The 144,179-nt window shown below is 40.0% G+C and overlaps 3 protein-coding genes across 3 annotated transcripts in view; 1 reads left to right on the forward strand and 2 right to left on the reverse strand.

The window, feature by feature from the left end:
* Nucleotides 1–3,372, forward strand: part of TRAT1 (T cell receptor associated transmembrane adaptor 1) — a 9,261-nt gene extending 5,889 nt beyond the window's left edge. Inside the window, exons 4-6 of the mRNA XM_068395569.1 lie at nucleotides 679–740; nucleotides 1,853–1,911; nucleotides 3,106–3,372. Of these exons, the coding sequence (XP_068251670.1) occupies nucleotides 679–740; nucleotides 1,853–1,911; nucleotides 3,106–3,372 (388 nt within the window). The remainder of the gene's footprint in view (nucleotides 1–678; nucleotides 741–1,852; nucleotides 1,912–3,105) is intronic.
* Nucleotides 3,373–7,513: 4,141 nt separating this feature from the next.
* Nucleotides 7,514–31,481, reverse strand: HJURP (Holliday junction recognition protein). The gene is made up of 14 exons (XM_068421114.1): nucleotides 31,386–31,481; nucleotides 30,226–30,292; nucleotides 29,252–29,316; nucleotides 28,518–28,545; nucleotides 24,009–24,304; nucleotides 22,747–22,875; nucleotides 19,554–19,593; nucleotides 16,119–16,180; nucleotides 15,317–15,415; nucleotides 14,546–14,606; nucleotides 12,016–13,598; nucleotides 11,414–11,477; nucleotides 10,111–10,198; nucleotides 7,514–7,640 (listed from the first exon to the last, which is right to left on the reverse strand). Exons 1-14 carry the CDS (start codon nucleotides 31,479–31,481, stop codon nucleotides 7,514–7,516), a joined length of 2,805 nt encoding a protein of 934 aa, XP_068277215.1.
* A 16,041-nt stretch (nucleotides 31,482–47,522) lies between these two features.
* Nucleotides 47,523–82,729, reverse strand: GUCA1C (guanylate cyclase activator 1C). The gene is made up of 4 exons (XM_068425488.1): nucleotides 82,526–82,729; nucleotides 53,539–53,688; nucleotides 50,743–50,830; nucleotides 47,523–47,653 (listed from the first exon to the last, which is right to left on the reverse strand). The coding sequence occupies exons 1-4, from the start codon at nucleotides 82,727–82,729 to the stop codon at nucleotides 47,523–47,525; spliced, it is 573 nt and encodes a 190-aa protein (XP_068281589.1).
* Between the last annotated feature and the right edge of the window lie 61,450 nt (nucleotides 82,730–144,179).

Consider the following 144,179-nt stretch of genomic DNA (forward strand, 5'->3'; position numbering starts at 1 on the left):
AGTCCAGTCATGTTATCAACAATGAAACAATTGCATGCTAATATGATAGTTTTATACACTGAAGTGCAAGATATTGAGCTAAAACACTATTTACTATCACTCAAACTCAATAAATCTATAATAATTTAAAAGAACTCTCAGAAAACAATGATAAATTATAGTCTGATATTTAATACTTGTGGAGCTATAATTTACATGTTTCATAGCCTTCTTTTACACATGATGTTCAAAAGCAATGAAATGGAGTCTGTTTAGAGCTGCTGGATACCTCATGAGCTATTACAATTCCATATAAAAGAAAAAACCCCAAACTTTAGAAAACAGTGATGGAAAGAGTCTCATGTCAACCCAAATATAAAAGGCCCTTGAAATAAAAACACAGAAGCCTTCACCTGTTGCCCAAAACCAATCCTTAATTACAAATTTACTTGAAGTTGGGAAGTCTCTGTCTTGAGATTAGTTTTATCTAACCCTAAGTTACAGGAAAGAAGAGTTCAATTCTTGGCTAGATAATAAATCTCTCTTCAAAATACAGACATTGCCATTTCTGCCCTCTGCTGATATTTTTAGTCTTGTTTTTCAGACCACATACAATCTATATGTGTTTAAAGTAGAACAGTGGGGTCCTAAATAAAGCATATTCTGTGAATTAAAAGTATTTGTCCCTTCCCCTTCTAGCTATGATGACTATTACACAGAAGATGACCCAGTTTATGGCAATCTCAATCAAGGTATTTTAGGTAAGCTTCACTTTAACAACATGTGTCTGTTCAGAGGCTATAATAAACGCATGGTTAAAAGCTGACTGACCAGCACGTTGTGTTTCTCAAATAGCAAATGTGAGAATTTACCCCTTTTCAATCGCCGTATTAACACCTACTTGGGGCAGAACTGCACACCCTCATACTGCACTACTGTGTGTAAGACCAGGTCTCACACCGAATTGGATTTTTTACAGTCCAAATGGCTCTGTTCAGACAAATATCTCAAACCCAAGCGCTTTTCTACATGTAGAGCTGCACCAGTTGAAATAACATCTTGATCCACGTGTGTTAAAGCAATCTAAGCCATGTTACTCACTGCCCAAAGCCAATGCTCCCCCAGAAACTGGAACAAACACACACCAGTTCTCTGCTGTGGCTCTCATGCCGAGGGCATGTCTCTCGAAGACCTTATGGTGTTAAAGCAGTATTTAAGTAACACGAACACAGCTTCTTTCCTAGCCTTATTTGGGGTTACCAAAACTAAACTACTTGAACTGCAGGGGAAAAATAAAAAAACAAACCCAACTTTTTCATACAGGGTTTGCATCAATTTAACTAAGTCAACGCTCAAATGCATTGAAGCTACAAAAGTCTGAAAGCTGTAAGAAAGCAATCTGGTTTACTGATGGCCAAATGAGATATGGCACGAGAAAATAACTTGCACCAAATGTACAGAAAACTGAAAGTAGAGCCAGAATTTAATCACCAGCTGCTGCAACTCACCACCTCTTTCTCAGCCAAAGAAAAGATTGCCTGTGCTGAAAAATACATCAGTGTGTGGTCACCCTAATTGCAAGGTGTCCTCCTAGCAGCCTAAAAGGATGCTGATTTAGTGAATAATAAGAAACTTCCCATTCTTATGAAGAGAAAATGTTTTTCATTTTCACAGTATGTGCGTCTGAGTTTCTTAGCTCTTTGCCTCTATAAATAGAGGAAGAGATCTGTGTGCAATTTCAAAACAAACCAAACTGCTACCAAAGTAAACTGGGGGGAGTTGGTGCTGTAACAGGGAGGAGCTGTTGATCTGATCTTTTAAGACTCAGTAACGTGTCTTAATTAAAACGTTTTTCTACTTTGATAAATTATAGAGGAATGTTGTTACGAGCAGATGAAGTCCCAGCCTCAAAGGCCAGTTAACCAGCTACAGGTATCTTTAATTTTAAATTCTTAATTAGGGTAATGTGGTCTGTCTCAGAGTTCTTGTGTTTATCCCATGACAACACACAACAAAAACCTTCACGTTGCTCATCACAAAAATTACCGTGTGTCCGTGTCTCAGTTTATCAGGGGATTTAAGCACAGACCTGAGACCCTTGGGTCAATCTAGGTCATTAATGAACTATAGACAGCTCATTTCCATCCCTATGGCGTGACAAAGCTCAGGCACAGGCATGCAGATCAGGCTGAATTAACCCTGAATCTGCTGCCAGAGCTTATGTAAAGAATTATTTTTATTTGTTTTGGACATCAACCAAATGAAAACACAAGCTGCATCACACGATAATCTTGAGCCTGACTGGCTCTCTCCTGCCCAGCACCAAATCTATCTGCCTTCACAAATGAAAGATGACTGGTTTGCTGTAGATTTGTATTTTGTTGAGATACCTGGATGCCTAAAAGCATGAAATTTGTCTGTAATTGAAGCATTCCTAGCATCGATTTTGTGAGTTGATTTCCAGGTATTTCATAAGGACCAATTGCCAGCCTCTCAGGATACTTCCAGGGGGTAGAAATATCCTTTTTTTTATTTAGACATTTGTCATCTTTAACTTCGTGGAAACAGAATAACCTATGAAAATTCCAGTGTCGAAAGTGCTTGACAATTTGGCTTGAAAAACACAGAGAGAAGCAGGGGAAAGTCACACAAAACATACATTTTACACTGGAAATGAGACTGTATATACACACAAGAATCACTCACCTTTGGATCTCTGCACAGACAAAGCTTGTGAAAATTGTTATTGCTAATAACTGGATTCTAGTTTAAAAAAAAAAGTGGGAAGAAAACCAGATCAAATAATGTCTTGCATCCCAAAGAATGTGCACTGATTATATAAGCTACCCTCATTCCAACAGAGAATCTTTCCAATAATACCTTGGTGAATTTTTCCTTACTGGCACTATCCTAAAGACACAAGTGACTTACCATTAGGTTATGTTGGTCTGTTTTCTGTGCTGCCACAGCTTAATCATTTGTGCTTTTAATGAGTTTATTTACAGCTAGTTTGTGTGAGCTTCAGCCACTATTATGGTTACAGTGTCAACATACTCAAAGTCTTAGACATAATTTTAAAGCGAGCCTAACCACTGAATGGTAAATATAAAGTGAATTTCCTTCTAGGTGGAGTCTGCCAGTCAGATGTGTTATGCCTCACTTGATCACAGTGTCAAGGGAAAACGCAGAAAACCAAGAAGAAACAAAGACCCTTCGTTAGAGGAGGATGCAGAAGAAAGATCATCCAACCCCACCATGATGACTTCCAAAGTTAGCATTTACCTCAATAGCGAGCAGCTGGCTGCTGAAAACACAGCCAACGTAGAAGCCATCCATGATGATCCCATCAGGTTAATGGGCTTAATTCATACTACAAAAGGAGAGAACATCTGAAGTGGCTTCATGAACCAAATATGTAATCATAGAGTGAGATCTGCTTGTTCCTTCTGGAGAAACAGTGAATGATTAGAGATAATACCCTGGCAAACTGCAATACCAATCAATGGTATAATGGGTAAGTTGAGTGTGCCAAAGTGTCTTCCAAGGACATTTGCAGACTAAGCAAGAAATAAGAGCCAGACTGCCACTTTGAAGGACCTGCCCTTCTGAAGACATTTTGGAAGGGAGTTGTAGAAGCTGGAATCTCAACATTCACATGGTACCGATTCCAGTAAAAATTAATCCTTTGTTTGAAACAACCATCAACTGTCAAACAGTCCCAAAAGACCCATTCTGTTGTCTGCAGAGCTCTAGCAGAGTATGAAACTATTCTTCTATATAGGTTTTAACAGTACTTTTAGAAGGAAATCTGGTAATAACAGAATATATCTAAAGCTGACCAGAGAATAATTAAACAGCTTGTTTAAAGTAGTAATTGTACATCTTGCAAGATTTAACAACATCCTTATATATCTTTAGTTTCCTTCTGTGAGCAATACCAGCACGCATCTCAAATCTCAACTCCTCTCCTCAAGTAATGTTGTATCCAGCCACATTCAAGAGTCCACAAAATACTGGCAAATGATCTGTAACGATAAATCTCCTAGGGGCGATTTTTTCCTTCAAATATTTTATGTGATGTTCAAATTCCTTTCGAGTTTTACATTGCCATTGTTACCAACTATTTTACAAAATAAGAAAGAGCTCTTTATTTTCACAAATAATTCACATACTGTGTGCACATTCATCTTGAGGCTTTAAACTCATCAGATGGTAAGTTTTATAGAGTAGGGATTTATTTTCACATTCTGGGAGTCATTGAGTAGTAGAAGCAGGAAACAGTAAGGCATGTTGATGTAATATGCCCACCTCCATGTGTCAGACAGTTCTGCCTTCTCAAAAAAAGGATAGTAGCATCTTTAAAATCCACGCAGAGCACAGTGTGAAGGAGCTTGAAACTCTCAAGCACGTACAGAGCCTTGCAAGAGTTTCAGGTCCTGAAGGAGATAGCCCTGAAAGCAGTTACAAAACCCAAACCAAACAACGAGCCCATAGTACAAAGAGGCAACGACTCTTCTAAGAGCAGAAGTGGATGGACATCTCCAGAGAGATGGACATCTCCAGAGATGGGGCAAATTTATGGAAAAAAAAACCCCAAACAATGTAAAAGGAACAGTTCTTTGACAGCCTGGTTCATGTTTATTTTAGCTCAGTTAATGGCCCTCTTTAACTTAAACTTAACTTCTGTGGTAGACCAGAAGTAAGGTGCTAACCCCTGCAGCCAAAGGTGCCCGGTGTCACTGCCTGTTTTGTGCTAGCAGCCTGGTTGTGTGTGCAGAAATCAAGTCAATATATGTTTGGCTGTTACACCCCAGAAAGAAGGCAGACCTGGAATTAAAGTGACACTGTTATCACTGACAGCAAAAATAAACACTGTTGAAGAATCAGTAAAAACCACTTTAATGGAGAACCAGATTAAATGATGACCCTGACTAAGATGGGGGGAAGGCCAAAGCCAAAGATCCACAGCTAAACACCAAGATATCAGCGTGTGAAGCACTAACTTAATTCTATTAGATTGGAAGGAGTTGGGCTTTGTTCTATAGTATGAACAAAATAAGTAATAAAATAAATATCAACATATTCTTGTTTAGACTCACATGTCAAAAGCGTTTGAATAGTATTAATATGCAAAATACTTATATAAAATATATCAATGTAGCTGGCATGAATCAGATTAAATACTCAGCCCTCTGAGATGATTAAGAGACAGCTTTCTTGAACAATCTCTCAAGCAAATAAGCACAGGCCCGAGAGTCTATTTGTTACTACTTTCCAACATACACATGGAAAAAGGGATGCTGTATTTTTAATACAATTTGTGTACACTTTTGTACAAAGTTGCTATTTCCCAATTTTCTTACAGCATTGTACTCTTGATTATGCCAAGGCAAAGAACTTCTATGAGTTACCTAAGTTCAACCCTGTCATTTCAGCCTGATCACTGATTTAATGGAAATGAAGTACACCCTTCTCTCATTGAGTGCACATGGAACAATAAGTCCATTTCATGGGATTTAGATACATCTATTTCCTCTGTATACTGAGTCTCCGTTGTTTAGCCCAGCTACTTATTAAAATCAATTTTCAGCAGCTGCTTTCCCTTGCAACATAGCTTGCTAAAAGAGCAGGGCACTTCTGTAAATATTCCCCTCCAATATATACTTCCTTTCCACATTTAATCACTGCTTCCATTAAATTATTCACTGCTGCTCTCACAGACTCCACTTCAGGATCATTTTTAGTGGCCCATCAACTGTTCCCAAGGCACTTCTCATGCTGCCACAGTCCAGATTTAGCTTTATTCCTCCAGCTCTGTCTGCGTAAATAAGCAACTGAATGACCTGGGTTTTTTTTTTTTTTAATGACTTTTTGGGATAGTTTTCAAATGACCACTGAGCTCTTACATGAAAGGGCGTGCTCAATATTGCTCCATCTTCAAGCCATTCGAGAAAGACCTACATGAACTATAAAGAAAGTTCAAACTAATTGCAACACAATAAGAAAAGGAGATGCTAGGTCTAGGTTTATACTGTCTCAATAACCAGCCTGTTTTTCCAGTGTTCTTTACAAACATTTTGGAGCAGAGGAAAGTAGTGTGAAGCTGTGTTTATAGAAAGCTCAGCATTCAAGTACCAGTTCAATGGAACAGTGAAGAAAGAGTATTATTTTGAAGGAATTTTCACGGAGACAACGAACTACTGCCATGTTGTTTAAATAAACTTACCTTCTTACCTGGGAAGGCCTGCATTGAGGTTGCCTTTTAGAAGTCATGTCTAGAGTCAGAACATGTCCAAAACCAAATTCCAGTTTACCTTTAAGTTACTTTAGAACAGAAAACATTAATGGAGTTACGCAATCTCTCAGTACTGGTGTATCAAGAAATACTGGGAAATAATTACCTCAACAAGTCCAAGGGGAAGGTATTTCATAAAGGATACTCCCTATAGTTCATCCATGTCTGGAACAGGAAGAAAAACGAGCCACAAAAGCACTTATAAATGACAATCTTTTGTTGCTGTTGTTGAAGGAAACATAATATACAAATGATGAGAGATAGAAGGTGTGTGAGTGTATATTGCAGAAGTTCTTATCTTATTGCAGAGTAAAACTCACTGAAGTTGGCTTCTTGTTCCATTCAAGAACACCACTTAAGACAACAAGATCTTGGTTTTAAGAGCTAAAATAACAAAAAACCCAGAAATGAAGTAAAGCCAAAGGAAAATGATTTTTTCCTTTTCTGAAGCTCAGAAAGCTGACGATGGGCAATGCCAAATAAAAACCAGAGTGTCCTTAACCTGACACCACTAAAACAATCTCCTTGCCAAGAATGAACACAGCAGTGAAAACCTGTGTGACCCTGCCACATCATTTGCTGTAGGTGTACAAACTCCTCCTGAGAATTCACATACCTGCAATAAAAGGTTGAAAAGCAGGTGTTTGTTCAGAATAGGTTTTTATTTAGAATATACATTGTGTCAGATAGTCATACTCTGTGTTCTGAAAAAATTCTATCAAATCCTCTAAAAATTATAAAATCTTATTGAACAATCAACTTTGGTGAGCTACTTAGTAAATTTAAGATTAAAATGATATAGCAGGCCTATTACAAGTCATAGCGTATAATGCTGCATTTGGACCATCCACCCAGTTTAGATTTTTTCATTTGTTTAGTACTGATATATTTATAAAGCATGAGGAGGCAGGAATTAATCAGAAACAGCTTGTTACTCATCTCATTACTAATACGTTAAGAATCAAAGCTTATCAGCAGATAAAAGATAATACAGATCACATTCTGTTATTATAAACACTACTAAATACATTATTTAAACTTAGCCATGGAATGGAATCCTGATTCCCTGCAACACCTGATGAAGCCAGAGGAGTAAGAAGTGTCCTGTCAGAATGGACAGACCAGTTCCTGAAGATTTATATCACAGGGAATTAAAAATCAGGACTAATTGTACATTACGTACATAAAATACATCCTTGATTCTTGGAAGGAGGAAGAAAAACAAAACAAAACCAAACTTTATAAAACAATGTCCTCGCTGTAGCAGTCCACGAATGCTCCTTGGTGAGTTGTGACCATGAAGTCGTCCATGGCATTGCCAGGATTTTGGTCTTTCCCATCAGTGTAGCTTAGTTTTCTGGATACCCTATAGAAAAGAATTGTTTAGATGATAAAGTAAATGACACAAAAATACTACGCTTGCTGAAACGCTGGTGAACAGAAACAAAACTCCAAAGCAAGATATCTGAGCATCTTGACTGTGAACAGCAGACTCCTTGTCTGCATTCCTATGTGCTTTCAGCTGGAGAGGAATCTTTTCATCCTGAGACATTAAAATGCCACAGTAATGCTACTACATTAACTTAAATTATATAAATATCTATTAAACTTCGAGACATAAACTTTGAATGTATGCAAAATAGCTAAAAATGAAAGTTACAAGTGAGAATACAACTATTTCCTTGCCTGTTACTTAAGGAATGGCATTTTTTTTTAACATCTATTTTAAACTATTTTGCTTTACATCTGACAATTAAGTATAGCAGTATAGCTGTAGGACAGAATTCACACAGAGCTGAGAAGTTTATTAATAAGAACATTTCCTTTTCTGAAATATCTCTTTCATAATCATCTTCTAGATACAGGCAATCCTGACCTACGAGGAACGGCAGAGGGAGCTGGGGGTGTTTAGCCTGGAGAAGAGGAGGCTCAGAGGTGACCTTAGTGCAGTCTACAACTACCTGAAGGGAGGTTGTAGTGAAGTGGGAGTTGGCCTCTTCTCCTGGGCAACTAGCGACAGGACAAGAGGACACAGCCTCAAGCTTCGCCAGGGGAGGTTCAGGTTGGACATTAGGAAGAATTTCTTTTCAGAAAGGGTCATTAGCCATTGGCAGGGGCTGCCCAGGGAGGTGGTGGAGTCACCATCTCTGGATGTGTTTAAGCAAAGACTGGACATGGCACTTAGTGCCATGGTCTAGTTGACAGGGTGGTGTGAGGGCAACGGTTGGACTCGATGATCCCTGAGGTCTCTTCCAACCTGGTTGATTCTGTGAAGTTCCAGAAAGGAAGACAACATTCCTTTTGTTTCCACAAACATTCATGACAACATACAGCATTTTGCCACGTGGCATGGGCACTTCTGAGGGCTCTGAAGCCATCAAAGAGCAGCTTCACTCCTGGGAACCACAGAAGGTTAAGAATATCATGCCACAGGGCTAAGCCAGCTTGCGGTGTGCCAGCCCATTCTGGCTACAAATCAGCAAACATGCATTTGTGTAATTAAGGAACAAAGAAATAGATTTTATTCCAGATGGCTTGGCAAGAAAGCAGTCTGTGACATCCTGAGCTCTTACTCCTTCTCAAACTTCTCTCCTTACGTGCATTAAGGAAACCCTTTTCCTTCAGAACAATTCCTAATCTCATAGGGAGGGCTGTTTTGTACAGAGTCAGGAGAAAGCAGTGAGGAAGGAGAGGGAATCCAAGAACCAAGCAGAAATTTACTCAGCTAAGTGGGCGTACTCACTGGCACAGAAACATCCTTGTACACTCACCAGATTGCCTCCGATCTTCCGTTATATCAAAAATAATCCAAATACAATCTTTATCAATATTATTACACATTTGTAATACAAGCTTCTATGTTTTAATTCCATCTTTGCTTAAACTGCAACTTTTCTTTAAATCATGCAGCCTCTTTTCCAGTTAAGTTCTCCATACAAGCAGTTTAAAAATGCATTCAGGCTTCCTTTGAAGCTTTAATTCGAACATTGTCAGAAAATTTTGATATCTGTGTACGATCATCTCACTCACAGCGAAAATATTTCTTGACTGAGTTTGGGAAGTCAGCATGTCTTGTGGTACCAAATTAGAATTTTTGGCAAAAAAAGCATGTAAAAATGTTTTGGAAAAGAAAATGAGAAACTGTTTAGAGAACTTTTAATGCTTTTTAATCCTGCTGCCTGTTAAATTAGTTTGTAATTAAAAATCCAAGAGATCTGAAACTTGAGAATCCTTTAAAAGTCACATATTTTCTAAGAAAAGCAGATGTCGTAGGCCAGGATCCAGGGAGCCGGAAGGAGTGTTCTCCTTCCAGACATCTAAACACATGGCCAATAGTGATAACAGCAGGAGGAGAGGATCTCAGGTATCTTCCAACCAGAGCCACTGCTTGTTTACCAGAGCCAAAACGCAGGTAACTATGCCCAGCTGCACAGAAGGTAACTTTTGGAAGCCCTTTTAAACAGCAATATCCTGCAATCTGCACAGCCTAAGGATCCGAGAGAACTTGTTAGCTCAAACACACAGCCAGAATCAACACAATTCTATAGTTATATCTGAAATAATAAATAATGAACACAAAAGAACTAGAGTAGCTATTCAGTTAGGTCATTACTAAGTGGTGCTCATTGGCCATCCATCCTGGAGCCTGGCTAGTTTTGTCCACAGACACTTGCCTCCTGGTATCCAAGCCTGCAGGTTTGACTAGCTTGGGCTCTCCCAAGCACGCACATTTTCATTCTAGAAGTATGCACGTAGGCAACAACCTCCATGCCTTTAATATAGACACAGAGCAGCAAGAATTTCTTTTGAAATGTGTTTTCTCCAAAGGCACTTACCTTTGGTGACACTTCTGCCCATTCCCAGGCCAGCTGTAATTTTTCATTGCCCTTGGCCAGCCAGAGTGGGCATCTGCAACCACAGACCCTAGTGATGAACAACAGTAGTATGGGAAGGGTAAGAACAATGTAGCATGGACACCACAGTATGATGTTAAAATATTAGCCTAGTAATACATCGGTAACACTTCATTGGCATACTTCAGTAATTAAATTTCCCTATGAAAATATTCTAATGCCAAAGGTTCTGGCAAAACTTAATTTCCAATACATTTTATACACTGCATATATTTAAGGAGAAGCTTAGGTTTCTTCAAAATGCTTATAATTTATCACCATTAGAAAAAAGTTGATACCAGAAAAAATGTAATACATAAAGTATGAGTCAAAATTTGAGGAGGGCAAAATAAGACAGATGGGATAAGTCCACATCAAATAATCAAATTCTTTACAATTTAGCAGTAATGAGAAGGCAACAAGGCAAGAACCGTGCAAACAAGTGCATTTCTTCTGCCATTTTCTTCTTGTACACCAATTGACAATATTTCAAGTCACCTCCTTCAGTGTTTTCCTTTACATGTTAGGTAGTTGTTATCTTGATGACAAGGTTTATAAAAATGAAATACGGAAAATAAACATTGGTGATTTTACTTCGCAGAAAAAAACCTTGAGGTTATGTTATAAACGTGCTTTCACCAAAATCAGATTTTTAAAAGGAAATTAAAAGATTAGCATCTAAAATCTTAAAGTAATGTAGTTTTTGGTTTGTTTGTTTTTTTTTTTTCTTTTTTTTTTTAGTAATAAAATTCTACCTGAATTGGCAAATTTTGTCCAGATTAATAATCTGATTCACCTAAGCAAGTAACAGTAGTCATGCAACAACTCAACTGCAAGTTTTTGTGAAGCTGAAGAATCCAAACAAAAGCATTTGGTTATTCAAATGTAAGACTGAGAAACTACGCATTTCCTGCTGAACATTTAGATACAGAAAGGAAAAGCAACAGCAAACCTTAAATAAAATAAAAAAATTAAGAGAAAAAAACAGCGGATAATAAGCAACACTTTAGTAGGAAAAGTCCTGGTTGAGCCAAAGAAAAGCTTTTTAAATAGCTGTTAACTTGTGATTCAGGAAACCCTTTTCTGTGTAGATTCCTTACCTAAAGGAACACCTAAACACACCCAATTATTACTGAAGAATAAGAGCTGACACTGAGACAGGAGTCTGTTGAGATCTGTAGATCTGCCCTTTGAAGAAGTGCTTGTTTCTGCTAACGCAGTAATTCATAACGTCTCTGAAACTAACCTTGCAGGGAGGTACCAGGAAGAGCAAGAAAAGTTTTATCTGAAGCAGCACGAAATCCAGCATCCTGAAATAAAGCACCAACAGATTATGTGGATGAAAAAAAAAAACTCACGTATTTCACAGCTTGCCTCACGAGTGACTGGGAACCTGGAAATAAGGGCCTGATTTAATGCTTAAATCAACAAGTCTAATGATCCATTGGAAAACTGAATTTGTTTGCCTCACCTTTTCCGTCTATAAAATGAACACAATGTCACCTTTTCAGAAGGACAGCACCTCAATTAACAGGGTCACTGTTTGAGGTTATTTTAACTAGTGACACAGTCTATTAAAATGTAACAAAATCTTTTAGTGAGCATTTTATAACCATTTTCAAGGTTATTAAATAGAGTGAGCTTCCTCACGTGATCCAGACCTGACACTACTTATATTTTAGCAAATAAAAATCCCCAAAAGCACAAACCTGTAAAACAATCCTACTGATCAAATAGCACCAGAAGTACTCTGTCACTAGTTTAAACAGCTTCCAGCTCTAATCCATTTTTAAGCCCTTCTCCAAATATCAGAGTGCACATTTTTTGTTTCACAAGGTCCTTAAGTACCTGATTCTGACAGCTGTGACTGTTAAAAAAGCTGTGGTTATTGCCACTGTATGTGCTCAGAAAATCCGTGCCAACTGTCTGAAGATTAACGTTTTTTCTGTGAGAAATCTGGTGACTTTTTGTTGAAGGAAAATAACGTTCTGGTATATTTTTCAGTCGCTTTACTGGGGAACAAAGAAGATCATTTTGAAAATTTCCTAGTCTTTTAACTCTGGGAATTGCAGATAACGTTCGAACAGGCGAGTTAACAAGAGCGTTTACAGTTTCAGACATCTGTAATCCTTCATATCTCCTTAAATTTGAAGCTCTCTGAAACCCAGGAAGTTTTGGAACAGCCTCACTACACGCTTGCTCATAGATCCTGTCAAATTCTCTATCACACTGTGTATTGGACCTCACAGAATCACTTGAATTCCTCTTCACTGCTCTTCCTTTCTCTTCAAGGTTCTGGGAATTTGAAAGATGCCTTGTTAACGTCAAAGGCTTTTGGATTTCTTTGGAACACAGTTTGTAGTAGAGTTTTTCAAATGCATCTTCATATTTGTGGGGCATCTTCGAGGGACTCTGCTTCATAGACAACGAGGAAAAGGAGCGTTTGCGCTGGAAAGAAATTAATCTTTCAGAAAATATTTTTTCACGATTTATGAGCAGAGTATTTGATGCTTTTGCAAGAGGAGAGTTTGTGACAGGTATAAAAGTGTTGTTATTGCCATAGGAACTGCAAGCAGATGAACACCACTCTGACGCATCACCACAAGGAAAGTCAGGTTTTTGAGGTTTAGTCTCTTTTACCGGGTGAAGCGCTCTTGGCCTGGCAGCTGATGTTACAAAACGATATTCCGAGGAGCAGTTGTAAGCCAATTTTTCACTTTCTTTGCATTTTGGATTCTTCAGTGAGACAAGAGTCTGTGACTCTTCAACTAGAAGTCTCTCTCCCACTTTAGCCATAGCATTAGGAAAAGCAGTCTGCTTGGCAACTTTTTGGCCTTTTCCAGATACCAAACGTCGTTCTAAACTTGAGTCAGAACAGTCCATTTTGGTTTCATTTGTGTCAGTGTAAGAATAAGGTACCAGACCAGAGAAATTATTAATGGAACACTTGTCATCACAGAGTTCTCTGTTCTCACTTCCAAAGGTTTGATTCTGGATGTCTTCACTGCTCCTGCTGCATATGCTGGGTAGCGCTTGCTTCAGTTTAAGAGGTCTGAATCCTCTTACTTTGTTTACAGTGACATTGAGCTTTGGTCTTCTAGAACACCATCTCTTGTGCCTGAAGTGTCCAAACACGTATTTTAACTCTTTTCTCCGAGACTGCTTTGTCATGAGCCTTGTAAGTATCTCGACCATCGCTGGATACAAGTCTGCAAGAGTTATGTTGCTCCAGGAGCACTCCTCATCTGCAGACCGGTATTCCTCCAAGATACTGTCGTAGCAAGTTTTATTCAGGTCTGGAGAAGGCTGATGCCTGGGTATGGCTATTGCATTTGGTGAAATGGCAACATCAGAAAATTGTGACTGTAGAGGTCTGGATGAAGAACATTCGTTTGACAATTCTTTCTCTCTGCAAACAGCGGCTTTGTTGCCTATTCAAAGAAACAAATGAATCACAAAACCAAACCAGAAGAAGAAAAAAAAATCCCCAAAGCTATTGTAATGTATTACATGACTTAGAAATAATTGCTTGCAGTACAGATAGCCTTACTGTAATAGCATATTTCATTAAGCTTTTCTGCCAGGCTAAAGGGATGATTAACATACAATCCATCAGGAAAAAATTAAAAGGTTTTTCCTAACGATATTGAATTAGCAGACTATAAAGACAGAAATGAAATGTGTTGGAAAAAAAAAAACCCTATTTTAAAATAGCTTAATATATAGATTTAAAATATTTTCATTGTAGAGGCAGACTGCTTTGCTCCCTGTGATTTCTGACCAGGAGGAACAGCCTTATCCTACAGGTTTTGTCACTCTATATTTCCATATTACTTCAAAGCTTTGTGCTTGGCTAGCACCAGTGCAGCTTTGCTTGCCACAAAGCGCAATGAAGAGAATGCTTTTTGTAGTTAGAATTTTCGTGTAAATATTTCAAGCCTCTCTTAGGTTTGCATCAAGTCTGGAGAGCTGCTGAAGAAAGTTAACTAGCAAAGTATCACTTTGAGTACCAGTTACCAGCAGACCCAAAGCTATTCATTACCTTGAATTTAAAATAAACAGAACCAAAAAATTATGCTTTCATTTAATTGAGACTAATGCTGCTGAACTTTGTAACTATGCATTTTTTTTCCTGGGGCTATTTAAGAAAAGCTGTTTTTATGAGTACAAGTTATTTAGCTTCTATTTTTCAAATAGATTTTGCCATAAGCAAAATCCTGTCTAACTCCTCTTCAAGAAGACAGCCTGGTGAACTTTTCTGTTAGGTAAAGAGTGCCTCTGTGTCTTCAATAAATTAAATATTTCTTTCTAATAAATTTAATAAAAACACATTTTGTAACTGACATATTTGACCAACACCCAAAAGATTCACTTGTACCAATCAGTTCTTGCACTGCTGAAGCGAAATGAAGACCTTCCGACGGACCTTGAGGTGCTACCTGAAAAACAAAGGAAAAAAAAGACACATAATCTAATATCCTGATTTTTTTGCATTTCAAAGTTAGTATCAAAGCCTTATTTGTGACTCCTCCTACTCTCTCTCCTTACTATACTAGGTTCTGTATAGTTATGGTCTTAAGGGGCTTAGTAAATTTCAGATGAGGAAAATGTCTAGTCTAAGACTTCAGCAAGAATTTAAGAGTTACCAGTTAAACCTTGGGAAACTATTTATCATCTTTGCAAATTCTACATTATGTATCATAGTTGAATCCCTTTCCCAAATATGACAATTTGTACATGGATCTATATACATGTCTGGCCACTCCAGGAAGAAACAGAAGCTGTACCACGTAACAGAACCCTTTACCCCAATCCTCCTCAGGCCCAAAACAAAAATAAAGCTAAAACTCCTTTTTTCGCTACAAACCTAAAATTTAGGCTTTTCAGAAAACTTACTGAAGATCAACTCACATGTCAGGGTTCAAAGTATTTAAAAAAAAAAAAAAAAAAGAAATATTTGGATATAGTCTACTCTTTTTCTTACAGATCGTTGCTGTCAGAGACCTGAGACACTGATATTTACACAGAGAGCAAGCAGGAGGAGAACAACGATGGAACAGCAGAGAACTTTGACTAGAATTCATTGTGCTGCACAGTTAGAGAGCTCTTATTTTATTCTAATTAACTTAGAACAGGAGAAATATGTTACCATAATCCACTTGGGAATTTTTCTTGCATAATCTTGTACTATCACATCCACTTGGACTTTTGCTTTCTCTTGAGTTTTCCCATCATCTACATATGGATTCTTAGAGGAAATAAAAAAAAAAGGGATTACTTAAAACACATAGAAGTTATTGACACTGACAAACCCAAACATATTACTTAGATTTGTTTCAAACTAGTATTATTCAGATGAGGATGTCCAACCAGCATAAACTTATTTTTGATGTATATATTTTATGTAAAAAAAAAAATCCCAAGCAGGAACTGTATGTGAGTGAGGACATATAAAAAGAGATAACTAGCTAGTTTATTGATGCAGGGAAAAGCACTGCTGCCTCAGAAGACCCACTGATAAAAAAAAAACAAGCTCAATTTACTTTTTTTTTTTTTTAAATCCTGTTACCTGTTTATGCAGACTCTCAGGTGAAGGATCATATTTTCACACGTGTTTTCACTTTGTGCTGCATCAGTTTTCAATCATTATTCTTTCCCCATACCTATAACAGCCTTTCTCAGGGTTGCCTGTTCTATGCAGTACATCCTATGGCTTTCTCTGGTACACTAATAATCCCAAGACACAATATTACTTCATATTGGTCTTCACGACATTATTTATTGAACCTCTCATTTGCTATTACTAAAAATGTGCATTAAGACGCAGACTATATAGAGTCTTCTGCTGACAGTGCACCAACTCACCAGGCACATGTAAGCTATTCAAACAGTTCAATCGTTTCTGCTGAACACAAAATTATTTTATCACATTAGACACCAGAAATTTTTACCTGGAAGTGAAGGTCTTCAAATTTTCTTCTCATTGAAACCATATCAGCATGACTTTCTGCATCTACAATTTGAAGATAAATAATAAAATCTAGTTGAACTCAAAACCAAAACAGAAATGTTTTTAAACATACATTGTATAACTTATTGACTAAACTGGTTTCATTTTAGAAAATTGTTTTCTACACTAAAACTTTTTATCCGTGTTACATTTCCATTTCAAGTCCAACTGAAAAGCATGGTTTATAGGTTCATAAATGACTTGAGGGGAACAAAGAAGGATGAAGATAACTTGTTTGTAACTAGTTCTTCAAGATTATTTTACTGTTTCAGAGAGTAAAATATTTTCAAAGCACAAGAAATACCAGATGAGAATATGAAAAAGCAAGTCCAAACCTTCCAGCTCAGTTGTTAGGCATTCTATGGGTCTTTTTGTGAACAAAACACAACAAAGCATTTTTTTTTGCCAGATGTACCCAGATCTTCCAATTCATCATTAGCTAAAGCCTCAGCCTTTCACAATCATAAAACATGTGGCTGCATTGTAAGCCCTGATTTCTGAATTTCCCTGGCTGTTATAGCTTTGTCCCATGATCGAGTTCACTACAGGGAGGGAAAGAAGAGAGAATAACCCTAAAAAGGAAAATAATGAGTGAAAAAAATCTTGGTTATGATACCTACCACATCACTGCCTCTTCATACTATTCTTAAATTACTAAAACCAGAATGAAAATATTTCCAGCTAATCCCATCTTCCTTTTTTTGTTCCCTGTCAGTGCAAAAATCACCTAAAGCTCTGTGGACAGCTGCTGCCATAGAGCCAGGATAAACATTCATACGAAAAACACCATCTTTGTGGGAGGCAACACAACTTCACACCTTCTGGTGAAAACGTTGAGCGATCAGAGGGTTGGCTTTGGCAGTCTACCTGACCCCAGTAGCATTATTTTATTAGAACTGAAACTCATACCTGTCAGATTATCAAAGTTTCTTCCCACCTGACTAATGGAAGACAAAGTTGGGGTCACTTTATCCATGGGAAATAAGTTACTAATCATCAACAGTGGAGGAAGCAGCAAGAATGTTAAGGTTTTAATCTGGAAAAGTTTCAGCCTCCAGCTTCTGTTGTAACAACTTCTACTCTTTCTGCCATGCAGTCGTCTTCCTCCAGTAGAATGGGGCACAAAGCTGGCAGACTGACCCCTAAATGTCACCCAGATGACCAGACTAGACTGCTACAAAAACGGGAGGTTCTTGAGGTGAAGGTAACAACTCCAGGGTCCAGGAATGGTCGACTCCATCACGTCAATTACAAATTATTAGAAAATAGCTTGTACCATAGAATGAATTGATCTTTATACAAGTTGACCACTCTTCTAGGTATAAAGCCTCATAAAAGTGTAATTTTAGTATGTCTTCAATATATTGTCAATCACGTTTCAAATCACTGGAACATTAATTATTAGCAGAGGACCATGGCACAGCACAGAAAAAAGTTGAGTATCTTCTCCAGGGAACCTTAACACGTTTTGAAGGGCCAAAGGGGAAATTTGGGAACACCTTTGTTCCTGAAGTGCAGAAGAGAGGAAAAATGAAAACTCCCACCTTTCTCTGGAAAATTTGACCTATAATACAGGAAATTATTTCACTGGATGTGCACTCAATACACTACCATTACCTAAAAGATATATCTTATTTAAGAGATGAATATGTAGTAAGGGAGTTACTGTAAATTTAAAGTTTTGACTTTGATGTGATCTTCTAAACTTAAACACACTTAGATAAATGTACAATTCAGATTGAACGTTCCCTTTTCTCTCCAAATAAATTCATTTTTCTGTGATACTGTGCTAACAGAGATAAAAAATTGTTCAGGTATCACTGTACTTGGCCATGCTACTTCCTGGGAAACCAAAGGAGGTAGATTTAATAATCTTCCCTATTAAGGGCAGACCAGTGCTTGCATGTACAGGTGAGAGCTGGTTTACTCCATTTGTACCTGCTGTTGATAGGCTTTCCATCCTTTGAGGACAAAAATACTGTATAATGCCTGGAAGACAGACTGCCTTCACTGAGAAGTGTGAAGCGTTCTGTATGAACACTAAAGATGGAAAAAACCTGCCAAAACTAAAGTTTTAGCTAAAGCAGCTGAAGATATACTTTTTTCTTAATAGTTAGGATGGCCTATTGCTAACCTTTGTTATATTAAAAAACAAAAAATAAACAAAAAGCAAAAAAAGAAAAACCAAAACACCTAGGTGAATTCCATTTTTAAGTGAGGAATCCAATCCCACGTATCTAAGAAGATAATTTCTAGGTCTTACTGTATTTGGAGATAGCTGGGACTCACCGAGGCTGCTATAAATCCTCTCCAGTCTCTTCCTAGATCATTCACAAGAGAAGGAGGAGGAGCAGATAACCATATTATTGTACGCTGCCATGGAGATACCAGAGTCTGAACTGCATCACTCATCATCCCGTGAGTGCACAAGACAAAGGACACTCACAGAAGCTAAGCTACAGACGCCTCTGAAATTTGTTGCCTATATTTCATTGTGCAGGTTGGAAAAAAACAAAGTCACATTTTCTAAATCACAGAAATTATTTTATCATTCAAATAGATCTTTGAAATTATCCTCTCAAATGACAGGAGGACAAAATTCAGATTGTTGTTTTCTATTTTCCCTCGACACAGAAGTAATCATCTGCCTCAGAGACAGTTACGTGTACGAAGCACCTCATTTATACCAGAGTATTTAAACACCAGCTAACGATATTTTGCTGCAACTGCTCTTTTAATCATTAAATGCTGGTTACCACCTAGCCATAGCTTAATTTATGCAAAATGGTAAGTTTTGATATGCCCAAGAATCAAAAGATCTTGAGTAATACAAATTCCAAATATTTAAAAAACAGTTATTCAAAGATTGTTACCACTAATGAATACACTGAAATAATTATTTGGGAATACAAGGTCAAAATCACCCCAAACTTTGCAGACAGGCCGCAAGACTGATGCTGAAGCTGTTGCAAACACGACTGAAGACGTACTGTTGCAGCTGAACGTAATATCCATGTTTACCAGACCACTAGAAATTAATGTATATATTGTAATTCTTAATAAAATTTCTATTCACACCCCAAAGTTTTAATTGCACTGTTCCTTTGTTTATTAACAAAAGGCTATTGAACATATTCCGATGGACTTTCCAATGGATTAGGGATACAGAACTGAGATTTTAAAGAGGAATGTGGATATCTATTTCATAACACCACCAGTACCTCAGCCTCGTGTTGTTCCTATTCTCTACTTTCTGAAAGCCTATCGAACATGTATTAAAATTATTTTTACTATGTTAGAAAATTACAAAAAGTTACTTGCAATCTTTTTGAAAAAGTTAAAAAAAGGTAGCTAAGAAGTAAATTTCAAAACCCACCTATGTCAGATGTATCCACATGGGAGTTCTCAGGAGATTCCTTAAAAGCACATGAAAGGAATTTTAAGACCTGGTAGCACAAGCTGTACTAACTAGTCTGTAGAATTTTTTGCTCTCACTACTTGCTCAATTTTTTTGTGGGGGGTGGTGGTGAAACAAACCCAGTCATATTCTATGAACTATGTCCAATTGACACCATCTTTATTAATAAATCTGTACACAAATTTATCTCGATTCACATTTCCTTACTCAATGGGGAAAACTCTTTTCTTTCCAGCCCTTCTATATTCAACCAATAATGCCAGGAGAAGCTATTACAGAACAAGGGCAAAAAACAGTTGATGGATGAATTCTAATCATCAAATCTTTATCAGTATGTGTGGGGGATTTTCTCTGTGTTCCACTGTATAAGGAAAGTTTAACTGCCCACTTTAAATAATTCTTAATTGCCTACTTCAAACAATCTATATATAATATTTCAAATAGGTTATATATGAATATCCATATATCCATATATCTATGGATATTCCTTATCCATAGATAAGGAGCCTTTTCTCAATGTTTACAATCCACACCTGACATGAAGTTCTTCACGATTTCTTTTAAAGAAGTCTAAATCTATTCTGTCCAGTTCAAATCATAAAATTAGTGTATTATGGGTAAAATGGCATCAATAAAATCAGACAATTCTAACTACTGTCTATGTAGAACAAATAATTAGGAGTGATCAGTGAGATGGCCCAGATCACTCTTTAAATACTGAATATTTTCTCTTTGAAAGGATAAGGAGTCAAAAGAAGTTAGCAATTAGTAGGTCTTTAACTCTACAGCTATGGTACAGGATCACCTGCCCATGATTAGTTTCATAGCTTTTGACTCCATAAATAGTTTGTCCCAAAGAGGCTTTATAGAAGTAGATGGCCATGTGGTGCCCGTACCTGACGTACTGTTGGATGTCCACCTTCCCAATCGCTAGTCCATTGCTCTGACATTTCTTAGCATGCACGGGAGGAAAAAAAAAAGTTCTATTTCAATTTGATAGGTCACAGGTCAATGTTGTACCTGAACTCATTAATCCTTCATTTATATTTACTCTCATTTATTTTGAAAAGTATTTCACACAAACATTTAACAAACGGAGAACGTACATAGGGCTGAGACAAAGAACAGACAAGTGACAGAACGACATTCCAGTCAAACACAGCAGACTAATTCTGATCACATGTACATCTACCGTATGACGTGTTCTTCTTAACTCATAAAGCACCACAGAAAGTAAAATCTGCCCCTTTATCAGGTGGTATCACTTGAAGAGAAGGAAGGGAACTGCAAACTTTGTGTGCGTGTTTCTTGGCATATGTTGGAAAGGAGAAGAAAAAGACTAATCCTGAAGCCTGAGGGTAAAGCCCCAAACCCCTACTGCATCTTTTTAATTATTTGTGGCAAAGGGTCCTTCTAACTCTCCTCTCCCTGTCTTTCTGCACAGACAGATGCAGTAACAATCTTGGTGGGTTGGTATTTTTCCCCTCCCTTTACTTCATAAGCAGCAGAAGAAATATAAAGTGGAAGAGCTGTCTAATTTAGCAGAGATCTTCCCTTTTTCCATTCCAATCTATATTTTGTTCTTCACCAGCTATCACAACTCAAATGGATTTAAATAAAACCCAAAACATATTAGACCCACAGAGAAGTAGCTATCTTCAAATCATTTTGGTTGGAAAAGACCTTCAAGATCATCGAGTCCAACCATTAACCCAGCACTGCCAAGTCCACCACTAAACCACGTCCCTCAGCACCACATCTACACGGCTTTTAAATACCTCTAGGAATGGTGAGTCCACCACTGCCCTGGGCAGCCTGTTCCAATGCTTGATAACCCTTTTGGAGAAGAAATTTTTCCTAATCTGCAACCTAAACCTCCCCTGGTGCAACCTGAGGCCATTTCCTGTTGTCCTATCGCTTGTTACTTGGAAGAAGAGACTGACACCCACCTCGCTACACCCTCCTTTCAGGTAGTTTTAGAGAGCAATAAGGTCTCTCCTCAGCCTCCTTTTCTCCAGACTAAACACCCCCAGGTCCCTCAGCCGCTCCTCATAAGACGTGTGCTCCAGACCCTTCACCAGCTTCATTGCCCTTCTCTGAACACTCTCCAGCACCTCAGTGTCTTTCTTGTAGTGAGGGGCCCAAAGCTGAACACAGGATTCGAGGTGCGGCCTCACCAGTGCCCAGTACAGGGGGACAATCACTGCCCTTGCCCTGCTGGCCACACTATTCCTGATACAAGCCAGGATGCTGTTTGCCTTCTTGGCCACCTGGGCACACTGCTGGCTCATATTCAGCCAACCATCGACCAACACCCCCATGTACTTTCCCACCAGGCAGCTTTCCAGCCACTTTTCCCCAAGCCTGTAGTAGTGCATGGGGTTGTTGTGACCCAAGTGCAGAACCTGACACTTGACCTTGTTGAACCTCACACAGTTGGCATTAGCCCATTGATCCAGCCTGTCCAGATCCCCCTCCAGAGCCTTCCTACCCTCAAGCAGATCAACACTCCCACCCAACTTGGTGTCATCTGCGAACTTACCGAGGGTGCGCTCGATCCCCTCGTCCAGATCATTGATAAAGATACTAAAGAGAACTTCCCCACTACTGAGCCTGGGGGAACACCACTTGTGACCAGCCACCAAGTGGATTTAACTCCATTCACCACAACTCTTTGGGCCCAGCCATCCAGCCAGTTTTTTACCCAGCAAAGAGTACACCCGCCCAAGCCATGAGCGGCCAGCTTCTCCAGGAGAATGCTGTGGGAAACAGTGTCAAAGGCCTTACTAAAGTCTAGGTAGACAACATCCACAGCCTTTCCCTTATCCACTAAGGTGGTCACCTTGTCAGAGGAGATCAGGTTAGTCAAGCAGGACCTGCCTTTCATAAACCCACGCTGACTGGGCCTGATTACCTGGTTGTCCTGTACGTGCCACGTGATGGCACTCAAGATGATCGGCTCCATAACCCTCTCTGGCACTGAGGTCAGACTGACAGGCCTGTAGTTACCTGGATCTTCCTTCCATTCCTTCTTGTAGATGGGCATCACATTTACTAATTTCCAGTCAACTGGGACCCCCCCAGCTAGCCAGGACTGCTGATAAATGATGGGAAGTGGCTTGGTGAGCACTTTTGACAGCTCTCCCCGTACCCTTGGGTGGATCCCATCCAGCCCCACAGACTTGTGTGGGTCTAAGTGGTGTAGCAGGTCAATAACCATTTCCCTTTGGGTTATGGGGGCTTCATTCTGCTCCCCATCCCTGTCCTCCAGCTCAGGGGGCTGGGTACCCAGAGAACAACCGGTCTTACTACTAAAGACTGAGGCAAAGAAAGCATTAAGTACCTCAGCCTTTGTCACTGTGTTTCTCCACGCATCCAATAAAGGATGGAGATTCTCCCTGACCCTCCTGTTCTTGCTAATGTATTTATAGAAACATTTTTTTATTGCCTTTTACAGCCGTAGCCAGATCAAGTTCTAGTTGGGCTTTGGCCCTTCTAATTTTCTCCCTGCATAACCTCACAACAGCTTTGTAGTCCTCCTGAGTTGCCTGCTCCTTCTTCCAAAGGTCATAAACTCTTTTCTTTTTTTTTTTTTGGCCCCCCTGATCTCCAGCCAAACCTCTCTGTGGATCCAGGCTGGTCTTCTTCCCCACCGGCTCATCCTTCAGCACATGGTGACGGGCTGCTCCTGTGCCTTTAAGATTTCTTTCTTGAAGAGTGTCCAGCCTCCTGGACTTCTTTGCCCTTCAGGACTGCCTCCCAAGGGACTCTGCCAACCAGGCTTCTAAACAGGCCAAAGTCTGCCCTCTGGAAGTCCAAGGTGGCAGTTCTGCTGACCCCCCTCCTTACTTCTCCAAGAATTGAAAACTCTGTCATTTCATGGTCGCTATGCCCAAGACGGCCTCCAACCACCACATCACCCACAAGTCCTTCTCTGTTCGCAAACAGAAGTCCAGTGGGGCACCCTCCCTAGTTGGCTCACTCATCAGCTCTGTCAGGAAGTTATCTTCCACACACTCCAGGCACCTCCTAGACTGTTTCCTCTCCACTGTATTGTATTTCCAGCAGACATCTGGTAAGTTGAAGTCCCCCACGAGAACAAGGGCTAGTGATTGTGAGACTCCTCCCAGCCGCTTACAGAATATTTCGTTTGCCTCTTCATCCTGGTTGGGTGGTCTATAACAGACTCCCACCATGATATGTGCCTTGTTGGCCTTCCCCCTGATTCTTACCCATAAACACCCAACCCTATTATCACCATTATCAAGCTCTAGACAAACAAAACACTCCCCACTATACAGGACCACTCCCCACCTCTCCTACCTTGCCTATCCCTCTGAAGAGTTTATAACCATCCACTGCAGCACTCCAGTTGTGCGAGTCATCCCACCATGTTGCTGTGATGGCAACCACATAGTTTTCCTGCTGCACGATGGCTTCCAGCTCCTCCTGTTTGTTGCCCATGCTGTGTGCATTGGTGTAGACGCTCTTCATTTGGGCTATAGATCCCGCCACCTTTTTGGGGGAAGAAGCCCTAATTCCTACGTGACCATTCTCAGGCGCTTCCACGGCTTCTAACCCATCAATAACCATTGTGTCTTTGCTACCACACGGCTCTCCATCCCCTACCTCCACTGAGGTGGCAGACTGAAGGCCCTCACTAGCATACTGCCCCACAAACATTGGCGTGCCGCCCCCAGGCTTCAAATCTAGTTTAATAAGTTAAATTCCACATAACCTTATTTCACAATTAGCCTCCAAGCCAGATATTGTTATTAAAATTACTCATACTGAAAACTGTTATCACTAAAAAAAAGTTACATTTTAACCATTACCTTGTTAGATTTAAAAAAGATGTCCATAACAAGCTACAACCTCTCAAGTGTGTATACAGTGCATACATTTATGATGTGTATAGAAAAATTATTGCCTAAATCTATTGTTAACACTCCATAAATTAGAGAAATTTAATCTTTCCCGAAAGAGAAGATCTGTATCTCCAAACATACAACTCTGCTGGTACTAAAGTTGTAGTGGGACTTCTCGTGATTGGATGCATGTGGTAGACTTAAATACTAGAAATAATACATGGGTTTAGCAGATGGTTACCCTACTCAGGACTGCCATTAAACAAGTTTCTGTTTAATGCAGAATTTATCGTCCTTGCTTTTTTTTCTGCATTTCTGTTTCCATATAAATTGATGTCGAATATCTCAATTGATTTACTTTTCATTAAATGGTGAGAAACTTATATGTAACTCAGGCACATAGGTATTATTTACTCCTATAAGCACTTTATGTTATTTCATAGTGCCAATCATCCATCAAGATTTCCAGTTTTCTAAAGGCTTAAAGCATATGGAAAGGAACCTAAAGATGTCACCCATTCCTTCTTCCATTTTACAACAGGAACAACTATACCTAACTTACCTCTAGGAGAAGTCTAAAAAGCAACTTCATAATCTCTAAGAAACATATTTCAGGATTTCCTCATGTTTATAGTTGGAAAGCTTTTCTAACACTTAACCTAGAGGCTCTCTTTTGTCCCCCCCTCTAAGTCCTGTCACCAGTGGCTCTAGTAATTTTTTTTCTTTTTTCTGACTCACTCTAGCTGGTCAAACTCCTACCAAAGACAAGAAGTACTCCACCACAAGGTTTATCCCTGTTGAACAGTGCAGAAAACCTGTTTTGGGTGCTTTACATACCAGGCACCTGTGCATATCTTCTTTTGATAACAGAGTGATAGTCCTGGTTGGTTCAACCAGCCTTCAAGACCTTGACTCTTCCTCAACCTGACTCTTCCTCAACCTGACTCTTCCTCAACCTGACTCCTCCTCAACCTGACTCCTCCTCAACCTGACTCCTCCTCAACCTGACTCCTCCTCAACCTGACTCCTCCTCAACCTGACTCCTCCTCAACCTGACTCCTCCTCAACCTGACTCCTCCTCAACCTGACTCCTCCTCAACCTGACTCCTCCTCAACCTGACTCCTCCTCAACCTGACTCCTCCTGCATTTGATAATTCCTACCCAAGTCTATTACTGTGTAATTTCACGCAGAGAAGTTCAAAAAGTTGACTTTAAGTTTTAGCCTCGATTTGTCAGACCATCTCTCACGGCAGTCATCCGTCCTTGGTATCACCTGTGAGTTAATTTTCTGCTATTTACTTAAAGAAAGTATAAACTAGTAATTTGCTCAGGACAAGTCTGGAAAAAAATCCCTCATGTTTCCCTTCAGGTTGGGCACAGACCATTGATAACTGTTCTAAGCAGAGTTTTCCAACCAGTAGGAAACTGGGCTATAAACCCACTCTCTCATATACAGAATCACAGAATCAACCAGGTTGGAAGAGACCTCAGGGATCATCGAGTCCAACCGTTGCCCTGACACCACCATGGCAACTAGACCAGGGCACTAAGTGCCATGTCCAGTCTTTTCTTAAACCCCTCCAGAGATGGTGACTCCACCACCTCCCTGGGCAGCCCCTTCCAATGGCTAATGACCCTTGCTGAAAAGAAATTCTTCCTAATGTCCAACCTGAACCTCCCCTGGCCAAGCTTGAGGCTGTGTCCTCTTGTCCTATATATAAAGTTAATGAAGCATATTCTACAACTAGAAGGATCTGGCTTCAGCTTGTAGCCTTCTCAGGGAATTTATGTTCACTATTCTGTAAAAAAACCACAGTCATGCTTCCTTTAGAATATGTGAGCAATGCATTTTTTTAGAAGTTAAATAAAGCATTTTCCAAACATTTCTGGATTGGGAACGCAGGAAATCAGAATAACACAGTAATGCACCACTGAAATCCCTCACTGAGCAAGATCTACGAGACACCACGGAGGGTGTTTTGTTTCAAACAAGTTTCTTGAGGAAAGAAAGAATTTTAAGTGGCTAATATATGACAGAAATATTACTCTTCAAGGTTGAAATTTAACATACTTGGTCCTCCCATACTCAGAACTGCCATATATAAAAAAAAAACCACACTCAAAGGATTGTCATTTTACCCAGTAAAACTTCACGGGGGTACAGGACTTTCTATCCAAATAGCACAAATGGATTGTAGCAAAATTCAGAATTTGAGCTGGAAAAAATAACACAAGTTGTATTCCAAGGGAAGGGGTTCATTAATAAGTACCTGGGTCTTAGAACAATATTTTACATGTTCACACTTAATAGCACAGCACTTTGTATATCCTAATTGAAAACACACCCCAGGCTCACTTAAGAGTATAGAACAAGTATAGAACACTTAAGAGTATAGAACAAGAATAGGTAAAATTTGCACATCAGCTTTAATAACCCACAGGCAGAAGAGGGTTTTTTTAATTGTTTTTTTTTCTCTTTTTAAGGATAACACCAACCACAACCAGCCAGTTCAAACTCCATGTGCTTTTGTGTTTCAAATAAAGTCAGTGCAAGATATGATTTTCTTAAATTGAACAAAATCCATGAGATTCTACCTTTTATAGCATGTGTATACACATATAAATACGAATCTGTAAAAGTGGGTTTTCCTTATAACAAAAGCTGCTAACACTAGGGCTGTTTGTCCACCTTCAATATTTAGTTAAATATTTCTTCCATAGGATAACTTAAAACATAACCAAATAATTCAGATTTTGCTCAAGTTATATTAAAACTTGGAAAAAATATGTAAGATATCAATTTTTTCTGCTTTTCTACCCCATCTGTAATGCAGTACACTAAATTTTAAATTATTTAGATCAAGTCTTCGTAGCATTAAAGAAACTCCAAGTAAATTCCTTCATTAAGAACTTCTAAGGCTTTCAGACCTTCGGTCAAGACACAAAGATTCACAAAAAATTACCTCTAAAAGACTTCAAATACTGTAACTTTTAAACAACTAACTGATAGATGCTCTTTCTTTCTTTCTGAGTTTTACTGCAGATTGTAGCCAGTCATTTTTTGTACTATTCAGACCCATCATTTTTTTTTTTTTTATAAAAATTAGAGGTAAAGGTCTGGACCATCTGAATCTTTATGTCTCAGCTCCTTACTTCCCGGCTCAACATTTTAATTACGTAGGCTGATTCAAAGTCTATACCTGAACCCTGTATGGACAAAGTTTTTGGTAGGACTGTAGAGACACTAGGCTGTGTTTTGTCCTCAGATGTTCAGCATAAAAGTTTCTCAGATGAATGTCACAAAATAAGCAACACCAAAAAAAAATACTTCAAAAACCTTAAAAAAAAATAAAGACCAACACACCTTCGCTGTACTACACATCATAATTCCCCCCAGTCATTTATCCCAGGAAAAACATGTATTTTATTGGAATATACAGTTGCTTTTCAGAACAATAAAGATCTTCAGATGGCAGACACTTTCCCTAAGTAGTATCAGAATCACACTTTGGTGTGCAGCCTTGATTTGATGTTCATCATGATACCTGATCTCTAAGGAAATAACTATACACTACTTTCTCCTGCAGGCAGCCCAGTATACAGAATAATCTGCTAAATTTTTGATAGCTCATCATGTGACTTCATGAGATTCTTTTAACCCTTTTTTTAATAAGCCTACCCATCTAGTTATTTTCAAAAAGCCAGCAACTTCCACATCTCTCCATTTGTACACCCACGTAAGGGTTGCAATATTCACACTCAGTGACAGAACTGACAAATCCCACCAAAAGCTTACTGTTTAATTGATAAGGGGAGATATTTTAATCAACTTGTGATGATAGCAGCATCAATTATAACGCATTTACTCATCTTAAACGTTTTAAACTACATTTTGGAATCCGTATCAACATAAGTATTGTTGGTTTTTTGGGTGGTTCCCCCCACAAAAAGCAGTGAGTATCCTAAAGACTTTGGCTAAAAAACAGGACATCTATTAAGTCAAGACTCTTTGGATAAGATAATTTATAGCACTTATTTTTTTAAACAATTTACCTGCATTCCTTTGGCTTCCTCTATTACACTGCAATTAGAAAGAAGAAAAAAAAGTCAGAAGAATAGTAAAGTTCCTTTAACCGATGCCTTTCTTTACTTTGGTCTATCTCACAACCACACACTTTCTAAGTAACCATGCAGTTTCCTTCAGGTTTCCCACGGCCTGACCAGAAAAGCCACAAATACACGGTGAAACTTACCTGATCATTCACTTCTTGCCATACTGTTGCTGTTAAAATCACTACAAAAACATAAGCTATAGCTGCCTTGGCCCACATAAAAGGCTAAGACAGAGAATTCCTCTTACAGTCCTTCGTGGATTTAGTCTGTAAGGTTGTGCAGCAATGCTTAGTAGATGATGTACGAGGTGTTACCAGGAGTGGAAAAGGGAAATACAGCTCTTTCTGTCTCCATTAAATCCACTCTTGTTCCCAAAGTCTAGATTCCACTCCTCATCCCCTCACTCTGGGGTTCAGAACAGCTTCTGTGTTAACTACCAGGGCACAACACACAACTTGTCTTGTTAAACAAACACCAGGAATGTAGCAGCAAGGTGACTTTGGACAGTTATGTGGGAAACACTGAGATTTTGATGAAATTCACTGTTCAGTTCTTCTCATGGGGGATTTCAGGACATAGAAAAAGAAGTATTCCTATATATATTCTTTTATATATTTAAAAAAAAGAAATATTGCTACATTTTGACTGCACAGTAGGACTATATTATCAGATACCTCAAGTACTTCCTTCTTCCATTCTTTAAGCTTCCTGGCTGACACTTCTGCCCATTGTTTGGGTCCTAGAAATGACAAGAGATATCAAGATAAACATATGTTTTCTTGTAACATTATCTATACTGAGCATCATTCTAACAAACGTAAACATCTAGGAAGAACATATCACACAGTAACAAAACATCACATCTGAACAGCCTCCAATACAAGTGTTGAAACAACAACCTACAGGAAAACAAACCAAGATAATAGTGTAATTTCAAGTTAATTGAGAATCAGGAAAAAAATTATCACATGCTGAGTCTAACAACACTGAGCTAAAATCCACAGAGCATTACAGCCCCAGATGCTACGAAGAGGGGAAAAAAAGCAAATTATTTTACTTTTAAAATTTTATTTAATGTATGTAGACTACGTGGTATCTGAGGTTACTTAAAGCCATAATTAAGGCTCCACAGGACTGAGATCCATATTCATTCCACATTGAACAGACGTTACTAAACCAAAAGCATAACAAAGACTTTACAAATCCAACACACGATTACAGTGCTGTAAGCACTGACATTTGACACAAGAGAAATTTATCAGAGCACCCTTCAAAATACTAAGCAGAGATGAAACTAAACAATCCATTAACACGTATCAACTTCCTACTAATATTTCCATTCCTTTGTTTCCCCTCAGTCTTCTCCATTTTGATTCTCCTTCTTACAAGACATCCAAATATTAACCACTGTTATCCCAACTTTTCTAATAACTCTGTTGTCTAAAACAGAGCATGCAATAGACTAAAGTGGTGCATATAAACAAACTCTCCAGGTATTACATGCACGTATCAAAGTTTACACATGAAATGCCACACCTAAGCCGACAAAATTCAGGATCTGTTGCAATTCTGTAACTGCCAACAGCTTCATGCTTCACTAAGTCTAAATATACAGCACGTAAATATCACAGCTTTAAGAAGTTCTTACCATCAGGTGTGTCGTAGGTGAGAGTTTCCATGGAAATAAGTAAATCATCTTCAAAAGGATGATTATACTAAATAAAAAGGACCATTAAAGATCAGAATAAATGATTAAAACAATGTTTTTAAAATGCATTTTCATGCATTTAACATGCATTTATACAATTTTGTTCTGACCGAAACGTTAAGTTATCAGTATGTTGTTTTATTGGCTGAAGTTAGAAGGCAGCAATCTGGAAACATTAATTCCTAGAGGAAACATATTGCAAGCCATTCAATTTCAAGGCATAAGCCAGTCACTGACAAATTGGGGCTTCAGAGAATTCGCAAAAGCAGTTAACTTTATTACAGTTTCTTCTAAACTACCACTGTCGTGACTGGGAGCAGCCACTTAGCGCAGACCTACAGCTCACGACATATAAAAATATCCAATCTAATGCTAGATGAGCAAATGTTCCAGGACCAGACTAAGCCTTATGCCACCACCCAGCAGAAAACATCTCCCTTGACAGCGAAGCTGACACCCCTGAATAAATAAATTCATCTCTGGATGGAGGTGTGTGGCTCCCACAGAGTGGCTCTAAAGTGAGGAGGATTCGTGGAGGGAGTCTCCTGCTTCTTTCTGTAGTTTCATTGAAAATACCTCACCTAACGCTAGCTAATTTGCATTAAGGGCACTATAAACAACACGGACTTATAAATATAAGTGATTTATTTAATACTGGCAATCCTGGATGTAAGTTTTATGGCCATACGCAAGGAGCTGGCTCTTTACCAGCTTACTCATGCAAAGGCTCAGCACAAACTGAGGGCTTTTGGTAGCCAGGACAAAAGAGGAGCTGGTGACACCCTAAGTCATTAACTGATGAAGAGAATTCAGTGTCAGTCACTGCAAATTAGCGCACGGAAAGAAAACTGAACCTGTCAGCAGTGACACCCCCAGAGGCGGCCAGGAAGGAGCGGAGGTTGCCTGCAGCCTTCACAGGCGGCCAGGAGGACGCACAAGGGCTGCCCGGCCCGGCCGAACCACGGCACACGCCATCTCGGCCAGAGAAACCGTCAGCGGCGGCAGCCGGGGCCCCGCGGGGGTGACAGCGCTCCCCCGCCGCTCCCCCCTCAGGAGCCCCCGCCCACCGGCCCCTGCCCGACGGCGGCGGCGGCCCTCACCCGCTCCAAGATGCGGCTGATGGAGGCCACGAAGCGGGCGTTGCTCTGCCGCAGCCGCTGCTCCAGGTCCGCGTCCAGGTCCAAGGCCCGGGCCATGGCGCGGGGGGTGCGCGCACACCCCCGGCCCCCGCCTCGGCCCCGGCCGCCACCGCCGCCAGGCGCTTCCGCTACGCCCCGCGCCAATTCAAACTGCGCTCCGCCTACCCGCCCCCGCGCCGCTCCCCTCCTCTGATTGGGCCTGCGCACGTCAGTTCAGAGCCGCAGCCTATCCGAGTGAGCAGCGGCGAGCATTTCTCATTCTGATTGGCTGCTACCGCTGCCGAGCGCCCACCCCCTCCTCGCAGTCAACCCGCCCTCGAAGCCCTCCCATTGGGTACGGGGCTGGCGGCTGGTCGGGGGCGGGACGTGGTTCGAAGCCGCTGTTCTGCCTAGCAACAGTGGCTCACCGTGAGCTCCCATTGGCCGCGGCGTCGGATGGGGTGGTCTGGAGGGCGCGCTCCGGGCTGAACGTGGCGGCCCAGGGGCCCCGCCGGCTGCCGCCGTGAAGAGGCCGGTGAAGCCCTGCGTGCCTTGGCGTCGGCAAAAAGCCAATATTTTACAAATACTATAAGCCACTTCATGTAAAACAGACACTTAGAGGAATAAGGGCTGGGGTATTTGGTGCTAAATGGCTGCCATGAGTCGCTGAGGAGGAGGGCTGGGACTGGCACCACCAAAAGCATGACCTTCCCACTGGCACCAATATTTAGGATATCATCCCGTTCCTCCACAATATTCTTCGAGCAACCATTCCTTTTCTATAAATAAAGATTTTTTAAAAAAATGCTATCAGCACATCAAGTTCCCTGGAACCTTCTGTTACAAAAACATTTGCCAATGTGAAGACATGGATGCGTTTTTCATAATGGCTTCTTGTCCAAAGCCGATTTGTATTTATCTACTTACTGTTTTATTAGTTCATTGTAATAAATCTTATTTTTAAATGGTGGAACTAAAGAAAAATCTATAATTTCATCCATTTTTAAGCGTTCTTACTATTATGTGGTTGTGAAGTTCCCATAGCTGACAAGTTCTGCATTAAGGCCTCACCTTGTTTCTGGCAGGTCTTCCCCTTTTTTTCTGGTTCTGCACTAAGGCCTTACCCTTTTTCAAGGCACGATTTTTCGCCACCACTGCATGAACCCCTGTGCTCAGCAGTTAAATTGCGTGTGTGTGGTGAGCAAGCCAGTTACAAGAGCAGCAAAGTGTTGATTTTGGTTAGCAGGAAGAGAAAGGACGGGTGTCCTTTACGAGTGTGGTAATTCAAAGCTGATGAACTAGATCCCACTCCTACATTTGCCACTCTCCTCCCGCTGGGATGAATGCAAGATAAATAATCTAAAAACCAGAACCTCACTGATGATCACGTAACTGCATATTCTTTATTTTCTTGGTACCCACCTGGGAGCGTATTTGCGGAAGCTCTCAGCATTTTCTCTTGCTATTCAGTTTGATGGAAGATATGCTTTGAATATATAAAAGCTTATATAAACTTCCTAAGATTAGAAAAAATAGTAAACACCCTGAATAAATCAGATTCTGTTTATCTCAGACTGAGCTGACAAAATTGATGGGCACTCAGTAGTTTGAACCAAGTCCCTATAGTTTTTCCTTTCCCATGGGTAAAAGAGGAATAATACTACTTTTACTCCCCTGAATTCTGGAAAAATAAATTCTGTGATACTTCCAGCATGGTCAAATATTGGAATAGGTCAGAATATTGGTAGGAAGTTTAATAGTAGACAAGTAAGTCTATATGTGTTCAGGGCAAGCTTTAGATGATGTGTAGTAAAAAAGATCTGAAGCCCCACACTTAAAGAAGGATGAAAGGAAGTACTGGATAACTAACTATTCAGTTATTTCAACAAAGTGCCATTCCCATGGAAAAAAGATGCATCATAAAGTCGCTGGTGGGAAAAAAAAGCATCATAAAGTCTGGTTTTTCACTCTAGGGTTTAGGGTCATGGCCTTCATTGTGGGGTTTTGTGATCCCCTTGCAGTGCTTTGATAATTAAAGATTGAATCAGTGCACACATAAGATGACATTAATTCCTTGCCTCTGACATTCCCTAGCTTAGGAGTCACTCATTTTACAACCTTAATGTCTTCTAATTGCTTGATACATAATTTTATACTAGAAATAATAGAAATAGCCCCAAACATTTTATGTTTGAGGTAATCGCTAACCTAGGAAAATAAGGGCATGTTCCTATTATTTCATTCTTATTGATAGATCAGTCTTTCAGCCAACCTGTGGCTGTTTTGAATTCATGCTACACTTCACTAGAGTGACAGGAGCACTCAATTGCAAAGAATTTCTTCTACCACCCCTGGGAGAAAAAGAGAGTGGCATTCAGCAGTTGTTCATGAAATCTATCCTGGTACTGGTATATTTGATAAGGTATAACCAATAATTTCCACCTCCATGACCTTAGGAATCACAAAGTCAACAAATGTTAGCTAATGCTTTTGCCCAGAGGATGCATTTGTGCAGACTGCAAAGCAAGGTAGTGCATCAAACTGTAAACAAGCAAAAGAAAGGAAACAAAAAAACCCCATAATGTTAAAACCTTCATGTTAAGGTCCCTATAGGAAACAGCAGCTGTCGTTTATCTTGTGTGACCAGAGAATGGCCTGTCTTTTCTTAGTGCTTCTCTGTACTTTTTGTGTCTCTTGCTTGCTGTCCCTTGCTTAATTATCGAGACTGTAAATTAACAGGGACTACCCATTTGTTTTTTGTTTATGCAGCACCTAGCGTAACAAAGTCCTTGTCTTAGGTTCTACTCCAATAAAGATACTTAATAAATCATTAGAACTATTTCTGAAGTCACAAATAAGCTAAGTACTGGGAGGTATGGTTTTGTAGTCCTTGTTTGAGTGGGGGTGGCTGGGTTGTAAAGGTGTAGTTGTGCTGTGTGCGATGAGGAAGCACGGGTCTTGGACAACACCAGCAGAGAGGTGAAAATGTCCTGGTCCCACAGTCAGTCCACAGCCACGCTTCTGCAGCTTTGCTCTGAGATAGGTTCTCACTCCTGCTCTGCCACTGAGAAAGGGCATGCTGATGTCAGCAGGAAATTTCCTCTGGTATGAAGACAGCCAGGATCTTTTTAATCTTGTGATTAAGTGAACAATGAACATTGTGTCATTTTTTTTTTGCTATAAAAGACGATATTGTGAATTAATATGATGCAAAACCACAGACATTTCAAGAAAAACACTGGATGCCTGTATAGTACTTGAAGCTCATCCTCTGTTCTGTCCAAGCTCCACACCTTCTGCAATTCTATTGAGTAGGTCTATGCAGAAATGTTGGTTAGAAGATTTAACCTCAGCTTCTCTTTGATTAATTTAGCTTATAGAAGAAAGATTTGTGGGACTGAGTTGTGTGTGCCATTGCTCACCCTGTGGTACACTGCTGTATGTAATTGTTTTATTCATGGTGTTTATTCATATTTAGAGAGGGCTGTGTCCTCTCCAGCTCATCTATTAGCCCAGCCTCAAGCTGTATTTTATCCCTTTAATCTTTTAATCACTTTTTTTATAAATCAAAACATCTGCACTAAGTGATCATTTTTACTACTCTGCTCTGAACTCTCTCCAGTCAGTCAATATCTTTGAGTACGTTGGCATCTGTAATAGTAAATAATTTTCTGAAAGCAACCTCTGAAGAACCATATAAAAAGCGATTTACACATCTATTCTCTGTAAATGTTGATCTTCAGATACAGCCAAAACATCACATTGGCTATTGAAATGACAAACTCATCTCTCTTCAGGATATTTCTTCCGGATTGCATGCTGCTCTCACTCTTTGTACAAGGGAGTATGAAAACATAAAATAACTGCTCTTTTCCAGAAACCCTTGCACAGCTCAGCTTGTGTCAACTCAGTGAATACGATTAGAGATTCAGAGGCTGTGAAAAACCCCTGAGAAGTGCGGAGGGAGGAGTAGCTGTAGGGATGCAGAAGAGCTGGCTGCCTGTGGAAAAGGGAGCGTGAGCATCCCAGGAAAACCCCACAGTAAGTTACTCAGCACACCAGATGCTGCAGCAGGCACTGTGTGCCATGGCCTCTGTGAGGAGCCCTGCCTTCCCTGCTCTTCTAGAAAGTGGTATTTTATTCCTCCTTACTCACTACTCTACCCAAAGTCACAAATTCGTTCCTTCACATAAGGCAGTCCCTGCATGAGTGTCTATTAAACAGACAACTGTTTCCAAACCTTATCATAATTAAACACGCCCAAACACTCCATAACTCTGCTTATAAAAAGCATAAAAGAAAGCAAACCAAAAAAACAACCACAGTTGGCCACCAGGAAACCATAAAAAATCTTGCGAAATACTTTGCTAAGCTCCCAAACATGGCACTGGGCTGAGTAACGTTATTTAGCTCCCTACTTCTGAACGTTGTGTGCAGGCCTACTGGAAGAGAACTGGAGCAGACTCTAAGACTGCCCTTGCTGGGTCGCTCGCTCTCTGAAGGATGTTTACTACCCTGAAAAGCTTATTTAATTTTGTGAGGGAGTAATTTAATCAGTTCCAGTGTAATCAGTCCTCTGCCAGAATGGCACTTTGCTATTTTCATTTCTTTCCTGGTGTACTGGGTCTGGCCAGGATGGCACTAACTTCCTTCGCAGCAGCCCTGTGGTGCTGTGTTTTGGGTTTGTGGCTAAAACAGTGCTGGTAAGACATTAATTATGTGGCTATTGCTGTACAGTGCTTGAAAGCACCAGGCTTTCTCTTTTTCCTCACTCTGCTGCCTCCTCCCCACCAGTGAGTATGAGTAGGCTGGGGCTGTGCAAGAAGTTGGGAGGGGACACAGCAGGACATCTGACCCAAACTGACCAAAGGGATATTCCATACCATATGACGTCATGCTCAGCAATAAAAGCTGGGGTAGAGGAAGAAGGTGGTGAGGTTTTTTTTCTTCCATGTTGGCCATTGCTCGGAGACCTCTGCCTGTGGGAGGCAGTGAGTCATTGCCTTTGCATCACTTGGTTTTTGTAGGGTTTTTTCCCCCCCCTCTTTCCTTCACCTGCTCAACTTTATCTTGACTCAAAAGTTTTCTTGCATTTACTCTTCCTGTTCTCTCCCCTGTCCCACTGGGGTGCATGTGGGTGCTTGGCTGCTGGGGAAGCTCCACTCACAGCACCTGGTTACTTCTGAAACCTTCTGATCACTGAAGTATGTCTGACTGTAAGCTCATTTCTAAAGGCAGGTCCCAAGTTCAACCACCATGTCTGTGAATAGAGGGACAAGCAATTACTAGGACAGCAATTCCCTTGAAATGGTCAATCCTCTTTTCCATCACACGTGGAAGTGGAGAAGTGAGAAGAAAAGTCACTTTTTGTCATTGAGGACTCAGGGCACAAAGCTCAGGAATCAGACCTGGTAGGATTGCACTACCATTGAAGCAAAGAATGAGAATTTTCTTGAAAAGGAGCGAGCTATTCTTGCCCCTTTCACTATTCACCACTTTCCTCAATTTCTCAGAATCAGCTGAAACTGTCTGGATTGACTTTTGCTCCAAACCCTTCACTCTCTCTGGCATTTTGTAGAAGTAGCTCCTGCCTGGATTGGCAAAGAGCTGAGTGTCACCAATGTGCTGAATGAATGCCACAACTCAACAGTCACATTGCAGCTCTCTTGCATAGATGTCAAACTGTTTCACAAAACATAATGAGAATTATTGAGCTTGCTTTTAAGAATTTTTAAGAACATAATAAGAATTATTGACCCAAGGCATAGGCCCAAGGGATTTGCCCAAGGTTATGCACTTGCCGTTGGCACATCGGTGAACAGGCTGTAGGCACATCCTAAATTCTAGCCTAGCATCCCTCTGCTTGACAGTATTAACATCTAAATAATTGTAGCCGATTGCCCCGAGTATTTTCACACACAGCAGGATGGAAGGCTCCGGATCTATCCCCAGTATGCTCGTCCTCCTGAGGAACGCATGCCTACCTGTCGTGTTCCTTTAGGTCTTCCTTGGGAAGAAAGGAAGCAACCATTCTGCATGACCCCATCCATTCCTGCCAGCTTGCACAAACGAACTATTGCAGTTGGATACACTGGACGTGATATCAAAGCATACTCATCTGTAACGGGCCACTAAAAGATGTGCTGTAATCAGCATGGCTACCTAACCCCTGTCCTGCATGAGCAGATTAAATTGTTTTAAAATGTTTGAACACAGCTCTCATTGCGATCAATGTCATTCTGTTGATCAGATCAGTGGGAGTGAAAAATAAAACCACATTTACTGAACAACAAATATTGGCAGTGCTTCTGAAACAGGCCAAGGGCTTATTGAAAAGAGTATTGATTGAGCCAAGAAAACATCAAGTAGTTATAAAAGTTTAATCATATTCTCATTCAAGCCTGCCTTCGGTGCCAGGAATTAAAATTCTCCCATCTCCTGAGGATGAAAGATACATTTCCATAATGTTCTGTAACTTCCAACACTCTGCATCTGTACCAAATGGTGGAATTATTCATTGCAAATAATGTAGCAGAGATGCATAGCCCTCTCTACTGCGAGCATACAAATTACGCATCAACAAGCTGTGAGTTTTTTGAATGTTTCTCATTTGCAATTGTTTAACGAAGAGCTGGGCAAAGCAGGGTTAGCCCGCAAGGTATTTTGAAGTGGTCAAAATAAATATTTGGTCTGAATGATTCAACAACATATGCCTGGTTGCTCAAACCAGATGGAATTGTAACGGTTCCTCAGCTAGGAAGGATTAGTTTCATTAGAAGGATGTGTCCATGCCCGTGTTAGAAAACTGCTCATCAACATTCACAGTTGCCTGAGAGAGCTGCTGTATGCAGAGAGGGAAAGGCCATTTTCAGGATGGCATGTCTCGGCGCAGGTGTGTGGCAGTGTCTGGTTATAAAAGCTCTATGTGGTTTAAGAACACAGAAGAAGTCAGTGCTTGCTGGGAGAAAACAGGAAATGGTTTTTCTAGGCTGCGGTTGTGAAGATTCACACGCTTGTAAGTTAGACTGGCTGCTGTGGAGGACAAAAAGAAAACAGAGCTATGCCTGAGCTATTATTTCCCCTCCTCTTTTGGCCTTCTGCTTCTCTTCCAAGCTTTATGGACGTCAAGTGTTGCTGGGTCTGTCATGCAAGGGGAGATACGGACGTAGCAGGGGCAGCAGTATCTCAGCTGGCTTCCAGATAGCTGGGCTGTAGCATCAGCAAGAGTTGTGCAGGGCACGGACTCCCTCTGTGCACACCTGGGAGCCCTCAACGGTGCTGCTGTATTCTCAGGGATTTTTGTATGGCAGATACCTGGTTAAATCAGAGTTACCTGGCGTGTATGCCTATGTGTTGTACAACTTTGGTGACCTTATTGCCGTCTACAACTACCTGAAGGGAGGTTGTAGTGAAGTGGGAGTCGGCCTCTTCTCCCGGGCAGCTAGTGATAGGACAAGAGGACACAGCCTCAAGCTTCTCCAGGGGAGGTTCAGGTTGGACATTAGGAAGAATTTCTTTTCAGAAAGGGTCATTAGCCATTGGAAGGGGCTGCCCAGGGAGGTGGTGGAGTCACCATCTCTGGAGGTGTTTAAGAAAAGCCTGGACATGGCACTTAGTGCCCTGGTCTAGTTGACAGGGTGGTGTGAGGGCAACGGTTAGACTCGATGATCCCAGAGGTCTCTTCCAACCTGGTTGATTCTGTGATTCTGTAACTCACATATATCCTACTCAAAGTAAGGCGTGGTGGGCATCCTTCACCTGTTACGAAGCTCATAAGGATTCATGGCTGTGAATGGGGTCACTGGGCAGCATAGCTTTACAGGCATGTCCTGTTTGTCTCAAACCTCTGACTTCTGACCGCTGTGGATCTCAAAGCAAGGAGTTAAATCCATCTGGACATGGAGGCTTCACTTTTCTTTGGGTGGCTTATCACTTCTGAGGCACACAGGATGCATTGAGTTCTGAATTTCTGACCTTCCTTCTTCTGTCGTCTCTCTTCAAGGAAGCGGGAAGAAATTGCACATGTGAAGAAGGCTTGAAAATTAAAATAGGGTCTGTGTGAAGTTGCCTGAAGGATTGGGTTGCAGAAGAAAATAAAGACTTGGCAGCAAAGTGCTGGGTAGAAGGTAAAACATTGTGATGCATTGATGGGGGTAGCTTGGGTGGAGGTGTGTACAAATAGGAGCAGGGCCAAGAGGAACAGGGAAAGCCTGGAAAACTTTCTTGAACCATCAACAGATGCACACAATGTGGATGCTGGGAGGCCCTTTTCTCAGGACAACGGGGAGGAACTACATCACCCTACATGAAAAAAAATACAACAGGAAGATTTAGACTAATCCCTTTCCCAATTTATCTGGGAATGAAACAGTCAAAGTGTTGCTTTGCACTAATCTTCTGCCTTACTCTTATGATGCAGGAGGTTAACATTTATTTGCGTAGATATTTATCTGTGTTTAGAGAAGGTCTGGTAACGTGGACACAGATTTATGCTGTGAGGTGGGGGTAAGATCATCTCAGCAAGGAGATGGGTGCTGGGAGGGAGCAAAGGAGCTCCTAGTCAAGGGATTGTAGCTCTTGCTTATATGTTTTAAAAAGTGATTCCACACATAGATGAGCAGCATGTGGGAAAACAAAAGCTGACCAGGAATCATCTACAGATATAGATTAGGATTACTTTTAGAGTGGAAATTAGAGCTGTATTTTATAGCTCACTGTATCTGCTCACCGTACTGCTATGAGAGGTTATAGTGAAATTGATTGTCAACAAAACCTCCTTTAAGAAAAAATTTATGTTTATCAGGCTTCTCTATCTCTGCACTCTTATTGCTATCACAGAAACATGTGGAGCTAGATCTGCAGCCAAATACTAATCTCATAAACTCCACAAATACTAACTAACACCATCTGTAGCAATTTTTACTGCAAATTACCACAACATATGAAATGCTTCTCTCGGTCTGATAAGCAGAGCCTTGTCATGGGAATAGTGTCACAAGGCCTCCTTGCACCATGGCTCTCATTTCCAGATGTCTCTGGTTTAGATATACAGGAAAAGATGCTTTATTATATTTCTCCAGTAAACAGGAAAGTTCATCTTCTCAATGCACCTTGAATGTCAATGCAAAGCAGAAAGGAAAGAAATGAGAATAAGCAGCAGGAGTAGCACGTCTGTGAGTAAACCGCTTTTTATCTGTCCTCTCCTGCTTGTTCTCAGGCTCTGACTCCCTCTCCCTCTCCCTTCCAGTAGCACTTTGGGCAAGTAGAAAAAAACACAAAGAATCTGGAGGGAAAAAAACCCCATAGTTCAGCCACCAGCAGACCAAAACAGTGGGAAGAGGAAAACAGACATGGAAAAACAACCCATCGTACTCCGTTCATACCCAATTTGCTTGCTCTTAATGTAAAATAGTCCCTCCTGCCAGCAGCAGACTCTCTTACCTCAAACATACTTTGCCATCACACAGAATCACAGAATCAACCAGGCTGGAAGAGCCCTCTGGGATCATCGAGTCCAACCGTTGCCCTGACACCACCCTGTCAACTAGACCAGGGCACTAAGTGACATGTCCAGTCTTGTCTTAAACACCTCCAGAGATGGTGACTCCACACTTTCAGGAAAAACTCTTGGGGCTAGGAGGATTTTGCTTTGAGGATTTCTCTTCCATCTGAAACAATGATACAGTTTAGTTGTTGAACTACTTCTCTCTAACTTTTGTACCCGCAAGACAGTAATTTCTTACACGTCCACTCTCACTTTGGACTGTCTTAAGGTCATTGGTCGGCACTTCCCTTTAGTCCTGGGAACAAGTTAAGATTTATAATTGTGTTCTTCAGAAGCATTTACTAACCCTGGCAGGCAGAATGTCCTGTTTGGGGAGCAGCACTGTGCCTTTATTTTGCTTGATTATTTATATCAGCTTCTTCAGATGGTAGTTCTGATGAACTGACCTACTGCTACAAGAGCTTCCTCTTTCCACTGCCTGTCTAAGGCAAGTCAGCTCCTAACTTGGGTGCTTGGGAACCTCACCAGCTTAGATACATAGAAAAAATTGACTGATAATTAAGAAGCTTGGATTTTTTTTGTGTATTACAGAATCACAGAATCAACCAGGTTGGAAGAGACCTCAGGGATCACCGAGTCCAACCGTTGCCCTGACACCACCCTGTCAACTAGACCATGGCACTAAGTGCCATGTCCAGGCTTTTCTTAAACCCCTCCAGAGATGGTGACTCCACCACCTCCCTAGGCAGCCCATTCCAATGTCTAATAACCCTTTCTGAAAAGAAATTCTTCCTAATGTCCAACCTGAACCTCCCTGGTTATTTTCCCTGTGCACTTTGGAGTTCTAGCAAAGAGCCCAAACTTTCTTGGAAGACTGAAAAAGTATTCTGCCTGGAGGTAGTTCTGGTCATAAGTTATAGTTTGTGTTTTGCAAACTGTTTGATGTTCACTCTTTATGGAATGTTATTGGAAGTCATTGCATTACTTAGAAGATGACTAAATTTGATGATCTTCACCAGAAGGTGATTGCTAGCTGACACAGCCGTTAGAGACTGAGCTGGTGAACAGGATAGCAAAGGGAAGACTGACCTAATTAAAAAATAAATGAGGGCAAGGGAATAAAGATCCTCTTTTGACATAAGCACCTTCAGTATAATAAAGGAACAATGAAAGAACAATAAAACCTGTTTAATTGCAAATGTTCAACTTTTTCCTCTAAGCTAGCAGCTTTTTAGAAGTGAGCTGTGTTTTAAATCTGAGGGGATTTGAAACCCTCCAGGATAGAAGCAGTTTGTCAAATATTTGTAATTTATATAAAAAGAGTAGGAAAAGTGCAAACTCTTCCCATATTGCCCAGAATCATTAAAGCTGTGTGCCAGAGGTATGCTGCCAGTGTTAAAAAAAAAAAAAAATCACATCATTTTTATTGCTCTGGGGACGGGGATGGAAGGAACATGCGAATGGATGCTAAGAATGAAAAGCTGTGCCTGGAGCCTGATGAGGGTTTAGTTTCTTTTGATACACTCAAAACTGAGTCAACGCTTTCCATGAAAATGTCGTTTATTTTTAAAAGGAAAACGATCATGGCACTAATACATTACTCATTTTTTTTTAAGTGTTTTCAAAATACTTGTTTCATTCCTTCCCTACATTCTTCTGCAGTTGCCCACAGAAATGCTCTGCGGCATAAAAGGCTAATAAGATTCTGAATAAATCTAGAATTTGATATGTTCTTTAGATGTTAGCGTGAAGAAATTCTGTTTTGATTTGCAATCAGTGGGATCACTGACTTATATAGGACCACAAACAATCCACAAGTCCACATTCATTTATCATTCTGAGTGTACTTTGAGTTTTCCAAGAAAGGTGGATTTTAAAAGATCTGTAATTGCTCTGTATATTCAAAAGCCAGAAGACTCGATGGCTCATGGTGTAGGAGAACGGAATACCAACCATTTTCCCTTTAGATCAGTTGCTCAGACTCAGTTGTGAAAAACAGTGCTTGAGTATCATTGCCATTCAGAGGGTGCTTAGTGACCTGTGTGGGAAGAAATTACTGTTTCCTAAATAAACAGTTTTCCACAGCATGCAAAATTCTGCATGCCAACACACCTGTTGGTACCTTACTAACTTGGACAGCTAATGAAAATAACAGAGAGAGGAACAACGAAAGATACATTTGTTTTGCTGGGCTCTTGAACATCCTCTGTGACGAAACAGAAGACATCTTGAGTGCTTAATTCCCTTGGTATTTGAGAAATAAACTGCAATAGGCACATGCAGGGTAGTGTGGGTGACCTCTTTTGGGCTCTACCTTCAACAGTGCATTGTTGGAAAAGTTTTCTAAACCTGTTAGGGTAGCAAGGAGAGCCAAATCTTGGACAGAGTCTCAAATGAAATACTATATACTTTCTGTTTAGCGTTTTATTGAGCGCTTGTAGAAGCAATTGAGTTGTCAAGTATCATCTGAGGCACAGAACAGTCACAACATGAACATGCCTCTTCATAGCCTTAGTCTCTTCTCCTTTTCCTCTCTTCCATACTTTGACATTTGAACTTTCCTCTAGAGCATGTCCCTTAGAGCCAGAGGTGGTCACACCATGACGTCCCTTTCATGGGGCCTGATTACCTCCTGTCCCTCGTCAGGTTTCTTCCTCTGCTTCTTTTTCCCCATGGTCTTTTTGGGTGTTCTGTGGCTCACTCCCATCCGCCCTCCCCGTCTCTCTGGTGTTCTGCATGGGACGTAGGTTAGTCTATGTTTTTTGCAAGCAGAGAAGCTTTAAATGAGAGGAGAAGTTCAGGCCTTACTAAAAGCAACTAGGCTTTCAATCTGGAGCCAGTAGTATTTGATGATTTGGCAACTCAAATGCTAGTATTTCATTACGGTGTTGTTTGCAAGCACAGTAACAACTGTGACAGTTGTGAGCTGTCTTAAATTCTCTTACAGTTCTACTGCAGAGAAGGTGGAAATAAAAATCAAGTATTGATACACAAAAACTTTTAGAACAACTTTCTTTGGCAGCAAAGTTACCTTTGATGGCTGAACCTTCTCTCACATGGCTGCTGTAAGGCAAAAATTAGTGCAGGCCGAAGCATAAGACATCACTTTTCAAGTTGATCCATTCAAAGCTGGAGCTTTGTCTTCTGCTCTGTGTCCCAGTTGAGCTGTAGAAGTAAAAAGTTCCCTGCCTGGTACATGTACCACCTGACCAGTGGCTCCTTTCCTAATCTTTAGGTCAGCAGAAGTTGTCAGTTTACTGGAGAATAAGGCAAGGGTTCACCAAATCCTGGTTATTAATGTAGAAACGCTGATGATGGAGACAGGTTGGGCAGGGACTGGAGAAAAGAGCCTGTTCCAGCCAGAGATGGGTCATTATGCTTGTTATTCAGACAGAGCTCTTCCAACCTCAAGTCAGTTAGATTTTTGCCATGTTAAAATCACATCCTTGAGCTGTTTTCTCCCTCAGCTTTCTAATAAGACCAGGTCAAAAGTGACAGTATAAAGCTACATGCATTTCCTATTTTCAGAATATTCTACTGTATTTAGCAGAAGTTTTTAAAACTGTGTTTAAAAATCCCTCCCTGATACCTTCATCAATTTCTATAATCATGCAAGACTTCTAGAAGTCTTTTCATGTGGAAAATCTCAAGCCAGTATCAAGTAAATGGACATATGTCCTGCACACAGGGAACCTGAGCTTTGAATATTTAGCTGTTGTGGTCTGTATGGTACAGCTGATCTTACATAAGGTCAAAAATGAAATGCGGCTGTGAGATCTTTTCCACACCACAGTCAGGGATGCATAACTATGGCATAAGGTTTAATCATGCCCGTTAATGCTTAAGCAATTGATCTACAAGAAAAGGCAATTTGCTTGTAGCTTTGAATTCCCAGGTTCTCAGAAGAAAAAGCACCTGCTTATTTTCCTAGAAAAGAAAAGGAGTTAATTTTAGGACAGCTAAGAATTGCTGGAAAAAGGAGACTGTCACACTAATTACCTTTAGCTGTCTGGATGCAATAAAAAGGACATAAAGTAATAAGGATTTCTTAACAGTAAAAGAACTTATATTAGAAGAGAAACTACCAATTACCCTGTTGATTGGCAAAACTCACCCAGCTGCACAGAGTGAATTTGAAACCTGTGATTCTTTCCAAGGTGAATATGGTGACAAAATCATTAGCCATTCTCGGTACACATCTATCTTAATTAAAACCTATCCCCCTGTGATGATGATACGGGCAGCCCAGCTTCTCCAGACAGTCACAGCTGCATCTGCATCAAACAGCAAAGATATTTGCTTCTTAATTACACAGGTTTCTGCTAAATGATTTTAGATTAAAGTGTGGAAAATAAGCGTGTCAGCTACTCCTTTAAAATTTAGTTTAACAAAAAAATGGCTAAGAATTTCCTTACATACATGATTTTTTTAATACAACACAACATTCCTCCTGAATTGGTAATTCACTTCATATAATTACAGTTACACAGAAGAATTAGGCAAGTTTAAATGGAAATACTCTCTTTAAAATCCCTTTATTAAAAAAAGTGTCTGTGTACATAGATAATAGTAATTTTTCAAAGTCCATAACTTAATTAGTCTAAAAGCAAAAATGCAAAACACAGGTGTTCCCATACACCCAAATCACTTAGATTGGACCATTTTATTTTAAATATTTTAAAGCCAGTTCTGAAGGATGCCACCCTCATAGGACCTAAACGCAAAAGCGTTGGATTAAGAAAAGGGATTTTTTGAAGTCTGGATGTGAGAAAACTGGTACTGACAATGACATACTAAAGTGTCAATGATGAATAAATACAAGAACTTAAAATTTTAACCACCAGCAATCTCATACATCATTCTCTCTTTTTTTTTTTTGGAAAGGATATAAAAGATTCAAATGTCAGAACTATAATGTCAGAACAGTTTATAATGTCAAGCGATGCATGTTGCATACTCCATAGTATTCCATTGATCAAACCAGAACCTGGGATGATAATTGCAGATGACGGAGCACATTTCTTGTGCACATGGACATGGAGTTGAAGTGAATTTGGAAGAAAAGCATTTTCATACTGAAGTCTTCATAATTGTTTCGTTCAGCCTGCACCGATCCATGCACAAATTACTTTGCATAAAGCTGGTGCTTCTAACAGTAACTAACATCAGTGTGACGCCTGCAGGGCACTGTCAGCCAAGAAGAGCTTATGATATATAATGTAGTAATTTGATAAACTTCTTGCAGGCTTGAGAGAGAATCAGTCCCAACAGAACCAGAGAACTATGATTTTCCCTTTGCAGACAGTTCACGCAGTTCTGTTTCAGCTCATAGAATTAGTCCTGTTATTTATAAAGTAAGGTTGAGTTGTTTTTAGCCTGTTTTCCTAAGAAAATGAGGGATATGTGATCACGCCATCTCTGAATGCCTTCCCTGCACTCCTAACAGCTGCTGCGTTCGGAGACAATTGCAACCCAGTTTGAAAGAAGGCAGAAGTCTGAAAGAGGCTAAATCGCTAAAAGCTTTTGCCCAGCTATCAGGGCAGGGCAAAGAGACTTAAATTAGTGCTCCCTGCCAGGAAAAGGCAGGAAGAATTCAGCTGTTACACAGTCTGTTTGGCAGAAGCCAGCGGTCCTATCAGCAGGAGCTAGTCACGATACCTCTTACCTTTTGTCTCACGCAGCCATGGCAAAGAGCCCAGTGAAAACAAATTGTTTTGAAAAGGAGGACACACAAGTCAAAGGACACAAATCTCTGGGAAAAGAGAGTGCTTACAAAGTGATTGGTTTTAGCAATTCTTTGAATTTCTAATTTTACTCTACAAAGGTAACAAAATTTCATTCCAGCACTTCTGTAAAAGGTTAATTTGAAAGAACAGTAGCTGAATCCTGCCCAAACCATCAAAGCATCACATTATTTTAATTTACAGATGTAATAAAATCAAGAGTGACAGCCTGTTAAGGAGGATGCACATCTCGGGAATATTAAGCTGGCTGAGGTGTTTCCCAGAGAATCTACTCCAATTTTGAGTACCTATTAGAGCAAATGTTAAATTAACGCAATCCGGGCTTCATTCTTAATTGATCAGTCCTACCTGGAAGTTTATGTCCACACTTCAGATAGTAGGTTAAAGAACTCATACTTAAAAGAAGAAATCTATTAACTCCGTGTCTTCTAGAAAGGTTTCATTTTGAGATATTTTCATTGTTTTATTGATTACTCTGAACAGTGTTCATAGAGATCAAAGAAGTTATTTATACTGCATCAAATAATAGCTTTTCTGTTGTATCTGGGCAAAGATTTGTGTTTTGTGGCTGCCACAGTCGTTAGTGAAGGAAAGAATAAAGAAAAAAAAAAGAAAGAAAAGAAAAGAAAGGAAAAGTAAAGAGAAAGAAAAGAAAAAAGAAAAGAAAATAAAAGAGAAGAGAAAAGAGAAAAGAGAAAAAAGAGAAAAGAAAAAAGGAGAGATATAGAGTCAAGAGTAAAAATTGTTACTCCTGGAGCAGGCTGCTTGATATTGCCTGGGCAGGCTTTGATGACATCAAGCTCTCTGAGTGTATCAAATACTATCTTCCTGGAAATGATGACACGGATGCCACATCCATCGCTGGATCGTTCAGATGCTGTGTCTCCTGCCGCTCTGTATGGCTTTGAGTACGTTGGAAAGGTCAAAACTTTTCGTAATCAATTCCATTAGGTCCTCGTCTTTTTCCAGGCCATTGACAAATTCTTCTAAAGTCAGTTCCCCTGAAAGGAAATCAGATACTCCTTAGGCACCGAGGAACTCAGCAATCCCTCTCGGCCCAAGACAAGGCTGTTCGTGCCAGAACGAATCCCTCAGGAATGTTCCCCATTCTCTGCTGATAGGCAAACGCAGGCAGAATATTTTCCTCATCTTTTCCCACTTTGCATCAGGTCCTAGCACCCAGACTTGCTTTTTTTTTCTGTTAAAAGAGATCAAACACACCTTTCACGGAAGTCTAGGACAACTATGAGTCCTCAGTGTATATGGTGACAGAAACGTGTCAAAAAGGGCTCTAATGAAGCCCAAAAGGGCTCTAATGAAGCCCGTATCAAGGCTGAATTTAGATGTATGGACCAGTTCTCACTGAGTTAACTGGAATTTATATTATAGCTGGTTTTAACGGAGATTAGAGCATGATTTGCTGAGGATTACCAGGCATACTCCCTGTGTTGACTACTAGGATTATTTAGAGCCACGATAAGAAGTAGTAAAAAAAATCAGTTAAGTGGTTTGATTAGATAAATTCTTCCAAGCAACTGAAATGGTCGTTTAGAGCATGATTTTTTGGGCTCGTGTTAAAATCAGGTAATTCCTTGGAAGTTGTGAGACAACTATAAAATCTCTTTTATTGAGGAGCAGGAAGGAATATTGTTTAGCATTTTTCCTCTTTTCCTGCTCTCTTCCCTGTCAGCAAAGGCAAAGGCCAGTCGTAGTCATGGGTCTGCTCGCGTGGTACACAGCAGTGTCCACAATTCTCTGGTTAGAAGTTATTCTAGTGATACTGTTTTTCTCTGAAAGGGGAAACAGAGCCTGGTTTAGTAGGAAGAGCTTGATCCTTTCCTCTGAGAACGGTTTAAAGTTTCTTGTTAAAATCACAACTATGAATGATTTCTCACTGAAATAAGAACTGACAAGAGGCCAGGCAAAGAGGAAGATTGCTGGATGACTTAGGGCCCCAGGGTGCAGGGGAGCAGAAATTCAAGTTACTTGCACTTCTGGTGGATGTTTAGCTAGATGGCTTTTGGCTGCTTTTGGATTTAAGTACTCCCCAGAGTTTTTTTTTTGTGTTTTGGTTTTTGTTCATCACAATCTTGGAAGCTCCATCTGATGTGAAAAAGGAAAATGATCAGCATTTGAAAAATGTGAAAGCCACTGTCTGCCCATGGGCAGAAAAGGCTGCTTCCTCTTTAGTCATAGGGGTCCTCACTGCACTGGTGGGCAGGTTCATATACACACTGTTAAAGGGCAAAGATGTCATTTGATGGAAGTCCTGTCTCTTAGGCTTCAGTGAGAGGAGTACGGCCCTCTCCAGGGCCTGTTTTGCAGTGCCCTGAGGATGTTTGTGCCTCCTCTTTCAACACCAATGCCCTTAGTTAGTCATCCCAGGAGCAGAGACAGAACAAGCCGTCTCCGGACGCTTGTCTGCGTCCTCCTGCTTTACCACTCATCTGCTCACTTCCTCGGATCTCTCCTTCTACGCCAGGCACTCCTTAATTCCCATCTCCTTCCCTCTCTATTGCCTTTGACTGAGGTCTTTGGATGGGGTTCCTGGACTCGTCAGATGGACACGCTGCATCATTTTATGGTTTATGCAGGTCAACTGGTCTTGAATTCCCTCCTCTTGATCCCAGGCTGTATCTTTCAAAGTACCAATACCAGCGTGCAAGCATACAAAACCCCTGCAGGTACCAGTGAGATGTGGTTAAACTGGCAGGCCCATGCGACCGTGACGAGTCTCAGATTTCCTTGAGACAATGAACAGAAATTACAAAGCCATCAGGAGATTTGTTTTCAGAATTGCTCCGTACTACCATGGGATTATTTCTTGTATTTTACTGTGAGGAAGGACGTTGCAAGTTATTTGTGTAGTTGCCCTTTTCTTTAATAAGAAGCTACAAGGAGGTAGCATAGTTTAAGCTAAACTCGGTAAGATTTGCCCCACTCCCCAGGCGGAGCCAGTCCTGCTTCTTTACAGCTATTTAAAAAACAAATAACTATGGAAAGCAGTTTGAAATGGGAGTATTATGAAGGTAATTCTGAATAATTCATGTTCTGGCATTTCTTTGCTAAAACATAAGGCATGTAAGTTATTTTTTCGGCTGATGGTTGTTACTTTCAGTAAACATATGGTCAAAGCAGGGGCCAAAGTATGAATAATCATAGAATTTGGTTTAGATTCTAGAATATGACTGTATGTTATTTGAAATCCTTTGGTAATTTGCCTTCACCCCAAAGGTGGGCCAAGCAGGTGGGAAAAAATCCTCTATGATTTATTCACATGTATCACAAAATCACTGTTTATACTCTGATTATATATTGAAAACAACTTTTTTAACAGTAACGTTAACACACCAAATAATACCAGAAAAGTGAACAAAAAAATGCCCCAAATTCCTGGCTGGCATCTGATTTTGCTCTGCAATGCTTTCCTAATATTCCTAATTTGTCAATGATTGTAGTAATTGATGTAAAATGTAATTGTCAGTGGAAGGAGGATCTTCATGATTCGAAGTATGCGGGAAGACATTCACATGTGACAGGTTTTCTATTAGAAACAACTCTGAAGTGGTGAATTAAAGTTTTAGTTTCAAAATGCAAGTCCAGTTGGCTTAATCTAGTTATTTTGAGAAAAAACAGTAGCATGTGTCTTAGCATGTGTTAACCATCAGCCTTCAAGGGACATCCAATATGCTGCCCAATCTTTAGAACATGCTAGAGCCTGTGCAACCATGCATCTTAATTGGTTTTCTTATCCATTTTAGATAGATTAAGCCAACACAAATAAACTAAAAAAAAATTCCTTGATCACAGTTTCATTTTGCTGTGCAACCAGAGTACTGGCATTTTGGACGAACAGTGCAAGACCCCCATGTTCGACCTCCTACTGCATGTAATTCCTATGTCAACTTAGTAGAGTCAGTTGATTTACACTCCCTATAAAGCTGAAGTAATATGGGTAAAGAACAGATTCAGGCTTTCAGTTCATCTAAACCAGTCAGTTCTTGGGTAGTGTGTTCAACTACTCTCTTGATCCCACACATCCTTATGGGGCAAAATCCCTGCCAACGCCAGGAAAGATCTAGATTCTTACCGTCATTGTTCACATCTATCTTCTGAAATACCATGTCCGTGAACTCTTCGGCAGACATGTCGGTGTGGCCGTTTATAGCCTGGATAGCCTGAAGGCAGAAATTCAGAAAGTTCTTTCAGACTTTTTCTCCATCAAGTTGTGAAAACAATACACTGGCAACCGCAGTAATTGCGACACAGCTCTTCAGTTCACCAGCCTTTTCAAAAACGGCTAAATAGAGAGCTAGTTCAAGTAAATCTTCAGTAATGAGGATTGGAAATTTAATTAACATCACACAGCCTGAAGATTACAGACTCATTTACATATCTCTGAAGGCCTTGTGAAACCATGTGGCACCTCTGCTCTGCGCTTTAGATTCCACACCAACATTTTTATCTTGTCCTAGAGAGTTCTGTGTCTTTGGAGAGTGCTCTATGGTCTGTGTATTGTTTTTCACAGCTGAAAGCACATGAGGAGAAATCCTATGTCATTTTTCTATTAAGACATGTTTAACTTATTAATAACCACAAATAAAGTCAGGCCTGCAGTCCTGGAAGTTGGCAGAATTTACTTGTCCTCCAAAGAAGTCTTCCCTCAGCGTTCACTGTGGCAAAGGGACCCAATATTTGGAGTGAAGGTATACATGAGTATTTTTACAAAATTGTATTCCATTCACTGAGACAGTAATTTTTGCATTATGGTGATCACTCGGGTTAATAAAATAGGAGTTTATATGTTAATAGCCAGTGGTCCAGAAGCAACAAGCTTGTGTTTACAGAGATGGACTCAATATCACAGTTAGCAAGTGGCTGGGAAAATACATACATATATATGTATAAACACACATGCATATGTGTTGTGTAATGGGTATACTATAGAATTTCTTTTTCTACACCTGAATTATCTTGAGATGAGCTGTATTGTGTAAGGTAATTCACTGTATGTGCCAGTTGTTTCCTTCAGCATTCCTGATATTATTTTAGAACTCATTATATTTAAATAAAACATAAGTCAAACCTATTCAGCAGTAATGTGGAATTCTTGACCATCACTGCTTTTATTTTACTTTGCACAAACAAGTTCAAAAAGGCAGCAAGAATTTTAGAAAAACAGGTACACAAACTTGCTTGTGTTACTAATTCATATTTAGATACTTTTGGTGTTTTATCCGTCTGACCCTGATGCAGTCTCCAGAAGAAGGTTGCACGTCTGCCGTTGGAGGGCTAAGAGTAAAGCAGTGGTTCCTGAAGTACTTGACTCCCTGACTACCACAGAATCACCTTAAATAATAAAATAATCGGGCTGTTAAAAGACACTGAGAGGGCGCATGGTTGTCTGAAAGGAATTTTGGTGGTTGATAATGATCTGCTGGTCCAAAGTTTGCATAGCTGTAGGGACAGATGACATTTTAATAGGACTTCTTTGGTTTAAATTCGTGGTTTGGATATGACATATCTGTTTGGACAAGCCGTTGTTTACTGGTGCTTAGTATAATGCATTAATGGCTGTGAGCCTGCATTTTTCTTTTTGTTTGGAGCCCACTGATTTTAATCTAGCCTAGGTCAAGTGACTTAGGCAGGTTTAAGTCAAAGTTCTCGTACTCCAAAAGAGAAGAAAACACACAGAGGTTTAAACTGGTTTTCAACCCAGGTAAGTTGAAAAAAGAAATCTTCTTTACATTAAAAGGATTTTAATTTTCTTCTCGGATAAATCCCAAGACAAAACACAGTCGTCTCATTGCCTCTGGGTGAAAAGATGGATAGTATTTGCAAAAGAAAGATGTCATTAGTCTTAAAGGAGGAGAAATTTGGGAGATGCAGCCTCTCCTTCTACCTTTAGAAAGCTTCTATTTAGAAGGCGATGCATCAACTTTATTTGTTTGGCCTCGTGGCTCCACCTGGCTCCAGTTCCTTTTGACTTGGGCAGCAGCTCTTGAAATTCTCTAACAGTGACTAGCTGGGCACCAGCAGTGATACAGAATCCAGGCAAAGTGCATTCCTTGTTTATTAGGACATTAAATCCCTATTTAGATTTTATGCTTCCTGCAGCAAAAGCTTGATCTGTAACAAGTCCTGTACATTTAGGGAGCAGTATTAAGTAATTTATACTTGTAAGGAACCCTATCATGCCTTTTGGATGAAAGCAGCTACTGAAGTGCAAAATACTGTTTCACTAGAGCAAGTTGAAAAATACAGAAATAATTTTAAAGAAAGAATTACACTGCTTTGGTTTCATGGATTTGAAATGTACCCATTTTCTGCAAAATTTTCTACAATATTTGTATCCAAGTGTCACTGCATGATTTAATGATAAAATTGAATTTCCTAAATTTAATTTTAAAATAGGAGTAATGGCATTTGTAGCAAACAAATCTAAAAGCCTTTCAAAAAATTAAAATATTGGAATATTTTGATGACACCTATATTGCTTCTTGCAGCAAGTTCAGTTTGAGAAGCCAGTTTTCCACCACAGACTGGCACCAACACTTGTAACCAGATGTTTTGTTCATGATTCTGCTTCAGTTCTACCCTGCCTTATAGTATAGTTGGTCACAATAATGTCTCTACTGTTTCTACCGTTTTTCACTTTCAGTAAGGCATTGTATGTGTAGAACTATTGTTTAAAGTAAAATACTACTTAGATATGTTTACTTCAATAAGCAAGAGACTAATGGCAGGGGCGTCCCTAGCCAAAACAATTCTGGTTTTACAACTGTAAAACATTAGGTAAAGTACAGACAACCCATTTACAGCACACGATGAATTTCAGGGGCAATGCACTGTCATATGCTCTTGCTATTGGTCATAACTTGCTTACCGTGAATATGCTTAATAGTTCTTTTTTGTCAATATATCCGTTGCCATCAGCATCGTATAGCTTAAAATACCATTTCAATTTTTGGTCAATCTTCCCTCGTATAACCAAATTTATTGCGGCTATGAACTCCAAGAAGTCTATAAATCCATCCTGAGAGAGAGAGAGAGAAAAGAAAAACCTATTTAACAACGTTTTTCTGTTCATTCTGGCAATTTCACAGAAATGGGTCATCGAATTCACTGTAATTCACACTGATTTATAAAGCACCTTAACACAGAAATCTCACGTGGTGTTAGAAGGACGTGCTCAGCAGGAAGCACTACAGGAAGGGGTGTTAGCACAGGCAGTTTTGTTCTCCCCTGAAAGCTGGGGGCAGTGGGGGTGAGGGGGCAAATCTGTTCTGAGCAATTGTTATTAACATTTTCCGAGGAGAAGAGAAACAGTTTTGTGGTTGACTTCCACATGTGAAAAAGGTGGGGTCTGAGATATCTGGTTTGGTACTAATGAGATGTCTACAGCAGAGTTGCTTATATTCATATGGGTACTGCAGAACTGCAGATGATTTCCAGTGCAGCAGAGCTGTTCCAGGTGTTATTTATCTAGGAGATCATGTAGTAAGTGTTGTACATGGTAACCAACAATCTGGCATGAACCCCAGGTACTGTGGTTTATCCATATAGACATCAGGTCTCTTTGACTAATATATTCTACATGGCAGATAAAGCCTTCAAGTCATAAACTGGTCTCTAAATAGTGAGAATTGGGGGATATTCATAGGGAAAAGCATTTCAGATCAATTTAATTCCATATTTTCTGTTTCCTTCTCTGAAGCTAGTGATGGAAACCTGTCAAGGTGGTGTAAGCCACAGTGACAATTCCTCTGTTTCTGTAAAAATGTGCTGAGGATGGAAGAAAGAGTTGCTGAATTTGGAGAGTACTTGCTCCAACTGTTTCTCCTGTGCATATAAAAAGAATTAACAGCTGGTAAATTTAATCTTGTGATCTTTATGTTGGTCAGAATCCAATCGCTTGGAAAACCTTGGAAAGACTGTCATCAGTTTCAGATGGCCTGTGACTGAGAAGGTTGAATGAGAATCTAGTAGGTTTAACATGTTACTTATTTTCATTGTCATACATCAACACGCATCTTGCCAGTTGAGGTTTGGCAACCAGCAGGCGTTAATCTGCCCTTGAGGCTGTTACTAGACTGAAGGAAAAGAAGTCCTGTAAAGGTGTGGTGCACCTCATGGCCATGCTTGTGCTTGTTTTGATTTCTGTGCCAGGCTGTTCAGCAGAGTGGCACCTAAGAAGAAGGCACTGGAGAAGAGGAGGCTCAAAGGTGACCTTATTGCAGTCTACAACTACCTGAAGGGAGGTTGTAGTGAAGTGGGAGTCGGCCTCTTCTCCCAGGCAACTAGTGATAGGACAAGAGGACACAGCCTCAAGCTTCGCCAGGGGAGGTTCAGGTTGGACATTAGGAAGCATTTCTTCTCAGCAAGTGTCATTAGCCATTGGAATGGGCTGCACAGGGAGGTGGTGGAGTCACCATCTCTGGAGGGGTTTAAGACTGGACATTGCCCTTAGTACCATGGTCTAGTTGACATGGTGGTGTGCGGGCAACGGTTGGACTCGATGATCCCAGAGGGCTCTTCCAACCTGGTTAATTCTGTGATTCTGTGAAGAGGTAAATCCAATGTTTCAAACACATTGGATTCAACGTACGTGCAGAAATGGTGCATACATCACTTGTGCAGACTGACCATTGCTTCACAGACTCTGCAGGTTCTGCTGCGGTTGCTGGATTCACTCTGATTGCAATCACAGCAAAGGCACAGACACCGTTCAACTGCTGTTTGGGATTAAATGAAATCTGGCAGTAACTGCGTGTAGTTTTCAAACAAGATTAGGCCCAGTATTAAAAGCAGATGCTTTACCAAAAAATGACACATCGTGTACCGCAAACTTTATGCTTCTTTTTGGCACACCGGCTTGAACTTCAATTTTCAAGTATTATTTCAAGAGGCATCTCATCAAGGATTTTACTGGAGGGCAAGGTTTTTTTTGCTGATTGCTTTTCCATCATCTGGTTTGATAGATCTATTAAGAATGTGGTTAGCTGCATTTCACATTGCTGCTTTTTTATTGCATTTCATACTACTTATTGGAACTACAGATTGATTTTAGGCTTGCTGGATGTCCATGACCAGATTAATTTGCTTCTTTCTCCCTTACATTTCACTTTGGATTTTGGAAAATAGTTTGTTTGCTTTTTTTCTACATCTTGGTGTCACTGTTGTTTTTCTGAGAAAAATATCCGAACTTTGGACAAGGTAACAATCAGCTTCGTGTGTTTGGGTGAGTAATTCTGATCTGGTGGATTGTTTGGCCTGTCCCAAGCAGGAAGGGACCGAAGGCCAAGGTCAAAAACCTCCCACCTCTGAAAAAGACCCGAGAGAAATTGTAGTTGCTGGGAAAGCCCCAGCCACATTCTGTAGACAGGCGAAGACCACCGGTGACACGTTGACCTCAGCAGCCAGTGCACCAGGAATAGAAATACTTAGAAGGTAGAGTTTCTGAGTTTTCTCAGATAAATACTGTGCTTTTTACAGTAGCATCCAAGAGTCTCAGAATGGTACACTAAATAATGAAAAACATCATAACTCTAACCTATTAAAATCATCCTGTGGTTCTGTGAGTACAACAAATAACACCATAACACATTTATTGTATTATTAAAGGAATACTGTCATGCTGATTTACCCATCTGCTGCTCTATAACCATCCACGATACAAATATCTAGGTAGGTCCTTACGTGTCTCTAGGCTTTGTAAAACTTTGCTCCGTGCAGCGTGCACAGTAAAGTATCTGTTGCTCGTTAGGAAGTCAGCAATTCACAAGCAAAGGGCTACCATAAAAATAATAATAATAATAATAATAAAATAAAATGAAAAAAAAACCTCAACAACATAATAAGCAGAGCTGATTACTAGTGGTGGAAGATATAAATAATTTACTTCTGATGCTTTACTCTGTTATTCCAAAGGGCAAATATCTTATATTTTTATTAAATGGAGTTGATGCTGATGAAACCTCCTTATTTGGCAGCTTAGGATATAGGACAGATGTGGATGATGGATGCATTTCTTGTATGTGAAGGCTTATTTTCCATGTCTGTATGGTGCTGGCCCTGCCTTCCTTGGCTGCAGCAGAACTACACTGGGATACCACGGGCATCTGGAGGTGGGGTGAAGTCCTGCTCCCATCCCTGCCCGTACACACAGAGCCAGCTGGGGTAAGCTCACAGGGTGCCCCTCTGGATATGGTGTAAAACAGGGGGGCAGAAGTCTCCTAATGTGGTTCTGAGGAGTGGGCTGGAGAGACACCAGAAAGATGGGTTCAAAACTCCTTTTACATGTCCCTAAGTCTTTGGGACTTTCTACTTAGCATAGTAGACTTAATAAAAATAGATACTTTTTCTTTTTAGTCTCTTAATGGCTTGACCAGATGAACTAGAAGCTTAGGGACACATTACGGTTGTGCATGTGTTTGTGCCCTTAGATGCTGTGTTTTTGTAACTTGTTTTGCTTTCACTGATGAGTGATTTTTTAAGCCACTCAGAACAGTTTGCTTCACAAAACAAAGACAAAAGGAGGCTCCAAAACTAGATGAGAATTTGCGATGATATAAAACTGATCTTCAAGGCCCTGAAGGCACCACCAGCCTTGACTGCCCCTGCCCAGGCCCCAGGCCCAATTTCAGCTGTTCATTAGTTACTGGATCTCCTGAGGAGAAAGCAATTTAATTTTATCTTTTTATGAGATGTTTTTGCTTCAGAATGTCAGCCTATGTGCAGCTGCTGGAGGCTGCTTACTTTTGTTTGGTGAGGACAGGGATGTGTGTCCTGTGAGGGCAAAGCCAGGCAGTGAGGGATCACAGCGTTACACAACAGCAATTAATAGCCCAGCCCTGGAGCCGTGGGAGGGCATTATCCTTCAGTTCCCAGAACAGCCTTGCTAATCTTCACAGGTCCTTAAAAAACTCTCACAGCTCCAACCTATTTGCATACAGATTAAAAATAATTGACTTGTCAACTGTGAATACACAGCTGATCTTAAATAGCATGGAAACTCGAGGTTTGGCCAGAATCACAGAATCAACCAGGTTGGAAGAGCCCTCTGGGATCATCGAGTCCAACCATTGCCCTGACACCACCATGTCAACTAGACCATGGCACTAAGTGCCATGTCCAGTCTTTTCTTAAACCCCTCCAGAGATGGTGACTCCACCACCTCCCTGGGCAGCCCATTCCAATGTCTAATGACCCTTGCTAAGAAGAAATTCTTCCTAATGTCCAACCTGAACCTCCCCTTGCGATCTGAATGATCTGAACTCAGCATTTTGACTGCCTGGCTCTTACCTGGACGTGATTTCCTGACCAAGACAGTGAGCCAGCCATTTCCCACAGCACACCACGGCTATGCATGTGGAAAGGGCAGACTTCTGTCCCTGCAAAACCCTATGAGGAGTGAACTTGTCGTCTTACCTGGAGTACTGAGGAGCCTACTAAGAGTCTACACACAATAAGCAATGTCTTGATTTCAAATTTGCTCCTGAAAAAATCTCTAAACTCAAGCTGACACCAGGAGAATATCTCAACAGGCTTTATCAGGATTAACAAGTGTGCAAATATAGATGGTCTAGATATTTCAAACCTAGGGCTTAGGACATTAAGCCACCTTCTCTCCCCACCCCCTGTCTTTCAGAATACCACTTAAACCTCATAAGGCAGAGGCAGGAGGCACACATCTAACAGCAGATTACGACAGCTCAGAATAACTGTGAAGTTTATAGCCCATCCTGCGTGCTTCTCTCTTTCTCTCTAGCTGCCGTTTCAAGTATAGCACTGCTTTCTCCACCCTCAGAAACCTAAAGGAGAATTCATTTTGCTCCATTTCATCCTCCCCCATTTCCTTGCCTGCTTTTTGCTTCTGAAGACTTTCAGCTGTTCCTCAAAGGCTGCATGTGCATTATTGAAGAAATACAGAGCTGCTTGTGACTGTATTACTTTGACACATCCCTAAGGTCTGATATTGGAGTTTGGGGCTTGGAGAGAGCTCCAGACCTCCTGTGGGTTTCCTGAGTAAACAAAGTTGGCATTTGTCATGGAGGGGAAACCCTTGGCAAGCAAAGGCTATTAGATAAGGATGAAGAACGAAGCAGGGAATGAGGAGCTACAGATCATTAAGTGGTTTTCTGATAGTTGCATACCCACTGTTACATAAAGAGATGAGGCTATATCAACCAGACTGTTACACAAGGTTCTGCTTTGCCCAGATGAAAAGGACCTGCAAGATTTGGGGCCTTAAAAAACTAAAAAAAGGCAGCCGTGACCACAGAACGCATTTTTCGGCAAATTTCTTGCTGACATTTCAAGCAAATTTTTCTTGTTTGACAAACCCAAGAATGTAGCAGGACAAACCTCCAGAAAAAGCATTTTGAAGATATACGTCTCTTCCAGTGGTAAAGATGCTCTATTTGGCAGATTATCTTGTGTGATCCTAGGTAATGTTTTTAGGAGTTAATGTCTCGAGGTATGTATGCAAGAAGGCTTCCAAAAGTTAAACAGATATACTATCATTCCCTAAACTACTCAGTATTAGCTGATAAAGGACCTCACGGAAGGAAAAAGTTAATAATCTCTACTTTCTTTACCTAGCAGGCGTTTTTTTATTCCTGTAAAAAATGGGAGATTATAGATCATGTTTTGTCACCAATTTATTGTCATTACATGAGTTTGCAGCCAAGTTAGTTAAAACAGATCATCCAATTTCTGCTACATTTTTTTCTGCAATTATTATTTCCAAAGCATGGTTCACCAACATCATTGTCGCCAAGAAATGTGTGAGTTGTGATGGCATAGGTTCAAAAGTTTCAAAGCAACACTTAAATGATTAAGGGAAAAAAGAAGAAAATGTAAACCTGGACTAGCCTCTAACTGCTCTATTCATAATTAATAAGGAAATAAAGAGGAAAAAACACTTTTAAAAAAATACTTAAAATTTCTTTAAATAAAAGAAGCAGATTCCTGAACTGTTTCTCATTAAAGTTACTTTTCTCTTTGTCTACATCATAATTTAACAAGTAATATTTAAAAGTAATTATGATTAATTGTACAAAGTTAATCTTCATTGCCTGTTCATGTAATGTGACAAAATTACAGCGTTAGCTGGTAGTGGTAGTAATGTGCTCCAAGTGCTTTTTCAGCTCGGTGAAAGCTGCAGAGTACATGCTAATTTGTTTGCACTTAAATGAAATTTTCAAAGAAACCCTACATATGTTGTTAGAAAAGTCTAATTGCTTCAGTTGGATGTGTAATATTGGTCACTGAGTAACTGCAGAGGAAAAAACTCTAAACCCTTCCTTTTGTTTTAAAAACAGTCAGGGAATGTAGGAACTCAGGTAGCACAACTCAACGGGAGATTGCATAGACGATAAAGATTATTTTTAAATAAAATTGGACTTCATCATTCTTTCAGATTCCTCCCTTCGTATACTGCCTCACATTGAGTTTTACTGAATTTGTTTCTGCAGGACATTCAGTAAAAAACTATGCGATACAAATTTAATCCATGGCAAAGAATCACTTGACCAAACGAACCTCTAGGTGCTTAATTTTTATTGGCAGCACTTTTTGCCTCTGATTTCTCTGTATCCAATGCAGCGATTCATTTTCCAGACGTGATGGTGCTGCGCCACTACAGTGGAATTACCTTTGCTCTAAAACTTTTAGATCATAACTCCTATCATCAGATCCTACAGTGAAGAATTCAACTGTACTGACATTAAGCAAGGGATGATTTTAATGATAATGTTAACGTAGGCTTTTAGGTGATAACGCCACATTATTATAGCATAAGTTAGTACTATCGCAGTAGTAAATCCTGTGATGAACCACTAGAAAACAAAATTAAGATTGTGATATTGCACCAATAATTGTGGGAAATCCTTACGAAGTAATAGATTCCTTTTTGGAGTCAATATATAAAATTGGATATAAAATAATTCTGGAGGTAGTTAAGAAGTAGAACAAAGACATTATTTAGGATAGTCTATACATAAGTAAGAGTAGTGTTTCATGGAATCAGGTGAAATATTCGTAGAACAGTTTCTATTCCATGGGATTTTTTATAAGGGTACAGTACCTTTCAAAGGCACTTAAGCATGCTGACAAAAATGACGTAACTACACTGCCTTGAACACAGCAAAGCATAATTTAACCTCCTTATTTACAGTAATCAGGCTAGTTACTTTACATTTGAGATTATTTTATGCAACATTACTCCAGATTAAGGAGAAGCAAATGGTTTGGCTTTGTTGTTTTTGTTGGATTGGGTCAGAAGCTAATGGGAAAAGGATTTTTACATGTACATATCAACTCCAAAAAGCCCGAATTTTTCAGGAAGGAAGAGCTGTAGATTTTTGTTACTTATGACAGAAGAATTCTTTCTGGCTGAGAGATACCTTGATTCTTACTGTCTTCTAGCCATTGGTTTAGAAGCTGATTAATTTTTTGACATACAGACTTTTATTGCTGACTCTACAATGTGATAGCTATGACTGTCATGAAAGAAAAGTAAGTTTTAAGTATTTCTTGCTGTGGAGACTAATTAGAAGCGATTGTGAGAGTGAAAAAGGGTTCAAAACCAGAAAAAGCAAGAGTTAGACTTCTCTGGGCAAAGTGATAGCGCTATCCACGTGTGCTGAGGACACATCAGAGCAAGACAATCTGAGAAAGGAAGCCCAACAGAAGATCAAATTTTCCAGCAAAGGAAAGTTAGCAAAGATGCCCTGAGCCATTATAATTAATCCAACAAGAGGTGGAAACACTTAATATTTAGGTTCCAGGTAGCGTTTGAAGCATTGCTCACCATCAGTCATTTTATTTCATCTTTTAAGAGCTCTTCGTGCCTTCAATAAGAACATAGAAGACAGCTATCACATAGTGCTAGGGAACTGTTACATGGTTGGGCCATGTCAACCTTTAACAAAGTAATGTCTTCAGTAGAATCTCTAACAACTAATTGCCTCATACTGATGAAAATAATACCCCTCTGGCTCTCACAATTCTTAGGAAGGGGGAAAACTCCCCCTCTTAAGGAGGGAGAAAACAACTGAAAGTCCAGTGAAGAATGAGTTACACTAATCATCAAAACATCTCTGAAAAATAATATATCTTTCTGTGAACATTTGCATGCTTTTCTTGGAAAATGAGGTGCAACCACTGCTTTCATAGAGAATTTCATGGCCAAATAATTCGCATTTCCTTCTACTACGATACCTGAGAAGACATAATTGGCTAATCCCATTCATGTCTCTATAACCAGAGCGGATAACATCTATTTATAGCCAGAACACAGAATGAGATGATGAAAAGTCTACTTGAAAATCGGAACTATAAAGACACAGCAGGACAGTGGGGAAGGAGCTGGGATGAGAGAGAATGGAATGGTGGCCTGCCTCCCAACATGTGTCAGCATTGTGCTGACAGTACGAGGAGTGAAGGGAAACTCTTATTCTTCAGGAAAAAAAGAAAAAAAAAAGATGTAGCTTGAGATTTAGTTTGCATTGCTACGTAGTCATTTCGACACACAGCAAAGTTCTACTGAAGTAACACATTTTTGCACTCCTTATTTGTTCTACATCAAACAGCTTGGTTTAACTTTCTTCTTTAGATTTTAAAATGGATTCCTTTTAAAATCTTTTTTATAGTTCTAATCTGCATAATGATATCAGATTGACTATATCACAGAACTACTTTAAATCTGAAATGAAAAAGCACAAACTAGAAAGATGGTTAAAGATTGACATCGGTTGGTGGATCCTTATCTAAAGAATTCTTAAACTCTTTGCTGTGGAGTGTCCATTTTTCTGCATCTGCCAACTTTATCTCTGCATAAGAAATGTGGCAGAAAATACTGTTCTTTGTTGAGGGTTCTCAAATGCTTTACAAAATATTAGCAGAAAATCCTTGAACTTGCATAATTTTCCTTTGGTGCCACATACCTATTGATCTTCTTTACTCTTCACAGTATATCCTACCTTTTAAAATGTGATTTTCTTACAAAGCAACACACTTATTCCTGTCGCTAGTTTCAATTAATGCCAAAATGAGCAATAAGAGGACTACAATAGCAGCATCCCATTTTCAGTCCATTGCTTCACCTGTTAAATGGCTATGCAAATTTTGCCCTTCACAGGTCATAAGAACCCAATCAATCAGTCAATTCTTAGAGTGTTCAATTTTTATTTTTAATGGTGGCAAAATCTATCTGCAAGCCAGTGGAAGTGGATAACAATGACCTGGGTTTCTGATTTAAAGGAAGAAGATTTTTTAGAATAAGTGTTAAACAGTAACAGTGCTGAGTACAGAATGTTTCCTTAGTTCTATTTAAGAGCAACTAACACTTCCAATATATTATGGATACACCAAACATTATTTTTCTAGATATGCTCTCTCCTTTAACATTGCTGTAACCTCATTTTGAAGGATATAATCTCTCTGAAAGATGATACATATTCTCACAGAAAACCAACTATACATCAGTGTACTTGGCAGCTACTGAAGTATTTCAGATAAACATAACTGTTTCCTCTCTAAAATTCATCAGTAGGCTGCATGAGCTAGGACTGCATGACAGTTATGTGTGGACTGAGATGCAGAGGGAATAAAAAAACCAGGAGGAATGAAGTATGTGGTTGCAGCTTTTTCATTTTTGTATTACAAATAGCTTAAGGGTGAAGAAGACTGAGATAATTTTTCCCTCAAATGACATAATAAAGGGAATCTTTTAAAAAATGAACTGCGTTCTACTTGTATTTTAATAAAAAAACATTATTTTTGAAGGTTTTCATTGGAAAGCTGTGGCAAAAGATAAACCCACCGTTTACTATACCGCCAATGCCATTGTATAAATAATGCTTACAAGTATTAATGTATGAGTCATGAATAAAATGTTTGCTTAAATGCTACCTCCTGCAGTCCTTGTGATAATCTCAAGGGAAGTTAACTTTGCAATTACAGTTCTGAATGTTCAGCATCTTAATTTTTCACTGGAGCTAAGAATGATGAAGAACTTTCAAACTTCACTAGCATCTTATCTCCAACCTAAAGAAATCCAGGGAATGATAAGGTTTGTCATGCAACTGAATTCCTGTTGGGATTTGTGTGGATGACTTGAGTGAAGCAAGCTTTGACTAGGCTTTCAATCTATCACAAATTGTCAAAAAACCTACCATGCTGCTGCTGTAATTCCTTTTTAACTGTTTCCAGTTTACTGGCAAGATGTTTTTTTCAAATGGAAATCCTAAGTAGGAGAAGGATATCTGTAACAGGCTTCAGCTGGAAGCAGCAAGGCTAACAAGGAGGTGAAATGCAATTCACAACTGTAATTACACTCCCCAGCCCCTCAAGTCCCATTGGCATCCTGTGAGGTTAATATTCCACACCTTACCTGCTAGAGGTTTTAAACATAAACAGAGGAGAAAGTCTATGCACCTTTTAAGAGCGTTTTATCATCTTATTCTATGATAGAATACCTCCAAGCATGGATGACCCCAACCTTAACTCAAGGAGCATTAGGCTGCTATAATTGGAATTGTAGATTAATCTCAGGCCCAACACTTTAGCACAGCTTTCTGAGCAGATTTCTATTTGTGAGAAAACAGAAGCCTACATGAGAAAAATATATTTTATACTGAGTGTAGAAGATATTAAATTACTTGTTTTCCAGAATGAGTTCCTTTAGATTTATATCAACCGTAAACTAATCCCCAAGCTATATGCTTTTATATATAAGCTTCAGCAATAGAAGTCATAACAACTTTAAACTGTAAAAGCCTCACTATTAAACCGTGGTATTTTCTGACCACAAAAAGTTACATAAGGAAAAAATCACGTCATATCTGTAAAAGTCTCCTGGGGGAAGCATGGGAGAAGGTTCAAGTTTGCTAAACAGCACTTGTATATAAAGGGTACTAATAAGAGAAAGGAAATAATTTCTATCAAGAAGTTTTGTAATCTTCACCACTCACTCATAATGATGGCCCCTTTATTAGAAAGCAACAACCAGTCAAGAATACAATAGCAAAGGAAATAAAATTTTGATCTACATACCTGAGAAGGTGCTAGAGTACTGAAGGAAAGTGAATGTAAGCAAAAACTCAAATGACCAAGTTATTTCTGAATTCGTGCATTATACATGCAACCACTTGTATCCATCAACTTCTGTGGCTTGGAGATGAAAGATTATCATCTGGTTAATATTGCACATTTGTTCTACATAATGTCGTGGAAAGATAATGACCCCTTATTTGTACAATCATAGCTGACATGTCGGAGCCCACAGTGTGGTACTCCCAGTCAGCCATCCATTGACCACTCTGCACACACCTGTACTTCAAAGCCTACATTTCTGCCAAAAACCCCAGCAAGAAGAAAAAGCTGTAGAAAAAGTGTACAACAAAAATGATCATAGGGAATAGGGAGATCCTCTTATTCTACCTCATCAATAACATACAACATTCCTTTCTCCTGCCCCAAGAGGCTGGGCTGTTGCCACTTTGTTCCCAGCTGTCTTTGTTCAGCCCGCACCCAGGGCTAAACAATAAAAGTTCTGCTCTCACCCAATGTCCCTTCCCCAACTGAGGAAGGAAATTGGGAAAAAGAGGGAGACTCATGTGTTAAAATTAAACAGCTTTAATAAAATAAAGAAGCCAATATAAATGCTAACACAAAACACACAAAAGTATACTTAGCTACAGGGTTGCAGCAGGTTGTCCAGGAGTAGCAACCACCAGCAATGAGGAAAAGGTGAAGCCAGAAGAAAGAAGAGCAAAACCAGCCCCACCTCTCCCCCCCAAGCCCTCCCTTTTATAGTGAGCTTGATGTCAATGATACAGAACACACCTGTGGGCCAGCCTGGGTCAGCTGCCCTGGATTGAGCTGCTAATGGCCCTGATCACCATGGCTGGCCACAAACTGAAACCAAATCCCAATGAAACCAGGACACCAGCTTAACCACATGAAAAGCATCATAGCCGTGTACTTGAAAAGTGTTTCGTTGATGCTTGTTATTTTTAATAGTATACCTTAGAAATAGTGGTCATTAGTCTTGGTAATAAAGGAAAAATATATAATTAAACTTATGAAAACAGAGTGTTGTTAACAATGTTTGAAAAAGAAGCAAAGGCTGTATGGTAATGGAAGTGCAATCGTTATACTGAACAGAGATTAAAATACAACAGATCTGTAAAGCTCTGTAAAAAGTTGTCATGGGCTTAGGATATAAATCCTACATCTTAAATTGTTTCTTTCTATGGTTATTCTGAATAAAAATCGCTGCTGGGCTCAAATATGCCGGATTTAGTTCTGTTTGCCTGACACCCTTCCCTAGCAAGGTTCATCCTCTCAATGCCTAACGTAGCCTTACAAATGCTCACAGGCTGGTGATCAGCATGGATTTCTGAGCTTTGCTGCACTCTAGCTTGATTCCCAGTGGCTGTTTGCTTTAATACACATTCCTCTACTTCGTTTTTCTGTTTGTTTGAGTTTTTTCCCCCCCCCTCGTTTTTCTTTTAGCTTGGAAGTTAATGCACAGGGGTCTCCTTGCTGTAACCACAGCTCAACCCCACATTACACAGAGAGCTGAAATTTTCAGCAAACCTAAGTATGAAACACCTGAAAAAAAAAGGATCCTATCTATAGGGACTGGAAGAGGTGCTATGCTAAGACCCTCCAAGAGGTGTTCAAGGATCACAATCTCTGCCAATGGCCACACATGTGGTAGTTTGGCAAAGTCCTGAGCTGTGAAGGCTGTCAAATGCATAGATTGATCTACTTGAGTGGCCCAGTCCCTGTTTGGCAGATGGTGAGGTGCTGGTGCTGGACACTGATGTGTTCCTGGAAGGTATGAGGGTTAGAAACATGGTGGGTGATGAAGCAGTTTTTCTGTGAGACTGAATTCCTAGTTGTTACCCTGTTTTTCCATCCTTTAGCCTTGATTGATCTTGGTTCATCTGAGGAAGATGAGGATGAAGACAATAATAAGGTAAAGTTCAGAAAGACGCAGTAAGAAAGTTCCTGGTAAAAGAGGGAGTTCAGTCATACGAATGAAGCAGCTGAGATCTTTCAGGATGGTGATCCTGAAAGCCATGCTGAAAAGACAACATGTTCTCCAGCTGACAATCCTGGTGCAGCTCCTCCTGCCTCTCTGTCCTTTGCACTATACATACTGTCCCTCTATGTTTAAAACACATGCATTAAGTCCCCCCAAGCATCTGCTCTCTGCTTCTTATGGGAAAAGTTGCTTTGCTATCTGGCAACTTGATTGCTTCATGTATGAGAGTGATGACAGAGTGCAGAGCAGGGGGACGCAACCCTGAAACACCAGCTAGGGAAGCAACAATCAGCAGAGGGTTCCCATTTTGGTTTAAGTGTGTTTGGCCACTGCCACAGCAACTAAAGATGAGCAAATGCTCTTGCTGAAACCTGCTTTTATTCCACTCTCCTCACTTTTACATTAATCAAGAACCTGAAGGTCTCACAAATCCGAAGGCTGCATAATTCTGCAGAATATGTCCACAGGCAGTGCCCTGGGACACTCCAGCATTGCAGTGAGTGGAGGGCCAAGGTGGCCAGCTCCAGGACCTTACGAGCATGAGGCAGCACTCAAGACAGACCTAGACAACAGCCCACACTTGTCTGCCAGTCTGTCAGTTGTTAGATCCTCTGATGTCTTTTGCCGTCTCCCTCCACAACCACATGGTCTAAGGTCTTTTATGCTTAGTGAAAGGTGCTACACACAAATACCAGATGACCATGGCTTTGGCTTGTCTGTACACCTAAGAAAAATATATAATGTCTGTCTGGGAGTCTACTACATTACAGAGAGCTGATGGCAATCACAAGCAGTTATCGCAGTAGCAGGGAGGTGTCAATTAGAAATACAGCCTGGAGAAGCTGCTTGACCTCTTCATTCAGTAGACTGGTCTTGTAACTTGGGCATTGTGTGTGATCCCCTCACCCGAGTCACGTTTTCCTCCCTGCCACAGGTTCAGTACAGTACTTTGGACAAATCTGTTTGTCTATGCTGTACTGCATCACTGGTTAAGTGCAGACCATGTTTTTTCCCCTCTGTCCAACATTGTTGCAAAAACTTACTTTGTATTTGAGCATACCAATATTTTCATATGCTTATATACAAGCACAGGGTAAGCAAAGGATAGAAGAACAACCACTGAACTGCAGGTTACGTCTCATTTTCAGAATTGTTTCTTGACATTTTTTAAGTGCCCCTGGAAAGTACTAACAAGAGTCCTACTCAAAGCCCTCAAAGCACAGTCCCACTTCTCCACCTCTAGCGCGCCATAATGGCAACCCTGTCCACAAAAGCAGTTTTGAAGAGCCTGCAGGCTACAACTCACAAACAAAACAATAGTATGAGATTAAAGAAATAAAGAAAAGAAAGTTTACCTGGTTCAGATCAAAAATATCAAACACTCGTTTAATGTATATATCTCCCTGTGGATCCAGCCCTTGAAGGTCCAGGAGTTTCTTGAATTCGTGCAGACTAAGCTGCCCAGATGGGCATTCTCTCATAAATTTGCTGTAATAATGGTGCATCTCTGGGGCAGGGCCATCACCTGGTAATGATTCGACGGCACCCATGTTATTGCGCAGAAAGTCTCTCTTTTTTCTGTTCACATTGATATCTCTCAGGTTCAGAGTCTTGCTCATGACCAGAACTCAGACAAATACTGCATTTAAATGGCCACAGTAAACCTCTTACAGCGTAAGTTTCTATTTTTATTTGCTGACTATCTGTACTCATGTGAGATTACCTTTAATGCCCAGTTCTAAACCAGATGAGATTTCAGAATGTGGCGAAATTAGAAGTAAATAGAGCCACGCTCAAATTATAGTTCATGAAAATCCAGATTCTCCTACTGCATGCAAACATGCATATTAGAAAGAGAAAAATGAGGAGATCCTCAAAGTGGTTGACTTGGAATTATATGCAAACCTTTAGCTACACATAAAAGTCTAATCCTGGATCGGCTATAAGGAATAGCTACAACTTTTGATGTAAGTAAGGGTGGAAAAGGTTGAGAGTGCAAACAGCCATGCTTGCTATTACATTCTTTCCGCTGTAGGTGGATTAAGCCTTTCTAAAACCAGACCCCTCCTTGAGGCACTTGTCATAAATATTGTGTGTGGTATCTTGTGTTTGTATGAAATTGCACCCTATTTCCTCCCTCTCAGCATGGATCCACGGATAAAACACGCAATTTTGGTCACCAGCCTTGTGACAGAACCTGAGTGGAAGAGGAATCTTTTACAGTAACTTAACAAGAATCGACGTGGTCTGGTAAGTGAATTAAATACAAGTTTCCCTGCTGTTGGTCAGTGCTGTAGTCCTGCTTTTATTTTACAGCTTCCAGCAGCTGAATTCCTTCTTTCTCTGTAAGGTCATGGAAGGGGTTAGGTATTAATACTTCTGTACTGATTGACTTCTATACAAGGAGATGAGCAGCTCAGGAGCATTACTATAGGACAGACAAATTTGGAGCTATAAATACCAGTGTAAAACTAGAGGATGTTAGACATGTAAGAACAAGACACTCCCATTCACTTGTGCTTTTCATTTATAACACAGTGGAGTTAAAGAGCACAGTCCTGTGAGGTGCTTAGTGACTCATGAAAAATGGCAACCTCCCTCCAGCCTGCCTTAAGCCAGAGAGAAATCAATATCTTATAGGATCAGGTCGATTTTTGAGAAGGACTCCCATACTCTTAACGGGTTATGGTACAGCTCTCTCTGCAAGGACTTCATTTAGTTTAAGATCATGAACTCCAAAATGTGGCATAGAAGTAAGAAAGCTTGAACGCTCCTTAAGTGCCCATGAACTTTTGAAGATTAAACAGGAAGATACAGACATTGCCATCGGTTAGCCAAAACTGGTTCAGTAGGCAAAGAACATACAGCAAACTGGGTAGTTGGTGTGTTCCCTTTCCCTCAGAGACCATCTCTGAGCCCTAGAGCTGCTGTGTGATCCCAGTGACTGAGGGAGAGTGGGACACATCTCGTGTGGACATCTCATCTGCAGGCGAGTGCCAGCTGGAGCAGTGGGGGTGAGGAAAAAGGAAGTGAGGACAAGGAAGAAAGCAGACAAACCTCTTGAGTATGCACAGTCTGACAAAAATGCTGAATTTTCTTCTTCAGCCATCACGCCCTGCTGTTAAAGCAATGACCAGCCATTGTGTCAAACACCAAAGACAGTGCACCAGGAACGGGACTTAGGCAGGCTGCAGTCTTTACATGATATGATCAGGTATGAACTGTCCATCAGTAACTCACCCAGTGCTAGTCATCCTTCCTCTTTTGTCTTTTCCACCTGGACAGTAACAACTCTCTTGCATCTCTTCACAGGACCTTGTGCAAGCACTGTTCACAGGATCCCACTTAGGCGTAGGGAACGCCTAAGTAGAGTAGATGCTCACATCTACTGATCCCTCTCCCCTCACTTCTATTGTCTCACACACAGCCTCAAGCTTCGCCAGGGGAGGTTCAGGTTGGACATTAGGAAGAATTTCTTTTCAGAAAGGGTCATTAGCCATTGGAAGGGGCTGTCCAGGGAGGTGGTGGAGTCACCATCTCTGGAGGGGTTTAAGAAAAGCCTGGACATGGCACTTAGTGCCCTGGTCTAGTTGACATGGTGGTATCAGGGCAACGGTTGGACTCGATGATCCCAGAGGTCTCTCCCAACCTGGTTGGCTGATTCTGTGAAATAGTCTCCCCCTGAAAAACACACTCCTGCCACTTACTTCCAAACAGCAAGTCTTGGGGAAGTGTACCCGTGGTGGCTGAGGCACATGAGAGAGACCGCTGCACTGACTTAAAGATGAGGCCTTAGGAGTCAGGTTTTTGTCAGATTTCATACATTCTGGTAAAAAACTTACAAGAGATTGTTACTTTAAAATCAGCCCAGCTTGAATTTTAATACCTGTTTTCAGGATCCCTCTAGATTAATAAAAATAACTAAAATACCTGTAAAAGACAGCAAAAAAAGCCTGGGGGAAAAAGTGATTTATACTTCAGCCTCATGGCATCCCTCACTACTAGTGGAGGACTGGAATAGTATATAATAGCTAATATTACACCTGACAAAAAAAAGGAAAGTGAGGTTCATGGAGCACAAAAAGGCTAAAATTTATAACCCACTGCATAATTTGACAGCACTTAATAAACTCACAGACGAAATGTTTGCTGAGATAGTAGAAATTCTACAGAAATCACCTGTTCCTGAAGCCGACAGCAATGGAACATTTCTACTTTTATAAATATATATAGAAAAATTCATAACAATGTGGAGCTGAACTGAAGAAATTAATATAGCAAAACCATTTTGAAGAACGCTGAATCAATGGGTACAGAGACTAGTTTGTGTGTAGGAAGCCTAGTGAAGCAGTTCCAAGTGAGCTGTCTGTAGCAAACTGAACTGATGCTAAAAGATGAAGCTAAAATTACAGTATCTGTTGAGTTCTACATTAAAGATGCCAAGCAGCTTTCTGGAGCCTGTACAATATTCTTGGAATTAAGAAAAAGATACAAACAGTGGGACTATGTATTTGCACTGAAAATGACAGTCCTGAAATAAAGAAGATTGCTGGTTCAAGGAGAGACTGTTGCTAAACTGCAAGAACCTGGGGTACACAGAAAATGTACACTGCAGGTAAAGCAAAACTGTCTCTGTAGGGAAACATGAGAAAAAAAAATCAGATTCATTAATCCTGCTCTGAAAACGGTATAAAATCTCATCAGTTGAGGTAGTCTTTTGACAGAGTTTGAAAAGAGCAGTTGCTCTTTTTTTTTTATTAAAGAAAAAACTTCACAGCAGGGTGATCAGGAACTAGCTTGATATAAAAAAATGGCAGAAAAGTAAAATAATAAAGGTGACATTCTCTTGGGTGTTCTGAAAGCAGCGGTAACTTGGCTGTAGGCAGCAGATACTAAATCCCTGTGTTGTGAAATAAGGAGGTCAGACATCTTCCCACTCTGACAGATTCAACTGAACGCTACCTGTTTGAAGTGTAAGACAAAAAAGGCAACTGCTAGCTCTTGAAGTGGCAAATGCCAAGTTTTAAATGCATTAGAAGCTTATCTACAAATTTTTTTATCTAAAAGTGGTGTCACCTTTGCCAATTAATTTTTTGTCTTTTGCTCTTGATTTTTTAATCTACTCTGGCTCGCTTCAGCCTCGCTCCCTTTTTCCTTCCTCAGCAGTTTCCACCTGCCGTTTGCTCTGAAAAACGCCGTTCCTCTCTCCTGCATGATTCAGCTCATGCTTCTGGGCTTTGCCACGTCTCTCTTCTTCCATCCCTTCTCTACACTCCAGTGCGAGCAGATGCTGGGTCCTACCAGTGCTGAGTGCACACAGAGATCTGCCACTACTTGTTTTGGTTGCAGAGGGGAGCTACCTGGGCAGGACCACAGAAAGCACCATTGCAGGAGTTCCCATGTCCCAGTCTAGCCAGCTGACTTCAGAGCACAGTTTCCTTCCCCCTATCCTGCCATCCAGTTCTGGGCCCCGCACTTCAAGAAAGATGTTGAGGTGTTGGAGCGAGTCCAGAGGAGGGTGACCAAGGTGGTGAAGGGTCTGGAGGGTCTGACCTACGAGGAGCGGCTGAGGGAGCTGAGGGTGTTTAGCCTGGAGAAGAGGAGGCTCAGAGGTGACCTTAGTGCAGTCTACAACTACCTGAAGGGAGGTTGTAGTGAAGTGGGAGTCGGCCTCTTCTCCCGGGCAACTAGCGATAGGACAAGAGGACACAGCCTCAAGCTTCGCCAGGGGAGGTTCAGGTTGGACATTAGGAAGAATTTCTTCTCAGACAGGGTCGTTAGCCATTGGAAGGGGCTGCCCAGGGAGGTGGTGGAGTCACCATCTCTGGATGTGTTTAAGAAAAGACTGGACATGGCACTTAGTGCCATGGTCTAGTTGCCATGGTGGTGCCAGGGCAACGGTTGGACTCAATGATCCCAGAGGGCTCTTCCAACCTGGTTTATTCTGTGATCTCCCTCTATTAACTTCATTGCCAGCTCCCCTCATGCACATGGCTACTCCTCATCTCTAGCGAGCTTCAGAGTCCATTTACATCTCTTAAGGTAGATGCAACCTACCTCCCAGCTCAAGCACACCTGCATGAGGTGCTTTCAGAGGGACTACCTAGACTGCCAAATGAGTGAGAGTCATCTGGACAAGACACAAAATTGTAGAAATGATTCTGCAGGAAGAGCTGGAACGGCCTATCCTGGTCAGAAAATTTACCCCATGGAGGCTTTAACTTTTTTTTTCCAAGTCCCAAACTGTGAGGCCCCAAGCATCACCATTGTCTCCCTATGGCCGACCCTACACTTTTCTAACTATTTGAATGAGTGTTTAGCTTCTAAATTCTGCTTCCTCCTCCTATGCATGTTACAAGGAGGAGGATCAAGCTAGCCTTTCCTCCTCCTGTATCTTCATCAGAATGGTAGCTTGCTGTTAAGGGTTGTTTTCCTCTGCTTCATAAATCAGAAAGCTTTTGCCCCAAAGAGGCAAGTTTCTAGTAGGATGCAACCTCTAATGTCCCTGCCTGAAAGGAGAGGACTCACCAAGTTCTTGCTAACTCAAGCATTGGGGTGAGGAAAAGAAATGTCATAGCTACTTTCTATGGCATTTTAACCATGGCATACCCAGCCAGGTGTGTGGGAATATACGTACAATTGCTTAATTATTCTCTCATGGAAAACACTGATCAAGCACTGGCACAACTTTGTTAGTTCGTAATCACATTCCTTGCGTGCCTGCTACCACATTTCTACAAACAATCATCTCGTGGGTTTATGGATTTAAAAATGAGACAGAAGACAGTGACCATTTAAAAATACATCTATAGAAGCCTATTATGTCCAATTCCTTTTTGCACTAGTGCTTCTTTGTTCCCAACATGAAGATTATGAGTGTAGCACAATGATGCATGTCCTGGTGATGAGATAAGCAGTTTTGCTTATCTTAGTTATGCACAGTCTAGCCGAGGCTTTTTTTTTGTCATCAAGCTAACCTCTTACAGATGTGATTTTGTGGGTGTTAGCCACACACACTACAGCGGTATCTATAAATAACCAGCTGACCATGCATAATGAGATAACAAGTCTTATACTTCCCACAGAACCATTTGTAGTGCAGTTGTTTTCATCTAATGATTATGGGAAGTGCTCCAAGATACCTACTTTACATTTTCCATTTGGAGTTAAAGACTTAATGTAACGAGGGCCCGCTCCTGAAGCTGTTATTTTCATCAAGGTCTCTACTTGCCAAAGAGCTGCATCCTCCTTCGTCAGGAGGATAAATCAGGAATAGTTTCTTTTCGTAGATATTGCAAATTCACTGATTTTCCTGAACTCAGGGTTGGCAACAGCTTGGGCTGTGCCTTGCGTTGTGGGCATCAAGGAACAGCAAGTGGGACTGGCAGAGGTTGACTAAGGACAGAAAGGCAGTGTCATGACTGTTAAACTGTTACTTCTAAGTGGTCTTATTAGAAATGAAGGGAAAGAGTCCTCTCATCCAGGAAAGATCTGAGAGGCCAATGAAATGTCCTGACTCCAACTGGGAGAAATAAAAAGAAATGAAACCTGTGAACTTTTGCATGCTGATAACCTGGGAAGGAAGGAGGGGAAAAAAAACCCACAAAAAATACTTAATTTTGAAATTAAAAAAAAATACTGGATTTCCAACCATCTGCAGCTACCATTAGTTTAAATTTATAAAAAATAATTTAAGTTAATAAATTCTTGTTTCAAAAGTCCCCCAAAATCTTTGTCTTAAGGGTAATATCTTTGAATTAACCCCCACCCCAATGACGTTTTGATGCCACAGGCTCTTTTCATGAAGGATTTCAGCTTAGACAACTGGGATTTTTCCAGTTAATAATGTTACACATAGATCCTTAAACAACTCTAAATCCCAACTTCTTGTTTTTATCTGCCTACACAGCACAACTATTTGGAAGAACTTTGGGTATTAAAGCATCCTTATTCCCCCCGCCCCCCCCCCCCCAGCTATAAAATCCACTAAGTTAAGCATTTTGGAAGAGGGGAAAACTGAGCCAATAGAGAGAGAGATCAGTAAACATCTAATTAAAAGGAAAAGCTGTCTTCCCTAATTAGGTACCATTGTCTTGATTGGAGATGTTCTCCTTCTAAGTGTCTGAAGTCTTTCCCAAACCGAGCAGACGCTGAGCAGCTTGCATCTCCTAGTGGCTCTGGTTAGCACGGCAAGGGTTTGTTGCGGTTCACAGAATCAACCAGGTTGGAAGAGCCCTCTGGGATCATCGAGTCCAACTGTTGCCCTGACACCACCCTGTCAACTAGATCATGGCACTAAGTGCCATGTCCAGTCTTTTCTTAAACCCCTCCAGAGATGGTGACTCCACCACCTCCCTGGGCAGCCCCTTCCAATGTCTAATAACCCTTTCTGAAAAGGAATTCTTCCTAATGTCCAACCTGACCCTCCCCTGGCGAAGCTTGAGGCTGTGTCCTCTTGTCCTATCGCTAGTAGCCGAGGAGAGGAGGCCAACTCCCACTTCACTACAACCTCCCTTCAGGTAGTTGTAGACTGCACTAAGGTCACCTCTGAGCCTCCTCTTCTCCAGGCTGAAGAGCGTGGCGATGTTTCTGTCTAGTAATCCCTGTCCAAGTACTTTTCTGGGCCAGTGGAAGAGGCAAGCCCTGCTGAGAGACACCCTGAGGGGCTGGGTCTTGTGGTTGCCTTTGCCAGTGTCTTCTTCTCCGTCTTACTGCAACTAAGCAAGCGACCACGTTTATTCCCGTATGTTGTTTTTGTCCGAGCTCTGTTTCTGACAGAAAATGAATCTCTCGCTAAGATTTTAAACTACCTTTCAACACTTTCTCTCCACAGCTTGCATTTCAGTTCCACAAGGGTTTCAATTAACGTACTATTTCCTCCTTCTGCTCTTTGAACGTTATTGCCCTGGGGTGCATCAAGCATAGTATTGCTAGCCGGTCGAGGGAGGTGATTGTCCCACTCTACTCTGCACTGTTACGGCCTCACCCTGAGTAGTGTGCAGTTTTGGGCGCCACAGTATAAAAAGGGTATGAAGATATTAGGAAAAGGTGAGGGACTGGACTGGGCTGCTGGTGGCCCTGACCGTGAAGAAATGGAGCTATGTCCTCGAAACGGTTAAACCTGAGAGTGAAGAGGAATTTAGCAAGAAAACAGGACGTGAGAAAAACAAGATACAGAGTGATATTCCAGCTGCCAACTATGGACTCGTGGCTGGCATGTGACGGCCAGTCAGCGGTTGTGGTTGGGCGCGTGAACAGCGAGTGCAACCAACCATAAAGCTAGCCAGCTCGAGGGGGAAGATATAAAACAGGGAGTAAAATAAACACGGGCGCTCTTTTTGCTTTTGCTCTTGCTTTGCTGCCTGCTTGAAACTATCCTTCTGTCTCCTGTTTTTATTTGACCGCCGTGACAAATATAACGACAAAAAGGTTCTTCACCCAGAGGGTGGTGGAGCACTGGAACAGGCTCCCCAGGGAAGCAGTCATGGCGCCAAGCCTGACAGCATTCGAGAAGCATTTGGGCAATGCCTCAGACACATGGTGTGAATTCTGGGGTTGTCCTATGCTGGGACAGGAGTTGGACTCAATGATCCTTGTGGGTCCCTTCCAACTCAGGACATTCTATGATTCTATGATTTCCATCTCTTTATGCTTGTGCCTTAAGTTTGTTAATTTGATTTTTTTGTTTGTTTGTTTTACATTTCACTTATTTTTTCCCCTTCCTAGAAAGCTGGTATCTACTTATCTTATTCATGCCTGTTCCTGTTTTTTGACTGTACTTTTCTCACTGCATGTCTTGATTCTTTCCATTTATCTGTTAGAAGAAGAAGTAACATGGTCTTCTGGTTTCTGGTCTATGCAACAGTTCAAGTCTACCTTTCTTCCACTGCTCAGCTTTAAAAGTTGCTTTTTTAAAGGGTGGGTAGGGAAGTAAAATGGCTGTATTACTCTTTTACAAACTTTCCAAATAAGAAGAAAAATGGTGATAATAAAATAAAGAAAAAAAAAAAAGATTCATTGTAACTGTCCAAAAACACAGCTCAATAGATCTGAAGAGACTTTGCTTTGAAAATGGTGGGGAAAATAATTTTTAAAAAGGAGAGTGAAGACAGAAATATTCACACAACCTTCCAGCAGTGAAAGGGGGGAACATGAGGGTTTTAAGACTCTCAGCCAGCCCCACCTACAAGGAATCAAACTTGTTTAGTAGGTTTTTGAAGAGCTCTTCTCTTAAACAACCTAAATGACATTGAGAAGAGTCCAACAAATGGAGTTTTCTCAGTTTAAGTAATTCTGCACAGTTCCTGGAAATTAATGAGGAAAAAAAGCAATTCCCAGTTACCTACCACTTCTTATTTAATATCATTAGGCCACAGTCCTCTACAGTTCATGCTAACACATACAATTCATGGCGAAAAGAGTCCAAGAAACTTTCTTACCTGATTCGAGTCAAAGACACGAAACACCTGCTCAACATAATTGTTTGCTTGATGGTTCATATAACGTAAACCCAGCATTGTCTTAAACTCATAGAGAGTAAGTTGCCCAGAGGGGCATTGGCTCATAAATTTCTTGAACCATTGACTGTTGTCTATTGCAGAAAAATCCTCGGTTGATTCCCCGGCACCCATAGCACCGTCCACCCTTCCTCTCCGTCCACGCCGCACGGTTTGCTATGTTCCCTGGCTCACCTCCAGCTAGAACCCAACCGCAAACCAGGAGCTGTAAAACTACCATAAACCTCTTAAAGATCCCTGCAGATCTGGATTAGGTAAAAATAGAAACTCCATGGGAACATCCTTTGTGACCTGTTTGAATGCAAGCGGACTTAGTAGGTAGGTCTTTCTCTCTGGCCGGAGCTACCTTGACACCTCAGCACGTTCCCAGGGCTCAACCTGCTTCTGCAGGGGCTCTCTTGAAGACAACACATGAAATTTATGTTCACGTTGTGCAAGATCCTATGCCAGGTTTGCAGCCTTGGTACTCTTGCTAAACTTACAATGCTTTGCACTAAAAATGTGCTAGCTAAGGTGACTTTGAATGCTTCCCAAACTGTGAAATGGTGTTGCTGTGCTTTGTGTGGAGCGCTTTGCATTCAGCCCCTTGGAAAACAATACTCCTGCAAAATGCTAATGATGTTCATGGTGACTCTGGGGTGTGCCAATAAGTGTTTATCCAGCTGGAGGAAGATAATATATAAACAGACCATACAGCATCATAACATCAGCATTGAAAACAAATGTTCTGATAATCTCTCACAGGAAACATCAGGTTGTTTAAATACAAAAACTGGCGAAATTCACACACCAGAACCTGAAGAAAGGATATAGTGAGCTAGTGAAATTCAGGAAGGGGACTTTTTAACTGAAGGCAGACTCTTCATGACTCTTCAATTAAAAGTAGATACTTTGAATTTGACTTAACATCCCATCTAAACCAAACATGTGGTAAATACCTTTTGTACAGTCTGAAGGTAAAAAGAACTAGGAACACGCCCTTATTTATATAATTCTGAAACAGTAGGAGCGTGGGGAGGCACTAAAAAATAATCATATTTCTTCATTTGCATAATCCACTTAACAGACACTTTCTCTTCACACAGTCTCAGTGATGGATTTTCAGATAATACAGTGATAGAAATCTGAATATTTAAAGCATGGCACTTTTAGTATCGTAGAAACTGGAAGCTGATAGAGGCACCTTCAGCAATTTCAAGTTCAGGGAGAAGCTTGCAGCACACCAAAGTCTATTATTTGCTTGAAATCTCACTTCCTAAATGCCAAATACATGCTGCAAGAAGTTAAATCCCAAATTCTTTTCTTCATCCAGTAATGTCAAAGATCTGGCAGTGATTTTTACCTTCATGGCAGTAGACAAAATCTGATCCTCTAACAGAAGAAAAATAGCATAGAAACTTCAGGGAAAAACCCCCAACTAACTCTGCAATTTTCAACTTCAAAATATAATTGCACTGCAGTGGGCAAGACATTCTGAACAATAATGACTTTTTGCATCTCTAAGTGTTATGTCACTTCAGAACCTTGACATATGTGTAGTTTCTTTCACAGAAAAAAAAAAAAAATCTGCTTATTCTGTTAAGAAAGAGTTAAATATTTCAGCTGACCAGGTCGGGTAGGTTGTTATTCCACAGAATTATAAGAGGGGGCAGAGAGACTTGGTTCATCTAACTTTTAAAGAGCTGAGTCATCTTGAAATAAGATCCTTTGACTCTGCTAAACATGAAAAGGAGTCTTGGGCTGGATTTCTGTATTAAGTCCAGAATCCAGAAGACAAATGCATTTTGATTTTACTACACATAAGTCATGCTCTTGTTAGAGAAGTGTTGATATAGTCAGAATGATCAAGAGCAGTATGAGCATACTGTTACTGAGAAAGCGCATGCCAAGCCATAAAAACCCCATAGGCGTTACTCTTGGCAAGCTGCTGTGCCAACAACTCCTTCTTCTTATGTAGATTGGTTCCCTGATCCAGCCTGAAGCCCCATAGAACGACTTCACAGGAAGCATACATTACAACAGATGAATATACACGTCATATCAAACTGAACAGACACGGTGTGAATCCTAAAGGGGAAGCTTATGAAATCCTGGTATGTGGCTTGAGAGGTCCTGGTCCTCGTTTGCCACAGGCTTTTCAGTGAGGTTCTCACAAGACACTATTCAAGAGAAAAATAAAACTGAACTAGAGCTTATCTAGGTTCTATGTGTTGTATCTGAATCTTGTAGTTATACTGTTGCTATTTCATCAAAAATAGATTTTTTTTTTCTATTATTAAGAAGAAAAAAGTAGAACATTCAGGTAAAACATTCTGGTTCATTTCCTTCATTTGCCTAAGTGTTTAAGCCTTTCCAGCCACTGAATTATACAAATAGATTGGACAAGGAGAAAAACTTGCCAGCCTTTTATCTGGGAGTAGATGCCACGTTCTTCATATAATTTCCAGCTGCAAAAGGACTATACAATCCCGGGTATATGACTCTTCTAAATGTGCTATCCCAGTCCTGCCTTCTAAATAACTTTTCCTGGGCCTATTGCTGCAACGGCTCGGTTAAGAAAACATACAATAAAATCTGTGCCTCAGATTACAGTAGCTAATGGAGGATTGTTACAACGCCTTGCAGAACTGGAAATGAATATCAGATCTGTAGCGGGAGCTTATTATTAAATAATGAAGTTATAAGCCTAGTGTAAGCAGTTTTATGGCGGATTTTATGAAGCCCTAAAGGCCAAGTCGATGTTTAATTTCATTAAAATGGTGGAAAGACTTCCAAACGGATAAAACACTGAAACATCTTTTTCTGTCTAACATGAAACATTAATTAAACAAGGTCTTGTGGGAAGAGCAAAACAAAAGCCTAGATTTGTACAGACTCTTTTGTCCCCTAAACCTCTGCACCCTGGTACTCCAGCTCCACCCTCTCCAAGCAAAAGGAAGCAAGTGCCTGATTATTTTGCCAGCCAGCTGCTGCCTTAAACAATGAATAAAAGCTGAATTTTGAATGAGTGTGGCATCCATTCTGGGTGTGTCGCTGCTACACAGCTGCCAATTTTTATGAAAACTTTAGGAACTAATTAGCTGACATGCCTGCTCTTTGAAAGTTCATTGAAATATAGCAATAAAAAGCTATGGGGAAACAAGAGAAGGGGATCAGAGATTGATGGATAGGACTACGTAACAAACTCTGATGTGTGTATAACCTGACAAGTTTAAGGCATATGTCTTAATATTCATCAGACAACTAGAGCAAGCTTCTCCCTGGGTGCTAAGCTATTTGTACTGGGAGTGAGGCCCAGCACTTAGGAACTTGTAAAAAACCAACCAATCAAAAGAAACACCCGTTGCCCCCCCCAAAAAAAACCCCAAAACCAAAAAGCCTCAAAAGCTCCTCACCATTTTGGTTATTTTGGTTTGGAGCTCTTTCCCCGTCTAGACAGGTTCCAGGTTCACCCAAGACTTGTCTTCATACAGAGTGACCAGCTACATTTGCAAAATATTTTTTCCTTACAGAAAGGTACCCTAAATAACCTTGATATAGAAAAGTATTCTTCACAACTGTAACGTGAACGTTCATGTCTAATTTATTCTGCACTCTCTGCCTGTACTGGATGTTTTCTGAAACAACCCTGAGGTCACTAGTTGTTTTGAAAGTATTTGTCTAAAACAAATTTTGGAAATATTTCCAAATTTTTTTCAAGAGCACTGAAATGACAAGAGCTTTTTGCAGCACACGTTAAAGCTAAACTGTAAAAGCTCTCAGATGAGCTCAGACACTCTCCATGTGTGTCACCCAAGAAAGTCAGCATTGATAAATCTTTACTGGGGAGCATAATGCATCGATTTATTAATTGAAAAGAACACGGTAAGTTGACAATATCTGCCAGTCAGATTCCATGTTTATGGACTAGAAGTTTACTCATCATCTGGAATTAGCACATTTATTGAGTTAGGTGATGCTGCTTAATCAAATTCCAGTATACTTAACCACCTGGTAATTGGTCGGGGGAAGAAAAGAGCACACGATGAGCCTGATTTTATAGGAACAGTACTTGAAGATTATGTAAGAAAGAATTACATAGAACCAAAAAAGCCAACTGAGTTGGGGGTGCGGGTGTGCATGGAAATACACATAACGAGAAAACAGTGTAACAATGTACTGACTCCGGAATTCTTAGTCTACTGGACACCATACAAGAAACTAAAGGTTGGATGTAAAACCAGCGTTTTCTGAAGCAAATATAATTCATTTCATAATAAAGAACAGAAAGGCCATTTCTGGAAATTGAAACTGTCTGGAGGAGTACTGGCTACAATTTGGACCAGTTTTAACCTGCTACTAAAGTGATTCATGTAACGTAATAACACATTTTTCATTACATCTCTGAATTCATTGGGATCAATGGCGTGGGCAGAGAACACTAATGCTTTTTTTTTTTAAAATACGTTTTTATACCATGATGGACCCATCTGTTCTATTAGCTGGAAGCAGACTCTGATTGTGTAGTAATGACAATTCAGTCTAAACCTCATTTCAGTCAAGGACAAACACTTTTGTAGGAATTACAGATGACTCTCCACTTCTTTTGTAGCATTTAATAGAAAGTGTTATTTTGGCTTAAGGGAAAAATAACAAGGCATGGTCTTCTGGATGCGTCTCATGGCTAGAAGGAACCTGTGTGAACACCGAGGTGGAAGAACATAAGACTTCAATGCAACTAACAGCTGCTGGGTGCCTTTGGGATGACCTAGGATGTTAAGCAGTAAAATTGGGATGATGGATCAAAACCAGACGGATGTGTCTTTGGAAAAGGGGGATTGACTGACAACAAACTAAGCCACAGAAGGTGGTCAGAATGAATCCAGCAACAGAAGGAATCATATTGTGTCTATGTATGTTGCATATTCTTGAAGCGTTAATACCTACGGATCCAGCCAAACACTGGCTGCTTTAAAAAAGATTTTTCAAGCAGAGTTATATAAATAAAAATTCCAATTATTAACACACACTGAAAATAATAATAAAAATCCAGGTTTCAAAGATGAGAAACTATTCAACGTGTATTAGAAGGACTGTATGCTATTTTTGAAATGGCAAAATGTGCTGGGAACAGAGCGCTCAAAATTGCTTGCCTGCCACTCACGTTTATTTGCCCGTAGTTTTCTATTGAATCACCTCTGAATCACTTCCATTACCTCTGAATGGTCAGCACTGCCAGCCCTCTGAGACATGCTGATGAATGCATCAAATGATACAGCCATAAGAAAGCCAGGAAGTTAGAAATGAGTTCTTACCTTATTCATGTCAAATGTTTGGAATACTTGTTCAACATAGCTGTTAGCTTCTGGAGTAAGTCCATGTAGATCCAGGACGTGTTTAAATTCATGCAGACAAAGTTGTCCAGATGGGCACTCCCTCATAAATTTTGTGTACCAATGGTGAATTTCCATAGCATTAATGTCATCTGATGATCCAGCAGCACCCATAGCAGCAAACATACCAGGTAACCTTGTTCAGTAGTTCTCCGTCCAAGTGTTCATTCTTGCTTCCCAACAGCAATCATTCAAACATCAACTCTGCCTTGGAGAGCTACTTTAAACCTCTTACTACCTAGATCACTACCAATATAGACTAAGTAAATATAGCACCCTAGCAAGATTACTGGTGCCCAGTTTTAGTGTACCATGGTTTTATCAGCCAATTACAGCCTTTGTGCACAGTCGGTTTGCAGAGCCTCAGCAGGGCATGAGGACCGATGATGCTGATTCTCAGCTTGCGTTGGCATATGTGGTGCTAAAGCTGTGTAAACTGGATGAATATTGAATAAGTAACACGCAGGGACTTTGAGAGTAGTTTCTAAACCTTTGTTTTAATAATTCACAAGGTTTTAACTAAACCCTCAGCCCCATTTTAATACTTGGATGCCTTTTGTGCAGCTGTCTTGTAGCAACAGACTTTTCATTTTTATTACTTCTCTATATACTGTGGTCCAAATCTTACCTTATAGGCCAAAACTGCAACGTGATTTGACTTGGATAACCTGAAAAAACTGAAAGCAGCTATACACTAAGTGCAAAAAACTTGCCATTGTCTTTAGAGAGCAGTTCTACAAGCATCTGAGTCTCACGTAAGCCAATGTTGTCCTAAAATCTGCTCCCCCACTGCCACTGCTCTTTGATCCCATGCTTTCCCTTCCCTTAGGCCAACATGAGTGTTTCTGGTTGCACTTGGGAACAACTGTAAGAACAGATCCATGCAAAAGCTTGTAGTAAAATTGAATGCTTATAAATATAGTTAGCTTTAGATGACATTATTTAAATTTTGCATCGACTGGTCTCACAAAACATTGGGTTGTACAAGAGAACGGCTTAAGCAGGGATGAAAAAGGGTGGCCAGCAATAAAGGGTGGCCAGGTGACAGGGCTGGAACAAGCTGGGCTGTGACAGGAACAGGCTTTCAGCACATATTTGTAACTACATTGCATAAGGCAGAGTCTGCAGCCAGTCAGGGCAATGCTGCTGAGGAGGGAGAGAAGGGAAAAAAACCCACACCTGGATGCCTGGAGGACTGCAACAGTGACATATACTGCAGCTATCATTAAAAGGTGATTTTTCTAATCTCTAGTCTTTCCTTACACTGCTTTCAACAGTCTCCCCAGAGCAACAAGAGCTGTCTGCTAACATGCTATCAGTTATGCAGTCAAGACATGCAATACTGAGAAGCAGCAGGAATTACCTGTGGAAAATACTGAATAAAACCAGAATAAATCTGAAACCTGTGAAGCGGTATTTGGAAAGAGGCCACTTGAAAATATCACTAGCAGGCAAAGAATGCGATATTTGTAATAACCAAAAACAGCAAGCAAAAGAAAAGTAGCTTGAAGTAGCAATCTTCAGTCTTTTATCTTTGTTCATCAAAACTAAATTTTCAACAGCTAGTAACTGGAAATGCTGACACAGAATTTTCCAAGATCTACCAAATTACTTGTTCAACAAAAAGAGGAAGTGTTTTAAAACCCAAATGTTACTCAGACTTCCATTTATTCAGAAATAATAGCAGTATTTAAAGGAAAAAATCAAAGGTTTCAACCATAGGTTTCAGAAGGCAAAGACAACTAGATTTTTTTGTAAATACAGGAGTCTACAATCATTTTTTTGTACATTTTCATTTTCAAATGTGCTTCTGAAAAAAGTGACAACATAAATGTGAGTATCAAAGACTGAGCCATCTCAGTTCTTGAAAGCATGCATATTTCTTTCATATGGCATGGAAGAATTTTCTAACTCTGTTGTGTTTGTCCTTACAGAAGACAAGGTTAAAACACCAGAGAAATCCACATTTTATTTAAGTCACTCTTCAATATAATCATCAAGTTGTTCTAAATTATCTGTTTGAGGAATTTGAAAAAACCTGAAATTTTGCACTGCAGCATTTGGCAAAATAAGCATATGATCAAACACGACATGTTTGTCAGCAAAGGTCATAATTAAAAAAGAAATGAGAGAACACCCAGAAGGCTTGAAGAGCAGAAATAGCCCAGAATAAAATGGGAACATGGAAGCTAGAATTAAGTGCAAGTAGGAGAAGAAACTGCTTTTAAAGGAGTTCTGCTAGGATAGCTTTACTGGGGGATTATACCCTTACTTTCACTCTGAGGAAAAAGATACTTCTCTAGTTAAAGCACAATTTTCTCAGATTTATCATATCTGCACATCCAGGTGAGTTGGGGATTGTATTTCGTCATGTATATGACCCCACAAGGAAAGTCCAGAAGTAGAATGAGGGAAGATGCAGAAGTAGTGAAAAACTTGCATTGTAGGTGTGAAGGCCCTGTGATATAAAGGGGAGAGGAGGCAGATAGAAGAGGAAAAGAAACACAGAGCAGAGAGACTGACAGGACTTTGAGAACGCAGGGCACTTCGAGAAAGGATGAAAAAAAAATTCTTCCATAAAGAAGTGTGAGGCCTAGAAAAAAAGAAGCTGAACTTACGCATCAGAGTGAAAACCAGAATTTAATTCCAAAGACTTAAAACCAGCATCCACAGTCGTACACAGAAACCTATTGCCTGAGGAGTGCCTATATCAGTTATATACCACGTGCTTAGCTCCCTCTGAACACAATTATCACCTGGAGCCTCTCAGCACTGACGGCACCTGCACTTAAACCTTCATATGGAATGGGAGTGACTCAAGGCTGCTAACACAGGTCGTGAAATAAAGGCCCTTGAGGCTCTCATAAACTATATCTAGCAAATTTCAAGTTTTCTATGCACAATGCCATAAAATACAGGGGAAAATGTAATGAAGCATTTGAGAAATATTATTAATATTATTAATATTTGAAAAATTATCCTCACAGATAATGAGGACAATGATATCAGGACAGAGAAATCAACAGCTATTTTATGGAGAAGCTTCAAGGGATTAAACTCTGACCCCAGCTTTTTGCCCATAGCAAAATTCTCACTAAGTCTCTCTCAGTGTTATATATTAGCACCATCAGTGTCTGCAAGCAACAGGAATAAGATGCTTGGACTTTAAGGATGTAGGAAGACAGCACCATTTAGAATTTTTATCTGAACCCTTTGCTATGGTGACAGGCAACGATCTTAACTATGGACATAAAAATCGCAGGTCACTGAACAGAAAAACCTTATTTTCCTTAACCTCAAGACAGCCTTTCTGGAATTCTTTGAAATATTCCTGCAAAGTAATTTGAGAAAGGATCACTCAAATTTCTTTAAAAAAAAAAAAAAAAAGAATGTTTGTGTAATTATACTGTGGAACTGATTACCATAAGTGCGTAAAAGTAAATATAAGTTCAAAAAGCAATTAGACAATTTAATGGAAGAAAACCCCATTAAACCCACTTATTGAACTTGTTATTTGATTGAGTGGCCGCAGGCTGCTGGAAGCAGAGAGGGTGACTGTTGCCTAGGCACATGCTCCTGGCTATTGCCAGAGAGAGGACAGTGGCCCAGAAGTACTTTTGACCTGACTAGTGAAGTATGGCTATTTTTATACACTGGGCATGATCCAAAGAGTGTTTAATTGGCTTATCTTTATCCGGCTGGTGGTGAGACTGACTGAGTGAAGAGCAATCATTTTGGACAAAATGATGCTATTTTGAAGGTCTTGTCTTAGGTGGATGTCTGGGTACAGTGCAGACAAAGCCACTTTGTAATTTGCACGTTTGTCATAAAAACATTGATGTGAATTGTTTTTTTTTCTGTACAGTTTCTATTTGCAGTTTCCCATCATTTTTTCACACAGGCTTAGTGCTTCCTTATTAGGACCCTTTCTGTTTTAATTTGCCTGGGAGCTTCTCAGTGTGAAAATATGCAACTCTGAATGCACAGCACTAAACCTGTAAATTAGTGGCTTATTATTGTGTTATGTCCTATATCTGTTTTCTTAAGTGACAAAACAATACACATGCAGAAATCTGTCTGCTACCAAAGTCATGATATGTATAGGGACAAACCAGGGTTCTACTGATGTCAGCTAATGAGAGCAAAAATCAGTAAGAGTTGTGATAGCCCACACTGAGGAGATGCCTAGATGGCAATTAACCTGTAATTCTTCCTCTTCTATTGTTTTTATTATTATTATTAATATTATTAATTAATTTGCAGTGGTTCTCACAAACTTTGTTAGCTGCCTCTTAAAATTAACTGTTTCTAAATTGTTGTTAAGGTTACTTAAGTAATATTCTAATGCTACTGAAGCCCTTTATAAAGTGTTAAGGTGACATCATTGTCTTTCTGGGACTCTTATACAACACAGGTGCTATTTTACCTTGGAAAAACCCAACCAAACAGAAGGCAACCATCCCCTTCCCCCCACCCTAAGTGGAAAAAAGAGAGATGGTAAATAAAAGTTGTTCCTCCTTCAGAAGGACACTAAATGTAATAAAATTCACCAAAAGGTATTAACGAAACAATTTAACAATTAATATTTGTGAAGTGATTATACAAATTTAAGTTGAAGAACATACACAACATGCTCAGTGCCACTAGCGTTGAAAAGAAATCTTACATTTAATGAGTAAATCATAATTTGATTTGACAGCAGTAATTGCACCTAATCTGTCAGTCCTTGCTGGGGTACAGCCTGGGATTATCTAAGCGGTGAGATTAGTGAACGGGCACAGGAGTTCACAGCACGCAAGGCGTCGCGTTCCCTCGCAAAACAGGAGCAGATCCAGCTCCAGTGCACCAGGGCACATCTCCCAGGCTACACATGACCCATAGATTGACATCTATGCTGTCTATAAGCATCTATGCTTGTAGATGGACACGCAACTAACTCTGGAAGCCCAGGACAGGCCACATTTTTCTTCTTTTGTTCAAACCCAAGAAATACATGAAATGAAATGTAATTTACCCATGAAGGCACTTTAGTAATTCTGCTGTCTTTCCCCTCAGACTGATAAATTCTCCTTGAACAGCTGTGTTTGCAACTCACAGCTTTGCTGTGGTTTGCTAGCATACTCTACGTTGTAGATGCAGCAAGTGAGGGACAGAATTTTTCTCTCTTTTTTTTTTAAAATTTTTATAAATGGAATGAAATAGTCTTTCAAATCTAAAGAGACTGTTTTGTTTTCTATATACTGGATAAAGGCAACCCTGCACTCCCTTTAAAATATATTTCCACTGAGAACTCCTATAAATATGCATCTACTTGTAGAGAATTACTAGCTAGTAACCCATCGTGGTTAATAACCCCTAACAAAGAACACGCAAAAAATGGCCAAAAAGTTTTACCTGAACCTTTGCCAGCCACAATGCCAGTTTTTCACATTGTTGAGGTTAGACTGAAAAAACCTGGAAGTTTTGTTTTCTCCCTCCTGTTTTTCTAGCAGAAGGACCCCAAATAGCTGAGAGCAAGATCTGTTAATAGGATAGGACAAAGAAAACAAAAAAAGGAAACTTGTATCTTTTTATATTGCTATCAGCATTTGGTATTACATCCTGAGAGGTAATACACAAAAAATAAAACCAGCATGGAATTTAATTTAAAAGAAAGACGTAGGAAAAATCTTTCGACCTTTTATACTTTATATTCCTCAAGAGGAATTTCATCACCACTGTGCTATGCAGCACTGCGAAGTTGTCTCACACCACCACAGCAATCTCAAAGACAGTTCCTGACTGCTATAATTCTTGACAAATTTTAAGATATCAAAAAATATTTGTAGGCACAACGTTAATTCAAGTGTTTTTTCACCGAGTATTGACAAAGAGTATTACTGTGTGTTCCACTGTGAAAAACTGATGAAGATGCATGTTAGAGAATTTACTCTTCACTAAGAAGTTGTAGCCTATGGATAGGAAGGCAGAACTTCAGTGATTTTAGAAGAGGAATGTACGTGCATAATCAGAAAGTGCAATTAAAATAAAGGCACAGGAAATCTGGGAGAGTTTAGAAAGTAAAGATCAATGTTTCCAGGCAATTTTGCTGATGTATTACAGATTTCTTTTTTGCATTTTTCAAGTGTTTTCATCATCGTGTAATAGGTCAGCATATCAGCATTCACTGTAAACCACTTGAACTCTAAGCTCTGAAAAATTGGATTCAGACCTGCGATCAAAATTTGAAAAGAAACAAAGGGGAAAAAAAGTTATTTGTGTTCCAAAGCTGTTTGAAAGTTTGATTTCATGAAAAGAAAAGTGCTCTCTAGCTTAAGAAGTGGAGCTTACCTATTCCATTTGTGAAACCAAGTAGGTGCCTCTCAGCCATTATACTTAGATGGAAATAGAGACCTCAACTGATCTTCCAGTTTCATGAGCTGGAGTTTTAAGGAAGTCTCTAATCTGTTCCAAACTTCCATTTTCTTAGAGAAAAACGATATCCACTGAAGTGGTAGAAAGTCTCAGGAAGATGTGGGATGACAGCAAAAAAATTCTCATTCCTTAAAAATCACTTTCAGCGTGCAACAGTGAGCATGAAGATTTTACCAAATTCTTTTCCATAGCAGATAAAAAAGGGGAAAAATATTCTAAGTACTTGTCGTGGTTTAAGCCCAGCTGGCAACTAAGCCCCACGCAGCTGCTCACTCACTCCCCCCGTGTGGGATGGGGGTGAGAATCGGAAGGGTAAATGTGAGAAAACTCGTGGGCTGAGATAAAGACAGTTTAATAGTAAAGCAAAATTAACTGTATCCCAGCCCAAACTAGCACACTACTCCAAGTTCATTTACTTACTAAACTAGGCCTCATTCTTGAAAAGCATATCCCAGTGAAATATGTGAACTGTTCTTGACAGCAAGTGGTGCTGTTTGCATGAGCCTGGCAAACTGACCTTTAATAGACTAATATTGCTTCTTTCACAGTTGTTAAAGATCAGCACCTTGATGTGATTTGTCTAAGACACAAGATACACCTCCTAGAGCAATTCCTCTAAACCTGAAGATTTACTCAAAGGTAACTCCCCTGGTTTTGCACTAAGAAGTTTGAGACCAAATTTTCCAGCCTGTTATCAGAGAGATTATGTATTCACAACCCCCCCAAAATTTCACAAAAAACATTTAAGAGTACTAAATTCTTTCTGTATTAATCTTTTGATAGTCTTGACTGCCACAATATTTTGTGACAATAACTGGAAGCAAAAGCTGAACTCAGGTTTTCTGAATTAGGCTTAACCTTTTTGTCTGCTCCACATAATTTAAGGCGGCTCCGTGGAGTATTAAACATACTTCTGTTGATAAATTCAGGAATATAAATCAAAGAATGCTCTGTTCCTTGGAAAGTAGTATCCACGAAGGATAATTACACCTATCTAGTAGCACATCATCTTGGAACAGAAATGAATTTTAGATAATTTTTTTTACCTGTATGTAGCATGATTGTGACTTCTTTAATTGTTCAGGAGGAATCTCTGGTTGTTCTTATTTAGAAGGAAAAATAATTAGTATTTACATTCAGGAGGTGAGTATTATGTGCGTATATAAAAGGAGTCAAGGGAAGTTTGTAAAGGAACAATAGCTGAACAAAAGCAGATAGAGAAAGGAGAGAACACCAGTTAATTTCAGTAGGGTATGGAAGCCCTAGATGAGCAAACTAACTCTTTACCAGTTGGTGAATAATGACATTTTCACAGCTGAGTTATCCTCTTATACCTTTAAGATGACATTGAGGTATTTAAAAATAATAAGTCTGCAGTACTGGAGAAAAAGAAGGCCAGGACAACTGATAAACCTGGGTTGACCGTGGCTGGCTGCCAAATGCCCACCCAGCTGCTCTCTCATTCCACCTCCTCAGCAGGATGGGGGAGAAAAGAAGACGAAAAAGCTCACGGATCAAGATGAAGACAGGGAAATTGCTTACCAATTACTGTCATGAGCAAAACAGACCTGACTTGGAGAAAATGCATTTCATTTATTCCCAATTAAAACAGAATACTGTGCTGAAAAAGAAAGACAAATAAAAACAAGGTCTTCCCCACAGGCCCCCTTTTTTCTATGTTCATTTTCACTCTCTCATTCCCAACTCCTCTCCCTCCTCCTCCCAAGCAGCATAGGGGTTGGGGAATGGGGTCTGTGGTCAGTCCATAACAGCTCCTCGCTGCCTCTTCTTCCTCCGCACTCTTTTCTTCTTCTCCAGGGTGGCTCCTTCCCACAGGCTGCAGTCCTTCAGGATAAACCTGCTCCAGCGTGGACTCTCCAAGGACCACAGCTCCTTCAGGGCATGTCCACCTGCTCCAGCGTGGTCTCCTCCAGGGGCTGTAGGGAAGTCTCTGTTTGGGTGCCTGGAGAACCTCCTCCTTCTCTGACTTTGGTGTCTGCAGGGCTGTTTCTCACATACTTTTGCTCTTTCTTACACAGCCTTTCCCCAAGGCACCACCATGGTGACTGTGGGGCTCAGCCATGCCCTGTCGTGAGTCGGTCTAGCAGAAAATATACTTAGTGGGCAGTTTCCAATTTAGTACACTTTCAAGTAGCAGAAATCATCTCAATTTTATAAATATTAATTCTGTTTTTTCAACCAGCCGTATAAGATGATGCTAAACCATCTGGCAGCCATCGTGTGTAATTTGCTGTGTTTAAAATTAAAGATCTGGACTGCAGGCCAACAGTTTGTGCTATCCAGTGTGTCTTCACTCTGTATCTGTGCTATCCGATGCCATCAACATGTCTTCCACACAGTGCCAGCATTTCTTATTTTAGTTTTACATCAGTAATGGAAAAAGTCCCTGTTTGTAAAAGACTTCCTTGTATTTCAGATGAGAAGCCACAGCACAGAAAGAGGTTTGTCTCAGAACTGTAGTGAAACCATGCTGGGGTCAGAAATAGCACATGCAGATCTGACACCTGACTGTCACTTGGCATCTCAGGGATGAGGTTCCCTCCCACTCCACTCACTCTGTCCTTGGAAGGGGTGCAGAAGAGCTGCCTTCTGCTGCAGGAATGCGACAGCTTCCCCTGAACAACGTATGGTGTATTTACTCCTGTCACTAGCTGCATGCGTGGTGGTTGTGAGTTCGGTAAGGAGGGTAGGAGTAGCAACAGAGAAAGGGGATGAGGGAGTATCTTCTTTCAGACAGAATATTCATATTGCCCAGTTTGCGTTGCCTAATAACCCTGCTTGAATTATTGAATGCCTTAAGATGGATGCAAATTAATCATGGATGCTATTTCAATAAATGAAGTGCAACCCAAATCACAGACAGAGGCTTAACACACCTGGAACCTGTACTGCGAGCTTGTGTGAGACCCTACCTTACACATCCAATTGTTGTGCCACTGCACCTAGAGAGTAAGGGAAGATGGCTTCTTACAAGCTTAATTTTACCTGCAGAAAGTCTGGCTGTAAAGGCTGACACTGCTGGCATTTCAGACACCTGTACTTCTGGCATCAAGGCAGCTGTGCTTCCCCACAAACAGCGTTGAAAGGCTGTCTTTAATGCATTTCTCCCTGTTGGCAGAAAAGCCACCACAGGGAACTACTGGTGCTTCTGGTAATTTTATTGGACATCTGCTTCAGGCATATTGGGCATCAGTTGCAGGCAGATAGTACTGACAAGGCTGCTGTATCACTCTTATAACATACATTTGAAGAAACTCTCTAATGCACAGACTAAAATCTGTCAGTTCAACTGCAGCGTGCTCGTGCTCTTTTACAAACCACATCTATTGAATCAAAGAATAACAAAACAACACAGCAGTTTTTCCTCTGTCAAAGTTATTTGTGAGGGATTTCAACATTTCTTCTAATTTAGAAATTGTTTTTCTCCGCTCAGAAAATGACTTAGAGCAGTTACATTAACAGTTTTAGTGACGTAGCTGGCAACTATATTCACTGAAACAGAAATGTCATCATTTTGCTGACAAATATCTTTAAAGCTTCTTCATATCTCTACTTTTTCACTTCACACGTTGATAATCCTTAAATAAGAAGCCTGGTTAAGTTTTGTCTATTTAATCTTAGTTCCTGCCTATATTATTTTCTTTAGTTTAAGAAGAATCTACTAAGCTATGCTTCATCTGCTGGTTGTTCAATGTAAAAGACTCCTGGAGAGCAGAAGCCTTCTATGGGACCAGGTGCCTGACCTAGAGCTTCTTAGCTTTAATGATTGATGTAACAGGAACATGGAATATGTCCCCTAATTCTGTCGCTTGCTTAGTACATCACTTTTTTTTTTTTCAGGAGATAAATGGTCTGAAAATATCTAAACCTCTTTTTGCTTCTGTCTTCAGAACCTAACACAACATTTTATTTTTTACTACAGAGCAGACAGTCTCAGAAGCCAAATCTGCAAGTGAATTGGTTTGGTATTTTACTCCCTATGAAACACACAGCTAAATTAAAAATGCAGGAAAAAGTGAGAGTTGCAAAGAGAGTTTAGATAGCACTGCTACCAGAGTGCATCTAGTTTAAATTCTAAAAGCGATGCTTCAAAGCTATACTCTCAAACCCCCATTCTTCCTCCAAATCTGATAGAAACAAAGCATCTGCCAAAAACTTATGTATTCAATTTGTGCAATTTCCTGACCACTGAGTTCAGCACTAAACCAAAGATTTCCTCCCTCATCCAAGGACAAACTACTTGCAGCTTCACTCTTAATTCCATTCGCTGTCCAGAAGAAGGAACAGTCTTTCACTCCCTGAAAAATAGTCCTGAACACCCGCAGGGAGCATGACTATTACTGGCTTCAGAAAAAGACATAAGAGATAGTAAAGAGGTGAAAATCCTCATTTCACCCTGCTAAATCCACCATTACACTACGGTGATGTGACATGAGCCAAATACCTGCCACTTTCATCCTGTTGAAGTGCTGAAACCAGGATTAGAGCTACATAACGCTGTAAAATGGAAGGTTCCCCTCCTTATTAAAGTCACTGCTCGTGCAGTGGAATAGCATTACTCCAACATGAACAAGCAACACGGAGGAGCCGAGTCCCCAAAACTGTAACTCTCACCCAAGCATAGTCTTACAAGAACACACTCTAGGTGACCTATGTGCACCTGAGAACTTCTGCTTAGAGTAGAACTGTAGAACACACATCGTAGGCTGGTTAAAAACTTGATCAGATGTTTATTATGTTCTGGGTGTTTTGTACAGTGCTCAAACTTTTTTTATATTTCTGCATAAGGCTCTGAAGCACAGATTGAAAATGGATTCAGACCTGCCTGAGTGCAAGATGAGCACAGCAGGATTGCTCAGGTATTCGCCGTAGAAAAGTTTACCTTGAATGAGACATTGGCATTTCCAGTGTCCTCCACATGCACAAGGAAGATCCTATGAATGATTCACTTCATCAGCTTCCCATCTAATGGTGCAGACTTCTTCGGTACACTAACTAAGCAGAGAACAGAATAAACTTGAAGAAAGTCAGAGGTACCCTTCCTGTCGTGTTCTCAACAGTTAACATCTTAAAGCTGCCACAGTAAGTGTCAAACTAAAACTTGAACTCAGGGAGACCACACCGTCCTTATTTTTGGGTCAAGGTTGTGGAGGCAGGTGAGAGCTCCACTGGGCCAAGGGCTCTGGACTGGGGAACTCCAGTTGTTCTACAACCCTGAAGCACAATCCTAAAGTCCACTTGGTCCTGAAAGCAGGGAGTAAGGGATGGATGCCACAGCCTTTTCAGCCAGGTAGCAGAAAAAGTGCTTTTAGTGTTGTAAGAGCAAAGTGAAAGCTGACAGAAGGGTTTGCAAATGGAGTCAGGTAGACCTGAGCCCTTCCGTATTAACGTCTCGCAGGAAGAGGAGTTGCATGTCCTCAAAAAGGGCTGGAAGAGGTTGGAAGAAGTCGAGTGAAAGCAGCTCAGGTATTCAACATCTGCTTTTGCTTTGGGAACAAGAGTATAGCTTGCTTGGAAAAGCATGGTCTCTGTAACAGCCTGGCCGTGTAGAGTAGAGAGCGATACACACAGTGTAAGCCAGGAAAATATTGATTAAATCGACTGTTTGCCAGCTGGAGTTCAATTATGTTAGACAGGGATGAACAGAAGGCATCCTTCAACCTATTCTTTCATCCAACAGGAGGCAGGTACTTTTGTACAAGGAAGACAAATGAATTAGAGTTGTAAATTTTATTAAAGAGCAAATAAGAAGTGGTTGATGGAGTGAAACCTTAGAACTTAATTAGCTTAGACACTCAAAATCCAACAAGAACAGGAGTACAGGTACTTTTGCAAAGAAATAAGGAAGATGGGAAACAGAGTAAATATTTTAAGAAACAGCTAGTGCTATATATTTTAGAATTTCTCTAAAATGTTGGATATTTTACACTAAAATATCTAGTATTTTAGTAGTGACAAGCCAATATTCTGACTGTTGCCCTGTCCAATAAATTAAATTGAGAAATCTGCTAAAAATAAAGCTTTATTCAGCAGGCTTCCTTTCACTGACTTTTAAGAGAAACACATGAGAAAATTCAAAGCAAGAGTTCCCAGTTTTGACACGTATTGTAAAGCACAGAAATTGATACTGCACACAGCAGCAGTTCAAGATATCACATAAAGATAAATGATTGAGGCAATGCAGAAAAAATATTTGTCCAGACACTACCATATTCTGATACAGCATTATTTTAATACCTGCATTAGTGTCACTGAAGTGCCTTTTCCATTTATCTTACCTCTGTACAGCAACACTCTACATGTCTTTAAACTCATTTATCCAACAAAGCCGAGACAGTTGGCTGAATGCTACATTGCATTTGACCATCCTGGCAAGACTAGGGTCAGGCATCCAACAACCCCAGCCTGGGGAGTCTCGTTATAGCACGTTTATGAGAGCAGATGTTTCTCCAAACCTTGCAAGACTACATGTTGTGTTTTGCACTTGAAGTTAAGCAGCTACAGTGGTACACGTATCTTCTCGCAGCTGCATAAAGTAGTAATTATATTGGTCTAACTACATGCTAAAAATGTACAACTGAAGCTAAGCTAGAGTGATTAAGGGATCTGAAACCTTGGACAAGTCCTTACCTTAAATATTCTGAGTGAACAGCAGGGTCTTAGAAGAATCCTTTCTGGTTCTTGGCAGTTTAGGGAATAGGTGTTTAATCACTAATTTTAAAGTCTTCTTCCTGAAAATTATTGAGGCTGTTTTCATCAAGAATGACAAATTTATTGTGTTAACCTTATATTTATTAATTAAAGTACCAGGAAATGAAGGAGAACAAGAATAAAGAAGAACAAGAATAAACAAGACATCTATAGATATCACTTACATCAAGTGGCATTTATTTACAGAAAAATGTTGCATGTAAAACTATTAGCAGTTTTTCAAATGGAATAGAATTATGATTTAAATCTTTAGAATAGTATCAATGGGTATGGAAGGCAAAATTTCATAAATTAAACTAAATTAAGACAACACTCAAATCTAGGAAAAGGTTGCTAGCAAACAGAAGAGTTACTGCTGCTTTTTGGTAAAAGGATAGGCTGTTGATCATTTGCACTAAAAGATGGATCTTAATCGGCTTATGAACAGAGTTACGTGACATAATTGACTCTGGGATGAGTAGGTGGAAGATACTCTCATCTCAGGAAGGTACTCCTGGCCATGTAATCCTCAGATAATACTAATACTAAAGGTGGTCTCATTTTACCAGTGTACCTGGTGATTGAGAAGAGCCTCCAGTCTGAAATGTTTCTGGAAATCAGGACATTTTTACCAATCGGGTCAGCGTGTAAGATCAATGAAATGTATTTAGTGCTTATGCAATCACCAGAAATAAAGCATAAATAAACATCAGACATAATTCTCCAGGGAAGATCTTATCACTGAAACCTGAGGGGATCATCAGCCCCAGTTTCTAACTCACTCTTTTATATAGAACAGTCTATGTTATGCATTGCATTATGTTTTGTATCGTTAGCTGCAGCTATCCCAAATAGCACGGTTACTCTTCTTGCCTGTCTGGTTTAGAAGCAGCAAGCTACTTCCCTTTTCTTCCCCATCAAATAAATGCTTGTACATCATAACTTTTTTGCTGCCCTCATATAAGCCTACAGACTTGGCCAAGAACATCAACTGAATTATTAGAAAAAGAACTTTTAAACGTATTTTTATTAAGGATGTACATGCTTCTTATTTAAAAAATATTAGCAATCATTTCTTTGGTAGAGCTTACACAGAGGAGTCGTATTGCTCTGTATTGCGTGCACGCAGAACAAAAGGCTCTTCAGGATGACTTTTCTTTCAGGTAAATAATCTATAACAGGCAGACGGCATTCAGATTGGTTAGTTGCTGTTCCATAGGACATACAAGCAAAATAAGGTTTTAGTCCTATCGTATGGTTTTGTAAAAAAACACCCAAGAGCAATAAAATCTCAGGAATGCAAATTAAAGCTCAGAGTAGCATTTTTTTTCCCTGTCATCAATAAAGCCTATTCTTAACTTTCCTCATGCTGAAGTAAGTCTTCAGTCTCATCTTGAAGCAAAGTTTACAAAATGTCACTTACAATAGAGGCAAGTTTTCTATGTGTTAATCTACCTAGCTTTTGATAAAAACATGGGTATAGCTAATGAGTCAGATGCTGTTGGTTCATCAGGTGCAATTGCATCCTAGTTTTGCTTTTATTTTCATCAGAAATAAGTCCACTGATGTTTTTGGGTTCAGAATGGCAGAGCTGAGCTATAAATATTTCCTTGCTAGTCACTCCCCTTTTCAATCCGATACATTTTCAGACATCAGCTCATCACTATTATGAAACATATTATGAAACTGTCTTTCTCTCGAGCCACAAACTTTTCTCACTTTTGCTCTTCCCCATCTCCTAGGGGACAGAGGTGGACGGAGGTGTGAGCGGGTGGCTGGTGGATACTCAATCGCTGGCCACAATATAGAACAAAGAAATATGTGTGCACACAGAAAGCATTTTACTAGAGTTAGTGGAAAAAGTTTAAGCTTTTTGCAATTTCTTTGACTGACTTAATTATCTTAAATATGTCTATACCCTGACAGTTACTAAATACTGTTATAAGCAGATGTGCAGATATTTAAGAGAAGTGTTTGAGCTGATGCTAGTGGAAGAACCCCATTAATAGCTGCTGTGAAAAGCTGTGTGAAAGAGCTCAAACCTCCCACCCGACAGCCCAAGGCAGCAGCAGTTCAGCCTCTTCACTCATTTTGCCCTTCTACGTGCGAAGTCCAGAAGGAAGAAGCAGAAGCAAGAGTGGTTTTGCAGGGAAAGCACTCAGCTGGATGCAGGCTGTCTATCAGAGACAGAGACTGAATCCTCTGGCCAAAAGTATAGATTTGTACTAGCCTACAATTTCCTGTCATTTATATATAGCACGTAACTGCTTCAACTGCCCTTTTTTATTGCCTGCTGAAAAGTGAGTGGGTAATTTCACACTTGCTCTTGGATATTATGTTTATTATACTGAGCTTCATCTTAGAGTATGCTTTAAGAACTGTTATAAATTTCAGAAGAACAGGGTTTTGTAACAGAGCTAGTAGCAGGCCTTTATTATAGAGGTGATAGGAGTTACTGTCTGAGAATAGCAGAGGCTTTTTCACAGAGTAATTGGCATTGATTATCTTCCATCCATGTGCACTCTCACTTATCAGTACAGATGCTCTGGAAAGATGGTTTTATGAAGAGTCCATGTGTAATAGCGTAACTTTCTTTGCGGTAAAAGCAAGTTGATTATCACCTATGATCAAATCAGACCAGCCACAAAAGTTAATCACAGGTCTAGATGTCCAGAAGTCCCTGAAAGTCAAGAATTATTAGCTCACGAAAGGAAACAGGCAAGCTTCTAGCCTGAAGGAAAGAAAAAAAACACCCCACCCCAAATCCCCCAGAATTAAAGAAGATGTAAGAAAAGAAAACAAAGAGCTCCTGAAGTGCAGGGTGCTGTTAATGGATCAGAAGTGGACAGCAAGAGGAAGAGCGTTAAGTGCTCTTGTTCATCTCTGGTGGCTTCAGTAAGTTCTCGAGTCAGTTTAGACAAGCCTTAGCTATGCCATTTCCCTGCAGTGTGTTGACACAGCTTATGACACCAAAGCCCACCAGATGATTAAAGACATGAGGCAAGGAAGTGACGTCAGGCTTTCCAAGGAGAGAAAGGATCAGGACAGATGTAACTTACTCCAGTTCTTAGCATCACATTCCTACAAATAGAAAGCAATACTGAAGCTATTATTGTCACCACTCAAGCGTGATGAGAAGTGTTAAAACTAATGAACTACCTGTCTGAACACATAAAAATGAGGTAAAGCATGGTATAATGTATGATTATGAGACATTTCAGCTAGCCCTGAAACAGGGATAATACGTGTTCTGCAAACTATCCATCAAACCTATCCGACATCATTCCATCTGACAGATTAAGTGGCTGATCTTCAGTGCATGCAAAATTGCCAGATATCCAGCAACTTAAGAAGACCCAGGCCAGTTCTCACAAACAAAGGGCCTGAGCCTAGTAGTAATGAGAATTACTACCTTCTTTTATTCTGCCAAAATGCCAGAGTTTGTATGTCTTGAAACTTAAAAATGAGAGGAAGACTGTGTGCAGATAGCTAAGCAAAGAAAGTAGGGTTAGGGAGAACAAAAGCAGGCTGAAAACTGCCAGCTTTATGGTAACAGAAGCTGCTAAGGGAACACAAGGCAATTAAACCTTATGTTAATTTTCTAGCACAGAACAGCATAATCAAAAAGCAATTAAAGGTACATGAGGTAGTTATCAGCTGACCTAATTGTTCACCGACAATCTGAGACTAGATTGGCAGCTGTGATCATGTAGTCATGGTTTAGGCAAGTTGTAGGTTAGGACACATGTATATATGTCTTAAATTGAGACAGTGGCATAACAGCTAAAAGAAACTCACAAAGTATCAGAAAAGATAAGCATCATAGTGGGTGGGGTACCTGGAGAGAATTAAGCAGCAATTTTGAAAAGTTAATGTTTCAAGCATAACCATTTGTAGGGAGTTTATAGCTATTCAGCATTTATAGGACAACCAGAACGGTATCAAAGCAGTAATTAAAGACAGATTAGGATCAAATAATACAGAGTAGGCAGAACTTGTATTGTGGTGAATTCTTGGTCAATAAAATAAAAATTTCAGTGTAACATAAAAGATGTAACTGGCTTAGCAGCATTAAGTACTGTGTATGGACTCAACTTTTGTTTGCGCATCAGCAGCACAAGACCCTCTATTATAGAGAGGAAACAGCTAACAGGCAATTTCATTTGTAACATAACTTGGTAAGACCTATGAACTCAGACTAGATGATACTAACTCATATTCCAGTTCTATCACACGTGCTGCCTCTTAAAAATTACTTTATTTGCATATAGACAGGTATTTATTTGCAGGAAAAACATCAAACACAATGTAAGTGAAAGCAACACAGCTATGTCTACAAGTACCTGAAAGGAGGTTGTAGCGAGGTAGGGGTCGGTCTCTTCTCCCAGGTAACAAGCAATAGGACGAGAGGAAGCAGCCTCAAGTTGCACCAGGGGAGGTTTAGATTGGATATTAGGAAAAATTTCTTCATGGAAGGGGTTATCAAGCAGTGGAACAGGCTGCCCAGGGCAGTGGTGGAGTCACCATCCCTGGAGGCATTTAAAAGATGTGTAGATGTAGTGCTTAGAAATATTGTTTAGTGGTTGACTTGGCAGTGTTAGGTTAATGGTTGGACTCAATGATCTTAAAGGTCCTTTCCAACCAAAACGATTCTATGATTCTATGGTTATCTTGACCAAAAGGACTGCAGCCTACACAGCTTCCTGCGATATCACCCCAAAACAGATGAGTTCCAAGGTCTGATAACAAATGACACACCCCTTTAGTGCCTTGCTTGGTGCCAGACTTTGTACTCTTTATAAGAAACAGTTGTGCGCTATAAGCACTCAAAACTTTACTGACATTTAGTCTAATCGAAGGAAATTAGTTTGCTTTCAATCAGCTCAGGAATATTCTGCTCTTGAATTGACTGCTAATTCCTAATGCAAGCCTGCTACCCATCCATACTGCTGTTATAGAAACTGCTCCTTAGTTTGAAAGTCCCTCTCTTTCTCCACCAAAGGTGTCACAAATTGGTGCAGATTTCTTTTGTTCAATTAAAAATGACATTTTTTAAATGCTCTTTGTGCTCTAAAAGGCCTATTCTGTGCTTCAGTGAAGTGCTAACAACAAATTAATGAAAATAACCTAATGCCTTCTAAGCTTTGCCTGATTTATCTTCTGCTTATGCTTTATCCTCTTGATTCAGGGGCATTCAATTGGCACTATTTTCAGGAAATCACTTTTCCTGTATTTCTTTATAATTTTGCAAATTAGCCTCTGGCTATCAAATTTCCATTTCTGAAAGGTAATACATAATAGATGTCTTCACCTCCTATGTACCATATCAGTGGGTTTTCTTTTTCTTTTCTTTTTTTTTTTCTCTTACCAAAAGGGAGAGGGGGATAGAGAAGGAAGGATAAACCTTGTATTTAGAGGGTTTAATATTATTCTAGGTTGATTATATTTGTGCGACTAATTGTAAGGAAGTACTAATTGACCTTATCTATCAGGTTTGTAGGTTGACTTTCACTGCATCTCTAATGTTATGTTTTCAAGAACAAGTCAACACTTTAAGACAGATGATCCACAAGTAATTAAGGCAAATGATATCCCAAGACAGAGATTTAGACTGCTCAGTCACCGTGTTAAGAGTATTATTGGCTTTAAGGCATTGAAAGCCCATCCATGCTACTTTTCCTGCCACAGCAAGGTCTTTTATCACGGTTTGCAAGAAACCTGGTAAATTCATATTTATAGGAAACTGCTTTCAATCCCCAATGATAGTACAATATTGTAAGACGCCAGTTTTAAAAATGTTTTTTAAGCAGCAGGAGGTTTAGGATCACCCCTGTGTTCAATTTTGATGTGATTTGTTCTCATACAACAGCTTTGGTGCTTTAAAGAAATTCCTCACACAGATAATTTCTAGATCACTGTCCTTCATATCAATTGTAACAACATCCATGGTTCACAAAACAGTGTTTTCCTTTAGATTGGGAATGAATACCTGCAAAATTATATAGGAAACAGATAGGCTGGAGGTATTTTTAGCTTAACAACATGCATGTTGAATGCCTTCACAGTCTGAAATCATTCCCTGGGACTTCTCCTTCGGTGTCATGCGGCAGAACATGTTTCTTTTATTTAAAAGGCCTTGAGTTTGTTACAGGTTGTTCCAGATGTGACTTACACCTCTGTGCCTGAGGCGCTTGGACCTTTCTAGACTGTGTACTGGACCACTGCCTGTAGCTGAGCAAGACCACGGAGACCAAACTGCCTCATGCCCATTTAGCAGAACAAAGATTCATCTGTCTAGAAAAATATCCTTAAATTGCCTGACAAACCACTGCTATCGTAGAGTAAGTTACAAGAACCTAAGACACATTGTTAAATCACATTTCTGGGGAACATACCTCAATGTTAAAACACCCCAGTTCACAGTTCTGATTTTAGGGCCAAGTTTTCAAGAAAGTGTCCTCTCTCTTTAAAGAACCATTTTCTTGTGCAGCATCCTGCTTGCAGTTTTTGTAGAAAAATGTGGGTGAAATTGGATGCTTTTACCTTTCTCTGATTGACTGTCATAGAAAAAAAACACGTTTTCAATTAACATCTTATTGGCTGACAACCCTTTATCTTGCTGATAGCACTTTGCTTAATGACAGGTTAATCTTCCCAAGACTGAGGTCTGACACACCTCTCTTTCAGGAAATCAGAAAACAAATAAAACGCTAATCAGTTCACATGTGGCCACATAATTCCTCACCACTGCTTGCTGCAGATATGACCAGGAATTATTTTATCAGGTTAAACCAATATTTCATGTTATCTTCAGCAGGAGTCAACAGCAGCGAAAAGCAAATAAACCAGGATGCAAACAATCAATACACTCATACTCCACAAACTTGCAGTGAAAGGAGGAAGAATGGGCTGCGAGGAAATGAATTTTTTCCCAACCTTTTTGAGTGATCAATGTACATCCTGAAGCATGAAGACTGACAGCACCAATAAGTTTTTATCCCAGCCAGTTTAACTACAAGCATTACTCATGCTGTGCCTTATAATTTAGACTGGTATTAACATACAGCTTTATTTACTGCTCTCTGACGTTCTGTTCTAGCACAGCACAGAAATGTTGGGCAACTTGAATTATAGGAGCTATAACACCACAATGTTAGTTACCCAATTGTATATACATTAACATTCTGATCCCTTTTGGGAATGAAATCTGTAGTGCTGGAGGCCTGGTCTCTATCCAAGGTAAAGCCATTTATCTGGTTCCTTTTCCCTCCTCCTTTAATCTTTGAAGATGTATGTGGGGGTGGAATTTTCAGCCATCTGAAATAAAAGTGGTTTTGTCTTTTTAACGCTTGAGGGAATGTGAGAACAATCTAATTCAAGAAAAGTTACTTTTGTGCTCTGAATAAAAAATTGTAGCAAAGTACAGCGAGCTAACTGTCTGAAAAATGGCTTGGGAGCTATTCTAATGAAAATACATAAATATAAGCAAACCTTCACAGGAGCAATCTAATTAGTCCTCTTGTCAAGGGCAGGACCTGCAATATCACAGTGTAAGAGGCTGTTGCCAAATCCAAGAAGCATTAATCCTGAGTTGATCTGATCATTAATAAAATTACCAACACAGAAGATGAGCTTCATCATCATTCATGAGCTAAAAGATGAGTGGAAATATTTGTAGTTCAGCATACGAACACCCTTTTCCAAAGAGCTTGCTAACTGTACTATATATATCAAACACGTGCTCCTGAACCTGGTATTTCACACAGCCAGGGTCAAAGGCAGTAAAAAAATCATCATCTTGCTCTGAACTGCCACACTGGTTTCAAAATGAAGATGTTAAAACCTGTAGTTAGTATCTATAATTACAAGGAAACTTTTCACTGAGAAATGAGATACAGTAAAATTTAATCAGCATATTTACATATTTAAAAACCACCTCAGAACTTGAAATAAGGTTTCTCATGTTTTTGTAAAGGAAAACACAAAGTCATGCTTGGTTACAAAATAAACACTCTGCAAACACAGAGCTGACATAAGGAAGGAAATAAGAGGTTGCAATACTGCACCTCAGGAGCATGGGGATGCTCCCCATAGTTTGAAAAGGAAAGAGAGTGTGTTTGTCTTCTAGGTGATGCAGTCTACAACTACCTGAAGGGAGGTTGTAGTGAAGTGGGAGTCGGCCTCTTCTCCTGGGCATCTAGCGATAGGACAAGAGGGCACAGCCTCAAGCTTCACCAGGGGAGGTTCAGGTTGGACATCAGGAAGAATTTCTTTTCAGAAAGGGTCATTAGCCATTGGAATGGGCTGCCCAGGGAGGTGGTGGAGTCACCATCTCTGGATGTGTTTAAGAAAAGACTGGACATGGCACTTAGTGCCATGGTCTAGTTGACATGGTGGTGTCAGGGCAATGGTTGGACTCGATGATCCCAGAGGGCTCTTCCAACCTGGTTGATTCTGTGATCTAGTTTTCTTTGGGGATGGAAGTCTCTGTCCTGAAGTACAGCACCTTTTAGAGCCTGCTTTTCGCATGTGGCCTTTTTTTTTCCTACAGTTGTCTAGGCACAGAAATGGCAGAACTGATCCCTCAAGGAAGATTAGTTTTGATGCGCTCTTTTCTGACCATTCACTTGTTCCTTAGAGAAGAGAAAAGGCCAGCTATGCTGAAACCTGCACTTCTCCTGCTTTAGTTAGTCCATTTAAGAATTGTCTGTGTTTGATTTTGCAGTGTAACTCCTGAATAAGTGTAAAGTTTGACCTTTTCTAGCTCCGTGCTAATGCTAAATGGGTTTCGAATCAGGTAGGCTGTCTCCGTAAGATGAAATGTGACTTTTTCTGGGGGAAAGCTTCTAATTTTGCATGACGTCAAGCCAAAAGCTGACTGTGTGCAGGGAGTATTTTAATTCTTATTCTAGCACTGCTTTATAGGTGTTTGTCAGAAAACATGAAACCAAACAATGAAATACATTTGTTCCTGCGGCCTCCAGAACGAGGAGCTGTTTGTGGTCCTAATGAAAAAGCTCTCTAGGAGAAAGGTACGTGAGATTTAGGCACTTAATTATATATGCCTGTCGTTAAATGGTAAAGGCTCGCTGAGTGACTGCTCAAAAGGTTAGCAGTTGACATTTTAAGTTAATGCTCAGAGTCAGTTGCCCCCTGATGCAGCGGCACAAAGAAACAACTATAGAAATAAGCTGCAAACCCCCTTTCAAAATGACTTCTGACTACCCTTACAAGCCTGTAGAGAAAAAAGGTCACTTCAGCTATGGACACCTGCTCTTTCTGAGATGATGGATCCTGGGCATGTTCAGGTGACATCGTATCAGCTCCCTCCACCCCCGTGCAGGGCAACCATACAGACTGCACGCATATAATTTCTATTTATTGACAATTCAGGATAGCATTAATGGGCATTACCGAACGCCTGAACTCTGTGTTTTCTATTTTTAGGAAACTCAATAAATCAGATTATGAAATGACCCTTTTTTTGCTTCTGAAAGGTCCTGATGTCAGGTGTTAACTCAGCTCTCCAGAAGACTGCAAGATGAGCAGAATGCAAATTTACTTTAAAAAAATCATTATAAAAAATGGGAATGGTAATATGTTTTAATATGAGCAGTGTGCATAATAAATTATCGCAGACAACACTAGTTCCACACCAAAATTATAGCTCTCCTTGTGATTCTTTAAGAGCTATTTTTTATACATTTTCAACACATAAACCATGTTATGCGCATAAATTATTTACATCATACTCCTTGCACAAGGAATGTGGGTTTTTTTATAAGAGTGGTCACTCAGCATAAAATTATGTTTGGACTTCTTGATGGGATAAATGGATGTATTAATTTCATAAATGTGAGACCAAAATGCTACAGATATGTTGGTGACCTGATTCAGCCCAAGGACCCATCTTACCACCTCTTCTGTCCCCAGAAGTGCTATAAAAATACTGAGGGAGAACAGGAATAGGGCAAGCCATAAGTAACACTTCTGCAACAGCTTTCGGCTACTTTCAGCTGAATTTTTTTACATGAAATTTTCCTACATTTTCTATAAATAGCTGAAGCATCTTTATGCAAAAAAAAAAATGCAAATTATCAAAAATATGAAAGCATTTATACTTCCTTCCTGGAAAAAGTGTTAGTGTCACTTAAACAATGTGTAACAATATCTATTCTTCAGTTCTTTCTTTCTTTTAATAAATAAAGATTTGTACTGCATTTTGAAAAGCATGTATTATGCATCCCTTTTCTGCACTGTGCTATCACTACATCTTAGGAATTCATGAATTATTCTTTGAGGGGTGACTTAAGTTCAAGAAGCATCCAAAAAGAGCTTAACCCCTCTTCAACTGAAAAATCCTCAAAAGATTCTGTAGTTTGAGTGAAAATTTTAAAAAATGGACTTTAGTGTTAGCAACGATGCTTTACTTGAAAAGACTGCAGTACAAAGAGGTGGTATAGAGCTGCCACAATAAAATGTGTACATTTTTCAAAATTCCATAGGATCCATACACAACTGAAGTGTTATTCCATATTCAGCTGGACAGTGGAAAGAACATTTATCTTACCTGCAAGAGTCCTTTGAAGTTATTACCACCAAGATAAAGGCAAATTCAGAGGATGTAGTTATATTTAGATTTTCAAAAGAATTTGGCAAGGGATTTCAATCAAAGAAACAGAAGGTGCAATAGAATACAGTATAAAAAAGCTGTCTGAAGAACAAAAGGAAAAGCTGCATAGCTGAAAGCTTTTATTTGGCAGAGATTACTCCAACGCCTGCACTCTTTTTACCTTCTGGAGGGACAGTTCTAGGAGCTGGTTAGAGATTGCCCACAGATCAAAAGCAAATAGTTTAGATAAATGAGAGAGGATATAAGAAACAAACAGCCAGTAAGGCAGTAACACAAGTGTCTCAAATTAAATTTCAAAGTAAAATTTCAGCATTTCTATGATAGCTGGTGCACAGTGACTCATGAAATCTTTATTTGCCCCATTTATGAACCATAAGTGAATTCATATATTCTGTATGTTCTAGACTTATAACTTTACTAAATCCTTGTCTCATATTCCTTTTGGGAGAACTAACAATTTAGCATAAATGAAGCAGGATTAAGTAAGAAGTGCAAGCATTGGGCTAGATAGAATGCAGAGAATATTCTTTCAGTCAATTGAACACTGAGATAAAGAAGATATACAGAAGATAAGCATAACCAATTCTGGAATAGACAAGCTTCAGAAAACAAACAGAACTAGATGAAGACAAGAGTAATCCAATTGGTTAACTTGCTAAGAAGCAGCATTCCCAGAAGAAATTTTAAGAAAACAATACTAAGAACAGAAGAGATGTGCATTTGGCAAACTCAAGGAGAAATGCTGATTCACAAGGACCTTAACTTGTGACTTAATTTAGTGGTAATTTCTGATCAATTTATCAACTATGCAGGGAGATGTAATTTGTTCTAGAAAAGAAAGAGATATAAAAAGAAAATTTTATGTTTGATATTAAGGAACTTGTTTGTAAATCTCTAGAGAAGAAAGTAAAATGGATCAAAAATACTAGAGCAGCTGAAGGGAAAAAATAGAAGAGTATTGCTAACCTTGCAAAATATTAAAAGAGGTGAGGGTGATGTGCTTTCCTGTAGTTGGAGTGATTCCAGTTTTGCTATTGAAAACAGATTTCGAAAAATCCACACAACTACTGACCATCCTTGTGTGGTCATTCTTCTGGCTGGTAGCTTTCGCAAGACTTGAGATGTGTCCAAGCATCTGATTCTTATATAAAATGTGGTCATAAATCCATAATAAACCAAACAGATATTTCCCAGAGTGGTGAAACCCCAAACAAAACGAACTTCCCTGAAATGTGATGACTTGAATGGAAAATCCAATGAAGCAACAGATAAACAGATGTCACTACAGAGATACAGAGCACATTGGCTGTGAAACTGAGGACAGGCGAAAATGGAGAATTTGAAAAATCAGGATTAGCCAAAGACGCAGTTAACAGTGATACAGAGAGGAGACTCTGTGATGTAGAAGAAAGGCCTGACCTTCTGAAGTGATACATAATGGAGTGAATGGAGTTGGGAAAGAAAATGAGTGTGAGAAGACAGCCAAACATACCCTGCAAATGGTAAGAGAGCCATGGCAGGCTGGTGCACTGTTTAATTCCCACCTCAAAGAGATGGAAAGAAAGTAAACATGTTAGAAATCCTATGCAAAATCAGTTGTCTTCAACTGCCACATGTGTCCAAAGATACAAAGCACAATGCAGCCCCAGCAGTGGAATAGGGCTCTTGAAAAGGGAGCGCTTACCCCTCTGGAAGCTCTTGGGTGGTAGAGGTCCCACTTTCAGAAGGAAACTCCAATAGATGGCCTTGTGTCCCAGAGCACACCAGGACGCCAGAGACCCATGCTTATGGAGGCGCAGCCCTGTCCAGCTGAAGAGCAGGTGGTCCCATGGCGCAGACCCAAACATGACAGCGTGCTCCTGTGGCTGGGGATGGGGCAGAAGGGTGCACGGGCTGCGATACTGCACAGCCTGTGAGCGAACAGCACGATGGATGTATGAGAACTGATTTAAAGAGAATTACAGAAGTCAGTTTAATATACTATTGGATGATATAAAGACAAATAAAACATGAAACAATTTCCCGTCCTGTTCTCACTACACAGCAAAGAGTAGAAATTACGAAATGTGAGGCATTATGTCTTCATCCCCGATCATTAATAATAACACTATCAAGCTTCTTCTTGGAAAATTGTAGAACAATTTGATAAACAGCATGACATGACAGAAAGATGGAATGAGGTAGTCGAAAACTGAACTTGCTAAGTGATTTTTAGAACTATGCTACTGTCCAATCCCTCATGCTACTACTGGAAATCTAGTTGATAAGGAAAATTTCAATTGTTAAGACAGCAGTTAGACATTAAATATATTCAGGGAAAGTCTTATGATTTCTTCTTCCCTCAAGACAAGACAGTATTGGAAATCAGGACAAAAAGAATGATATTACATACCACGAAGTGATAACTTGACCAAGCAGTAATTTTCTGTTCCTTAAATATGACAGAAACAAGCAGATGTCCTTGTTCACGCTATCAGAAGCTTGTTTCTGAGAGCAAGAACTTTGTCATCTGAACAAGCACTACGCCATACAGTTTTGTGATGCAAATTCTTGTGAACAGCAGATGTTTATTTATCCCCTGCCTCTTGATCTAGTGCAACAATTCTTGATTCAGGATTTCTCCTCGGAAACCAAATGCTGGGCTTAGGCTCTTGCACTCCTTCTGACTACTGTTTCCATGGACTAACAGAGGTAATTCCTTAAGAGCATTTAGCAAACAACTTGCCTGTAAACTACTGGTATATCCTATTCCTAACAACCTACAGTTCCTAGACTTATTACTACTTTAAAGCAAATGCTGTTTTCTATATTCCAGGTATAGGAGGAGGAAGGTCTACATCTTTCAAACCGATCATTCTCTGTTTCATTTCCAGCAAACTTGGTGTTTAGCAAAAAATGTATAATTATTTCAGGTGCTATTAACTTCTACACTGCATTTGGCTAAGAGGTCATAGCAGCTGATTCCAGAATCCTAATGCTTATCTGAAAAACCATGAGTTGAGACAACACTCATACCTTAAATGTAGCATGATTGTTTTAATGCTTTTACAGTCAGAATATTTTATTTCAAAAATAGACCAAGTTAGAAATTTTTGTAGTTTTGGGTTTTTTTTCTGATTTTTTATAAAGTGAGGTCAAACAAACAATATTTAACTAGGCAATGGTAACACCATAGCTGTCATGGGACAAGCACCATGTGACCCACAATCCCTTTAATGATGCTGCTTTTTTATCTGTTCTTTGCAGGAGGTAGTGAGGGAAGGCAGCCCTGAAAACAAACAAAAACCCCCCAGTGTTTAGTTCTCATATCCAGACTGAGTTCAGCAGGACTTTTCAAAGACAAAGCACAGATGACTCAAAAGGTGGATAATCTTCAAGTAACAGCTCACCTGGGACTGCAGGTTTTCCAGCTGGTTTTGATGTCTCTCAATTGAGAGATGATTCTTTTTTTGTCGTTCGACAAATGTGGTAGTTTCTTCAAAATGCTCAGAGGAATAGAGGGTAAGCACCCTGGTCTATCACACCTACAGTAAAGGACCAATCAATACATGAGAAAGAAGCAGCAAGAGAGGAATATTATGTGCTATCATTACCTTGGCATTGCCTGGCAAGAAGTTATCTTTAATGATTTAAAGTACAGCACTGTTCTCATACAGGGTTGTTCTCCAGAGTGACTATAAGAAAGGCTTTGTTTTATACAATAGATCCTTCTCTGAATGCACTCTGTATCATTCAAATGACAAAACAGGCATTTTTAATTTTAGCTGTTAGCTCTAGGAAGCATACACTGGATGTACGCTAGCATTGCTTACCAGATCTTCAAAAAAGGCTAGATGTTAACTGCACTGCAGGCAAGTAAAAGTCACTTTCTTGTAAAGACTGTGCTAAAATAATACAGCCAGAACAGAGCACTAATGCGAAGAGTCTGGCTGAGCATCACAAGGACAGCAGCTTTTCCTTGTCACTTAATTTCTTTTAGTAGAGCCACCAGAAGAAAGGTTTCATTTGAAACTTTTTACAGGGTTAATTTTCAGAGTAGAACTGCACCTGGCATGCAGGTCCCCAACACGGTTTTGTACCCTTTGCCCAAAGAAAGGGTCCCCAACTCTCTCCATGGATGCGAAATCTGGATGTATGTCTCCACTGCTTCCCACGCAGAAGTGTGTTTTGTTAAGATCCCATTGCTGCCTGGCTCTCAGTCACGTACCTCTTTGCTCTCACCAGGATGAGGCCCTCGGAACTGAAACCATGAACATGATGGAAAGAGTGGGGTGACTCCAAAGCTAAGTTCACTATTAGGCTGGGTCCAATAGGAGCATACCGTCAATGCTTGGTGTATGTTTGCAGAGATGGAACAAAATCATGCACTATTATTAGATCATGAGAGTGGACTTATCCCAGGGAACTAGCTGTCAGCTGTGGCTTGCAAAAAGATGCTAAATATTTCATTCTCTATAGCTACATATATACCTATATAATAATAGATTTACACAATAACAGAGCAAATCACAGAATCACACAGAATCACAGAATCAACAAGGTTGGAAGAGACCTCTGGGGTCATTGAGTCCAACCGTTGCCCTGACACCATCATGGCAACTAGACCATGGCACTAAGTGCCATGTCCAGTCTTGTCTTAAACCCCTCCAGAGATGGTGACTCCACCACCTCCCTGGGCAGCCCAAACATCATTCAACATTTGCTTTCTAGGGGTACTTTTACTAGGTGTGATTTATTACTGTAGCAACACTGAAGGTAGCTAATGGAGGAACAACTGCATCAAAAGGACTTGACTGATGAATTAAAAGGTCACTTTCCTCCCAAGCCCTCATGATTTTTGTGCAAGTCCTTAGACCCTCTACTTTCTACACTAGAGGAATATGTTTGAACTCTCCGTGTAAGGCGTATATCTGGGGGCAACCCAGAGAGAGCAAACGAAAGCAATTACCAAATTATGGTAAATGTGGGACCTGATGTCTACCCCTGTGCCACATTTTTTTCATTTCTTCTGGATACTATGCTTAACTGCTTTCGTCATGCCCAATCATTTCTTGGAGCTTGTGTTAAGTTAATGTATTAAGAGAAATTTAAGTAAATACCTGTCATTAAAAACAAAAGAAAAGCTTCAAAGTAGCCAGCCACAGAGGGGCCTGCTTTTCATGCTCCCTGAACTACCTCCAGATCCCACAATAGGTAACATTCAGGGTAGATGAAGTGCCATGACTTGAAGTGTGAGAGGTGATGGCCCATCCACAGCAGGAATGACTGAAACCTGCTGTCAGCCTTCTTATTAAAAAGTCAGGAACTGAGACCATAAATCCTACAAGGAGAGAAAATATGGTACTGTAGATATGACGTGACATATAAAAAACTAGCTGAAGCAGTTCTAAAATGTTTCGAAGAGTAATGTTGCTAACTGGAAGCACATTACTAAGGAAGACAACATATATCATTTCATAGCTGATATAGCGTAGCTCTGTAGCCCAGTAAATAAACTTCCCAAGTGAGCTATAATAGCAATTTTTCTAATGACCGAGTGGTTATGCCTAATTTGTTTTATTTTTGCTTATCTTTGTATGGTATAACCATAGTTGTACATAGATATTCTCTGTGGAAGTTATGGTATGATAGGAAAGGCCTTGAAAAGTGGGGACACAGGACGTGGTCTGGAGAAGTGCAGGCATGGGATGGTAAGAGACGGGGCATAGGCTGACACTGGAGGCCCCAGCACTATAAACAACTCACCGATGGTCAGCTGAAGAAATGCAGACTCAGAGCAGAGCAAAACTGCATTTAGAGGTACAAAGAGAACAAAGAACAAGCATCCAACTTGCATGAAATGCACCATATATAGGAACCATGAACCAAGTAAAGAGCCAACAAGGTGTATGGCGTATTATCAAACACATAAATATTATTTCAAGAGGCTTCTAATATGAGGAGGAGAAATCAACAATTTGGTTGATCCTCATGGCTAAGGATTTGAGCTGCGTGATCCTCCCTTCTTTCTGAAACCTCCAATGCTAGGACCCCAAGGGGCACTGGAAGGCTGAGCATAACACCAGGAAAAGTACAGAGACTAGGAAGTATGCGTACGACAACTCTATGTTATTATATTTTTTCTGTAAAGTACTTTTTTTTTGGCCTGTGGTGACTTAATCTAGGGTAATATTATTTAATTAGACTGTTAGGATTTCAATTGGACTTAAAATAAATTCTTGGCTTTACGTGTAACATGCGTTTCTTATTTTGCCCTTAATAAAAATTTGAGGGCAACGATATGTAGATACAATTCTGCTTACAGAGGCCATTTCATGCCAGGATTTTACGTAACTAATATGTGTTATTCAAAACAATCGTTATTCCCTTCCTTCACCCATCCAAATTTAAAAACAAAACAAAAAGACTCAAGCATGTGGTTTTTCTTTCCTGGTGCAGTTTCTGTAAATTCATTGATAATCCAGCAGTAGTTTGAATGTTTACACTCTTTTCGTTCCTACTTGGTCAAAACTGAGTTAATTTGTTCTTGTGTAGAGCCCGTTGTGTAACTTAAGCAGTAACAAAGTGGGCAGAATATTTTCTACATGTTGCTTCCTATGTGACAGGAGTCAATATTTTTCTAATTATCAGTCCGACATCTTAAAGATACTTAAGAAATGACTAACCAGTAAAACTGCTGTCAAAATGTCATATTGTGGGCAAGGCAAATAATTGAATGCTACGTATTAAATTCACATTGCTGGCTTTCGTTTCCACTCCACTGAATTCCAACACTTTCAGTAAGCAGTCACAGAAATACACAAAGAATTGTGCTATTTTTGTGGAAAAAGCAGCTCTAGAGGGCTTCAGCTCTGGCTACTGTTCTGTTCGATTGGTTTTGCTCTAGAAGATGATCAATTACGTTTGAATTAAAGTGCCCTGGGGAAGTCAGACAGATATTAAATTTTAGGACTTTTTATTTATTTATTCGAGACATCATGTCATTGCGAAGCTGAAAATGAGTACCTTGCATGCTGCTTTGAAGTTGAACAGCATGAGATTATGATGATCTAAGGCAAATCTTGGTGAGCCCTGTTCATTTAATGTTTATCAATAGTTTTTCTGTGTCATGTCTGGCGCTAATCCAGGTTGAGCATTAAGTGCTGTTGCTCATGCAAGTGAAATATTCAGTTCTTCTGTAACGATTTTGCAATCTTCAGTGTATGAAGATATATGGATCTAATGGGTGAAGAAAATAATTTAGTATTTTTGACTCTACACTGAAGCAGAGAAACATGTCTGAGATAGAGAAATTTTAATTTCCTATACCATCTGTGTCTTTTTCTTTTTTAACTCTAAAGGCAATTTAAATGCCATGTTCTTCACTCTTACTGTTATTACAGTAGTCTCCTTTGTGAAAATAGGCAACTTAATCAAGAAAATACCATATTTCAGAGATATTGAGGGGGAAAAATTCCCCTATTACAGGAGCTTTTCTGTGAAGACACCTCTTATTAAACTTTTGACTTGGAACATCTGTCTCCTCAGTTCTTCAGAATGACTTGTGCTGCACTTGTTTAACTGTATTATGATAAACTGAGACATGGGATTAGTTTCCTATTAGAAAGTCAGAAGATCAAGCTGACCATCTGTAAAATAAACGATACCACGGGATGGCTGGAAGCTGTGAGAAAAAAATATTGAAAATTAAACCTGAATTAAACTGGCAAGACCTCTCTTCACAGTGTGTTGCTGATACGAAGACTACAACAAACCCAAGCCAATCGTACAGGCCTACCAACTCCAGACTTGCTCTTCACCAGCTGTAAAGCATAAAGGGTCCAACCAGGGGCATGCAAGGAAGGGAGAGTGAGCCAGCTTTAATGGGAGCACACTGCTATATAATAATACTTATAAAAAGAGTTTAGGGAGTTAAATCAAAATGGTGGTTAACCTACAGACTTAGATTTAAAATTTTACCTCTATTCTTCTTTTCTTGAAGTAATGAGGTCTGGTATACCACAGTGCTCCAAACTGCTGCGGTTTCTCTTGCATATCTTTGGAAGTGACCAAAAAAAACCTGACAAAAATAACACTGGCAAATCAGCCCTTACAAAATGTTGACACATTCTTTAGGCAAAGATGAAAAATGAAGCAAAAGAGCATTAAGAAATAAAACACAGCATATGTAGAAAGAAGCAAATGAGAGCGCGGCAGTACGTTCTCAAGGTGCTGGAAAGAGATGAAGCAAGGTGTTTTGTTTTTATGGCTTTTCTGGGTATTACCTTACTAAATCCTAACTCTGTTTCACTTTATGTAGTTCCAATTATATTGGCTCACCACGCTGAGCAACAACGGGGACTTCTGCTGCACGGCCTCGTTTATAATGAGTTGCCACTGAGGGTTTCACAGACCATTTGTCACCTGCAAACTAAACATGCTCCAGAATGAAGCTACCAGCTTTGGGCTTAAAAAAAAATACAGCCAGTTATCCTGTGCCAGAGCAACGTGTTTGACTCGTTTGCAGAGTTTACAACTGAAGAATGTAGATCAGGGAAGGAAACTTTATCTGTATCAAGAAGCACATGTGGACAGGAAGGTAACTGGAGCAGGTAGCTGACATGAAGCAGGCTTGAGTGACTTTGTGCTGCCCTAAAGAAGGGCTTTCTTCCAGTGGCCACAAAAGCATCAGGGTTGTCTCTTTTCAAATTAACTACCTACCTGATGTAAGGATTGCAGTGAGAGTGATTACCTCATTTCTGCTAAGTCCTCTGAAAAGTCTCAAATGCACAGGGAGCACCTCTTCATCATTAAACTCCACTAGGTAAGTTGCAAACTCCTGCATACCTGTAATTTGGGGACATGCTTTAAGTGCCTAATGTGTAAATGGAAATGGAGATGTGTGGTTAGCCGAGCACTCTGCTGAAATGCGTTGTTATTTACCTATCAATGGCTTTTCACATCTCACGCGTTCAACAGAAGCAGCAGTCCTCAAATAAATACTGTTCAAAATATAAGCCATTCCCACCTGCCAAAAAAAAAAAAAAATACAGCTTTAAGCAAAAGAAGAGACTTTAGTGTCTATTTGTAAAATATGCTCCCTGAAAAGACTCCAGTGTCATGGGGGCTTTCAAACTACACTTTAAGTAAATCATTTTTCCTGAAGCTGAATATATTCCAGCCTCCTACTATGAAAAACAGTGAGAGACCAGGCAAGGTTTCTGAATGCAGATGTGTTTAAGTTCAAAAAAACTTTACCGAAGCATTCAAAATACAATTTTAAGGAGTGCTCATCAATTTAATAGGCATGTCTATATCAAAGCAAATAATAATGGAGTCCTTAAATTAACGTAGATGCTTTGGATATTTAATTTTAGGGCTTAAATTCTACAGATTCTAACTCCGAAGATTTATAAACCTACCCAATGGCATTTAGATTTGAAAAATAAATTGTTGAGAATCTCAAGGCCACAGGAAACCAGAGAAGCTGACTTGTCATACCTTTGTCCAAGCTCTGAGTACCACTCCCACAGAAGAAGATGATTATATAAAACCAGGATAAAAGAAACCAGAATCCAAAGAAATCCACGTAGAGTAACTGAAAATAAAAAGCACATTCTGAACAAGTAAGAAGACAACCTCTTTGAGCTGTTCTGTTGTGTTTTTTTTCAAAAAATCTCTTAAAACCTCTTTTGTCACATATGAACTTCCTTAAAAAAGAAAAAAGAAAGCAGTATTCATATACCCACTTCTATTTCCATGAGATTCGTAATTCATTTTTCAAGTTAGCCATAAAGTTTTACTCCTCAAGATTTTTTATTTTTTATGCCAAAACTGAGTCATACAGTCCCAGCTCCCAGAATGGCTGCAGACAGTAACAGATGCTTACAGAAAGCTTTAACCTAGAGGATGTTACAGAGATTATTGCAGCATGGGATTGATAGAAGAACAGTCTTTTTTCTCGATATATCGCTGTCAGGAACATATGATAAGTATGGTTTGTATGACAAATAAGGCTAATTATGAAAAAGCCCCAAATGCTTTCCTCTCCTTTCTGTTGCAAGTCAAGTATCAAAGTTCTTGGCACTGTGCACTGGTGAATTTTATAGCCCAGCTCATCCCAGTCGGTGCTAGGTAACCACTGCTTACATCATATGGGGAACACACAGTGGTTCCCACATTTCTTTTACTGCAAACAAAGTTAAGGGCTGCAGGGGAAGGAAGGTGGGGGGAAAAAACATCAGGAAAACATGAGAGTCATGGGATAGAACTGCAAGAACTATGGGACCTCAAATGAAACTAGCAGGCAGCAGGTAGACAAAAATACTGGAGGAAGTGCAAGGAGTTAAGCTGGGATTCTCCCACAGACTGTCCTGGATGCTGAAGCTGTGCTAGAGTTCAAAGGCAATTGGACAAATTCATGAAAGCAAGCTGCCTCAGAGGCCACTGGGCGCAAACATGGTGCCTCTGGTCAAGAGCAACCTGAGCCATAAGTCGTGAGAAGCTAGGAGAATGGACTGGGGAACCTGTTCTATAGACCTAACCCTGTTCCCTCACCATCCCCTTTTGGCCACTGGTATGTCCAGACAGCATCTCCACAGGAGTCAACTGTTCCCAGCATAAATGCAGATACATGCAAGCCACCTCACACCAGAAACAATAATGAGAAATTAGAGCCCCATGAACAGGAGAAGAGAGAGCACAGAAAACCAGTCAAGATTGTGGTGTACTGCAGGAACAGTAAATGAGCAAGTATTAAATGGATTGCACGCAGAAGCCACAAATCGTGCTCTAAAGGAGCAAATGCTGTAGTCACATTATGTTGTCCTGGGGCGATGAATAGCAACAACGTGGGCAAAGACTGCAGTATTTTTTTGAGAGATGACAGGACACAGAGAAGTAAACCACGGTGTGTAAAAGGACTTTTGCTTACTTTTATGCTTTGTCAGAGCCAAATTGCCTTTAAGGTTGTCCATGTGAGTCAGTAACTATCACTAGTTTTCTAAATCCCATGAGCAGCAAGCAAACAAGCCACAATATTGCACTCGGAGGTGTTGGTGGCCTAAAAGGATGTGCAGCACCTTGTTCTCCTCTGCTCCCCATTACTGTTCCTTCTACCCTTCCTCCCCAGCCAGTGTTGAGGCCAAGGCAATAACTATTGTCTTTTTTTTTTCCTTTTCAGAGTCAAACTAACAGATGAATCTGGCCAATGGAGAAAGGTAGTTAGCCTGAGATACAGACTGGGGCTGTGTTTAGCAGAAATATGCTAAAAAATAATATGCTAAATCAGAAATATGGAGACTTAAGCCTATCAATATATTTCCAGAGACCTGTGTAATGATAGCAATTAGGAGCTTTTATATCTACACAAATCTGTCAAACAGCACTCCGGCGATATTTCAGGAGGGAATTGGGCAAAAAGCTTTTTACAGAGAGCTGGGGGAGTTCTGTCACACCTGATCTGTTTGATACTGCTTTTAAGTATTGCAGCAGCTCCTCCGTGCCCAAAGTGAAAAGGGAGCACTATCAGGCAAACCTGAGCTGAAGTACAAAAGGCAGCAGCTCTTCTGAGGCAGCCAAAAGCTTCTCCCCAAAAGCACACTTTTGATAGTAGTGTAGGATAAGGAAACTAGACTTGGCAAGAAGCAGACCTGGGTGATGCAAGAGGCTCAAACTATGAAAAAAAAAATCTCTGAAATAGAAGAAAATTCCTTTTTCAAAGTGACAAATTCATGTTTATATTGAAAAAAATCACTGCCTTCAGAGCAGAGCCTAATTATTCCAGCCACCAGCATAGAACGGAGGACTTAAAGACCCTAAACAAAACAGAGCAGCATGTTTTATTTATAAGAAACCATACTAAGATTGTTTATTACTTTCACTCCTGAGTTGTTATAAGAAAGCCCAGGTTTTATTCACACTGCATATATTTCTAATATACACTGGAATTAACAAATTCTACAAAAACCAGCTTACAGTTTTTAAAATATTGCTTTTACTTGGACACACCAAGTGTCTCACCTAATTTGCATGCATATGTGTGAGTATTTTCTTTAAAATTTACATCTTTTTGTATTTGCCTTCCCTTTTTTCTTTCCTTGCTAGTGGAACAGAAACAGCTTGAGTTCAGTGCTACTAAAGAATCGTGGGGGCAGGGGGGTCTGTTCTTTCATTCTGGTCTTCACCTTTCCCTTCTCTTGAGTGAGGGTACAAACGTGCTGCCTTTTGGGATGACTCAGCTTCAACATCACTCAGCAGCAGCTGCCTGTTTAGGTTTGTACTTGCTTATCCCAGTCCTTCTGCTTCTTAAATTAAACACTGCTTAGGTCAAAAATAAACTGGCTGACCAGCCAATGACCTTGTTTAGATCCCAGTTTAGCTTTTGAATTGCTAATATCCATCTACACAAAATATGCCTCTTAAGAGGTGTCAGGGCATTTACTGATCTTTGTTCCCAGACAAAAAGACAGCTGCACAGCAAGTACATCAGTTATCCGGTTACCATTTATGCTCAGCATGCAAAAAATCTCCAGAAATTGCCACTGCTACCATTTTTGACCTGTGCCCTCTCCCTGTGCTCCCCTTCTACTTTACCAAATATATTTAATGGATTAGCCATGACATCCAGAAAGAGAAAAAGCCATGAAAAACAAGAACCAAAGAAACCCTGCCCGACTGGGCCGAGTGGTTAAGACTTGCTTATTGCTGTGTCCTTCCAACGCTCCACCAGACTCTTTTGCGTGGATGCCACCAAGGGATTTAATTCTCAGTAAAAGTCTGCTTATCATCAGTTGGCTTCGTTACTCTTAAAGGCACAACCACCAGCTCCAAACCTGAGGAAAACCAGCTGGAACCCAAAGCACTTGGAGCAATGAATAAGACACGAACCTGAAAATGTGTTGGAGATGAGAGAAAGGAAGAGCCTTTGGGGTCTGGAAGGGTAACAGAGATGTTACCTCTACTCTTAGCTTGCCCAGGCAAAAACTCCAACTTGAAATAACATAATCAAGAGTGACAACTTTGTGGGCAGGATGCCTTGGAAAAAAGGAAGACCAATTTAGTTCTTTTTTAGCTCCTATGATAGATTTCATCCTGGCATAAAATTTTAGATATCTCAAATGCTGGTAAATCTCTTGTTACCAACCAAAACCTGCTGTTCCCTGGAAAAGGCTTTAAGTCAGGTCTTATTAAAAAAAAAAAAAAAAACAAGAGGAATACTTACTAAGATTGTGGCTCCTTTTGGGGTTGTAATTTTTCACACATTCTGATCACATGGCCATTGTTATAAATGAAATATCCACCCTGACTTACGTTCTCCATGTTTATTCCAAATATTTGATAGCACTTCTTTGACTTTCTTAATTTTCTAGGTAGTGAAAAATGAACAGGTTGTTACTTTTCTATTTTTTAAATATTTAACATTCTTCCAGTTTAACAGCCATTGCCAAGAAGTGTTTGGAGTGTCCTCAGGAGGTATTCCCAAGGATATTCTAGATCTACTCTGAAGATGATCAGGCCAAGGAAGACAATCCAGGTTCTCTATTTCCTTCCCACTTCTCAAAAGAATACACTAAGTGGATAAAAGTGTTCCTAAGAGTAGAGATTATGAGCCAAACTGTTTTAATAGACAATTGCAAAGAAGCAAGTACAGGCTGCACCCAGAAACCAGTGCAGGAAAATACTAGCTGGAGTCTCACAGCAGAATATTCCTCTTGAAAAACCAACAGTTTTATAGACTATCAGCAGCCTCGTGTGTTGCACACTTGCTACCCTGAGCAGCTCAGCTACATGCAGGGGCTCCAGAACACCTACTTTGACACAGGTTGGATTTAATCTCCCAGGAACAGAGGAAATGTTTCTCCAACACTTCTAACAAAGGGAACCAGCATTTTAGATATTGCTTTCATTTGTGCCGTACAACTATCCCACAGCATTTTTTTCTGTCTAGAGGAACCATTCTTTTCATATTTTACGTCTTGCCCTTTTTTTTCTCCTCAAGGTCCTGACACATTCTTTCTGCATTTTCCTGAGCATACAGTAACACAGCTTGAGCAGGAGATTTTGTCCGTGGAAGGAAGAGGAAAATCAACTTAATTTTGCATCAAGTAAAACAGAACAAGTTACATCCTCCTGTAAAAAAGGAAATGATCTGGATCTCATGCTGCTTGCAAAGCTATCCCTTATTCTGAAAGTTGACTTGATGCTTCTACTTAATATTTGCACACTTGAAACTGAATCTGAGTAAGTTTAAAAGGCTGGTAAGCCTTTGCTCCTGCTGTTCAGTAGAGGAGACGGAGCTGAAGGCAACAGCAGGATACCCTAATGCTGGCCTCTTGAAGGAATTTACTTTTCACAGAGGCAAAATGAAAAGCAAAAACAGTCCTGTGAGACGAGAAAAAAACAAAGAAAAAAACCCAATGGCTTTGACAAGTAAAAATAAAATAAACAGTGGAACATAGGTAGAACTGGCAGACTCCTTCCAAATACTATAAGTGTGAACACTGTCAAAATAATAATTTAGAAAGTAATTTAGGTTCAATGGTTAGCAATGGTTTACCTACCTGCATCTGCTGCTGGTTCTCCTCTTTCATGTTTTTATTAATTCAGCAAAGTCATATGTTTCCAGAGGGAAGAAGCCTTGCTGTTATCACCCCCTGAAGAAACTACAGAGAGAATCCGAGTCTCTGTGCCTGCAAAGAGACAGAAGACTGTGGGAAGAAGCAAATGGAAAAAAACCCCACATTTATTTGTAGTCTCCCACAATACAACTGATTTAAACATAAGGAAATATAAAAAATACAGTACACGCAAACTTAGGGAAATATAATCAGCCCAATTGCTTAAAACCTTATCTTGGAGGAGTGATAGAATTTGATCCCAAAGCTACTAAATATTTCCTCCGTGGTAACAGTAAATATGTAATTAACAGCAAACTGTTCTGTTGATCTTCTCTATCATTTAATGCTACCAGTGGGATAAATTTCAAAAACCTTTCGTTCAGTTTGTTCTTAACATGGTTTGGAACAATGACATTAAAAATAAACTGGGTAGTTTCCCAAAAGCATGGCATTGTTGATTTTCCACAGGAGTACCCTGGGTCCTATAAACCAGGTGTTGCTGTAGCATATTGGAAATGAAAGACAACATTTCAGAATTTGTATAAGAGATGTTATGTACGCTACAGTGCCTCGCAAGAGAGGTTCTTCCCAATGCTTTAATTGGCACTTAGCTGCTTTTACAGCTTGTTCGCCTAGACAGCCTGCACGAAGTAGTCACTAAGTGTAGCTTAGAGTATTATAAAACACATCTTTACAGGAAATAAGAAAATTCGTTTGATAATTGCCATGACAACTCAGCCATGTTAGATTTAAAAGTCATTAGTTTCGTATCTGTGAGATGCTGAGTGCTTTCCCACCCCCGGGCATTCGCAGCAACAAGGAGCGCTTGCTAAACTGCCTGGAGGTACCTCGTCAGTGTGAGCTGCCTGGGGCTGAACGTGGCTACAAGCCACTGTGGATGGCACAGGGGCTGGCGGAGGCAGGGGCGTCGTCACCTGGGAGAGCCTCAGTCATATTCACAGCCCTAACAAAAATTATTGAGAGGTTTATTGGGCTGAGTGGTGTCTTCACCCACTCACGTTACAAGACGGCTCACAATAAGCCCATTTTGAGTGAGAAAATGCAGTTTGTTGCAGACCTAGAGATGCAGAAAGAGTAAAAATCAGAAAATACTCGTTCAACAAACCTAAAATATTCCTTAGGAGCACGCTGACTGCTGAACCTTTTTGACAAAAGCAAGATGGGAAGCACAGGGGGGATGGGATGGCAGGCTTGCAGATGCACAGATGAAAAGATAGCTGCCTCCCAGAGATAGGATTTCATAGCTTCCAGACGGCCAGGGAATAACTAAAATGTAATTTGGTTTGCTTTAGAATAATTGCTTTACAATGCTCTCTTCTAGGAAACTCAGAATCCAATTCTTTGCTGTAATTTTGCAGTAATAACATGTTTGCAATTAGCGCACTTGCATTTGGAGGAGAGGGTTTTTTTGTTGTTTTCTTTAAAGGGAAGAGGAAAGTGATAGGGAAAGAGAGAAGGAAATAAACATTCTTTCACAGAAAGGGTAATTTCCTCCTTTTAAAGCAGTTTTTCACTGCTGCTATTAAAATTCAGGTCCATTGCCATGGAGAAATCAGTTGATCAAATTAGAAAGTTTGCATACTTTTTTTTAACTGAAGATATCCACAGAAGAATTTTACGTATTAACAAACTAATATATTTAGTAAATTTTCATTCTACTCTTTATACTTGACCCCGAACCACTCTCTCCCTACACCTCTCTTGCTTACCAGTCCCAAGAGCAATCACTACAGTCTTGCTTGTTAAGCAAGATTCTTCTTTAAAATAAGGTATCTCTAAACAGTGATCACTCATCACTGTTGGTGCTGGTTTTAAACAGTCTTAAGAGTCTGCAAGTATAGAGAAGGTTTATGAACAAAGTGTAGAGTTACGCAGTTAAATACTACTGATTTTTATTGGCAAATAAGCTTAGCTAGCCTTTGTAAACCACAAGCACGTGCTAAATAGCCATATGAGCATGCACACAACGGAGCAAAATAGTGCCAACAGGTTGATACGACGTACTTCAGCTACGTTTTTGCCTTTTAACTTCCTTCACTATAGCCTTTTTTAACGATGATTGCGATAAAGGCATACATGCCGTGAAGGACTTCAGCAAATCACTATAATCTTTTCTTTGAAGCGTGGATTTTACATGGCCCTCAAGACAGTTACAAGCACACACAATGTTTGTTAATACATTAAGGGCCGTGTAATGGATTAGTACAGTTTTGATTAATTTACCTTCTGACAAAGCAATAACACGTGGCTCTACAATGCTCAACACCAGCTCTAACGTTAAACAAGTTTCTCAAAAAACGTTCTGCCACCCAAAGCCCATGTAGAATCCGCAAGTTTCTTCTCCTCTTTGCAGTACTGTTTTCAAAAAGATGACTTATTTGGTTTTGAAGGAAACATAATGTCTGCATCCAAGCTATCCAGCACGTGTACCTAACAAATATCATAAACAAATACACCACAGCCACAGGCTGCTCTTTGATTTATACAAATGGATTTGCTAACTCAACCTGAAGACTCAACAGATTAGACAAATAAAGTCTCTTGGATAACACCAGTGTTGATAATGACATTTTCCAAATGGGACAGCTATATTTCAAGCTGAAAGTGAATATATAATTGCAGATTGTTAGAGATCGTGGAAAAGCTTGTACAACAGCTAACAAGAAAAAGCAAGTATTTCATAAAAGACTCTCTCTTTTCTCGCCCTTGTTTATACTAGTGGTTTCTAGCTGATACATACCTTAGCCAAGAGACACGTCAATGTATAAGATAAACTGCAAAGCAGGACGCAAGCTGCTGAGCTCTGCTGGGTGTATTAACTGTGGAGGTGGCAACACAGGCTAGCCAAGAGAGGCACTAATGCTGCAAATGGATCCTCCTTTCTTCACCCCTCTGACCTGCCCCCTTAAACCCCTCCTCGTCAAAGCACAATGTGCCCAAGGGACCGGGCAAGGATGAAGGACCAAGGCTGGAGACACTCCTTGCAGCAGCCTTGCTGTGCATCTAGGGATGAGAGAGTGAAAGGGCAGTGGCAGCGAGCTGGCAGAAAAAGAAAGTCATGGTCATTAGAAAGTCCTATGAAAAAGAAAATGTAAAGAAAACGGCTGGGAGCTGCTGGTTTATATTGTGCATATAGATGACACCAGCCCCCATCAAAGAAGCTCTTGGAACTAAAAGGAGAAATGCCAAAATCTGTAATGTTTCTGACGCCCACTTGAAAGATTTAGCTGCAACCAAAGAGAACCAGAAAGCACTCAAACCGCTCAAGGGAGAATACTAAGATGAAAGAAGATATCATTAAGATAATTTTGCATATAGGAGATCAGTACAAGACAGCTCTTCCTCTAAAAAGAAATAGCAATTTTGTGATCTTTAAAATTAATTTCAATACTCTCATTGCTTTTACAGAAAGCTTTCTGGAGAAAATTGAAATGAGAAAGGGTTCTTAGAATTAAGAATGATTTGAGATGATGGGACGATGCTCAAATGAGGCTGTAATATTTGAAGAGTGAATTAGTCTCATTACCAGGCTCTTTTTTTTTTCACTAGCACAGAATTTTTAAGAGCAATTTTGCAAAAATTATCAGAAATATCCATTTATGTAATAGTGTCCTGTTATTTAAAAATCTTTCATTGACATTATAGAGTGTAAACGACTCATGAACATGAAAACTAACAATTGCCAGTGGGTTTGATGTGATTCTAAAATTGAAAACAATTAATGAGATGATTTCATGAGTTCTTGATTGTTCCAAAGAGTCTGTTTCAAACCAAAAACTAGCAAAATAAGTAAAAGGTACTAAATTAGAGATGATTTTTTCCCAAAGCCCAGAATTTTAGAGTTGAGCCTAAGCATGTTTTGTGTTCTTTTGAACAGTAGAAAACAGCCATCCAAGGGCTGAAGACTGCATATTAGAAACAGAGACTGCTTTTCCAACTAGCAGATTGAGCACAGAACTTGCAGTTCTTTTTTATGTGCAATTTCAAAATGATGCAAAATGCCAACTCGTGTAAAATGGATAAATATGTGCAGTGCTGGGAACCCAAAGTTATGCTTGTCGGTGCATCCACAATGGTGCATCTTGGCCAAGGGAAAATTTAAACAGATGTTACACCTCCACCTACTGAACCAAGAAGAAAGGCTCGAAAGGGGTGTAATTAGTCGCTGTAATGAACTGGAGGAACTGAGGGTCTATGCAGACCCAGAAACAGGTTTTTTTTGTTTTTGACACCGTCATCTGATCAGCGCTTGCACTCCTGCTCAAGGTCGGGTAGTGTCAGATACAGTAAGCCAAGCTAAAGAAGTGGGAGACAATCAACTTGCCCTGTTAGAAGCAGCAGCCTGTTTTTGAAACTCTCATGAATTGTAACAGGCTCATTTCTGCTTTTACTTACAGTCATTGGCTAGCATGACAGTCAAGTTTTGTATGCATAGCCTTCACTTCAGATGGGTGCTGCCACTCTGGTGGTTTTGATGAAGTAACCGATGCTCTCTCTGGTCAAGGACCATGAAGGGAACAAGCATTTTGCAGCCCTTTAGTGCCATGTTTTGGTGTATGACAAAAACTAAAGAAAAGGTTGGTCAGTGTGAAGTTCACTTTAAACCGGAGGAGTATCTGGGCGGTTAAAAAAAATCAACCTTGTAAAGAAATATAATCATGTAGCTACAGCTTTAGCAAATAGACTTTACTTTTTAATCTGATGGCAGTAAGCGTGAGTCAAATACGCTATTTCAATGAATGCTGGTCTCATATATGTGCCTTGTGGGTTCAAAGAGTGGCTCAGAGCCACAAATTCTGGTTATTGCAGAAACCTTTAAGACAGCAGCAGATCAGACAAGTATTTCCTACACATTGGGACCATATTAACAGGGGAGAAATAACTGAAAGATGCTGAAGCAAAACTTCTTAATCAATAACTAGTGTTTAACACGTACTAAGAAAAGCTCAAGGGAATGTGGCAACACAGTAGATAGGAAGAGCACAGATATAGCATAAGTCTTTCATGCCACCCGAAAGATTCTTACAATGAGCCAAACCAGTGCTCTCTGAGTCTGAAAGCCATCAGAATTAAATATTACACCTGAAGCCATGGAGCATTTAACAATATGACAGATATAATAGACGGATGATGAGGCATTTAGTCCAGAGGTTTACCAGAGTCCAAACACCCACAGAGCACTGGCAACAGCGTAACACGAAACATGCAGGATCCAGAATGTCAAAACAAAGTTATAATAAAAAAAAGAACCTGTATGGAGCATAAACCAAACAAGAAATGACACTGATAATAACTGGAACTTGAACATATGCCTGATGTTTACATGCTGTTATTAAACAACCTAAGAGCTGGAGAGATGATGATAGCTAAAAAGAAAACATTTAAATCAGTGGGTAGGGAATGTGGAGTCAGACTCCTTGAAAGGTAGACTCAATTGTGTGCATCTTGGTCCTGCATATAGTGTGTTTTGCTGGCCACTTGTCTGCGTAAAGGAATTTTCTTGACAAACATAGTCTGAAATGCAGTCTTGGAACCCAAGCCAGCAGGAAAGGCAAGCATGAGAGGAAGGTAGCTGATAAGGAGCCAATCCTGAAATAGCCAAGAGTGGATGAAGATGGCAGTTTCCATCAACACAGAGAGACAAGACTTATAAGTTGGAGATTTATAGCACAAACAATCCCTTTTCATCTTTGATTCTTACGGGCTCAGTGAATAAAGAGAGAGATATAAAAGCAAGGAAACCAAACATCTGTATTAGGTTTGTTGAACAGTGTCAAGGATAGCATTCAGCATGAGATCTTCTACACTGACGTGTTTTGTGGAGGAGCTGAAGGACGTGGAGAGCAGGCAGGTCTTAGCTGACATGAACAACAAACATGACTCCCTGTGACATTTCCACTACTGAAAAAGTTACAAACATGATTTACGGATTAAAGGCAACAGTATCAAGAATCAATCGGATTGATCTTTGCCTTACAGCCACCTCCCCCCACTAAATAAAAGGATTTTGAAATAGCACACATTGGTGGAGGGAACAAAAAGGAGCAGGTAAACACCAACTGAACCAAGCTCTGATCTCTTGGCTAAGAGAGGTAATATATAGAGTTATTAGAATTCATTTCATTCTGATAACGCTTTTTCAATTTGTAACAAGTGTAAGAATGTGGCAGCACATTATAAGATCTAAAGAGATTCTGGTTTCATAGGAAAAACGAGGAAGAGCAGATACAATACTTCAACAAAGAGAACTGGCAATCGGTGCTTAAAATAGAACAAATCACAGAGAAGTCCATTAAATATGACTGAGAACCAAGATAATGGGCTCAATATTTAAAAGCGATTGAACAAAGAGACATGCATATAAAATGAATATAATGCTAGAAAGAGATGAGACACCGAAAATGATAGAAAAAGTGAATAGTGTCACTAAACCACGTGTTTAGAACAAAAGAATATTCAATTTATTCTCAGAAGGAATGATGTTTTTTGATCCCTCAAAAGTGATTTTCGTATTTACCTCGTACCTGTGGCGAGGGTGGCACTGGATGATTATTGTTACGGGAGACTAACAAAAACAGGAAACCTACAGTGACTCATTTCTGATGCTACTTAACAGGCAACCACCTTGAGACTTCAAGCAATGAAAAGCAGCTCCTCAGGGCAGAAGCTAAAGATTTCACTATGTTAATACCACAACTCTTCAACAGTCACTTTCTTCAAGCCAGCACTCTTCAGTATATCTCTGTATTCCTCCTAACTTTGTGCTCAGCATTTTACAAGGTGTCACCCACACTTTGATATCTCTCCCCCTACCAAGTGTACCTTTCAAGTTTTATGTATGCTGCTTTCTACTGGGCTCAGCAGTTGACTTTAGATATCTATTTCAGCTTAAATGTTTACAGAATGCACACAAATACTTGGATAGGTAATTAATTTGCCCAAACAACTGTAGCAACTGGACAAATTGTTTATAGCTCAGACTGGAAAACTTTGCCTAGCAGGAACAGTTACTTTCTTATTGTTGAGCAGTTATCACAAACGAGCAGTTATCATGATTAGAAAAAGAAGTAGGAGAGATGCTAACAGTGCTGGAAAGAAAATAATTATTGTGAACCCAAACATTTTAAATATAAATATCTAAAGAAAGAGAATTCCACAAAAGAGCCCTTAGCTCAGCAGAATATAAAAATAAAGGCAGAAAGCAATAATTACTTCTGACAGGATAAGACAGCCACTGGGCAAGCCCGAGACAAAAAAGAGGAAACCCACAAGTTTGTGATCCAGTTTAAGAAGTTTGAGCTGAAGCTGATGATTCTGTGGTTAAAATTTTGTTTTAAGGATGGGTAAGGTCATAATCCAAAACACACAGCAAACCCTCGGTCCTTTCCTATTTACGCTGTTGGGCTCATTGGCTTGCTGAGTTTATAAGACACCTACTACAACGACTTTTACAAAAAGCGCACTTGTTTGACAATAGGTGTGAATCATTTATGACATCCAGCTGTGCGTGTGACAGGTACAATCTGCACCTCACCCTGCAGCAAACAAGCAGATTACAAGCAGCGGGCAGGGAAAGAGCGCTCCGCTGGCCAAGCACTATTAACTTGAGAAGACAGAAATAAGGTCAAGGTTAAGCACTTCTGGAAAAAAATCTACTTTTGGATTCCACAGCTACAAAGGATACAAGAAAGAATAAACCTAAACAGCAGTAAGCTTAAACCTGTTAAAAATGACAGAACAGATCAAAATAAAAATCCAATCTTGTCGGACAAGGAGCATCAACCAGGAAACAGCATGCCAAAACTTGTAAGTCATCAGTTCCTACAGCTTAAGAGGACTGGAAGCAAGTCTTCCTAAGGACTTGCGTAAAGCTCTTCAGGAAGCTGTGGCACCAGCATCTCTCTGTCATAGCCACGGGAGGTAAAGCATGATGAATTTGTGTGCCAGACCTGAATCTATATGACATAGGCTGAACACCCAGAAAACCCAGGACCACTCGGTGCCAGCCATCTGGGTTTTGAAATCCCAATATCTTTATTCAGATGAGCTGCATTTCCCACACTGGAAGTATACTTTAGCAGAGCCCTTGTGCCCATACCTCATCTACAACGAGACTCATCAGCATTGTATGTATTATCCCCCGTGCCACAGACTGACAGGGCCAATGATCAATCTTTCCATATAGAACCTGTGTTAACAACTTTGCTGCTAAATAATGGATTGCTTCAGCTTGTACACTTAGAGCCTCTCTGTGCTGATATCTGAGAGAGCTGGATCAGGTCCCAACAGGAGTGGCAATCTGACCACTAATTAAACACAGGAAGATTTTCTTCAGGAACAATTCTGTGTAAACGGTGTGTTAAAAGATTAAGTGTCCCTTATAAAAGAGCTGCGTAAATGACCTATAATCTTATATTGCAACTTCTATACTCTTTGGAGACACTCAAGAAAAAAAATAAGTACCTCTTAAGATGACTATATTTTGTACCATATTTGCTGCCTTAAGTTGCAGTGACTGCCAAGTTTTTTTGTCACAGATGGTTACACTTAAGCAGACTTGCCTGCCAATGCGATTTGAACCTTGCTTAAATTGTAAGTCACCTCACCATCTAAGTCAATTTCCCACCATGACAAAAAGGTTATTTAAGCTTTAAACTGCATTGGCTTGAAAATTAAAATATCTAGGAGCGTAACAATAATGCAAATCTGACTCTAGAGAAAAAAAAAGCAGGTGGTTTACCTCTGCCTTCTCAGCTTGAGGAAATATCCTCATCCGTGTGTCAAAACACAGTAATAGGTACATAGTCTTCCAGTAATTGTCATCCTGGAAGCTGAAATATTTGACATGTAAATAAGTTTATTTGCAGATCACAAAGTGAAAACTCTATTACATGAAGAATATTAGGTGCATAATAAGCAAAGAACACACAACCATCCGAGGGTTATTAGATGAAAGTGTCCTGGATAACCTCCACATGCTTTGTGGAAAATTAGAGGATTTTGTGAATTTTCTTGTTTGTCAGATCCTTGCAAGGAAGCTTCAGTTTGAGCATTTTTCAGTAGACTTGAATCTAACGACTAAACACTCACTATATTTGGCTAGAAACAAGATTTATAATGGAATACTGGGGGAATATTATGTATACAATATATACAAAGATCATTCACTAAATAAAGCATCCCCTATTCCCAGTGGGGCTTTCTCCTTTTTAAAATCTGAACTTAATTTTTTTTTCCCCCGCTAGGTAGTTCTTGTCAAAAATTCCTACCTAACACAGGCAGATTTCTTTTTTTGTTTGTTTTTTTTTAAACATTTTCTGTATTGTTCATCCAACCTCATTGAAAAATGACTGAGTATTGCCACAATGCCGTCCCATTTCATTTCCACAACTAAGCCTCATCACTGCCTTTCCACATGCCTTTTTTAAAACAAATAGCACAATCATTTCCGTGCTATTTTTCACCTCCAAAGGTGTTATTAACTTGCCATAATAACAGACCCTTTTCCTGCTGTGTAAAAACACTAAAAATAGCCCAACCCCAAAGGTAGGTGAAGGACAAAAAAATGTCTACATAGAATCTACATGGATTCTTCTCACAGTGTAGTAGGTCTGACTGATTTCTGTAGTAATAGCCTGGGTCACTTGCCATGGCTTTTGTTTGAAGTATTTTGACAATGTTAAACCTGGCCAAAGGAAAATTTAAGCAACAGGACTCTGTAAAAAGCAATGACTATGTGGCATCCCAAATGATACTTCACTGTTACTGCACATTAGCAAGGCTGCACATAAATGATATTTTAAGATCATTATAAAGCTGTCACCATTAAAATGGTAGCTTTGTGTACTTACTGTTTACACCACAGAAGGCACCAAACCATTGCATCAACTTGGCCTCAGTATTTAAAAGAGAGTGTTTTGAAGTGAGTGGCATCTCCACAACACATAGAAACATCATAACCTGAGATAGGTTCTCTGGTACTTGATCAACCCAAAAACACTAGGACAACTATCTGAAATAATAAGAGTATAATCCCTGCACTGTTTTTTTCAAGAATAGGAAAGAAATGTTCTTACTCTTGGACTTTTGATTTCTTTGAGAAATCATAAATGAAAGAATAATCCTCAAGATAACCAGCGTCACAAAAGAAAGGACGAGAACAGTGACAATTGTAATGAGTTTTTCATTAGCGAAATTAAAACCATAGAAGTAATCTGCTAACAGTTAGTTTTTATTTTATTTCCAAGACCTGGGATTAATACTTCTGAAATGTACATTGCGACTACTGTTTCTGCAGAGGTCTTTTCAAGGACTACATCTGAAAAAGGTAGGAAAAGTGGACGATCACCCAGCTACCTACCCATGAAAATCAGCTATAAACTTGTAGTGGAATGCCCAAACTATTTTGTTATCATAACCTTGCAGCCTAAAGAACTGGGTTTAGGTCCCAGTTCTCTACCTACCATTCTCTACCACACATTTATTGAATGACTATCAGAAAAAAATCAAGTGCATGACTAAAGGTCAGCTGACATCACTGTACTTCTTACAGGGATGGTGTCTTGGAAGGTTCTACTAAAATTTATGATGTGCTCAAGTGCTATTTGGCCTTCACTGCCAAATTCTCAAATTAAGTAAATCATTATCTAAGATAAGGAGATCTGGAATGCTTGAAACAGCTGCACTGCTTCATAACCTCAAAGATAAATAACTAAACAAACAGCTGAGAAAGATAATTTACTTTTCCAACAAAAGCAACCTTTTTCTCTTCCGAGAAACGGAAGAAAACTACAGCATGCTTCCAGAAAAAGATCAATCAATTTGTACAACATTCCTTATCTTTGTTTGGCACTCAGTGCTGTCATCATGAGCTGTTATTACAATTATTAATAAAACAAAATTTTACAGAACACCCTAGGTCAGACTTGCTGCTGTCCACAGCCCTCTATCATGAGAGTTTATTATATCAATAACCTTATTATCAAGTTATGTGTTTGGAGGAGGAAAGTTACCAGAGGAAACACAGAAATGCATAAAAAGCACATCTAAAATTTAAGTCCGTGCTTTGGTATATTGCAACACGTGAAAAGCAGCAGGGCAAAACCAGAACCTCCAAAGAGAAACTGTTCCTCTGCAGTCACAGTTTCCCACCCCTGGTAACTGCTCTACAGAAGGATGATGTTTATTTTGGGGTTTCTGGCTTATAGTTTTTTTCCCCTAACACACCTGGAATGTTTTTAAGGGTTTTATTTTTTTTTATACTTAAGGCATGAAGATGCTTGCCCTTTTTTTTAATGTCTTGGTGGGATCACCTCTCTCCTCAGCAGATGCAAAGCTACATTTACAGCACAGAGAGCACACATTGAAAACTTATTGGTTTCTTACTTGAGACCTGGGTATGAGAAAATATCCATCAGCTTTTGTTGGTGGCCACTATTTATTCACCGGCCTTTAAACACACCAGCTTATGAACTGCTAAGATGTAAATCAAAGTTGAGTCTCACCTATGGAGAGGTCGAATTCTTTGTCAGGCTCCTGATCCTGAGGGGTTTTCACTGAGACATTTTTCTTTAGCCACGGAGAGACCCACTCACCTGCGCTTGCCAGGGGCACAAAAAACTTCTTGTGAAAACATCAGAGTGTGACTCTACTGTAGTATACATCTACCTTTCCCTCTCTCTTTTCTTGTGCACAAAGGTGAGTGGGTGAAAGGAGAGGCTCAGGTAGGATCTGCAGCTCACTGCCTGGTATCAGACTGCACAGTGAGGTATCTTCTTACTTTTCAGCTATTAGTAAATCCCTCCACATAACAAACTTACCTTAGGAAACACAGGTGGTGACTTCTGAATCAAGATCATAGGTATTCTCTCTGAAGAAAAAGACAATTTTCACTTTTCCCAAATGTGTTTGTACACATATATTATTCAAAACAATATAAACAGTTGATTTAGAAACATTGCTCACTTAAATATCCACAAGTTTTAAATTTTATCAGATTGAAGAGATAGTTAACGCAAAGCTTTGCCCAAACTGCTTATGTGACAGCTAAAGAAAAACAAACTACCTCATTAAGACCTCCTTTCTGAGAAAACATTTAAGAGAAGTGCTTATGTCATTGCCTCTTCTTTCTCAGTGAGCAATATGAAATCTTTTCCTATTGGCGTGCAATAAAATCAGGAAAACAATGATTACTCTCAGAAGCTTGTTGTCAAGATGTTACTCTATTTTAAAAGGATGGAAACACATCTGATGCCCCTATTCTAACATGCTTGGGTTAAATTTGCAGTAGTAGCACTATTGTGTTCATGATAATTTGAGGATAAACAAAGTTTGTGGAGAAGGGAACAATCATTTTAGTCCCAGGGTTGCCCTGTGGAATTTATGTAGCAAGGAAGTTGTCTGTTTTTCCTAGCTAGATCAGTTAGAAACCACATCCACGTGAAGAAAGAATGTGAGTAATAACTGGCAGCATTCTTCTGAGAGCCTTTGAGACAATAGGAGGCAGGATGATTAAAAAAAATACATTTCTGAAATATTCCTTAGAGGTAACCAGAAAATAAGTATTCTAGAACTTCATCTGCATTGTTAGCAACAACTGTAATCTAAACAGTGAGTTAGATAACTCATTAGCTTTTCACTACTCATGGTCATATAACTTTATTCCACCTGGTTTTTGGCACTTGTAATTAAACGAACAACTATTTAAAATCATTGCCTATGATTTAAAAGCAAATCCTTGGACTTCATCTGTTGTCAGTATCTAATAGCTTGGAGCCTCAAGTCCATTTAGAAAACCTTCCAGAATAAATGAAATAATTTGCTTCCTCTGAAACACAAGCAGGCTTTTCATTTACTGAATTGTGCCCGTGAGGCTTTCATTAGATAATACCCTAAATTGTGCAATACACAGTTTCAAAAACATACAGTATTTTTCTTAGTGCTATTATCATTCACGGCACTTCGGAACAAAGCAGTTATCAGAACTTGAGTGTATATTATTGTCTGTTCAGCTTGGTAGGCACCTAACACATTTTTCCCCTGCTCAGCAAACTCAGGACAGCTAACACACACACGCCTCTCCCTGTCCCAAAACCAGGCTCGAGTCACCGGCAGAAGCCAGAGACGGATTTCAAAGACAAGAGACCAAACTCCAATGGCCTGATCCACTCTCTACTCACATCAAACTATAAATATTTTATTTACAAATTAGCTGATATTTGCATCGCATTTGATACAATGCTCTGGATACTTCAGAGGCATGAGCATATTGATCTTCAGTATTCAGAAGAGGTAAGGGTAGTTTTCCCATTTGTTTTGCCAGTGGATGGGCTCAGCACAAAGGACACCAGGTTCAAAAGATAAGCTTACTTTTTCTTTAATTTAAAACAGCAAAAAAAAGAAAGAAAGCAGCAATAAAATAATAAGGGAAATAATACAGCAGGAACAAAACAAAGTAAGGTAATGCCCCTAGTCATTACTACACAGAATTAAGCATAGTGATTAAGAAAGATTCATCACCAATTGCCCTAGTACTTTACCATCATCCAGATCCATGCTTCAGCTGGGGAGCCCCTCTCACATCGAAGGATTGGAGAAACACTCCTGGTGATTAGGAAATCCTACGCAGTGTGTCCACTCGTAGGTGAGGTCTCCACCATTGCTGTGAGAGGGTCCTGCTTTTATACAGGTTAACAAACAAATCTATATATCAAAATGCACAGAATCATCTGGTGGATTGGCTTCCTCACTCGGGCGTGCCCCGGACCTGACCAGGATCCTGGGGGTGTCTGAGGAGTTTTGTTTGGACTATTCTGTTTCTGGCTTTGACAGGGATGGTTCTCATGGTTATATTTCATGCTGATATGATGGTGATCGGCGGTTCACTCAAAAGTCAACTTTGGTTCGCTAAAAGGATGCTGCGTGGGAAGTTCACTCAGAAGTCAACTGTGGTTCAAGGCCTATAGTTTAGACCTTCTTATATTACCACTTCTAATATGAGGAGAAACACCGTTAACAGCAAGTGGCTTCTCCTAACTGGGATCAGGCAGCTGACTGGCCACATCAGACACCAACTGTGATTCACCCCATCAAAAAATGCATGTGAACATGCAGAGTCAGCAGATCTGGCAGGTACTGATACCTGCTGGAGTTAATGAAGAGCTCTGTTTCTCAGGAAAATCCATGTGACTCAATGCCTTTTAAAGGCTTAAATATGAAGAGCTGGCTTGCAAGAATGCCTGGCAACCCCATTTTGAGAACAGCTCATTTTCAGCCTGTGTCAAACTTAAAGATACCAGGGCACAGACTTTGCATTATGTACTTGGCAGTGTCACAAAACAACCGAGATATCAAACGAGAGAGACACCTTTTTGATTACAAGGCTATCTGGCTACTTGAAAAAGGGCAAAGGCTGTCTTAAAAAGAAGTCTGTAAATAAAGACACAGCAAGAGAAAGACAGAAAACACTTTTCAGACAGCTAAGGACTCCCCACTACAACAATGTGTAGATACTTCCCCGGAGAGGAACGAGCTATGAATGAGAGCATTGTCATACCAGAACGCCTCAATGCTATCCGTATGTCGACTTGCAAAACACAATGGCAAAATTATGCAAATTTTTACCACAGAGTCTCCAAACCAATGGAAGTTACCACCGTGACAGTCATTTGTAAGAAAGAATTTTTAGGAAACTATCTGTGTGGGACCATGTAGAAAAGCATAACAAGCAGTGATGCGAGCTTATGTTGACTCTTCTCACAAGCAGATGGTATTGATATGAGTTTTCTTTAAAATATTGGATTTAGAGTATAAATGGCCTTGTCCAGATAACTGACCTTCAATGGTTATTCTTTACCTGGCTTAAGCACAATACAGGAACTGGGAATTCAGATGCCAGCCACACCTCAGTAACAACTACTGCACGTTAATTAATGCTTAAATCATGTTTTAATTAAAGTTCAACATATTTTAAGAAATGAATGAGTATCCCTTGCAAGTTTTTCCTTCATTATCTTCAAAACAAAAGGTCATATACACTCATCTCAACCACTATTATTTTTGATCCTCTAACTGCATTGGTGTAGGTCAGCTTTCCATGGCACTAACTACATGGCACAAGGGAGTTGGAGAATTCAGAGCAAAAAGTGCTGGACCGGACCCAGTACTGACCCCTGGGGAACACCACTAGCCACAGGCCTCCAACTAGACTGAGCACCACTGATCACAACCCTCTGGGCTCTGTCGTTCGGCCAGTTCTCGATCCACCTCACTGTGCACTCATCTAAGCCACACTTCTTGAGCTTTCCTATGAGGATGTTATGGGAGACAGTGTCAAAAGCCTTGCTGAAGTCAAGGTAGATAACATCCACTGCTCTCCCTTCATCAACCCAGCCAGTCATGTCGTCATAGAAGGCTATCAGATTGGTCAAGTATGATTTCCGCTTGGTGAATCCATGTTGACTACTTCTGATGACCTTCTCCACATGCTTAGAGATGGCATCCAGAATGAGCTGCTCCATCACCGTTCCAGGGATGGAGTTGAGGCTGACCGGCCTGTAGTTGCCTGGGTCCTCCTTCTTACCCTTTTTAAAGACTGGAGTGACATTGGCCTTCCTCCAGTCCTCAGGCACCTCTCCTGTTCTCCATGACCTTTCAAAGATGATAGAGAGTGGCTGGGCAATAACATCTGCCAGTCCCTTCGACACTCATGGGTGCATCGCGTCAGGGCCCATAGATTTGTGGGTGTCCAGTTTGTCTAAGTGATCTCCAACTTGATCCTCCTCAACCAAGGGAAAGTTTGCCTTTCTTCAGACTTTCTCTTGAACCTCCAGGGTCTGGGATTCTTGAGGGCTGGCCTTAGCAGTAAAGACTGTGGCAAAGAAGGCATTCAGTAACTCTGCCTTCTCTGCATCCTCCATCACCAGGGCACCCTCCTCATTCAGCAGCAGGTCCACGTTTTCCCCAGTCTTCCTTTTGCTGCTGATGTACTTGAAGAAGCCTTTCTTGTTGTCTTTGATGTCCCTTGCCAGATTTAATTCCAAGCGGGCCTTGGCCTTCCTTGTCGCCTCCCTGCATACTCTGACAACCTTCCTGTATTCCTCCCAAGTGGCCTGCCCTTTTTTCTGCACTCCATAGACTTCTTTCTTCCATTTCAGTTTTGTCAGAAGCTCTTTGCTCATCCATGCAGGTCTCCTGCCCCCTTTGCTTGATTTCTTACTCATAGGGATGCAGTCCGGGAGGACTTTCTGTGACCTTACACAATTTAGGCATGGTACAAAAAATACCCTAAAACTGAGCAAAGTTGGAAGAAGAACTGTAGGAAGGATATTTAGCTGGAAACTGAATCTGACTGGCAAACTGTGGCTAATATCCTACTTTTATAGAATTAACAAAAACTACTGGATATTTGCCTTAAAGCAGGTTTTACTGAGTTTTTTTCTAATCACAGAATTGAGTTAATACTGTGCTTTGGACCTCTGGCTGCTTCCTGATATGTGGTGGTGCTACTGCTTAAAGCAAGTCAGATAGACTTCTCTAAAGATCAATTTCACATTTTATTCCTTTAAAAAAAAATGCACAGTCATCTTCGAAACAATAAAAAGCAAATCCCCTATCATATTAATTTTTTCTTCTCATAAAATAACATACAATTGTTCTTTATTGATCTAGGCATATTCTTCCTTTTATAATAAATGACTCTCTGTGTATGGTATTCTATTAGTTTAAAGAAAATTCCTTTTAACCACACAGTTCAGCACATATATAACTACCTTACTTGGGGTCATGCCACATCTATTGTCCAAAAAGCACAGTAGACATTTTCCTTTTAGCTCACCTCCATCCACTGGAAAAAAAGAATGTGTCAGGAAATTAACAGTCTTTTAGTTATAAGTTTGCCTTCACCCCCATGGAAGAGAGCTGGTAAGATGTTCTGATGCGCTGTTCTAACTCCAGGTTTTTTGCCATTTACTGCAGTTGTGTTCTACATATGAACATATTTCATTTTGTTCCAAGCTGTGCGGAAAGGAAACTTGTCGGGGCATCCCTTTCAAGCCTGATGAGAGCTGTGCAAATATTGGCTTTCGTTCAAGGCTGCATCTGATGCTCCTGGCAGCGAGTGAAGCAAAGAACACACATGGAAGAAGAAAGGAGGAGCACAAGTGAAGGCGAGCTTCTGAGACATCATAACGTTATAAAAAGATTCATTTTAGAAGTCTCCTATGTAATAATAATAATAATAATAAATATAGTTAGATTTTTATTGTCGTAAACTGGTGCTGTTAGGGGAATTAGACCAGCTCAACTCCAGTTCGTAGCAAGACCAACTGCCAGAACAAATCTGAGAAGGCTCAGCTCTGTGCAGCAGATATTCCTCTTCTATCTAAGACTGAGAATAGAAAGGTCAGCTTAAAACAGATCAACTGAAAAAACCAAAAACCTTTTTCTGCAAGAAAGCTGAACTGACAGTACATTAACATGCTTACTGGTGTCAGTAATGCCAAGAAATAGTCTTTTGCACCCAAATGTGAAACATGCAGTTTTGCATGCCTTCTATTTGAAGCATAAAGACAGTTTGGGGGGGAAAAAGCTTCCTAAAAGTCAAGATCCATTTGACTGTTGGATAGTTTTCAAAGAGACATGAAAATGTCATCACCTGACATTTCTGAAGCTGAGCTTTCAACTCCTGAGACAGTGTGCAGGCAGGAGTGTTGAACAGAAGAACTGATCACAGACCAATACACTCTCCATATGTTTTACCAGGGCAATTAGTGTCACTTCCCCTCTGAAGGAGCTCACTGTGCTTACCAGTGAATGTGTCAAGTCTGGTTGCTCATGACTCTCTGAAAATAAACACTACAGAGTCACTGACAGGACCTTTAGGTTGAAAAATGAGTCCTTCTAACTCATACAATCTCAAAAAAGAAAGTTTAATTGAACAGTCCTTTGAAAGAGAGGACTCTGCACTCCCTTGTGACATCCCCGGAGAAGAGAAGCAGAACATGTTCAACCAAAAACCTGTCTCAAGCCAGCTTTTGGGCTGCCTTAGTCTAGTTTTTCTTTCCCCTCCTTTCCTGTTGCTCTGCTGGATTCATGCCGCAGGGGCAGAAGCTCTCCCCTTCCTGCAAACACACAGGCTGCTTGGAGGAGACAATAGCTAGTGCTGCACCGCATAATCACACTGGTATGTGGCCTCAAAGGTCTTAAAATCCTCAGAAATCCACCAAACTATTTTAAATTATTTTTGTTCAGAAATCCCTTTATGACTCATAAAAAGCATCATCTCTGAGGAGTTGTGTGATGGCAACACTAAAAAAAAAAGTGTTAGCAAGGGGAGTCAGAGCTGAAGGTCTCTCCTACACACAAGCAATCACAATAACCTTCTTCTCCCTGTCCCTCCCTCCTCACAAGTTGCTAACAGTGGGGAAAAGAAAGCTATTTCTTCCTTTAAAGCCCAATACTGATGATTGGGTCACTCCCCTTGGAGGAAGAGGGGAGCAGCAGCAGGGACAGGTTGGGCTTCCTTCCAAGAGCGCCATCCCAGACCTGCCCTCAGTAAACTGATGGCACCGCTTATACGAGTGGGAACTGGCCAAGCTTTGCCCAGGGGCAATGTCAGGAGGAAGCAGACTGAGTCTCAGCATGCATGTGGCTATTCAGCACCTCAAACCACCCAGGGAGGTGGTGCTGGCCCTGTGGCACGGTGCTGTCCAGGGCCAGCGATGCCAGAGTGCCCCGTGGCTGACTTACAGCAGGGAAGGGTTTCCTGAATAAAAGTCTTGGTTAAAAGAAAAAAAAAGTAAAAAAATCAGAACAAAACAAAATGGCAAAAAAGCTTTAGTTTTCCCTTTAGCAAGACATCTGCAGGAATGGAGTAAAGTCACTCAAGGGAAGAGAAGTAATTTAGTCTTCAATGCCATTGTATCCATCCAGCAAGCTCAGCGATGCTGACCACCCCACAGCCAATGGGACTGACCAAGAGCAGTGAGCCCTGTGTGTCCTTCACAAGCTTCATGGAATTAAGTTGTCTTTCAGGCAACAGTTTGCTAGGCTCTTTTTTTTTTATTTTTTTTTTTTTTCTCTGGGTAGCAAGGTCTTAATGCAATATCTGTTTACTACAATTCTCCGAGAGGCAAGATGTTCCTTGGCTTTTATCCAAACCATTTAGTTCACATACATATTGGAAAAAGCTGTCATGTCAGCAGCTAAGGTTGATATCAAGAGAGACAATAAGAGGATTAAGAGGTGGAAAGCTGTAGAAGGCAAGCTACTGAATATTTCACAAGAAATGAAGCTGAGAGTGCTACTGATGCAAGGGGAAGATCAGAAAGCTTCGCTGCCTCAGAGACAGTTAAGAAATAATAAAATAGCCACCAGGCATTCCAGATGTTGATATGCAGCTTTTAGGATCCCGGTAATTCAATCTGATTTTCGTACCAAGGCGAGTGCTTCGCTGAAGGTGCGTCAGTGACATACAGCACTTACCGAGGGGATTTGCCAGGATGCATCTACAGCATCACAGGAATGATCTGACATTTGAGAATCCCTCTGAGGGCTGTACTTGGTCGTTCTATTGCTCATTTTTATTAACACCTGAATGCTACTGATGTGGATGGAGTTCCACATCTCCAGCTGCGAGGGTCTGGTGAGATCCAAACTGGTGAGAGATCTGATGTCACAGTTACCCCTTCCTGCTTGATCCTCTAATGACATGGTTAAACAGATCGTCTCTGTTATATCTCATCACCAGCAAGACCATGTAGTCTGGGGGAAAACACAGACACTAGAAGAATTTTACAAGGCATTACGAATATTTGGCAGCAAAGGGATCAGGCACAAGTAAGCCCAGGTGTTTTCTGTAGCCTTGTCAATGACAAGGGGCCAGGCACAGCAGGAATCTCTCTGTAATTGCTTCATTCTTCAATAACCTCACCTATAAACTTCAAGACACAATCTGCCAATGGGCAACTCAAAGAACATTAGTGTCCTGTGAAGTAGAGAGGAACTTAACTATTACATCACCTTACATTATCCTTTAACTCACAAGTACATCTGAAATGACCCTTCCTTCCCTCCCATATCTCCAGCCTACCAGGAAGGCATTAAGAAACTTGGACAATATATTTTATATCTTTGAGCCCATGGAGCACACTAATGAATTAACACCTTGTCAATATACTCTTTCTGTTATACCATGTTTTTTGTGGCACATTTTACTTAATGAATTTCTGGAAATACTCACTCATTAGAAATTTCTCACCCACCTCCTGTTAAGTACAGATATTCTACTGTGAAAGTAGAAAGATGCTCACCATTTCCTTTCATCTTGACATGCTACTTCAGTCTTGCATCCAGGCACTTTGCACTTCAAAAATGCTTGAATTATAAAGAGCAATTTTCTAGCTCTTATGACTTTACAAAAAAATGGTTTTATTTCTTGGAAAAGGTAACTTGGCTTTTGATTAAAAAGAAAATTGCTAGAATTAAATTGGGAACTACTTTTTGTTGTTTTTTTACTTACATTAAAAATTATTATGTGTAAATATTATTATTTCCCCATGTACTACTGCTGAGCCATTGGTTTTTTTACATTATGAAGCTAGCAACTTGCCCACTGTGTGATTTCTCTTTTATTCTTGGTAGTTATGTTAAAGTATTCATCCCATTAAATAAATAGAAGACAATAAATCTGCATGCACAATAAAGGAGTTTTAGAGGTGTATACTATTTGGTCATTGGAGATGGTAAATAGTCAGCCTCAACTGCTTCTTTCTGTGCTAAAAGGACAAGCTGTCAACATTAACCAGCAACTAAAAACTGGATCTTCTGTACACTAGTTGAAGTGACTGGTGGGGATTTTTTGGTGGAACAATGAATTGTGAGAGATTAAAGATAAAATGTCATTTTTTCCCCAAAGTAACATGCCAGTTTCAACCCAAGTTTTTACATTTAGAAGCGCTGAATCTAAACTAGATAACATGATGCCTTAGTTAACATGAGAGAGAAACCTTAATTTCCTGTATCTACAATAAACAGGAACATGGGAATCAAGACATGAGGCTCAGAGACTTCAACAGATGTCTCCATCATGCCAACACAGGTTTAGATAGCTTACCACTTTTGTAGAGCATGGCTGATTTTGTCAAAGCTTTTACCAAGCAGCTGACAGTGTCTTCGTCACTCTGACAGTCACTGCAGATTCCACAAAAATGAAAAATATTTTGTTCTTAAAAACATAGTATTCGCTAGGTATTATTGAACATCTCATGTGATAGCATGATGGAATGATCTATGAAGAGATGGAGCTATGCAGACACGCATTTTTGTAATTAGAGAGATCAAACCAGGTTTCATACCTGCGTAGCTCTATTCTTAGTGGATCTATCCCTGTTTTACCACTATAATGAGATTTAAAACCAGGCCTTATCTTCCAAGTGCACATAAGGATCAGTTCATCCCACATTCAGCAACAGCAGGTGACAGGAGGATCGAAGCCAGATTAACAGATGGACTTCAAGGAACAAGGATTTAACTTGACTGTGCCTAATACACCTGTGGCATGTCACACCAATAGCAGTTAATTCCCATTGCAGTCTGTGACAGCACAGAAAATGCTTCTCATATTGCTCTAGTTATAGAATTTTTTCATATTTCTCACTGGGACACTAATTTTCCCAGTTTTATGACAGGAGCATGAGAAAGCAGGCTACGGTTTGATGCTCAGTCCTATACATCAAAGTAAATTCTTTTGGCTGTACGTTATTCAGCTTTTAAGAAGCAGCAATAAAAATTGACTTTACAACAAGCTAAAATATTTGTTTGTTCATAGATGTTAGAAATCACTGCGCTATATATGTAAAAAGTGGGTGACAGCACAAGACACTCCCAACAGCTTTATTGTTTTAGCATGGATGTTAGAGGGAGAGAATCATCAGGTCCTGCCCGGGCTAGATCAGCCTGACTTCATAAACACTCCCCCAAATATATATTAGTTTCCAGAAGAGAGGGGACTTAAAGAATTCTACATTTCAAATCGCTTCAAGCCACACCTACCACAGTTCCTACATCACTCATACAGAAGATTCTGGAAGTGGCCTTATACTACACCAAGAGAAAGACAGCGTGTGTTTTTTTTTTCTCTGCAAGCCATGGTGGTTCTATTGTGGATCAGGAGTGATGGATTAGAATGGCTCCAGGAGCTGTCAGCTAATATCTACACCACAGCAAGATCAGACAGCAGAAACCTGTCTGGAATGCTGTGACAACTTCTGGCTGCCACCACAAGAACCACAGGTCATGTTACCGTAGGAGATTTTAAAGTAGAAACCTGAAGTTTAAAACAAAAACCACGTAGACTGCATAATCTTCTACAGAATAGGAAGTAAGTGTTCAGAAGATAAAGTATTGACAGTTTCTTGGAGATTTTTCACATTGCTCCAGCTTCTTGTGCAGTCTGATGCCACCATATTTTCATGTGGTGAAATGAAAGCCCCCATTATCAGTGGGGGCTGACTTAGCTGACCACTCAGTTAGACTCTTGGACCTCTACTTGAGTTCAGTGGCTAGAAAAAAATAAAAATCTAGACAATCCAGGTGCTTGTAGCTCCTCTAACTTCACTGTGCGCTGAAGACACCCGTTATCCCATGAAAACAGGACACTCAATAGGTACCAAATCAGACATAAAGTGAAGCGTAATGAAGTTGCTGAAAATGTAGAAAAACACTGTAAACACCATAGTAAATGCTCTGGAAAGAATGTTAGAAGTTTAGTTATTACAATCTCAGCAACAAGAGATGTATTTCCTAGACATTACAGTCATGCATGAAGGTCATGACTTTGCAAACAAGATGACCATCCAAAGCAATGGTTATCTAACTTTCTAGGCCACTTACCTGGATGTTGGCATCCTTTCTTAAACTTTGTACTGATAAAAAGGAAGGAAACCACAGTCACTGGTTGTGCTGGCCACTTGCCACATGTTAAGAAAAGGACTACAAGATTTGACCCTGTGGGTGATGCTTGTAGGGGACATGAGAATGGCTGGGGGCATAGAAGCAATAAACCTGCTGACTACTATCCACACACCAGAAACTGAGCCAGAGGGAGGGCAAACCAGCGTGGGGGCTCTGCATGAGGCATGGCCATGCTGCCCAAACACCAGGACACAGGTGCCCACCCTGGTGACATCCCAATGTGGGTGCT

The sequence above is a fragment of the Nyctibius grandis genome, chromosome 2, assembly GCF_013368605.1.
Source record: "Nyctibius grandis isolate bNycGra1 chromosome 2, bNycGra1.pri, whole genome shotgun sequence".
NCBI classification, from domain to species: domain Eukaryota; kingdom Metazoa; phylum Chordata; class Aves; order Nyctibiiformes; family Nyctibiidae; genus Nyctibius; species Nyctibius grandis.

Bases quoted from the DNA above. Each gene is read 5' to 3' on its own strand.
- HJURP (XM_068421114.1), bottom strand. From the start codon at position 31,481: ATGGCCCGGGCCTTGGACCTGGACGCGGACCTGGAGCAGCGGCTGCGG. The intron at 16,181-19,553 runs GTGGGTTTTGAA...TTCAAATTGTAG, and splicing joins TGTGGATACATCTGACATAG to ATGCAGAAAGTCATGCTGAT. The intron at 15,416-16,118 runs GTAAAAATTTCT...ATTTCCTCTAAG, and splicing joins TTGAAGACCTTCACTTCCAG to AATCCATATGTAGATGATGG.
- GUCA1C (XM_068425488.1), bottom strand. From the start codon at position 82,729: ATGTTTGCTGCTATGGGTGCTGCTGGATCATCAGATGACATTAATGCT. The intron at 53,689-82,525 runs GTAAGAACTCAT...TCTCTCTCTCAG, and splicing joins AAACATTTGACATGAATAAG to GATGGATTTATAGACTTCTT. The intron at 47,654-50,742 runs GTAAGAATCTAG...ATTTCCTTTCAG, and splicing joins GATAGATGTGAACAATGACG to GGGAACTGACTTTAGAAGAA.